Source organism: Amphiura filiformis, chromosome 14 (assembly GCF_039555335.1).
Source record: "Amphiura filiformis chromosome 14, Afil_fr2py, whole genome shotgun sequence".
NCBI classification, from domain to species: domain Eukaryota; kingdom Metazoa; phylum Echinodermata; class Ophiuroidea; order Amphilepidida; family Amphiuridae; genus Amphiura; species Amphiura filiformis.
This window is the reverse complement of record NC_092641.1, coordinates 11199156-11343334: the sequence shown is the minus strand read 5'-3', so window position 1 is coordinate 11343334 and position 144179 is coordinate 11199156. Positions and strand designations below refer to the sequence as shown.

At 37.3% G+C, this 144179-nt stretch overlaps 5 protein-coding genes and 1 non-coding gene across 6 annotated transcripts in view; 4 read left to right on the top strand and 2 right to left on the bottom strand.

The window, feature by feature from the left end:
- LOC140169694 (poly(3-hydroxybutyrate) depolymerase-like) overlaps positions 1–5968 on the top strand; it is a 40250-nt gene extending 34282 nt beyond the window's left edge. The window contains exons 10-11 of the mRNA XM_072192992.1: positions 4273–4298; positions 5616–5968. Of these exons, the coding sequence (XP_072049093.1) occupies positions 4273–4298; positions 5616–5677 (88 nt within the window). The 3' untranslated portion in view covers positions 5678–5968. The remainder of the gene's footprint in view (positions 1–4272; positions 4299–5615) is intronic.
- A 44050-nt stretch (positions 5969–50018) lies between these two features.
- LOC140169692 (sodium-coupled monocarboxylate transporter 2-like) lies at positions 50019–72481 on the top strand. Its single transcript, XM_072192990.1, has 14 exons — positions 50019–50562; positions 55082–55147; positions 55751–55802; positions 56795–56862; positions 57382–57536; positions 58008–58148; positions 61138–61267; positions 61907–61995; positions 62616–62725; positions 63808–63875; positions 64500–64586; positions 65254–65450; positions 68111–68223; positions 70547–72481. The coding sequence occupies exons 1-14, from the start codon at positions 50215–50217 to the stop codon at positions 70768–70770; spliced, it is 1848 nt and encodes a 615-aa protein (XP_072049091.1). The 5' UTR covers positions 50019–50214; the 3' UTR covers positions 70771–72481.
- Positions 70096–70169, bottom strand: Trnat-ggu (transfer RNA threonine (anticodon GGU)). Its single transcript has one exon. It is a non-coding gene; the product is annotated as a tRNA-Thr (tRNA).
- Positions 72482–80059: 7578 nt separating the features above from the next.
- On the top strand, positions 80060–97406 carry LOC140169693 (sodium-coupled monocarboxylate transporter 2-like). The gene is made up of 14 exons (XM_072192991.1): positions 80060–80638; positions 81531–81596; positions 83347–83398; positions 85192–85259; positions 87519–87673; positions 88307–88447; positions 90475–90604; positions 90877–90965; positions 91492–91601; positions 91942–92012; positions 92174–92260; positions 93091–93284; positions 93987–94099; positions 94665–97406. The coding sequence occupies exons 1-14, from the start codon at positions 80291–80293 to the stop codon at positions 94880–94882; spliced, it is 1842 nt and encodes a 613-aa protein (XP_072049092.1). The 5' UTR covers positions 80060–80290; the 3' UTR covers positions 94883–97406.
- An 11345-nt stretch (positions 97407–108751) lies between these two features.
- Positions 108752–127893, bottom strand: LOC140169691 (uncharacterized). The gene is made up of 5 exons (XM_072192989.1): positions 127545–127893; positions 121958–122504; positions 121426–121602; positions 118837–119383; positions 108752–118180 (listed from the first exon to the last, which is right to left on the bottom strand). Exons 2-5 carry the CDS (start codon positions 122483–122485, stop codon positions 113709–113711), a joined length of 5724 nt encoding a protein of 1907 aa, XP_072049090.1. The 5' UTR covers positions 122486–122504; positions 127545–127893; the 3' UTR covers positions 108752–113708.
- A 6170-nt stretch (positions 127894–134063) lies between these two features.
- Positions 134064–144179, top strand: part of LOC140169690 (patched domain-containing protein 3-like) — a 10399-nt gene continuing 283 nt past the window's right edge. The window contains exons 1-4 of the mRNA XM_072192988.1: positions 134064–134140; positions 135415–136386; positions 136995–137099; positions 142330–144179. The exon at positions 142330–144179 is cut by the window's right edge and continues 283 nt beyond it. Of these exons, the coding sequence (XP_072049089.1) occupies positions 135489–136386; positions 136995–137099; positions 142330–144104 (2778 nt within the window). The 5' untranslated portion in view covers positions 134064–134140; positions 135415–135488 and the 3' untranslated portion in view covers positions 144105–144179. The remainder of the gene's footprint in view (positions 134141–135414; positions 136387–136994; positions 137100–142329) is intronic.

Genomic DNA, 144179 nt, shown 5'->3' with positions numbered 1-144179 from the left:
CTTGGACACGTCATCTCTTAGCTTTTGTTCCTAGTCTGGGAGATAGAAGCTAAATCAGCATTCCTTTGTTGCCATGGTAACAAGCCTACCTTGTTTTTGTTGATTTTAGGTTAAAAAGCACCATAATTTCTCTTTACAAACTTTGCAAAAACCGCACATTAAGATGGTAGATTTTTTGCCCAAACAGACTTCAAAGTTAAGTAACCCTAGCAATTATTGTCTTACAATTACCCAATTTTAATAAGTCAGTGTTGCCAGATTCATACCCTGTTGCCACGTTGAAATTTCACATTTTCAGAAGTTGAAAAATCAAGAATTTTCATGGTCAATTTTAAGTTCTTACACCCGCCCTCGAGGTGAATTATTTTTCTTCATTCTTGGTAAATATAACAATGACATTATGCCCTTTCAGATGATAGAAGAAAAACTTTGGGCCTATACAGAATTTGGGAATCACGTGACGTATAAATAATGCGATCCGATTCAATAGAAGAAAACATGTTAAATACATCTTTAATTGTTTAATTGTAGAATTTTGTTGCCCAAATTACAAAATGGGTAAAAAAAACAAAATGGTAGATATTTTGCCCAAACGGACTTTACAGTTGAGTAACCCTATAATTGAAGACAGAGATAAAAAGACTACTTTGCGGTTGCGTCTGACGTTATTGTCAAGCAAGGTCGATTTATGTGGTGCCGATCGGAGAAAAGGAATAGCACAAAATGGTGAAAAATTACGTACTTTTACAAGGCAAAAAGCAACTTTTCTGGGCATTGTTGACATGGTGCCTTCGCGAAAGAAAGTTTCCTACTATAAAGACCTAACTTTTGAGATGGTTTGTATGTTTGAAGGTGCAAAATTAACAATAATCAGCAACTCATATTATCACGACACTTGTAAACAAACCGTGCTCGAGTTTGATTGACAGATGACGTCAGACGCAAACTAGTCTTTTTATCTCTGTATTCCAGTATAGCAATTGTCTTACAATTACCCAATTTTAATAAGTCAGTGTTGAAAATGGCCACCAAAATCCAATGTAAAGCAATTATACAACTGACACTACCTTTAACTTTGTGCGCAGTGTTGTGTTATATCCATGATGTGGTAAGTGTACAACAGTGTTGTAGTCGAGACTGGCCTATCCGAGATCAAGACCGAGACCAGGCAGTCCGAGACCAAGACCGGCTGGTCCGAGACCAAGACCGAGACAGGCAGGTTCGGGACCAAGACCCGAGTCCGAGACCGGGCTTGAAAGTATATAATTAATGAATGATAACTATCTCGGTGACCGGTACATGATGAGCCATACAATAAAATTTTAGTGCTAACTTTTTAAAACAAGAACACCAAAATTCAATTATTTTTCAAAACGTTTGATCCAAAACAAGAGAAATATACTAGGAGAGCTAGGGCCACCTCCTATGCACCCCCATCCCGGCCCCCAACCGAACCAAACCAACTTTTTTAGGTTCCTGAGGTGACCCCAAAACATACTTCATAGGATTTTGGCCGGGGGGGGCAAGATTAACTGAATTTTGACGTCGTCATTGGTTTAACACGTAAACACGAAAATGTCTGAAATAATTCCAAAAGTGTATGCATGTTATCAAGCAATATTTTATCAGTCTAAATCCGTTGAGGTGCGACAGTGCACCTCACTGCAAGTACTGTTTTTTGAATTTTATGTATGAATAACACACGATATGATATATACTGAAAATTTCCCCTGTGTGAAGCAATGTATACGTGATGCAATGTTTAGTATCTTAGCCTGCCACGCACGCGGTCTGAGTTCAATCCCGAGAAAGTTTTTTTCTTTACATTCATTTTGAATCCAAAAGTATTTATTTTCATGTGAAAATGTATACATTGCACTGGGAAATATATTTTGTGCATTTTTTTTTCTGTACGTAACGGGGCCAATAGAGCTGAAAACGCACCTCGGCTCGGGGAAAAATAATTGCGTCCAACATCCAGGCAGTGTTGCCGTCATATTGTCTGTTTTGTTTACGCTATTGGCTGTTGCCGCATTAAATGACGCCGGCCACCATCGTCTGATTTTGGCGGTTATTTTGAAAGCGCCCTCAACTGTGACCTTGGTATCTTCCTATTAATACCTTGACTTATTTATACTTTACTGCCAGCAATACTCATCAAAATCTGGTAAATATTATACATCATAAGTGACCATTTTAACTGCATACATGTGCTTTTCATACAATTTTGGCGGCCATTTTGTAAAGCGCCCTCAGCTGTGACCTTCTGGTACCTTCCTAATAATACTGTGACTTATTTATACTTACTGCCAACAATACTAATTCAAAATCTGGTAGTTAATACCTTATAAGTGATCATTTCAGCGTATGCATATGATTTTCATTGGATTTGGGCGGCCATTTTGAAAAGGGCCCTCAACTGTGACCTTTTGGCACCTTCCAATCCAGTTAATTCCTTGACATAATCATACATTACTGCTATCAATACTAATCGAAATTGTGGGCAATTATATCTATTACCCGACTATTTTAACCATATTGCTTTACATTGGAATATAGCGAAGTAGTACAAGATATTTTATGACTAGGAGTATATACCTTAAAGTCATCCATTTTGTTTTGATAAACATGGTTGGGTTTTAAAAGTATCTAGATGTAATATGGGCAACAAAACTCCAGCCTTTCTACGATTTGATCAGGGAGATGTATATTCAGCATGTTTTTTCTTCTGAATCGGATCGTATATTTTCACGTCACGTGATGCCCAAATTCTGTATAGGCTCTAAGTGTTTCTTCTATCATCTGAAAGGGCATGCTGTCATTGTTATATTTACCAAGAATGAAGAAAAATAATTCGCCTCGAGAGCGGGTGTAAGAAAATGAAAATTCTTGTTTTTCCAACTTCTGAAAATGTGAAATTTCAACGTGGCAACAGGGTATCAATCTGGCAACAATGACTTATTAAAATTGGGTAATTGTAAGACAATTGCTAGGGTTACTCAACTGTGAAGTTCGTTTGGGCAAAAAAATCTACCACCTTTGTGCGGTTTTTGCAAAGTGTGTACTTTATATTCACGAGTGAAATAAGAGAAAGTATGTTTTTTTAAAACCTAAAATCACCAAAAAACAAGGTAGGCCTGTTACCATGGCAACAAAGGGATGCTGATTTTTTTTCAAATACCGTATCTATTTTTACATTGGGGCCAAATAGCTTCTATCTCCCAGACTTGGAGCAAACTCCAAGAGTTTGTCAACCATGTCAACGTAGAAAAAGTTTGCTCTTAAATATTGAATAAAAACACTATGTCTAACCAAACTTATTCTAGAATACTTTGGCAGACAATATTGAAACATAAAAAAAACCTAGAAAACACAAATCCAATTAAAACAACAGTCTGCAGAAAGTAAAGTGCTTCTCTACGGAAGCTGGCTGACAAATCTAAACATTTTAAAAACACATTTGTTCACAATTTCATTTGTTGTCTGCGCCTTCCACTTAAAGGTGGGTGACCTGATTGACAGCTTCATCCCCAACTTTACCCTATCAAAATGCAGATTTTGGTATCAGGTGAAAGCTCATATTTTTCTCATTAACATATTGAAATTAGGCATTCCAAATCGGTATATTTCCGAAGAAATCGTCAAAAAACTGTCGAATTAGTCTCAAATATGGTATACCACATTTTTGACTAATTCAGCAGTTTTTTGATGATATCTTCGGAAATACTCAGTAATACTTCAGTAATTTCAGTATGTTAATGAGAAAAATAGGGTCTTTCATTTGACATGTTTGATATCATTTTTTTACATGATCATGATGATTATCATTAATAAAAACACTGTAGACTACTCGTTTTACGCTGTATTAAATGTCAGTAATTCCATGAAGAATTAGTCGCATTTACAATGAACATTTACATGATTTTTTGCATGAATGCTTATAAGGGACAACAGTTAATGTTATACATAAGTTTTTAAGAATTTGATTTTCCAAATAATATCAGGTCACCTTCCTTTAACGTTGTATTAAAAAAAATCTATTGTTACAATTCTTGGTCCTTTGTGGCTCGTGTCTAGACAATATCTAGACAATAGGTATAGTCAGTAAAAGACAGTAGATAGGAGTCATTCCGTATGTGAGGTACGTCACTTTCTTCGAGTGCCTCCCCCGGGATACACATATACAAATATCAATGTTCGAGATCGAACAAATTTGAATGAGTTGCCAGAGTAAGTCTTTATCTCTTTCTGTCATTTTGACTTACATTTTAGGTGGGGTTACACCGGTCTGGCTTATGGTAAGTATTTGCCTATATAAATAAGAATCCATTAGCTTTGGCTTTTGAAATTACAAGCCGGTGTTACATCTCTCCTGACGATGTTTAGAAGAACTGTCATGGGATTTTGTTTAATTGGATTTTAAGAATCTTAACCACCTCTAAAACATCATATTTTTTGGCCATAAGTGGTGTGAAGGAAATCCACCCCATCTTTGCATGGGATGATCTCATGTTCTCCCATCTTTGTCCACCCCATGCTTGTCTATTGGCTTGCTAGTTAAAAAGTTTTAAGAAACATAGTAAACCAGGAACTTGTCGCCATGTGTGCACTGGAGCAAGATGGGAGCTAACTAATTAAAACCTGCGTTTGACATGCGCATGATGCAGTCATGTCTACAGTAGAATTCATCTCGACCTTTGCAGGACTTAACCCCATTAAAAGCTATTAAACCAAGATAACACTCATTGAAACAGCTCAACTGATTAAATCGGATCTTCTCTGGTTGTGCACAAGTGACTGTTTTCATGTGCGATATCGCAATAAAGCTGGTATTCATAGCTTCAGTTGGGTAACCGATTATAAAGGAAACGAAAGGAAACAATGTTATGTGTGGCTTTGTTCACGAAATCAGACAATGTCGTGCTTTTGTAAACCAGCATTCTTGAAAATGAGCAACATAATGATTTTTGACTTAACACGGTTTAGAAATAATTTCTTCATATTTTTGGTGTTATCTGTCGTTTACATGTCCTTCCTAAAACACAAAAGTACGACCCTCTCCAAACACCTAAATTAGCTAAAAATTTAGGACATGTTACAAAACTTTATTTTCTAGAACCTATTTAGAATAATTTAAATGTAGCTTTTACCGGTTTTTTGTGGCATCCTTCAGAAGTGAGCGGTCCGATACCAATATTTTCGGTCAAATCTCCATTCAAATAACACGGGGAGTTGGCTAGCTATGCCTTGCCCTCACTCATATTTTACAAAAGTACGACCATTTCTGAACATCTAACCTAGCTGTAATTTTAGGTCATGTTAGAGAAATATATTTGCTAGAAGTTTTGGAGAATAAATAAAATATTGGCTGGTTATTTTTCACACAGTGATGTTAACTAGGCAAGTGTCCATTCTCCCAACATACATCATTTGTAGGGGTCACGCGTCAATGGTGAGAGCACTGTGTATTGTGTATAGGAAAACGGACAGTAACTGCAGTATGGTATGCACACACAGCACGCACTTAGCGGGTAAAACCTTGTTTTGACCGTGCGATCAGTGAATAGAACCTAGTGTGTCTGTAGTCCAATGGATCCGTCTTGCTTTCTTTTCAGCTACTAACCTCGCACCACAGATGAGCGCTATCAAACAGATGATCGACAGGGTTTTGTCTTAATGCTATTGGAGGAAGACTACCGCCCAACCCTATAATACATGCAGGACGCCATTTTGTGACTCTTAATAAATTATAATAAATTATCCATCGAAACTGTCTCTTCAGCTGAGCCCTATAGAGAGCTCTATGGTATTTTTTCTTTACCCGGTAGGAAGTAAAGACCTGGCCGGTGCACGGTTTACCGAACCGCCATATTGTATTAAGAGTCACAAAATGGCGGTTCAAGATGTGTAAACCGTACATTACACCGGTCCTCAAAATCGGTATGCAGTTTGTCTTGTTTGCAGTGTCTTATCATAGTAGCTGAGATGGTGTGGTGGACGACTAATGCAATTATCCAGTGGGTTCAAAACGTTTTAATAGCTTTAATTGTGGAGTTACGAGGGTCATTCAAAAAGTTCTACCTCCATCGTCACATCTATCTCTGTTATCTTATATGCTAGGAAATTGAAATTGCCCATGATTATGCTCTTAAAGCCATATTGTAACATTTCCATACAAAATAGATTTTTTTGCCATAAAATGTTAGCTTTTATTATCCGATATGTCCCCTTTTAATTATGAGCCGAACAACTGAGGTAAAGCAAAGAAAATTGGAATTTACTACCAGCACCGATGTCGCCAATGTGTATTACGGTACTATCCTTTGATGTGTATAACCGTCCCGCATGCCATGCACGTACTGTGTTACGAACATCGTGTACGCCTTCGACTAATATTTCCATCGTAATAATAAAACAGCACGGTGAAGTTGGCTCGAGATTCGAGATTAGAGATTAGACATTCGTTATTACATTGAATATTACACTTTCAATCATTTTTATGCATCAATCAAGTGTACGGGAGTAATTTCTGAAAATTTCAGACCAGTTTTGGACTTTAAAAAATTTTGGCCCAACTATCAAAAATTTTGGCCCAGAATCAAGTGTTCTAGAGTATTTTGACACCCTTTTGGACTTTCAAAAATTTCAAAAATGGTGTTAAAATGCTCTAGAACACTCTAGAATACTCGATCGGTACATTAAAGTTGTTTTTAGGTCTAAATTCACCTAGATAAGAAAGTTGAAACTGGGCCAAAATTTTTGCAAGACCAAATCGGTGTTAAAATACTCTAGAATACTCGATCGGTACATAAAAGTTGTATTTAGGTCAAATTCGGCCAAAATCACGAAGTTCAAAAAATTCAAATTTTGGGCCATAATTGGGCCAAAAATTTTGAATGTCTAAAATATTTCTGATATTACTCCCGTACACTTGATTGGTGAAAACTGGTGCATAACAACGATTGAAAGTGTAATATTCATTGTAATAACGAATGTCTAATCTCTAATCTCTAATCTGGTGCTAATAAAACGACGGTTCCTGCGTTTTATTCAAAATCTCGGATTTTGACAAAACTACAGCACCTATAGTCTTGATTTTGCAGGGTATGTTTGGTTAATAAAGTATAAAATAATCATGTAAAAAACAGAATTTTGAGGGTGTTCTCCTCAAGATAGGTTAGTTAAAGCGAATACAGATTTGGTACGTCGGAAACAGTCTGAAAAAAAAGGCAAATTTTGATTAAAAAGGTTGCCCACATCTATGTGGAAATCATTACATATTTATTTCTGAAAATGATTTAATTGCTTTATTTCTGTTCAAATAATTTCACTGGGCATCGTATCTTTACACAACAAAACCGATTCAGAATAGTGTTCATTATTTTACCCTTTTCCATAGGTTGTTGACTTCTATCGAGTAAGCACTTGTTGGTTCAAGTCGTATTTATTGGTTCATAAGTTAAAATAAAATATAAGCACATGTTTTGTATTTTGTAAGTACAGCGTGTCCCAAAAGTAACTTAACATTGTGAATTTTCCATATCTCAAATATTTCCAACTTCATACCAAAATGGAGAACATATTCACACAGATTGATCTTTGCATGCAGAACAGAGTTGTGTGGAGAGCCATCAGCGGAGTCCGACTAGACAAATCGACATAAGCAAGTAAGCAAGCCGAGACAAAGTCGGACAAACTCACTCAAGCAAAGTTTAGGGAACATTTTAATGTAAATTATGCACCCAGCCGAAATACAATCCAGCAACTAGTGCAGAAATTCCTATCAACTGGATCTGTTCATGATCTACCTCGGGCAGGACGTGGTGGAAGAACAGGAAGATCGGCTATAAACATCGATGTCATACGAAGAGCGGTGGCGAAAAGCCCAAGACGATCAGTACGTCGACTTTCAATGGAGAACGTACCGCGTACAACTCTTCATCGAATCCTCAGAAAAAAACTTAAGCAGTTTCCATATAAAATCCAGATAAAACAGAAAATGAAGATTACGCATTGAAAACAAACAAACAAACAATCAAACAAACATAGCAAAATTAAACAAAACAGATTTGAAAACGATAACACGTTATACAGTGTGTCCCAGAAAAAATTACCGGGCGAATGAATTTGGACGTAAGTCGAGAAATAGACATTAGAATCCACAAATCTAAAAATCAGCGTGTAACCCATCTTATTCTGCATATACGCTAATTTTATTGGAATCAGTTGACTGATTGCGAAGAAATAGCGATTGCATAACGCATGCGTCAATTCACTTCATTCCAAGTTTGAAAGAAAGATCATTCAACACAATGCGCACTAGTGGTTAACTATAAATGGGCTTCATATTTTGTTCGGTGAAATCCTTTTCGTTCATTTTTAACAACATGTTTCTTGCAAAATATTTAATTAGGTATAGTTCAAATTTGAAAACCTGCACGATATTGAAAATGAAAGCTTGCATGTAAGATGATGCTCGGTACTTGTAAATCTTTTTGCGTTAATGTTGATATAAATGTTGTATAAAGAATTATTGCATAAAGAATTTCAGCTGGCTGAAACAAACCTCACGCAACTAATGTTTGGGAATATGTTTGTAAAGCTGTAAGCACTAGATCATTGTCATTCGTGGCTCAAATGTTCTTTGGAAAGTTAAAATATAATATTTTTGCACAACCTAAAGAATTAAAGTTGCAAAGCTTCCAATTGGAGAAATCAAGATTTTCTCGGTCAAACTGTTATTCATCTTCAGTGAAAGCACGAATAAAATAACACCGTCGGATGATAAAATAGATAATGTGGACTAAATTAAATGAGATACACAAACTTTAGGAAGCGGTGTGCGAGTATGAAAATGCGCCTGTGGATCAAACTTGGAATGAACTGCATTGATGCACGCATTATGTAATCGTTAATTTCTTCGCAACCAGTCAAACGAATCAAATAAATTTTTCGTATATGATGCACAATAAAATAGGCTATGCGTTACATTTTAAATTTTTTGATTCTGATGTCTATTTCGTGACCTACGTTCAATTTTATTTACTCGGTTTTTTTTTTCTGGGACACCCTGTATCGTGTTATCATGTCTCAAATGATGAGACTTATTCTGCGTTTATAAAAGTGGGTTTTACTTTACTTTAATTTGATGCCAAAGGGTCATGACCACATAGGCATGTTTGGTATCATGACATTTTTAAAAGAATTATCTACATACTGTGCAATCATTTGTAACAACACTATTTACCCAACGCAAGTTATGGCAAATTCACAATGTTAAGTTACTTTTGGGACACCCTGTATAATAATTATACAAGGTTATTAACAAACTGTTCATCTTATTTCCATGTTAAGATGTATACATGTACATTGCTTAGAATAAGGACGTAATTACGAATTACCCTTAAACGTGGTCTAGTCGAAAGCTGGCCAATTTCAATAACATTTGTGTGGCCGTTGAACCCTTCAATGTTTTCGTCTCATATAAAACGTGTTTTATTTTCTTTTGAAGTCCAAAGGCAAGTCATGGAACTCAAGTAGGAACAAAATAATTATTCCGAGTAAGCAGTTGGACAATCGCATCTTTAAAAAAATTATCGAGATTATCCAAAGCCACAATATGATGCTTATTAAACTTTTGGCTTCAGTTTGAACCGTTTCCGACGTACCAAATCTGTATTCGCTTTAACTAACATATCTAAACAAACAAAAATCACATTTCAAATATTTTTTATTATGTAGCTTAGAGTTAAGATTGTAATCATGGGTAATTTCAATATCCTGGTACGTAAGATAACAGAGATGTGAGGATGGAGGTAGAACTTTTTGAATGATCCTCGTACATGATGAAACCGTTTAAAATATTTTGTATGAGATAAAATACATATACATTTTTAAAATGTTGTTGAAATAGTAAATGTTGAATGCTTATTAAAGAAATGGTGCAAAATACCTACCCGAGGTGATTGGGCAAGCCTAGACTGGGCCTGTTTCCCTCGAGAGAAGCACGGGGGTAAGGCTGCACGGTCCCCAGTCACGGTCCCCAGTCAAAAAGGGTCCCCAGTCAAAAAGGGTAGAAATGTTGCAAAATTTCACGAATATAGAGCAGTTGATATTTGTTTTTATATAAGATATATAAGTATTTCTAAATCCTGTCATTATGTCATTAGGACACAAAAAGGTGTCAAAAATGTTAGTTTTCATATAATATTTAAAAAGGAATAGTTTGCGCTATCGAGGATATTTCGCTATCTTAGTAATGCAGTAAAATAGGTTATAAATAAGGTATAAATTTATATATTTTGTCTAGTTTGTCTTTTATTGGATACATATTCAAATTGCATTATGATGGATATACAGTCATGGACAAAAGTTTGGAATATTTATATTTTTGTATCAAATGCAGTTTTCAATCATGTTAGGAACATGTTTATTGTTCTGGAGTAGTGCTCAGTTGAATTTAATTGAAAGATACAAATGTCCTTTGATATTTACATCACACAGTTTGTCAAATAAACAAAGAATTACCTGAGGAGGCGCATTACAATGGAAGGATCACACAATCGCAACACTTTTTGGCGGTCTCTTTGTATCACAAAATGAGATTAAAAGACACTAGCAAATGTTATTGTTTAAACAAAAAATTTCACACTGAGACATGTTCAGATAAGTCTCTTGCTTGAGAAAACACAACTCAATAATTGGAGAGTCCACCCTTGCCAGCTCAAGGTCGTGTTCGCAACCGGACATTCCCTCGACCAGGGTTACCAAGGTTCCTTGTGGAATATCTCGCCAGCAAGCAATGAGGGCGTGTCTATGTTCCTGCAGGGTGGTTAATTGGTTGCCCATGTTACCTAACCTGCGGGATACTTCTGCCCATAAGTTCTCTATAGGGTTCATATCCGGGCTCAAAGCCGACCAGTCCAGGTGTTCTACATTCTCAGTTTCAATGAATTCCCTCACGCGTAGGGCTCTGTGCGCCGTGGTGTTGTCATCTTGGATCACGAAATTGTTCCCGAAGTCTCTTCTTGCAAATGGAAGCATAACTGAATCTAAATCAAGTATTGGTCCTGGTTCATTTGTCCCTTTTACATGTAGAGGTGTGATTTTGACCTACTGTGAAGTGCTCCCCATACTGTAATTCCACCACCATCTCTTACGTCTCACGTCTATCCTTGTCGGTAGGAATCTTCATCAGAAGTAACATCACCAACTTTGATACATGATAAGCGTGCTTGGGTGGACGCGCTGCATCTCACTGGACTCTAGGCAGGATATAATCATCAAGCAGGGCTTGACCAACCTGTCTTTGGACCTTGAATCGGCCATCTTGTCTGTAGAGGAGGAACCGGGCCTCGTCACTGAAGATCACATTACGACAGTGGCATACTGTCATATTCCTATGTCTCTGTGACCAAAGCAAGCGGGCATGTCGATGTCTTTGCAGAAGTATCGGCTTTCTTATTGGTCGTCTTGCGCGAAAACCTGCACTAACCAGTCTATTGTTCAAAAATTTCCTGGTAACAGGCGCGTTTATGGACCTCAGCTATTCTGATCGTAGCCAAGATGCAGGCTTCGTGCGACCATTACGGCACAGTTTCAGGAGATATCGGTCTTCCCTGGCGGTTGTCTTTCGGGGCCGACCTGACCTTGGTCTAGGTGTAGTAGTTCCGGTCTCTCGACGTCTCTTTAAAATTTTATAAACTGCACCTTAGGTAATTCCTAAAGCGGCATCAATATCCTTCTTTTTTTTATGTCGGGCATATCTAGGCATTAAAAGCTGAAATGTAGGAGATAACGCTGACGAAACTTCGGCCAGGGACAAGTGACCTGGTGAACGAAGGGGGTCGCTGTAGATAGCTGGTCGAGGTATTTATACAGGACAGGCAAGTGTAGCCGACAATCGGGCATTACCCTGATCGGAACCGCCTGTAAACGAGGTCTTTATCATGGATCATCTGCCCCGCCAGGGGCGGCGCCAGGGTATTTTGATAGAGGGGGCAAAACAATTTATGAAAATTTGTATTCAGCGCGACAGCGCTGGCCGTCGCGCTTGCACGACGCAGGGGGGTGTCTGAGGGTGGATGTGCCCCCTCCGAATTTAGAACATTTTCAAAATGAAAGCACAAATGAAGCCATTTAATGCACCATTTTCACCCTTTTTAGGGTTATTTATTTATTTTCCAACTGCATATTTTATGGATTTCATTCACGGGCTCGACTTTCAACCCGCTGGTTTAAGGCATGGACCTACTCAATTAGTAAATGCAGCACCTTTTGGCAACAAAATAAGTTCATGGTACAAATGTGCACGAAGTGAAATATGGTGGAAACGTTAAATAAATTCGCGCGAAGCGTGAAAAAAGTTGGCACTTTTTAGGCTAAAATGGCCAAATATGAGGTTACTTTGGTCAGAAACCCACATACAGGCGTCAACATTGGGGAATGATTGTATGGACCATCTACCCTATCAAAATATTGGGGGGATTTATGCCCCACACCCCGGGTCTGATCTACGCCTCTGGTCGCAACGCGATGTATGTTAAGTCAGTTGCACGGTATATCGTCGTCCGTATTCCATAGTGGCGTATAGTGGGGCGCCGTGAATAAACAACTTTTCGAGAAAATCGTGTTTGAAGAAATGCCAATTTAAAATCGAGTTGTGTAAATCAGACATTCATTATATTTTGTAAATGATGTGAAATTTCTGTAGTAAACTAAATAGATTTTATTGTTATATATTTTTCAAAAGAAATAAATACATACTATTGCTGGCAAACTGACAATAAAACTATACGTCACTATGGAAAACGAACAAAACACAATACCCTAACCTTACGTTAACCGTACGCCACCTCGGTCGCCGTGTAATCCCTATGGCGTTACTTTTCGTCGTTCGTATTCCATAGTGGCGTATAGGTCCGATACGCGTACGCCACTATGACATACGATGTTTTTCATTTTTGCCGATATTTCATAATTATAAAATGTGTATAAAAAGTGGCGTATGGTCGATACGCCACTATGGAATACAAAAATGTCACTTTGTAACTATACGCCACATTTAATTAATTAATTACTAATTAATTAGCTAATTATGACTGATGAGACTTAGAAAAATGAAAGAGAACATCATTAAAACATATGTGCCAATTTTCAAAAAATGACCAAAAATCACTATACGCCACTATGGAATACAGCCGACGATATGATATGCCGTTTTTTTTGGGTTTTTTTTTAAAAAATTGGCACGATAAAATGATATTTCAAATTGAAAGCCGCAATCAAGAGCATAGGCGGGAGGTAGTCGCCCCCTATGATCACTAAAAGCCGAAAAGGTCCACTTTGCGAGCGTAGCGAGCGAAAAAAAAAGTTTTTTTATGCTTTTTCAGTCAGAAAAGGACAAAATTTGCCCAGTTTCCTCCTTCTAACCATGGCCAGGGAGTGGAATGGCTCCTTTTCTTCTTCTCCCTCCTCTCTTTTTCTCCCCTCCCTTTTCTCACTCCTTCTCTTTCTCTTTTCCTTCCTTTAACCTCTTTTTTGAATTTCTTAGTGGGGGGTGGCAATTTACCCCTTGCCCCCCCCCCCCTGTGGCGCCGCCCTGTGCCCCGCCATTGCCATTTACCAGCGAGGAATTGAACACGGGACCTCTTGCACCAAAGGCAGTGTGCCACGCTGCTCCATTCTTTCTGTTTGTAGTCTCGGATTTTAACAAAACTACAGCAGCTAAAGTCTTGATTTATAATAATATAAAAATATTGAAGGCGTTACAATGTGACTTTGATAGTTATTCACTATACCAATTATCCTGTTTGGTCTTGTGTAGACAGTGATACATAATTGTCTATTGATTTATTGATACTGCATTTTCTTGAACATAATACGTATCACAATGAGAATTTAAGTACACACACAAAAATCACCAAGTCAAAAAATCTTCCAAGTTTAGTAAATTACATTGAAGTCATAAAGAATATACATCTGTCCGAGTTTCACACACACACCCCATACATGCACACAACCTACCCACACATCATAGGCGTAAATCCGGGGTGGGGGCCGGGGGGGGGGGAAAAAATCCGCAATATTTTGATAAGCGGTGATGGTCCATACACTCATTGCGGTGATGGTCCATACAATCATTCCCTCCACATGGTGACACCTGTAAGTGGGTTTCTGAACAAATTAACCTCATATTTGGCCATGCTAGCCTAAAAAGTGCAAATTCTTGCACTCTTCGCGCGAATTTGTTCCAGTTTTGCAGCATTTTAGCTTCAATAGTGTTTGTGTCACAAAAGTGTTTGTGCCATAAACTTATTCTGTCGTAAAAGGGGCTGGATTTACTAGTTGGCCCTGTCAGCAACTGCTGACTTGCTGACAACTGTAATCCGCCACTGCAATTCGTTATGGACGTACAAACCTGCGTTAACCCACCACTAAATTGTCAAAATCCATTTAATACATACATCCATGTCACAGAAAAAACATTTCAAAAGTCATAGAAATTGTAAGTAGTGGAACAGGGTTTTCTTTAAGCATTTTGCTGAAGGGGTATTTTTTTGACCCTTTCAATTGTGAATTTTTCCTCTGAAGGAGTCAAAAACATTGCCCAAGGGGTATTTTTATAATATTATTTTTGAAGACATTTTTAACAATATGTGTGTTTTGGAGCCATAGGCGTAGATCCGGATTGGGATGATGTGGGGGAATCTCCCCCAATATTTTGCCAGGGGGGTGGTCCATACAATCATCCCCCAATGTTGACGCCTGTATGTGGGTTTCTGACCAAATTAACCTCATATTTGGCCATTTTAGCCCCAAAAGTGCACATTTTGCGCGCTTCTCGCGAATTTATTCCACTTTTGCACCATATTTCAACAGTTAAGCTTCAAAATGGCAAAATTTGTTGTACCATAAACTTATTCTTTCTCCAAAAGGTGCTGGATTTACTACTTCAAGCCCCCCCCCCCGAGTCAAAAAGAAATCTACGCCACTGTTTGGAGAAGTGGCGGATCTAGAACAGTCACAAGGGGGTGGGGGCAATTTTAGAAGAAAATAATAATATTTAAAGATTCCCCCTGAGAAGTAAGAAACATTTGCCAAATGAAGACCTAATTGAAGCAATTTGGTGGATCATTTTGGCAATATTAATGTGTAAAATTTTAGTTTAAAAAAGCCTAACATTTGTGAAATGAGCAGTCCATGGAGTCTTTCGTGGACGACAAGTTTTCCTTATTATGGTAGGCCTATAAATTGTGTTAAACATAAATTGGCAAATGTCGAAAGCAGAAGTGAAAGTGGCCATTTGTTTATCAACTACGCAGGGTGATGTTTCCCCCTTAGAACTTGGAAAATTTTGCAAAATGAAGACCTAATTGAAGCGATTTGGTGGACCATTTTGGCACTATTACTGTGAAAAATTTAAATTTGAACAGTTGAAAAGCTGAAAATTGTGAAATGCCGCATTAAAGCCTTTCGTTGTCCTACATATCGGGAGTAGGCCTATAGGTCCTAAATGCCAAAAGCCGAGAATAAATACACAATATCAGGTGTTTCTCTATTCAATTCTTGCAATATCTGAACGCGTACGTTTTCAAGATTTTGTACGCATTGGACTTTGGAACTAGGGATTTGAAGGAGTCAGAAAAGTGCCTGAACGCGTAAATACGCGTGTTTTGTGCGTTAAAGAAAACCCTGTAGTGGAACAGTGCCTAATTTGCGTAAATCTAACATGGCCGTTTATACAGGGTGACATCTTAAAATGGGATTCAATACAGTGTCATGAGTGTACATCTATTTAAAAATATTGACCCAAATTTGGTTTAGTTTTAAAATTCTGGGCGCAGTATAAGTGTATAGTATAATGAAGTACTTGTCTATATTCTATTTCTACAAACCCATGAAAATCATATACTTTAATTCAGGGCATTCATTGGTCGAGACAGTCATGACGACTTAGAAGTCTCAGCTGTAAGTTGACTATAGTCTAGACAATAGATACGACTAATGGGATTGGGAGTGACACGCGCTATCTTCATGCTCTTGGCATCCTTTGCTGTAACACTAGCAATTTGTTGCCTGAGAATCGCGTATCTCAACTCTTTAGTCTTGTTTTTATTAAGATGAATACTTCTACTTTGCTTTCTACAACGTTATACGTACCTTCATTGGCTGATGGGTATCGATACATTCTTCTCTTATTAATCCCCATTATACTATTCGGAACAGTCGGTAATTCACTTGTAATAGTTTCTGTTTTGTTAATGCGCCATTTACGTACACCAAGTAACTACCTGTTCGCATCTCTTGCAATAACAGATTTTCTAATATGTGTAATAGTTATGTCAACCAGCCTTGTTGACTACTTACAAGACGCACATGTTGGAAGATGGCATTTTGGTCTTCCTTTTTGTAAAGTATTTTTTTGTTTTGAAACTTTGCTTTTTACATTGACGATGTGGCATCTTGCTTTGATCGCCATAGATCGATTCTTTTTTATCACCAAACCTTTATGGTACGCTCATTATCGTAACACTAAGGCAGCCATCAAAGCCATCGTTTTTGCTTGGTGTGTGTCCGTCTTGACAGTGTGTCTTGCTATCTTTTTCCACTGGGATACCATCTCGGACAAAATGAAAGTGACGGCTTCCTATGCATTATTCGGGAACCAAAGGGCGCGCTCTTCCTTGTTGGATGTGTGTTGGAATTTTACATCCCTCTTGGTATCCTCCTGTTTGTGTATTATAGTCTCATTTTTAACGTAAATTACACCCCCCCCCCTGAAGAAAATCGTCACCTACAATTCGAAATGGGGAATCCAGTTTCAAATGAATATTCGCCAGTAATCAATCCTCCGCTAAGTACGACGTCTTTTTCAAGACAGCGAATTCGGCGAACTAACCGAATCATTGCCGTCATTGTTACATTATTTATTGTTTCTTGGTTTCCTTCTATCGCTCTTAGCACCATTCACGGCATCAGCCTCCAGTACTCCGAATATTATATCGACCCAGCGAGTGGCCCCGTAACCGTGGTAACCTTCCATGTTGTGATGTGGTGTGCACACTGTAACAGCATTTTACACCCACTTATCTACGCCTTATTCAAAGGAGACTTCCAAGACGCCTTGAAGAAATTCTTGCGCCGTATCATTCACAGATAAAGGTCTTCATATCATCAACTGAATTCAATCCACTCACCTACCATAAAGTGAAATGTTGTGGATGATGGTGTATAAACAGCATTTAAAATCCACTTCTTCCTAACGTCCCACTCAAAGAAACCTTCAAAACGCTTTTTAAGGAATCTTGGGCCGTAACAATGACAAAACTCATGGTAGACAAAGAATATTTACCCATTCACCTCCATAATTTGTTTTGCTGTCGCAACATCGTGCTTCAACAAGCACGATGTTGCGACAACCTTCAAACCGCACAAAACAATTCGCAATATTGTAGTTCACCCCAAGGACAAACGGGACGTATCGCAAACCTCGGACTGTGTTTATGAAATCCCTTGCAAGAATAGTAACAAAACCTACATTGGCGAAACTTCACGCTTGTTTGGCATACCTCTCAAAGAACATCAAGGAGAAGCGAAGAAGGCAGCACTTGTGGTACATAATAACATACTCGGTCAGAGAGGAAACAATCGCTCACAGAAGTAAATAAATCTGCTATTACAGACCACGTTGCGTAAAACAACCATGTCATAGGTTGGGAGGACGCTAATATTAGATCAAGGGATGCCAACTGGAAGAAAAGGCAGATTAGAGACGAGACGATGGCGAAACACCATGAACAGAGACGAAGGGAACTATTTCATACTGAATATTTTCGACCAGCTTCTAGCGCCGCCACCGGCAGCAACTTCAGGAACGAAGAAGCAAGGTTACCAGTCTGATGAAGTGCAGCGTAGCAGCATGAAACGACAACAAGGTATGTCACCAAAAATAGATTCGATAGTATAAATTCCCACATTGCAGATGAACCTAATACAAAACATTCACCTCTCATGTTCTGCGACAATGATGTGAATTCTGTAACATCAATTTAAATCCAATTCTCTACGTCTTTTAATTAAATGTGCGAAACAATGACAAAAGATAAATCCATCATTATCAACTCATTTTGTGCATTTTGGTGTATATCGTCACCCTCATAACAAAATTGCCCAAGTCATTCTTGCATGTTTCTCATTTGCAATTTTGATTTTCTGAGTATTAAACCCATAATTGATCAAATTTCCAGCCGCATTCTTCATTATCTTGTGGAATACATCTCTTTTGATGTTACTTCATTATATTACGAAACACATCCAAGGTGAACTATTTATTGGTTTATTACTCAATAGGGTCAAAATTGCAAACAAGTAACATAGACAAATGAAAAATCACCTATACTGCTCAAGTCCAGTATGTCGTATCTGCAATTTGAAGAATTTGCCGTTTCACATAGTAACGTATTTGCGCGACGTATTTGCGCGACCTTGTCTTTGCACGATAAAATTGCTGTTTTGAGCTTTTCACATAATGACGTATTTGCGAATTACTGTTTCACATAGTGATGTATTTGCACAACGTATTTGTCATTTGAACAGCGAAAAGTCCTTTCCACATAGTGACGTATTTTATTTAATATTGATTTTTTGCAGAATAAATTATGCTCTAATAGTGATGAGTGAATTACATCGAAAATTTGTGTATTTTCCATTAATTTTAACCAAGTTTTAATCGACAATAATGTTTTAATCATGATTATGCAGCAAAATTTCAAATTCGATTTTCTCGAATTGCGTATTTTGCAAATACTTCAGTGTGTGATGCGGCCGACAATTTAATGGTTTTTCGAAAATGACCGGAAGTGACCCCTAAATGACCCTTGACCCCAAATTAGATGATAACTGAGTCATCAATATTTTTAGCATGTTTGTACAATTTCGTAAGGATCATTCCTATTGAATTTGAGCTTGTTTGGACAAATTTTAAAATTTGACCTTTGACCCATAAACTTTTACCTTTGGGGTCACAAATATTTTCAATATGTTCAGGATGTCATAAGGATATTTTGTTGTGCAAGTGGCACCAATATACTATGTTACATGTAGCAGATATGAATTTTGGAAGATTTTAAGATTTTAACTGGAAATGACCTCATAATGACCTTTGACCCCAAATCTCAGATTAGCTTTTGTACACCCCTTAAGGTCAATGCATTCAGCATAAAGGAGCAGTCCCAACGCTGTACTACTTAATTTGTGCGAGAAGTAGCATTTTGAGGGTTTTTCGTAAATGACCGGAAGTGACCCTTAAATGACCTTTGATCCCAAATCGGAGATTTACTTTTGTGTACCAATGCAAGGTCAATGCATGTGTGCAAGTCTCAACTCTGAGACATGAAATTTGTGGAAGGAGTAGCATTTTAAGCAAAAATCACGTTTGTAATCCCTGTGACCCTTGCGTGACATTTGACCCAGATCTGGTCACATATAATGTTACATCTTGGACAGTGATGCTTGTGACCAAGTTTGGTCAAAATCGGCTTCAGCATAAAGGAGCAGTGGACCTGTTGCCAGAAAGAAGAGGGCGAGTTAGCGCAGCGGTAATTCCCTCGCTTTGCACCACTGAGGTCCCGGGTTCAAGCCCCGGCGCGGCCCAAGGACTCATGTGCACTTAATTGGTTTATCCCGATTCCATGCTCGCTCTCGCAGGTTTTCTCCGGGATCTCCGGTTTCCTCCTGTATCGCAAAAATCGGTGATTAGTTGTTTGGTTATCAAAACTTCCTTCACCCAATGGAATTTGGGGAGCTGCACAGATAATTGGTGGATGTTACAATCTAAATGCGGATAGGTGTGCGCCGTTCGGCAGCAACTTATGCGATCTGATTGTGATGATTCACCATTGCAGCGAAATCACAGCGCTTTGAGTCCTCTAAGATCTGGAGAAAGGCGCTTTATAAATCCAAAATGTATTTATTTATATAAGAAGAAGAAGAAAGAAAGAACTAGATCTAGCTATAGATCTGAACCTAGCCGTAGCAGTAGCCGTTAAGGGGGCGCAGCACTAATTCAGCGTCCCATAGGATAACGTGTGAATTCGGCCTATACTTCAAGCGCCATTTCTGACGTCCCTGCAATACTTGGCAAAATAAATTTGGTATCAAATTAAAGCTCTGTTTCTCTAGATTCCAAAACTTTTGTCGGCATATATCGATGACCATTGACTTTTTTCGCTATTTTGCGGTGCAAAAAAAAGAGCTAAAAATATACTAAACTCACCACTCACATTTCAAAATTGGGTTTTCTCTTAATCCGCCACAGAGAATTGCTTTTGAGATCAATTGTCCAGTTTTTTCTTCATTAAAGACACTTGTCCAATTCATATGAGCCGAAATTGAGTGATTTAAAGTGAACATGTCCGTAGATATGGTCGCTACAATCTCATATTCACTATGGACTATATTAGCCGAATTTCGTTGTTACATAAAATGCGGAGTGATTTAGTGTTGCGCCCTCTTATAAGGTGTAAAAAGTTTTCAAAATCCACATTTATTACTTATTAAGTAAACTAGAGAAAATTTGAAGCTCAACACCTAAGATTTCATGTCTCTGCGACATTCCGTTCAAGAGAAATGATGTTTTAAAGATCAGTGCCGAAATGCCGAAAATCGAATATTTCGACTTTTCCTCCAATATGGGAAAGTTTGTACAAAACTCACTAAATTAGTGACAGACGACAATTTGAGCACGTCTTTGAACCAAGTTTAATTCCTTTTCTAGATTATCAATGTTGCCATTTTGTTTTGGAAATCATTTATTACTGAGTCTGAAGTATAACTACCCCACCCCCCTATTCCAGTGGTAACAATTGAATACATGAATATAAAAGCCACCTAAGTCCATGCGAAGTTATTTTGAGAGAAAAACCCGTGTATCATTTTAATTCCTTCAGTTAGATTTACCTGGTCAATATGGTAAGTTTTACGTGCAAATGAGTGGATTAACCTGTATTAGGTATGACGATTAGCATTTCAGGGACTTCGTGGGGTTCATTTTAAATTTTGGACTTAGGTGGTTTTTGAATCATATACAAAGACAACAATGTTAGAATGAGATTACCACTAGTAAGATAATACAAAATAAAGCACACAGGTATGTATAATGTTGATAAGCATTCTGCCATGTAATATAAACCACACACTTTCCTTTATTAAACCCATTTTTTGTTCAAAAGTCATTCTCTAGCAATGAATGTCTTACAAGTGGACTTTTATACATACTGGATTTCAATCAATGTGTTACAAGACTCAAATCATGGAATTGGGTGATTCTTTCATACATGCTATTTTTCACATGCCCAATAGACACAGATAATGAATTTGAGTTGTTCTTTCATGCATATGACAGGCCTATGTATAGCAACAATTTCCCATGCTTAACTCAATTTGGCCAAAGTATGGACTTAGGTGGCTTTTGTATTCATATATTCAATTACGATCTTTTTGCGTAGGCCTACTGAATATTCAGCAAAACGGCTTCATGCAGATTAACAATGTCTATTAACCTTAAAATCCATTTTTGAGCTTTTTTGAGGATTTTTGGACGCATTTCTAGACTTTGCAGGCGCCTACTCGGTCAATAAAGTGTTTTTTCCAATAATAGAGAGCTTGCGGAATGAAGTTACTGGAACTTTAACGGCAACTTCAAAAATATCGATTCGATGTCTTGCTCAACTTCACTTCAACGCGAACGTCAGATTGGTTTCTGTACCAACAGCGTCTTGTTGTTTAAACTAGGGGAAGTGTATCAATGGGTGATCAAAAGAAGGGTATGTAAAAGCGACTGCATCAAATTTCTCCCTTTTGTTTGCTGGTTTGTTGGTAACACTTATTACAATAGGCGCTTAGTTTGAATAAACATGGATTACATCTCTTGGCGATGACCAATACAATGGGAATTAGGCCTGTGTTATGAGCTATACGCTAATATTATACTTCTAAACCACGGCCCTGCATTTCCTATATCGCCTTGATAAGAGTTCGAAACCCTGTCATCAACAGAGGGCGGTAATCCCATTGTAAAGAATGTCCCAATGTCTAATGAACCGCGCTAATGAGCTGGTCAGTAACCATAGAAAAAGCTTGTTTCCGGCAAAAATTAAAAAGTAACTTTCATAAATTTCTAGATACAGTTACTAGAAGGTCGTGCGATGAAATCCAACCATTTGTTAATCATTTCTTAATTGAGGGAGCAATAATTATTCCTCATGAATATTAATGTCATGTTGATGACATCATAATTACTCGAATTTTGTTGATTTTGACATTTTGAAACATTTAAAGCTCAAAAGACACATAAAATCAATCGGTAATATTTTTCTTCATTTCACATGAGTTTCCATGCCGAAATTCTAGCATCAGAGTAATCTCCTTTTCAAGATACACCTTTTAGAAGTGTCATATGTCACTTCTATATAATTCGTAAAATTGCGTTATGCACACAAATAGTGATGCCCGTTTGTGCTGTATTTATGATTGTTTTTCATATCCGATTTTAAAGATAAAATACATTCCCTACAGAGAAAACAAAATAGCAAAACATACAACAGTTTGTAACATTCTCTATGAACTTGAACGTCTATGTTTAGATTGTGATGTAATTAACGAGTGTAATGAGATTTCTCTTTCTGAATCTGACTAGTAAAATATTATTTTTCATCACAATATCGCATCAAATTCATACATTTCTGGGACATAAGACATATAAAACATTTAGAAATATTAAAATATGGTTTATAAATAACGCTAATAAAATCATTTGAGATGATCAAGTAATCTCTTTTTATGATTTTCAAGGCAATATGCATAAATGATGATTCTGCATGTACATAATTTTTCACTTCAGTAAGCTCGTCTTTTGACCAACGTTCATTATTGATCAATGTTTCTATTGTAAACTGTAACATCAAAGAACCACAGGTGTATGAGCTTGTGCATTGAATTGGATTACGTATGGGTTTTTCAGGTTATTGATCGCTAGATGGAAGCGAACATGATACATATTACGCAGTATTCCATGCCTGTGCGGGGAGTTGAACCCTAGCGACCAGAACTATGAACACTTTGAAGTGTTAGCACATTGCAGGGCCGTGAAACATGTTTCAATTAAATATTCTTGTGATATGCCTATATTATTGTCCCGGATTATTATAATAAAAGCTCAATTATTATTCCAGTAAACGGCAGCTTTGTCAATTTTATATTTCCATCAGGACACAAGCCCATTTTATCTGTTTGCTCTCCCTAGCCCCCCCCACCACCACCATCACCACCTCTCCATATCACCCCCTCCCTCCATCTATTCATCTGTCCTCACTTTCCCACTCCCCAGTGGCGTTGCCAGGAGTTTTCTTTTAGGAGGGCAAGTTAAGGACTCCTCTTTGCATTCTGATCGAATTAAATATATCTCCCCGAATGATCCTCATTTCGTTCTTTAAAAACTCCCAGAATTTTGAATTTCAACCAACATATTTCTGGATACTCCTTTTCTGACATTCTTATTTTTTGTAACAAATAGGCCTCCTCTTTTAATAATGAATAATTTGGTTGACATACAATACCCATAGGCGTATAATATGCGTATAATAGCGTGGCACATGTTAGACCAGCTTTCTGCTGAATTGGGGTACATAATGTAGGCCTAAATGAATAAAATAATAATTAAATAAAAAACCTGAACAGTACAAACATATTTGGTTATATAGAGGTGTAATTATAAGACACGCAACGTTGTAAAAAATGTTCACAGTAGCTGCAATTCGTAGAAGTTCACTACACTGCTGGGTCCCGTAAAATCAGTCCATTTTACTGGAACTTAATCCCCTTGGCGTTGAAGTCAAGCCAAAAACTTGGTTCCGCAAGCTGATTTGGTGTACGTCATGAGCACACACAAATGTATGTATCAAGTGTGACGTTTGGAACAAAATTTATTTTGATCTAATTCAATCAGTAATTTTTAGCATCATGTGGCATGTTTTTTACCCAAACCAAATTAGATTTCCAATAATTGGTCTATTAACTAGACAATACATAAGTGGTAATTATGTAGTCTATGAGGAAATATGCAAACCATTGTTTTAATTATGACGTATTTTCATCATAATTTACGGCACACTATAGATTCTGGCGTTAACTTTAACTTCAAGCGGCTTTAATGGCAGAGTGGTTTTGAATACATAATCCTCTATAATCCTCTAGACGTTAAAGTTAAAGTAACTCCATTTCGCAAGCTCTATATTTCACGAGGATGACTTTTTGTAATCTTTGTTTATCATCATGATTGAAATAGAACACATTTTGTGAAGCGCATCTCTTATTTTGCGCGAAGAATGTAAAAGGAACGCGTTCATAACGACGGCCGTTACAACTTTACAAGGTGTTAAAAGTTTTCAAAATCCACATTTATTACTCATTAAGTAAACTAGAGAAAATTTGAAGCTCAACACCGAAGATTTCATGTCTCTGCGACATTCCGTTCAAGAGAAATTATGTTTTAAAGATCAGTGCCGAAATGCCGAAAATCGAATATTTCGACTTTTCCTCCAAGATGGGAAAGTTTGTACAAAACTCACTAAATTAGTGACAGACGACAATTTGAGCACGTCTTTGAACCAAGTTTAATTCCTTTTCTAGATTATCAGTGTTGCCATTTTGTTTTGGAAATCATTTATTACTGAGTCTGAAGTATAACTACCCCCCCCCTATTCCAGTGGTAACAATTACGATCTTTTTGCGTAGGCCTACTGAATATTCAGCAAAACGGCTTCATGCAGATTGACAATGTCTATTAACCTTAAAGTCCATTTTTGAGCCTTTTTGAGGATATTTGGACGCATTTCTAGACTTTGCAGGCGCCTACTCGGTCAATAAAGTGCTTTTTCCAATAATATTTCATGAGGATGACTTTTTGTAATCTTTGTTTATCATCATGATTGAAATAGAACACATTTTGTGAAGCGCATCTCTTCTTTTGCGCGAAGAATGTAAAAGGAACGCGTTCATAACGACGGCCGTTACAAGGGGCGCAGCACTAATTCAGCGTCCCATAGGATAACGTGTGAATTCGGCCTACTTCAAGCGCTATTTCTGACGTCCCTGCAATACTTGGCAAAATAAATTTGGTATCAAATTAAAGCTCTGTTTCTCTAGATTCCACAACTTTTGTCGGCATATATCGATGACCATTGACTTTTTTCGCTATTTTGCGGTGCAAAAAAAAGAGCTAAAGATATACTAAACTCACCACTCACATTTCAAAATTGGGTTTTCTTTTAATCCGCCACAGATAATTGCTTTTGAGATCAATTGTCCAGTTTTTTTCTGCATGTTATCATTAAAGACACTTGTCCAATTCATATGAGCCGAAATTGAGTGATTTAAAGTGAACATGTCCGTAGATATGGTCGCTACAATCTCATATTCACTATGGACTATATTAGCCGAATTTCGTTGTTACATAAAATGCGGAGTGATTTAGTGCTGCGCCCTCTTAAGCAGAAATGACCCTAAATGTCCTTTGACGAAATGACCCCTAAACTTTGACCTTTAGGGTCATTAATATTTTAACATGTTTGGAACTTTGTAAGGATCATTGCTGTTGAATTTGAGCTCGATCGAACCAATTTTAAAATTTCACCTTTGACCCTTAAACTTTGACCTTTGGGGTCATAAATAATATTTTTAACATGTTAGGAATGTCGTAAGGATCCCAGCAAACACAAAAACGTTTTAAAAACGTTTTAAATAAGTTATATTTTGGCTTTTGGTTTAGTTAAAAACGTTTTAATAACATTAAAATGTCGGGTTATACAAAGGTCATGATAAGGTTTTAAAACTTTTGTAAAAACACACTACAACAATATCTTTTTAAAAAAAAAAAAAAAATGTTATTTTAAACTATTTTTGCAAACATTTTTGCCAAATATTTTGTCAATACTTAAATAACATTATGTTAAAATATTTAAACCCAGCAAACACAGCAATGTTCTTAAAATGTTTTTTTTTTTTCAAAACCTTTTAATAACATTTAAATGTCGGGTTATATAAAGGTCATGAAAACGTTTTTAAAACGTTATTGCAAATATTTTGGCAAACATTTTTCACAAAATATTTTTCAACTCCCAAAATAACATTCTGTTTAGAATGTTTTGTATCAAGTTTTCAAGAATGTTTTTGGAATGTTATTAAAACTTTTTATACCCTTTATATAACCCGACATTTAAACGTTTTCTGTAAAACATTTTTGTTTGCTGAGCAGTAGATTATCAAAAATTTTTTTTAAGGTTATGAAAACGTTTTGTACTCTTAATATACCCTTTATATAACCCGACATTTAAACGTTTTCTGACAACCTTTTATAACCTTTTGCGAATGATGTCGAAAACGTTTTGTGTTTGCTGGGATCATTTCTGTGCATTTGAAGATTTTTAAATTTGAAACGGAAATGACCCCTTAATGACCCTTGACCCCAAATCGGAGTTTAACTTATGTGCACCAGCTAAGGTCAATGCATGTGTGTAAGTCCCAACTCTGTACTGCTTAATTTGCACGAGAAGTGGATTTTTGAAGGTATTTCGAAAATGACCGGAAGTGACCCCTAAATGACCTTTGATCCCAAATCGGGATTTAACTATTGTGTACCAAATTTGTGGAAGGAGTAGCATTTAAAGCTGAAACCACGTTTTTGACCCATGTGACCCTTGCGTGACCTTTGACCCGGAACTGGTCACGTATCAAGTTACATCTTGGACAGTGATGCTTGTGACCAAGTTTGATATAAAATTGGATGGATTGAGCATGACACACAAAGATATTGGCCAAGCTGTGAGTTTTAAAAGATATCGTGCGAGGCAATAGCCGAGCACGATATCTTTTAAACTCACAGCGAGACCAATATCTTTGTGTATCGTGCGAAAGGATCCATTCAATTTTATCATTATTATGCTTTGAGAATCTGTTTTTTGGTCAAAAATATTATTTTTGGGCAAAATGTGATTTTGTATGGTGATCGTGGACTGCAAGCTGATGCAGAGACCTCCGTGTTCAGGTGAAATTGGTCGCCAGTATCCAGAATAATTGGTTTAAAAAAAAAATGTGTATAAAGTATAGGATGGAAGATTCTCAAAGCATAATAATGATAAAATTGAATGGATCCTTTCGCATGATACACAAAGATATTGGTCAAGCTGTGAGTTTTAAAAGATATCGTGCGAGGCGATAGCCGAGCACGATATCTTTTAACTCACAGCGAGACCAATATCTTTGTGTATCCTGCGAAAGGATCCATTCGATTTTATCATGATTATGCTTTGAGAATCTGATTTTGGGTCAAAAATGTTATTTTGGTTTAAAAATGTGATTTTTGGAAAAAAATGTGATTTTTGGTCAAAAAATGGGATTTTTTTCGATTACATTTTGTAACCGTTTAAAGTGGGTAGCTAAACAGTGTTATCTACACGCTACATGTACGGTGATCGTGGACTGATCGCAGGGACCTCAGATATCGGGTGAAATTGGTCACCAATTTCAGTTTAAGAGCGTTTAAGACTCAAGCGAGTGCCAGATATCCTGAATAATTGGTTTTCAAAAATGTGTATAAAGTATAGGATCGAAGATTCTCAAAGCATAATAACGGTCAAAATCGGCCGTAGCATGACGGAGCAGTGGACCTGTTGCCAGAAAGAAAGAAAGATGACCTTTGGGGTCATCAATATTTTAACATGTTTAGGATGTCATAAGGATCATTCCTGTTGAATTTGAGCTCGATTGGACCAACTTTAAAATTTGACCTTTGACCCATAAACTTTGACCTTTGGGGTCAGAGATATTTCTAACATGTGCAAGTGGCATCAACATACTATGTCACATATAGCAGATATGAATTTTTGAAGATTTTTAAATTTTAACCGGAAATGATCCCTTAATGACCAGTGACCCCAATTCTGTGAACACCCTATAGATACTGGATATAGCCGATGCATATGTGCATACGTGGCAGAAGGTGCTCAAAGTTTTACAACGTGCGAGTAAAAACCGAAGACCTGCATGTTACAAGGACGTCCCTAACAAGAAGGAATTCATCACGATTTTATGATATCCAGCTATAATATTTCATTTGATATACACTGAATATTTGCAGACCCGATCTTCCACCCATAGTTAGCGCCATATTAGATTGTATATAAAAATTACAAAAATATTTATTAAATAAATAAATAAATAAATAAAGTAAAATACATTTGAGATTTATATATATAGCGCTTATTTCGCTGCCACTGGTGAATCATCAGAATCAGATCACATCAACTAGACCGGTTGCAGTCGAACCCGGCGCAAACCTATCCACATCCACCAATTTTCTCATCGGTTCGCCAAATTCCATTGGGTGAAGTAAGTTTTTGATATTAAGCAAACAACTTTTCGCCGATTTTGAAAGCAGAAGGAAACCGGAGATCCCGGATAATGATACAATTTTCCAAATAATACAATTGCATACAAATACAAAATTATAAGTACAAATTACAATTTACAAATTATTGAGTAACCGCATACCCTACTTAGTATTGAAAAAGTGCCCTAAACAACAATACTTCTGCACGAGGTAATATGCAGGATATGGAGAACTGGAAGTATACCCTTGAGTCGGAGAATGGGTGAAATCATCCTTATTTCCAAAGACGAGGAGACAGCGGACCCCTCCCACATGTTTGTACTCACTCAGGTAGCATTGTGTGTGAATTTTACATCCGAACTAAGTGCTATTCTTTTTTATGGGCAAAATGTCTAAAATGGCCCAAAATGAGGGTTTTTCAATATTGCCGTCCATTTCTAATCGTCACCCCCATGGACTTTACATATAAAATAAAAAGGCTCATAAAAATTTAATAGGCTAACACCTAGTTTGGATGTAAAATTCACACAAAATGCATTTTGAGTGATTACAAAGTTAATTAAATACTTTTCATGCGGGGGCTATGTGCAATTTTTTTTAATGTATTCCTTGTACAATGAAATTTCACAATAAAATGACCATTGGAAACAAAGGTGCCCACTTCAGACCAATCACACTGATGAACTCCAATTGTAATCTTGGAATGGGAATCCTAGCTTAAGGGTGGTCTGAACCCTGGAATTATGAAAACTTTCGGGCCTCATAACTGCTAAATTATTAGTCTAAAGAATATAAAAGTATACATTTTTTTTATATTAATTTTTAAAAACTAGATAAAAATATCAAGGGACCGTTTTCTTATTTTTTTTCAAAAAAATCATAAAAAAGCCTGATTTTCGCCCAAATTTCAAATATTTTTGGTGAAGTTGGTCAAAATTAAAAAAAATGAAAAAACGGTGCCTAGATATTTTTATCTAGTTTTTAAAAATTAATAAAAAAATTTTTTTGGCCAAACAATTTTTTTGTTACGTTGCACGAAAAAATTTGGGCCAAAAAACCCGTTTTTTGGGATTTTTTTCAAAAATGAGCATTTTGGGCAAAATTGGACCTCACAGATGAATTCATCAAGTTATTTCCATTCTAAAAATGTATACTTTTATATTCTTTAGACTAATAATTTAGCAGTTATGAGGCCCGAAAGTTTTCATAATTCCAGGGTTCAGACCAACCTTAAAGGACCATCACCTACCCGACTGAAAACAACTACATTGACAAACTGTGTAGAACATAATAGAGGCACTAACCGAGATGCTCCAGGATGCCAAAAGAAATGGAAATCTTATTGTGACAACATGCCATGATCTCCAAAATGCGTATGGCACTGTACCACACAACTTGATTCAGTTCACATTGGAATGGTACCATGTCCCAGATAACATCTGGGGGATGATCTTTAAATACTACGATGAGAGTTACATTCGTGTTAAGACAAAGGATTGGACTGGATATACTGTAGTATTGGTGTGTTCCAAGGGTGTCCACTATCCTGCATCCTATTTCTGGTTGTCTTCAACTTAGGTCTTGATCTGCTTGTTAAACACATCCTTGGGTACCGTGTGAGCAACACAACCACCGAATCCTCTGCTAAAGCCTACGCAGATGATCTCACACTGATTGCTAAAAGCCCAGAAGATTGCCAGAAGCTGATTAACATAGTCAATGACTTCCTCAGGTGGACACGCACCATGAACGCCAAACCAATCAAATGCCGGTCGCATGCAATGAAGAAGTTCATCCCAAACAGTATACAAAGACGAGAAGGACAGAAAACTGCGACCCTAAGTTAACAATTATTGATGGAAGAGAGATTGCCAGCATCCACAGTCAGCCAATAAGATTTCTTGGCAAGTTAATCTTTGAAGACTTGAATGACCATGCCATCAGACAATCCGTGAAAGACAAACTGGCACATATGCTAAAACAACGGACAAGAGCCAACTCAACGGCATCATGAGGATGTGGATCTACAACAACGCAATCATACCCAAACTGACATGGGAGCCGGAGTTCACCATAATACTTCCCAATTACGTTCTTCGAGAATATAGAGGCTACCTGGACCAAACACATGAAGCGATGGGCTGGAGTAAGCCGATGCACCACCAACACTGCCCTGTACCGAAGTAGGAATAGATACGGCCTGCAGCTAAAGAGGCTCACCACTTCTGTAACGTGCATGCAGGTCACAAAGTAGGAAGCAGAGGCTTTTACAATACCTCACTGAGCAAATGCCTTGCAGCGTTGGGAGTTCCAAGTGGGAAGAAAAAAATCATCATGGACACAGCCTCCAAGACTGCACTCAGAGCTAGCTACGTTATTTGGCTATTAGCATTCAACCAGATGGACCTAACTTCACCAATAAAGCACTTGGAGGGAAGAGGGACGGTTGAGCGCTCATAAAAACCGGTTTAATCCGCCAAAGTCTGGTCCCAAGTCCAGAGACCTCAGTGCACACTATACTGTGAAAATAGACTTCGATGGTGACAGTGTTGTTGTTCTACCAATGAAAGTACTATTCCTCGTACTTTTCATAGCTCTACACTAGACCTGCCTGCTGCCTTACATCACCCCGGTGTGGCACTTGCTAGTGTAGCTTAAGCCCTGTTATTCATATGCTTAAGTAAAAGCTAATTTTGTTTGTGTGTAAGTGGGCAAAGAGAAGAAACACAGTTTAAGAAACTATTCCCAAGCCACCTTGACAAGAGGAAACTACAATTGAGTGCTCATTATAAAAAGGTGAAATAAAGCTCCGAAGGTGATAGCGCTGGTGTTCTACCAATGAATAACTTTTCAACTTTCTAAAGTGAAAACAAAAACATTTACATGAGTCAATTTACGTTTTGAGCTAGGCAAAGTTGGAACATCAATGTTTAACCTGGGTAACACCACAAAATAGATCAAAGTTAACATGATTCAATGGGTTTTGATATTTTTGCCTTGTTACCCATGTAACGAAACACTTGAGCTATTGCAAACTATTCTTTGGTTGAAATGTTTTTCAAGCGGAACTATTATTTGAGACCACTTTGTTCAAAATCAGAGCATTAAATTTTTTTTACCACCGTGGACAATGGTGGAGACCAAAATTTGACATAAGTTTGACCTTGAGAGGAATACAATGGTTTTTATTCATTATACCCAATTTTGAAAATCGAGCTCTGCATTTAGCGGCCATTTATGTTTTATACAAATTAGCATTTTCCCTAACTTCCTTTTTTGTCATCTTTTGATAATTGATATGCTGTTCAGGAGGCATGCTTTTATAGAAAGCAAAAACATTGGTGTTCCAATTCTCGCTATTCGCAATAAGGGCGCCGCCAGCGGTTTGCGATGTAATCGTGATGTATTATGGGAAAAGGTCGACATCCAAGTCCGCGCAATACGAATATTACCATGCTATTACATAGGAACACGTGACAATATTTTTTAGTTTGTCAAAATAAAGGTGTTACACGCAAATCGATAGAGAAAAAATTAATTGTGCACATTTCAAATCACATTATTAAGTATTATTGAGTATCGATTCGCGTGTAACACCTTTATTTTGACAAATTTAAAAAATATTGTCACGTGTTCCTATGTAATAGCTTTGTAATATTCGTATTGCGCGGACTTGGATGTCGACCTTTTCCCATGATACATCACGATTTTCCCATGATACATCACGATTACATCGCAAACCGCTGGCGGCGCCCTTATTGCGAATAGCGAGAATTGTGTCTAGGCGTACCAATTATTTTACTCTAATTGACTAGTCTATATCATATAAGTTTAAAATGTTACAGTTTAAGACATGACACTAAAGACGTGATCAAAGCACATGTGTGCAAGAGTTAAATTCCAAATTTATTATCTGTTTTCGAGAAAGAACTTTGACACACAGTACAAGTTGCAAATTACATTTATGTTTGTATTTAGATCAAATTTCATGATTGGTATTCCAAACAAGAAGTTATGAGATTTCTGTTCAGCTAAGGACTGTATTCACTTAATTATTTTATGCAAAGCTCAAGTCCGCACGCAGGTGGGGGGGGGAGGGAGGGAGGAGGAGGGAGGGAGGGAGGGGAGGTTTGTGCGGGACTTCAAAAAGTGGACCTTTCTATTGAAAAAAAGACCGTCTAACTTTGTAAACGCCTTATCACGTGTATGTGAACCTTTTGTCAATTTCCTCCCATTATTGAAGAAGTGAACATTTTGAAATCCAAATTAGACAAGTGAAATTTTGCTAAAAACCAAAGTTTAAAGTGGTATTGCCAGTCTTACACAAACGATAATGAGTACATTGTTAAATATTTATTCAAGAGGAAAGGGATGTTGTGAATCCTTCAGTCGTCTGGGGTGGGCGTGTATTTAACTTACAGTTCGTATCGTGTCGTCATAAAGATATTCTCGTGCCACTTTGGTTGTGAGCCATAGCGCAATTGCTTATCGGCGCCGTTGTGACAAGATCGCGCTCTGATGTTCTAAGCGTGTGCATAAATACTCGCTTTATAACAGCCGGGCAAGTGGCCTCTTGTGCATAAACAACTGTTTAGTCATGAAACTACAATTATGAATGAACCCCTAATTCAATTACAAACACGGAAAGCTCAGTTTGGACACTGCGCAGTCTCAATGCAACAAGAATCTTGTTGCAAAGTCCGCCACTTTTATAATACATACGTTTTTCCAACGCACTGCAGGGTTTATTGTTCTATTGGGTCCGATTTGAGCGCTGACATAATTATTGTAAAATGTTGCCAATCAATATTCATGAGAGTGTACATTCAACGTCCAGTTATCGAAATTGGGTGACAGGTTGTGAAATACATCTGACGGTGTGTTTTAATTACGTAACGCATAAAGGTTTTGGCATCATTGAATGGCTGCCTACTGCTGTTATTAGTTTCTATAATAATAATTATTACTTTCTTTATTCATTCCTTTCTTTTCCTTTCTCTGCACTTATTCTGCACTCTTTCTTATGCCTTCACTTTAGGGGCCTGTCATTCCCTCGCTCTCCTTCTCCCTCTCCCCTTCTCCTTTCTGTTTCTTTTTGTCTTCCTCCTCTCCCCTCCAATCTCGATCACCCATCCGCTTCTCCTCTTTTCACCCATCGACCCCTCCTTCACTCCCTTACTTGCCCCTGGCTTTTAAAATGGATATTCGTGATATTAAGAAACCCAATTGTCTTTATCGAATAGGCCTATAATCACGATACATACTGCAGTTACTGTCCGTTTTCCTATACACAATACACAGTGCTCTCACCATTGACGCGCGACCTTTACAAATAGTGTATGTTAGAAGTATATTGCGTTTGCCTAGTTAACATCACTGTGTGAAAAATAACCGGCCAATATTTAAACTATTCTCCAAACTTCTAGCAAATATATTTCTCTAACATGACCTAAAATTACAGCTAGGTTAGAAGTTCAGAAATAGTCGCACTTTCGTAGAATATGAGTGAGGGCAAAGCATAGCTAGCTCATAGCTATAGGCAACTCCCGTGTTAATTGAATGGAGATTTGACCGAAAATATTGAGCTATATTGGTAACGGACCGCTCCGTTCTGAAGGATGCCACAAAAAACTGTACAAGCTACATTTAAACTATTCTATGAAATTCTAGAAAATATAGTTTTGTAACATGTCCTAAATTTTTAGCTAATTTAGGTGTTTGGAAATAGTCGCACTTTTGTGTTTTAGGAAGGATATGTAAACGACAGATAACACCAAAAATATGAAGAAATTATTTCCAAACCGTGTTAAGTCAACAATCATTATGTTGCTCATTTTCAAGAATGCTGGTTAACAAAAAGCAGGCCATTGTCTCATTTCGTGAACAAAGGTCCACTACCATTGTTTCCTTGCGTTTCCTTTATAATCGGTTACCCAACTGAAGATATAATACCAGCTTTATTGCGATATCGCACATGTAAAACAGACACATGTGCACAACCAGAGAAGATCCGATTTAATCAGTTGAGCTGTTTCAATGAGTGTTATTTTGGTTTAATAGCTTTTAATGGGGTTTAATTCCTGCAAAGGTCGAGATGAATTCTACTGTAGACATGACTGCATCATGAACAACATATAATGCGAAGTAGTTAATTATAGAAAGTGACGGGTAATCGATCAGCAACTCTATTGAATGTATTTAAATGAGGCGCCTAAATTAAGATGGTGGTAAATAATTGTACATCGACGGTAAAGTGTGCTGGCGAAGACTCAGCCACACCCGTGTGCTATATGAGAACAAAAGGTACCTCTTACTGAAGTGGGCGCTTTCACATGACATTGTGAACGACATACGCTGTCAGGTTAGTTACCGATTTAATGGCGGAAGCCTTTTGTCCTGAACAAAAGGTACCTCTTGAGGAATAGCTTGTCGGTAAATCAAATCGGCACAAAGGAACAATGCGTTACGTAATCTATTGCGCCTCCACGGATACGATAGCTCCATGCGTTTTTCAATCGTCAACCCAGTCAGTTGACGAATGAGGGCAGCAGCCGGAGGCAACAGTCTAGTTCACGTAATAAACATTGCGTTAGGTTACAACTACAGGTTCCATGCTTTAATTGGAGATTATGTACAGTACTGAGGCGTTCCTTCTTTTATAACTATCTTAGCATATCGAATATCAACCACTTGATCTAAGTACTTTGAGGTATCAGTGCGTTTATTCCATTCATTTTGTAGGTCTTTATAAACGATGATAGCTAATGCTGACGTATCGTATCTGTGGTTCATGTTCGTTGATCCTCGTGGACTGATGCACTTGGCGTTTAATGCACACCTAGAAGTAAAATATAAAAAATAAAGGGTTATGCAAGAAGGCTGTACTTGCAATAGCTGCCATGGGTACTATGTTGTTAGATGTGTACACCAGTAAACAGCATAGAAGAGAAAAATTTGTCAAATGTCTATAGGGCAGCTATTGTAGATATTTGTTTCGAACACTTACCGATAGAATAGATATGATTTTCGCATACTGGCGTATACCAGATAACTAAAAACCGTACCCTATAATTGAAGACCGAATTAAAAAGACTAGTTTGCGTCTGACGTCAGTGCAAAGGCGCGACGTGATTGGTCGCTGACCTGCGCAGTACGGCATTTTTGGTCTGGTTGACAGAACGTCATACGCAAACTAGTCTTTTTTATTCGGTCTTCAGTTATATAACCCATGAACCAAGCAAACACAAACGTTTCTAAAACGTTTTAAACTGATTATATTTTGGGTTTTGGATTTGGTTATAATAACATTCAAATGTCGGGATATATAAAGATCATGAAAACATTTTAAAAGTTTCTAATGAAAAAAACAACAACACTACAACAACATTTTCAAAATGTTATTCTATAATATGTTGGCAAATCATTTTGCAAAATATTTTGTCACCGCTTAACAACATGATAGGATAATTCGCGTCAAGTTGTCAATATGTTTTGTGAATGTTATCAAAACGTTTTAATGAAATTAATTAATTAAGGGCTGGGGTATGTACGTTTGGACAGTAGTTTTTGTGGGACCGGAGAGCATATCAGACATATAGAATTGCATTCTGAATACGAAGAATGTCCTACTGATGTTAAATAATTTTGATTTTTGGGCGAGGTGCGGCGTAGCCGCACCCGCCCTATATTTGTCTGACTATTGACCTACTTTTTCACATGCAGTGTTGCAGAAAATATTTGTGGTGGTTATATACCCAAACACCCACAGCGGTGATAGTTTACGGCGAGTTTTGTAATTGTTACTTGATTTTGATATTTAAGTAATACGATAAAGTCATCATAGGCAGTAATGTGTTTGTATTAAAAGAAATAACAAAATAATTATTTAAGGAATAGAAATACTATTTGGAAATTGCAGCAAGATTTGCAGATGTCTTTATTTGAACAGTACCAGTTCTCCAGTTTTGCTAGTTTTCCTAATCTTTGGGCTAAATTAACAGCATCGTAAAGGTCATAATTTTATACTGACAGCTTAATTCGCTATGTCTAGTTTGTATGTGCATTGTGTTCAGTGTGTACATAGGCTATTTACTTTTCAAATCTTGTTTCCTTCAGCCTTGAAATAACTACGCACAGTTAAAGTTTAAAATAGGGCAACGTGAAGGATTGTGGGTAAAAAAGGCGCCGTCATTTGAGGCCAGAAGGATTCAGGCTACGCTGGCTTACCTACCTTGTAAGAGGTTGCAGTATTTTTTCTCGGATCAAGGAGTTATTAACGAGAAGCATTCGTCCTGTAGCAATGTGCGGAGATGTTAAGTTAGACTTATAATACTGTCTATTTGACACATTGAAATAGTCAAACATTCTTGGATTAGTGTCAAAATACACGTGTCTGGTTTTACGTGGTGTTTTTGGATCGAAACTGTGAATATGAAACATGGTACCATGGTGGTCATTAAGGTGAGGAAATAGATTCCTAAGTGATCCTGTGAAACGAATATTTGGGTCCGCCCAGAAGATGACACCAAATTCATCGAGTGATTCCTGTAGGGTAGAAATTGCCGATAAAACATGAGTGAATTCTATTAAGCATAATAATATTTATTAACATTTGCATAGTGTTATCGTTTTAATTTAAATAAAAAACTAAACCTTATTATTATTTTATTTTTTAGTGTGATCAGCTGAAACTGCCATTAAACGAAAAAGTCGAAAAAGACGATAGACGATTCAAGTCGAATGGGCGATATTTACACTCTTAATACGGGCCCGTGTTGTGGCCCAAAACAACCCTTATTCAGCGTTTTTGGTCATACACATGCTCACAACTTTTATACGCAAGTGGTACAGGTGGATGAAGCACATACGGAGTAGCAACCTTCAGACATCCTTATATTTTGATGTATTGTATGACAAGGCTTTGTTCGGGCTCACCAATAGAGACGATGGGGAGGAGGGGATAGAGTGTTATTGAAATGAGCATTTAGCTTCGAAGGTAGTGAAGACATACAAGACATAGCTAATCGCGGAGGAAAAAATAACGTTTTCACACACTTGTTTGAAGTTGCCAAAATTTTGTAATTTATCTGCGTTGTCTTTGGTTTCGAACCTCTTAAGACCTGGAAGTGGGAGGGGGAGCGGTCCGGGGAAGGGGATTTCCTCACTCTACCCTGGACTACTCACCTGTATAATGATTGGCCTCCATGCAAATATTCTCAGGTTTCGAACGTGCCGCGGGTGTGTTTCAAAAGAAAAATGGCGGAGCTGTACGTTACACAATTTTGTGAGCTGCAAAAATTAAATCACGGTAGGTTGTAAGCGTCAAATATGCTAAGTCTGTAGAGAGTAACATGAAATGATCTTCTGGATATAGTCAACAAACAACAATTATCCAAGTACACCAGGCACAAAAAGAAACTCGTCAGTTATATTCATCCTTACTGTTCAATAACTTGATAATTTTGGATTATTCTGAAATATACATTTTGTTAATTGGACTTTTTTCTCATTGGACACCCTGTTCGTGAACATTGAGCAAGAATTGACCTAGATATGCGCCTCCAAACTCTCAAACCCCAAAATGAAAAGTTGCAATTTTAACGATTCAATTGTGCTTGTTACACTGTGTGTTTTATCGATTGGCCCGTGGTGCTTGTGTGCAATACAACGATGCGTTCCCATTGAAAATCGTTGAAAATGCAACTTTTGATTTTGGGGTTTGAGGCTTTGGAGGCGCATGTCTTGGTCAATTCTTGTTCGTTTTTCAGCGAGGATGAATATAACTGACGAGTTTCTTTTTGTGCCTGGTGTAGATTATACTATTAGTGAAATATTCACTCAAAAATTAAGCAAAGGTGCGCTTTATATTATAGTGTCATAATGAATGTTGCTACTTATATTTTGGTATCACTAGATAGCGGAGCCCCATAGTTATCAATTGGTACCAAAAAGAATAGTGGGTGGGGGTGTGTGTGTGTGTAGGTAGGGGTGGGGGTGGGTGTGTGTGTGTGTGTGGGGGGGGGTAATTGTACCACCTTGGTAAAGCGTATAAAATACATTGGTAAGACAACGTTTAATGTTCAGAGCGGAAGCATAATAGGCTACCATAACCTTCTTCTACTACAATATGGCTGCCTAACAGTTTCAAAATATTGGTTTTACGAGGACCCTCACCAGGCAATTATCTTCTCATCACTGGGCGGGGAAAGCCTCGTATGTTCTTTTGGCCCTTGAACATGGATAAAGCCTTGTAGGTGTAGACTTTATATTGAAGAGGTTGCTTCATCCATGTTCAATGGCCAAAAGTACATGCAGGAAACACCTCACATTTACTTTTGGCCCTTGAAAATGGACAAAGCCTTGTAAGTGTAGACTTTATATTGAATGGGTTGCTTCATCCATGTTCAAGGGCAAACAGTACATATACGCCCAGTGATCTAAATTTGCAATTATTTAACGTAAATCTGAACTTATGCTGGTTTCATACTTTCTGCCGCTTGCCGCATAGAAGTGTGGCGCTTCATCATGCCGCTTGCACTTTTCTGAGCTTGTCGGCAAGCGGAGCGGCACACCGCTGAGCGGCAGCGGCATGACTCTGAAAGCCACTCTTGCCGCTCAGCACCGCTCCAAAATCGTATTTTGTTCTCATACGTCAGAGCGGCACCGCTCCGAGTTGACTTGAATTCAGCACCCAGTGGTGCTGCCGCCGCGGCAAAACGGTGGAAGTGATCGATATATCGGCTTGCCGCTTGTCACCGCTAGCGTTTGTGGAGCGACTGCGAAGTAAAGTAAATAATCTTCAGAGCGGCAAAGCGGCAAGCGGCAGAAAAGTATGAAACCAGCATTAGATTCAATACTTACATTATTAAAACGTGTCTTACTCATTGCAAGACTGTAAACAATAATAGTAGTATTAGGCATATGTTTCTGAGCCGAGGCTACCATTTGCAATCCATCGTTTATCTGGTCTTCCGTTAGTGCCGTAACGATGACCATCTGATGAAAGAGAGCGTCTTCATCATATGTGTAGAATTCACTGTCCAGAGGAAAGGAAACTAAGGGCGAAAATTGAGATGGAAACTTCAAAAAAATGAAAAAAAAAACGGCTCCTAGATATTTATATCTAGTTTTTTTGCACGAAAAAGAACTGGGCCAAAAAACCGTTTTTTTGCGTTTTTGGGCCAAAAATGAGCATTTTGGCTCAAATTTGCCCTCACAGATGAACTTATCAAGTCCTTGCCATTCTAAATATGTATACTTTTATATACTTTAGACCAACAATTTAGCAGTTATGAGGCCCGAAAGTTTCCATAATTCCAGGGTCCAGACCAACCTTAAAGTTGTGTAGGCCTACGTGTGTTACTATTTATGAGCTTTTTTGCAGGTTTAAACCATGCAAAAACTGGCAAAACCGAACCCTGTTATCGATCATACTACCTCCTGATGAAAATTATTAACAGAATTTGAAGGCTAACACTTACGGTTATCTATCTGGTTGGTATTGATATATTGCACTTTTGAAGATGATAAACTTCTGAATTTGTTAATGTCATCTCTCAGTGTTTCTGCTGCACTAACTTCATTTGCAGCTTCCTTGATATTCTGTTTTGAAATTGTATGTGCATTGTCTGTATATGATTCCGACCATGATGAATACATCACATGCGCTTCAAACTGATACACTCCATAGGCTAAGGTGACTGCGAGAGAGACTATTAATACTACTTTAATAATGTAGCTTGGACGATACATTGTCATTTTGGCACCTCATTAAATCCCCTCCTGAAAATTGAATAAAAGTTGAACAATAGTTTGTAGTATAATAATTCCAAGCTACAATCACCCCAAGAGATTAGGGACCGTTCGCAAACACTTGTTAGGGGGGGGCTGATGCATAACATTTCATCGTGAAAATTTTCGGCCCTCCCCTACACAGACCTCAAAAATTTCAGGGCCCCCCTTTTTAACATGAAAATTATGGGTCAACCCCCATAGAAACGCATATAAACTCAATTTTCCCAGGAAAATTTGTGGTCATTTGTTTCAGGGCCCCCCTTAGGAGGTTCAAAACTTTTCAGGCCCCCTTTTTGCATCAGCCCCCCTAACAAGTGTTTGTGAACGGTCCCTTATGACAGTGGCGTAGCCAGGGGAGCCGGAATGGGTACCCCCAAAAAAAAATCAATTATAAAATGGGGACACGGCAAAGAGTAAAATGTCATTAAAAAGGGAAAAATTTGATATCCCCACAAAAAAATCCTAGGGTTAGTATAAGAATTAAGGTTATGTGGTTAAGGGGTCGGTCACCCACCTCTGCACAGTATTTTATGAGACCTTAAAATTTTAGGTTTTTTGGGAATAAAATGTGTATCTTCTCACAGCTACATACCGTTAAGTACATTATAAAGTGTACTTGAGGACTGTTAAATTCTTTTGGACCGCGCAGCTCCAAAAGAACCCTGGATTTTTCCAAAATAGTGCACTGAAAATCCCCTGATTTTGAAAATTTCAGCTCTAAAAGACACCTAAATTGCTCATTCCTCACATTTCTGGGTTTTCCCAGGTGATTTTCAACCAGAAAGCCGAGAAAGACCCTTGATTTTGACCGTTCGCAGCGCCGAACTAAAGCTCCAACTTTGGAGGTGACACGTATGTAGGGCTGTTAAGACCCCCTTTTTCAGCATCGCTGTCACCCAAAGACCCCATATTTTTTTACGAACACATGTTCTGTCACCCGAAGACCCCTTATTTTTTCTTTTGATCTGTCACCCAAAGACCCTTACTTGTTCAATTTTAACAGCAACTTTCATTTATCACTGATTTTGTCACTTATTTTGATAAAACAAAGAAATTTGAAGCCATTAAGAACTAGAAATTCGATTTTCGAGGTTTCTGTTGCGCTGTTTCGGCTCTCACACAAAGATTCCATTAAAAAAAATGTCATGTTCTCACCCAATGACCCCATATTTTTTACATTTTGCTCTCACCGAATGCCAAAATCATGCTCTCACCCAATGACCCCATATTTTTTACATTTTGCTCTCACCGAATGCCCCTTAGTGCGAAAGTGTCAGCCCTACACCTATATCCATTTCAAATTGAAGTCATAGGCGTAGATCCTGGGGGATGGGGGATTTATCCCCCAATATTTTGCCAGGGGATGCTCCATACAATCATCCCCCCCAATGTTGACGCCTGAATATAAGTTTCTGACCAAATTAACCTCATATTTGCCCATTTTAGCCCCAAAAGTACAAATTTTCGCGCGCTTCGCTCGCATTTATTCCACTTTTGCACCATATTTCATCAGTTTAGCTTAAAAATAGCAAAATTTTTCGCGCGCTTCCCGCGCATTTGTACCATTAACTGATTCTGTCGCCAAAAGGTGCTGCTTTCACTATACTTAAAGAATTTTTTCCAACCCCATCCCCCAATGTCAAAAAAGAAATCTACGCCACTGATTGAAGTGCCCCCCCCGGAACTAAAGACCTATGTGCCGTCTCTGAATTCCGCGGAACATAAACATTACAAAACGTCATCGAGAAGAATAATATAATCATGAACTGCGCAAATTTGGAGCGGAAAATAGTGGCGGAAAGCGAGAATCGCAGCGGTGAGAAACGAACATTAAAACGAAGAAGCGGAAATCGAAACAGAGAACGAAAATATGCACGCAAAAAGAGCGGACTATACACTATACATCAACCAAATATATTTTACGCAGCCATATACCATAAATTCAACCTCCTTTATCTCACCATCATATATGTATTGTATTTAGCTTATTTTTGCGGAAACACAGTACACTTGTTATGAAATGATAAATAATTAAACAATAAAGAGTACAAAGAATTAAAAACTTACTTTGAAAGCCACAAAACTAAAACGACGGTTTAGCTATATTTATACGCCATTTTTAGCACTGAAATCAGTTTCATCACCCTCAAATCTTGACAATGACAACAAAGGTAAATAATGTATCCCAGAAACCAAATGATAATGTTATATCACGGTTATTTGTTTGCTATCATCAATGTATAATACTCGATAGGAAAGGTCAAGGGTTGCATCTTATCTATACGTGTGTCTACCGTTGTTTATGTTGTCTCAGAATCATAACACTAAAGTTATAATAAATTGAATGATTGTTTGTTTGATTGATTGACAAATCTGTCATCTGTCATTTCTTGTATGATATCTGTATTGAGTACCCTACTCAATTTTTATTTTCAATAATTTCATATTATGTTATTTCATTATTATTACCGTAAGATTTCACAGCACCAAAATTAATGTCCCTTAAGTTCTACCGTCCCAATCCGCGGTGTTGTTACGTTCTGAGTACTGCGACACAGACAAATAGATAAACATTGAAAACCAAAAATATTGGCCAGATATATTGTGTCAGATATTAAAATATGTTGAACCCCCCCGAGGGGGCGGGGGGGCGTGGAGAGACGTCATCAGTTTTGGTGGGCATGGTACCCCGGAATTGTGGGTCTTTGGGAGCTGATGACGGCGTAACGGTAAAAGGGTGTCATTCCGACCTGCGAACGGAAAATATCGAGGGTGTTTATTAGTATCTGGTTGCAAATCGCCTGGAAAAAGCAAGAATGTGAGGAAAAAGCAATTTAGTGGTCTTTTAGAGCTGAAATGATCAAAATTAAGGATCTTTCAGTGCTCTGTTTGGGTTAAAAGGTCTTTGGAGCTGCGCTGTCCAAAACAGGACCGGGGGCATACCAAATGAAAGTTGATACACATTCTCGATTTCTCGGGGTGGTGGGGGCCGGGATATCACCACCGCCGTCAGGAACGCCACTGACCAATAGACCCGCCAATAGATGAGTTGTTCATGTTTTTTACTAGTAGATTTGTGTGTCTTTCAGGAAGACATTGCTTTGAAAATATATATGGCATGTGCAGGGGGGGGGGCAAAGATTTTTGGGCAGGCCGAGAGGAGGGTGCAAAGATTTTTGGCGAGTCGAGGGGGAGAGGAGCGATTTTTGGCGAGTAATTGGGAAATTAGGCTCATTGGATTATTCCACAGCCCCTAATAATTGACTTTGAATGTGTAAAAAGGTACAAAACTGGGGGTCCCAGAAAAAATTACCGAGTGAATAGAATTGAGCGTAAGTCGAGAAATAGACATCAGAATCAAAAAATTTAATTTGATTTGATTCTGTTGACTGGTTCCGAAGAAATGAACGATTGCATAATGTGGGCATCAGTGCAGTTAATTCCAACAGGCGCTCTTTTCATATTCGCTCACTGCTTCCTAAAGTTATATATCTATTAAAATTCGACGGTGTTATGTCATTCATGCTTTCACTGAAGATGTTTATTTGAGAAAACTTTGATTTCTGCAATTGGAAGCTCTCCAGCTTTAATTCTTTAGGTAGTGCATATATATTATATTTCAACTTTACAAAGAACATTTGAGCCAAGAATGGCAATGATCAAGTGATACAGCTTTACGTATGATTTTTGATACCATGCAACATTAATGTTGAAAAGTTACAATTTCTTGGAAATATTCCGAAAACATTAATGTGTGTGAGAATTTTTTAAGCCAGCTGGAATTCTTTATGTAGTAATTCTTTATGCAACATTTATCAACGAAAAAAGATATTTACAATACCGTGCATCATCTTACATGCAATCTTTCATTTTCAATATCGTGCAGGTTTTCAAATTTGAACAAAACCTAATTAAATGTTTTTCAAGAAACATGTTGTGTAAAAAGAACGAAAAGGATTTCATAGAACAAAATATGAAGCCCATTGACAGTTTAACCACTAGTCCGCATTGTGTTGTATGACCTTTCTTTAAAACTTGGAATGAAGTGAATTGACACATGCGTTATGTAATCGATAATTTCTTCGCGATCAGTCAACCGATTCCCGTAAAATTAGCGTATATACGATGCAGAATAACGCTGATATTTAGATTTTTGGATTCTGATATCTATTTTCCGACTTACGTCCAAATTCATTTGCCCGGTAATTTTTTCTGGGACACCCTGTATGGAGCAATGATTGGTAGGTCCTATAATGCTGGTGAGCGATAGTAGCTTTACCGAGATGGTGTACTGTACTAATGAAGTTTACAATATACATTACACATGTGAGGGACTGTGGTTACATCTAGGATAGGCCTACCAAAGTCAGTATAGCATTTTGGTAGATCAGTCAAGGGTGGCCCGGGGAAGGGTGGTATTGTTTCACTGCGAGAAAGGGAAGAAAAATTGCTTGCCCTCCACCCCCTAGGCTGGCCAAAAATTGCCCCCCCCCCCTTTCGGCTCGCTAAATTTTTCTACCCCCCCCATATTTGACCCTCCCATCAGGGCTTATAATTATTGCACATCCCCTTATAAGATTATATCAAACAGTCAAAAGTCTATATGGAACCAGCATGACCAGTTTTATGATGGAACAACTTATATAATGATGGGAGTCATTCCCTTTAAAGGGATTTTTTATTTAGTTATAGTTGGGAAGGTTATTTTTCCAAAAAAAACTTCCAGTCCACCGCCCTTGAAGTCAAATGGTACGATCCTTAACATGCTTAAGATAAATCCATGTATATCTGGGTCTATATACACCTATACATCGGAAAGTCAAATCCGGGTCAGTCAGATAAACCACCCTCAGGAAATAAATACATTACTCGTGAAATCAAAGATACTCAATACATAGACTATAAGAGATGATCATATCCCACAATGCATCACGCATATCAAACAGTATCCCATCTATCTATCTTGCGGACGCAATTCTTTTCCAGGAATCTCTATCAGCCATCAGATTTGGGAGGTCATTAATTTCTTGATTGACGTCCCTTGCCATACAGTCAATGTAGTTGAATGGTCTTATTCCTCTACATGTTCGTGGAAGCCTCATACATATGACATCTGAAATTATTTGGTCTTTTGCTCGGTAGCAGTGGCCTGCAAATCTGGCTCGCCGTTGAGCAAGGATGGAGGACACCTGTGGAACACCATCGTAGATCTCTGCTTTGGTTTTATGTTCACGCCAGGATATAGTTCGAACCCTCATCAACAGCCGGGTGTAGGTACCATCAAGACGGTCCTGAAGATCTTTCTTCATTGTCCAGGTCTCACTTCCATATAAGAGGATACTCTCTATGCAGGCTCTAAAGAAGGCAAGCTTGGTATTTCTTGATATGTTGGACTGCCAGATGGTGTGCAGCTTGTTGCAAGCTTTTCATGCTTGAGCTTTGCGAGTCAGAAAGTCTTTCTTGCTGTCGGCAACAAATGAACCAAGATATTTAAAATCCGACACCTCCTCGAGTTGTGTGCCATCTCGAGAAAGGATTGGAGTTGGGTTCAAATCTCCATTAATACACATATATTCTGTCTTCTTTGAATTGAGAAAGAGGCCAACTTTGGCTGAAGCATCTTCTAAAGATGACAGAAGATCTTGGGCATCGTGTGATAACGTAGCTGTTAAAGCTATGTCGTCTGCGTAGTCAAGATCGGTTAGATACTTCTCTCTGCTCGTCTTTAGGGGCATGATGTCAATCCCTTTGGACTTGTCACGTCAGTGTCTATCGACTGTCTGAGGAGATAGTCTACCACTATCACAAAAAGGTAAGGGGCCAATGTGTCGCCCTGCAGGATTCCAGCAGTAGTGAGAAACTCTTCAGTTGGTCCATCACCTGTTTGTACAAAACTTGAAGGATCATACATTATTGCAATATCATTCACAATCTCCGGAGGGATCCCATAATTACGAAGAATATGCAGCATGGCCTTCCGGTTAACACTGTCGAAAGCTTTTGAGAAGTCAACAAACACAATATATGTCTGCTTGTTTGAGATTTTAAGCTCTTCTATTATCCTTCTAAGGGCTAGAATCTGTGGTGTGGTTGATCTACCCTTTGGTTACGTCTGAGAATAGGATCTAGATGAGGAGAAATCCTGTTGAGCAGCATGGTGTTATACAGCTTGGCAGCAAGTGCTGACAGTGTGATACCTCTATAATTTGATGGTTATGAAAGATCCCCTTTCTTCGAGAGAGGTATAATTGTGGATCTTGACAAGGCTTTTGGCTTATTTCCCTTCATGGTTTCATTACAGAAAAGAACGTATCTTCAAGGTTTACGTCTTGTTCTGGTTTCCCTAGTAAGTTGGAAAAGTGTAGAAACCAGTTGTCAAGACGCTCTTCAGATGTATTGCCTTTCACTCTAACCACAGGAGCAGATTTGGTGTCAGTTATCTCCCGGAGGAGTTCCCAAGAAGCTGCATGTTTATATTCATGATGGAGGTTGTCAAGTTCCTCTGTCTTCTTTTGAATAGAGGACTCCAGAGTTTCTGTGTAGGCTTTATCAAGAGTTACTTTGGCCGATTCGAGGAGCTTTTGTGAGGCTCGGGTGGATCTAGCATTGTGTTTCATAGATGCACTCTTTAAGACATCTTTTGCCTCAGTGACTTTATCTGATGCAGCAATGTTGTAGGACTGCTTTGATTTTTTAGGGAGCATCTCCAGTGCAACTTCCTCATTAGCCGCAACTAAGGTATCATAAGTGGTGCTAATATTAGGTTCTTGTAGCTCATCGTCTAGAGAACTAAAGCGGTTATAGACTGCCACCACAAACCGCTCACCCAGGATGGTGTCTCTGGTAACCTTCTTCCAGTCAATACGTTTCATTGGGTCTTTCATGGAAGTTCTGCATTTCCGGTAGCTGATTTGACATTTGCATGAAACAATCCTATGGTCCGAGTTCACACCCTCGAAGGAGCCGTATGCACGTGAATTCTTGATTGAGTTGATCCACTTCTTTTTTACCAGGACAAAGTCTAGTTGAACTAGTTGACCATTAGGACGCCTATGTGTCCATAATCTGTTGATGCGGGTTTGAAACCTTGTGTTTGTGGCTATGAGGTTATGTTCCTGCAGGAAGTCTTTCATGTGGTTGCCATTTCTATTGGTTTCTTTAGCAGGTGTGAAGAGAGCATCCAATGGCCCAAGCTGAGCATTAAAGTCTCCTCCAATTATAAGTAAGTTATGAGCTGGGATGGCATTAACTGTAGGAGAGAGTTCTTGGTAGAAGGAGATAACAGCTTCTTCGGGTTGTTCGTTATGTGGACTGTAGCAGCAGAGAACTGTGGATGTTGGATTGCCCAGCAGAGAAATTTCCATAATCCGTTCATTATGACTAATAATGGACATGCAGGAATTCAGGGCTCTTGGTGAGATTAAGAAGCCTACTCCACCAGTGGCAGCATTCCTTTGGTTTTTCCATGCTGAAGAGGTGACTAATCTGTAGCCATTCAGATCTTCCTGCAAGAGGGAGTCACTGTGAAAAATCCGGTGTTCCTGCAGACATATATGATGTCAATGCCATAATGTGCGGCTTCATGAGCAAGTTCTTCTTTTTTGGCTAGTGAGTTGAGAGTTCTGATGTTGAGAGTGCTGATGGTAAATGGTTATTTCCTTTGTACAAATTTGTCTTGACCATCCTTATCTGCATCAGGTTTGGTCCGTCCAGGGATGGTATCAGCTAGCTTTGAGAGCAAACCGTCATTGATGTTAGCATAGTCTAACGGTGACTTAGATGGTCCAGACTTCATAGCAGGGGCTTTAACCCTGGTGCTTAATTGTAAACTCATATTTCTTGTCAATGGCTGAATAAGACAGAGGTCGCCACTCCTTCTGTCATAGAGGATATAAAGGAAATGTTTCAGCATTTAGTCCAGTTGCCACGCATACTGAATCATATGGGGATACACCTGGTCGCTTGCAGAGGAGATCTGTGTGTATGTACCCCTCAGCGGCATCAGTGAAGTCTCGATTTTTCCCAGACTCAGGTGTCTCTACCCTACAGAGGTACCTGAAACAGGTATTCTGTCCTACCATGCAAACGAAGCTGAAGACTAAAACTAAAATTAAGCCCTAGACAACGGGATGCTGAGAAGGATGAAGAACTAGTATAAGCAGGAAAACACATGGAGCACCCAAAGGATGATGAAAACATCCAGTGGGAAACCCAGCCCCATAAGATGGTAGTAGGGTGCTGGTAAGGGTAACTTTCAGCTCCGCGACTATAGCCTCGGCTATAGCCTTCCCTTGATTATTATTTATAAAACTATTTATAAAACTTCGATTAAAAGTTTAAAACATTTTAAACCAGTTTATGATTAACGTTTTTATAACGTTGTCAAAATCTTTTTAGTGAACATGTATTAAAATCTTTTGTGGAAACCTTCGAAAAAGTTTTGATAATGTTATGAAAAGTTGTATAACTTTTTAAGGAGGGAGACTCTCCCGTGACGTCACTCCAACTGTGTCACGGGTCAATATTTCAGCGCCAACCCGTGTTAGACCTGATAATTATTTGGCAGGCCAAAGGGGGGGGGATTTTAGCACATATATTTTGGGCACCATTTCTTATTACGCCCTAAAAGTAGGAAAACATTAGGAACACATTCAAATATGCAAGATTTCCTGCTAGCATTAGGCTATATGATAAGACAATTTAAGGTTTTAAATTCGGGTTCCCTAAAATCTTGCATGTGTAAAGGGGGGGGCAAGAATTTTGGCACGTCATAAGGGGGGGGCAAAGGTTTTTGGCACATCAAAAGGGAAGGAGGCGAGTTTTGACAGACCATTTTGAGAATTCACCACCTGGGGGTACACATAATTATTGCACAGTCCCTTAATTAAATATTTATACTATTGTGGCATAGAGGATAATGATTTATTATCGTACTGCATGACGGGAAGACAATAAATCTGTATAGGAATCACCGTCGCCATTCACACAGTGTCAACAAACTTGGCCTATATAGCCACAAAACTAAGTCGAACGCGATAAACGGGGAACGCATCTTCACATTAACTTTCACGGGTCAGGGGATCCAAAACATGCGCGTCTGCATTTTCTGGCACGGTTCTTTAACCCCAATAGGTGTATAGTGACCTTTGAGTGTGTTTGGTTCAATATATCTTTCTCCACAACTTGGGGTCGAATTTTGACTTTGAGCTACCAGTGTTGATTGGAGATTATTGAACTTTGCCATCGGAGATGATAGTTTTAGTTGTGTCGCGAGTACAGGCTGTATCAAAAAGATTGGTACCCAACAGTTTTGAAAGTAGCTGCTGGCAAAAATATCTCAAACTCACACTGTGATCACACCAACTTGTGCAGCGGTTGGATGGAAGAGCATTTGAGGGGCTAATCTATTAAGTTGCTTTGAAAGACTTCAGCCTCAGCAACAGACGGAGGAAGCTGGTGATAGTCGATGTATAAAAGAAAAACTTCTGGTAGATGATGGTGGTGGTCGAGTGATAGTTATTGAAAAATTATTTAAATGACCAGACCATAAATTTATAGTATGACTCTTTATGACATTAATCAACAAATTATGCGTATTCTATTTGTATTTTGATGTGGCAGTCATGTCCATGAGCTTCCATGTCATGATCACTGGAAACTGATGGGTATTGGGTACCAATCATTTTGATACAGCCTGTAGGTCTACTATCTGCAAATTCCTAAATATTACCCGGTCACGTACCGTGTACTTTCTCATCACATCATGCATGCATCACTGGTAGTCAGTTCCACCACCACGCGGTGTTGTCAGCTTTTGTGTGTGTAAAATTAGTTTCAAACATTCAATTCTACGATTTCTATTTAAGTAGGCCTATATTCACGACACCGGTGTCATTTAACAAAAAACTTCAACCAAGAATTCATGCCATCACTGGAGCACTGAAATTCTTAATTGTAGAGAATTCAAGTTGATTAACATGGTGGAGCAGCATAACAACACTTTTTCAGCGTGGGATTATGTAGTCTTCGCACTTTTCCTAACATTTTCAGCTGGTATTGGGCTTTACCATGCTGTATGCGGTGGACGTCAAAAAACCACCCATGAGTATCTGATCGCCAACAGAGGCATGAGTGCGATTCCCGTTGGAATGTCAATAGTAGCTACATTCATGTCGGCTATCACAGTTTTAGGGACACCTGCCGAATTTTACAACTTTGGTACGATGTTTTGGTGGTTCGGGTTAGCGTATGGTGTTGTAAGTCTACTAGTTGCGTATGTTTATATGCCAGTGTTTTACAAACTTGGGATAACTAGTGTCTACGAGGTATGTGGTGTCTTGTCAGTTTGTTTTCAATGTTAATTGTTATTCATTATACTTTTTTGATATTAATATTATTTTTGAATGGATGTTATATATTTTTAAAAAGCGTATCCAATTTTATTAATTGCTCCATGTTTATAGCCAACAAATGTATCTCTCTATTGCCCAGATAATAAAATGATTATTAAATAATTTCCCTAATTTTAATACAAGAAAAAAATACTAAGCTTTGGAGATATCGTGTATTAAGTTTTGTGTGCAAATTATAAGTAACAAGAAGAGTCCTTAAAAAGGAAAACGTTCCGCTATGGCCTACTGGTATTGAAAATAAATCAAAATCTGCTCTTTCTTGACTCATGGAAACGATTAACATTGATATAATTTAGCTGAACTACTTGCATTGGGGTGTAGAAACACGCAATAAAGCAGTTGTTAAAGTCATAATGTACGATCTTATAATATGAATTTGGTTAATTTTTTTCAAACCTGATTTTTTTTCATATTTGTAATGTTTACACATGTCACAACTTGCACCTAAATGGAATCAGCCAAATGTGTTGTGTTTGTAGGTAAACAGAGCAAAGTTCGACATAAAGTCATAATTCAAGATTATGACTTATGTCCGCCCATAGAACTGCATGTTAAACGGCCAAAATAACAAGCAGTGTTTCTTTCACGTTACTTCGTTATTTCAGCTCAAAATGGACAGAAACCATTCCCGATCATTATTACTAGTATTATTTCAGCATTTTGAGTATATAATAACAAATTTAAAATTTGAAGGAAATCGTACATTAAGCCTTTAAATGGCATGTTGTGGGACCGGTGCACTGGCGTAACAAACAAGTGGTAGCATCCATTAGTTGCTATGACAACGTACCTAGCCCAGTTCGGACAACGACCTTATGAACTTGAGGAGGTCTTTTAAGCTGAATGCATATCCAGTAGAGAGAACCAGAGGGAGAACTGTCTATGCTGAATGCTGGCTTAGAATTAGTAGAATTAAATTTGATATATTCTGTGGAAGATTTGAAATCTTGTGTGGAACTTTCAAGAATTATCTTATAGTGAACGGTGTTAATGAAACACTTTTGATACAAACTAAGTTTGTTCGTGAAAGTAAATACACATAAATCATTACCAGTTTATAAATTTAGCCTAATCTCTGCAAGGTAAAGTTACAAAATTTAAATGGTAAAAAATATTAGTTGGCTTTGGGTATGAGAGTATTGTATTTCTGTCATTACTTTGCTGTCACATTCCAAGATCCAATAACGTTAATACAGATTAAAGAGTCAATGAACTGAGAACTCGGCTATTGTGATGTAAAACAACAGAACCAATGAGATGCCTTGTTACGTACTAAACTGAGGTGATTGTCTCTGCTACATCTCCTGGCCTCCATGCACTTTCATGACTATTAAACCAATCAGCTATTTGACAACCTAGTGTACCAGAGGCAGCATTTTACCTCTTTAAAGTCTCTTTCTCATACATATAATTCACGCTTCAAGCAAGTTTTACAAACTGGATATGATGAGAACTGGTACTGGGTGTTTTGATCAATCTGAGCACATCGTTCCTACGGAACAAAAATATAATTTTCGGGCTTTATGAACCTTAATATACGTTTTTTAAATGTCATTTTGTATTAAAAGTATAAAGAGTTCACACAGTGTTATTTCAATGATGAATAAAATTGTTTTGCCTTGTTTTGCCCAGAGGCTGAGTTTTGGGTTGACTGCAAAAAGAACAGCGACCTTTGCATATCCGATCGGATTCATGCATGCTGACCCTCTGTTTTGCACGTATGCCAAACTATTCCACCAAATGACCCTTTTAAGATGTGCGAGCCCATTCCAGCCTCATAATAACGATTGATTATCTTCTTTGTCGATGTCTCCTACCAATATAAACATCTCAAAAAAGTAACTAACCCCCTTAAGGGATGGGGTATGAACGTTTGGACAGTATCTATTGTGGGACATTAGAGCACATCCGACATATCGAATTGCATTCTGAATACGAAGAATGTCCTTCTGATATCAAATAATTTTGATTTGTTGAAATTCGCAATGTAATACACATTTTATGGCAAATGACTAAAAATTGATATTTTTGATATTTAACAGTACTCGAAGTAAACTTGATAAATCTGATGATTTATACTTAAAGTGTATGTAGGTGGGATGAAAAGCCGACGATCAATTGAAAATTTTGACCGTTCGTATTAAAGATATGGATTTTGTTCCAAAAACACCAAAATAAATTAGATCTTTTGGGGGAAAAAATCCATATCTTCAATTTTCAAATGATCGTCGGCTTTTCCTCCCAGCTACATACACTTTAAGAATATATCATTAGATTTATACAATTTACTTCGAGGACTGTTATATATCAAAAATGTGAAAAATATCAAATTTTTATAATTTGTCATAAAATTTGTATCATGAATTTCCAAAAATGAAAATTATTTGATATCAGTAAGATATGTCTGATGTGCTCTCATGTCCCACAAAAAATACTGTCGAAACGCTCATTCCAGAAAAATAATGAACATTATTCACAAACGGGCTATTGTATTACAAAGCTGTAAAATGCATTGAAGCAGAATTTATTTCTGCGCATTTTGACACATCATTTGATACGATAGCCCAGAAAACAATAAAACATCGGTCAACTTAAGGGATCTAAAAGGAGCGTTTATTGTGTTTCGACAGTATTTTTTGTGGGACATCCGGACATGAGAGCACCTCAGACCTATCGAATTGCATTCTGAATACGAAGCATGTCTTTCTGATATCAAATAATTTTCATTTTTGAAAATCACAATATAATACAAATTTTATGACAAATTATAAAAATTGATATTTTTCAAATTTTTGATATATAACAGTCCTCGAAGTAAATTATATAAATCTAATGATATATTCTTAAAGTGTATGTAGCAGGGAGGAAATGCCGACGTCAATTGAAAATTTTGACCTTTCATATTGAAGATATGGATTTTTTCCCCAAAAGACCTAATTTTTTTTGGTGTTTTAGGAAAAAAATCCATATCTTCAATACGAAAGGTCAAAATTTTCAATTGATCGTCGGCTTTTCATCCCACCTACATACACATTAAGTATAAATCATCAGATTTATAAAGTTTACTTCAAGTACTGTTAAATATCAAAAATATGAATTTTTAATGATTTGCCATAAAATGTGTATTAAATTGCGAATTTCAAAAAATCAAAATTATTTGATATCAGAATGACTTTCTTCGTATTCAGAATGCAATTCGATATGTCTGATGTGCTCTAATGTCCCAAAATAAATACTGTCCAAACGTTCATACCCCAGCCCTTAATGTAGTAAGGTCCAGATTTGAAAGTTGCACTTACAACAATACAAAAAACACTCAGATATCATTACACAGATTTCCTTTCATTATACTGAATAAAAATCAATAGAATTTACCGAAACTTTCAAATCTTGGGTTATATTGATTTAAATGAGATGTCAAAATACGCAGAAATAAATCCGGCTTCCAACGCATTTTACAGATTTGTAATACAATCGCCCGTTTTTGAATAATGGCCATTATTTTTAAAAGGGTGTAAGTTACTTTTTGTTTAGATGTTTAGTTTGTATGTGATTAAACCTTAATTACATACAAAAATATGAAATACAGTGAAACATTTTAATACTATTCTGAACTTGCATTCTTGAACTTTTATTAAACTTTCGTGCTCTGTCACTTGGCATCGATTAATAATAAAATGTATACATAGGGTGTCCTGGTGGAAAAAAATAACCCAGTGAAACTATGTATGGTTATTCCTTCTGTATAAAGAGGGATGCTACAGAATTCATGCGTCATTCGAAGCACTTCATGAAAATAAAAATACAACGCACTGCATTATAATTCGTCACGGTTTTCCCAAAGTGACGAACATCAGATATGACCTTTACAGCGCGCCCCCTGTGTATTGTATGGACCATTGAAGGTGCCATTCTTTTCATTGTCTCTACCCGCGGTAAACAACTCGAGGAAAATTCTTCACATTTTGCACAGGGATTGTGTATCAGTAGTATTTGCTATTATTCATGCTTTTTTTGAGGGGATGCTAAATTGCAGATACAACAATCTAATCGTAATACGTTATTGAAGAGAATCATCAGAAATACAATATTTAGATTTTAAAGTGTTTCTTAGTAAATTCCCAATAAAAAACTCACGTTTTCCCAAACAGTTTCGGCAATCCAGTCTGTTGCATTTATCAATGGTGTATGCCAATCGATCCTTTGGTGGATGGTATGACATCATCAGAAGATGATGACGCCCTCTGAATCAATTGGTCATAAACGTGACTCAGTTGGTACGCCCCTCACCGCCGTTCATTAGGTTCTCTTTCATACTTGGCTGTGATTTTCTCCGAATCGTAATAAGGTTACAACGTTAACATTTAAGACTATTTTAAACTTATATTAATAATTAACTGATTTCAAAACGTGTTTTTAATTTTAATTCTAGTATCTGGAACTTCGTTTCAACAGAAAGGTTCGGCTAATGGGAATGATAACATTTCAGATTCAAATGGTAGGTTCCTCATAAACTTTTAATAATTATATCTTAAAAATAAGTGCAGAAAGATATTCTAATAATGCACACTTAAACCACGGTTAGACGATATATGAAATGATAACACATGTTACAGTTGTTTTATCGATGTGAGAATGTAAATATAACTGCAATAAGTTCATCAATGGACTGTTCCAGAAAATAAGCGCACATCCCCTATAGAGGAGTTTTCTTCAATAAAAGAAATGTCTGGATTTCCAAATTTGCATTCTAATCACGTCTGGAATTCCAGTTGCCATGCAACTGGAAAAAGCTTGGAAATGCAATGAAATGAATGAAAAATTACGGTAATGTCCAAAATGAAATCTCAAATTGAGGATTTCCGGTTTTAAACTGTATTATGCTAGATTATTTCGCATTGGGACACTGGGCAAAAATCGGGAAATCAGAACTCCTCTTGGGGTGTGCATCTATTTTTTGGCCCAATTGGATATCAAATTCTTTTCCAGACACATACATATCAAAATAAGCGATCATGATATTAACATGATATGACATTTTCACCTATAAACCGATGTTTTAGAATTTTAAAGGTTTTTATTCTATTAATTTATTCTGTAGATATTCTATATGGGTCTAGCCATTTATGCTCCTGCTCTCGCTCTAAATGAAGGTATGGAAGAAACATGGTCACAAACACCCCAACATAAACAAAAACATTAACCGACAAGCTCGCACGCACACACCCCACTCCACACACCTAGATCATGTAGACCATGAAGTTATTATACTTAGTTCTTTTGGTTGATAGAATGAGCAAATTGAAATCTTTATAAAACATTTAAAAAAAAACCTGTAGGGCATTCGAGCCGACAATATTCGTTGTTCTAGGACACTGCTGTTATCAATTGAGCCGAAGATGCATACTGGAGAAGAGCGGAAGCTCTACGGTATCAGGTTTTTATGTGCGTCAGTCGCTCTAAGTAAAGCTTACAATGTGTTCATCCTATCAACCCAGTGACATAAAGAAGAATAATTTCATCCCTTTGTATACAATTTTGTTTCCTTTCGCTAATCTATATAGATTTCAATCTTCCGCTATGCTCCAACTTGCTTCTCTAGCTCTATTGGTTTGAGCGTCTTCCCGGTAATGCGAAGGTTGTCGGTTCGAATCCGGTCAGATACACTGGTATTTTTCTCAATGTTTACGTATACTGGCTGCTCTGGGCAAAGCCTAACAGTTGTTCACATTACATACCGTATCATAGACATATTCACAAACACCAAGACCTAACTGTGGATACACCGCAAAGAATATTTTACTCAACATTGAGTAAAAAGGTCACAACTCAACAGTTGAGTAAAAAATTACGCAATATTGAGCTCATAAAGGTCACAACACAACAAATGAGAAAAAAAACAACTCAACATTGAGCTCATATTGAGTAATTTTTTACTCATTTGTTGAGTTGTGACCTATATGAGCTCAATGTTGAGTAATTTTTTACTCAACTGTTGAGTTGTGTCCTTTTTAGTCAATGTTGAGTAAAATATTTTTTGCATTGTACAAAGATTTTATGTTACTATGAAAAGTCATTGAAAGTTATGTTTGAATGTTTAATCATTGCTTTATCATACTTACGATTATTCTTTCTGTGTTTTCAGTGACTGGTTTTACATTGTGGGGGTCCGTGTGGGCGTGTGGTTTAGTGTGTACTTTCTACTGCACTATCGTAAGTATGTTGCTGAACCTGCCAGTTTGCACCCCAAAATTACAAAAAAGTTTTTGCGGCAATCCATTCTGCCCCATAATGCCTTCGAAAAGAAGAAGAAGAAGAAGAAGAAGAAGAAGAAGAAGAAGAAGAAGAAGAAGAAGAAGAAGAAGAAGAAGAAGAAGAAGAAGAAGAAGAAGAAGAAGAAGAAGAAGAAGAAGAAGAAGAAGAAGAAGAAGAAGAAGAAGAAGAAGAAGAAGAAGAAGAAGAAGAAGAAGAAGAAGAAGAAGAAGAAGAAGAAGAAGAAGAAGAAGAAGAAGAAGAAGAAGAAGAAGAAGAAGAAGAAGAAGAAGAAGAAGAAGAAGAAGAAGAAGAGGAGAGGAAGAGGAAGAAGAAGAAGAAGAAGGAGGAGGCGAAGAGGAAGAAGGAGAAGTAGAAGAAGGAGACGAAGAGAAGAAATATAAAGTAGAAAGAGGGGGAGATTGAGGAGAGGAAAAAGAACGGGATAACGTTTTTAGTATACCTTGTAAACATTTTCAGGGCGGATTGAAGGCCGTAATATGGACTGATGTTCTTCAGTTATCTGTGATGTGGCTCGGCTTTCTTACCCTCATCATTAAAGGTAGCATCGAAGTAGGAGGACTCTCAGAAGTATTCAGGATTGCCAACGAAAGAGGACGAATTGATTTTATACAGTAATGTTACTTTCTGGTTATTTTGATGATGATAATTATGTTTAATTTTGTTTCTTGCTTATTTCAATGATTCTAAACATGAAATGCAATTAGAGTAAATATATAAAGGTCATTGGGTCGATTCCACACCGGCTCACTTCATCCTTTAAAATATGTTATGATAGTTGAATCTTAGAAAAATGGTAATCGTCGTGGTCAAAACCTCTGCTTTATCATGGAAAATTCCGCATTTGAGCATTCTCTGGCCTCAACTATATGCAACCACAAAACCTACAGTACAGAACTACAGAAGTGCAATGCATATCTTGTCAGAAAGTCCTAAGACGTGTATATAGGCATATACGTATCCCGGATACGTATTTTGTGCGATGATATTAGTAAAATCGTAGCAACCAAATCAGACAAAATTGGTCGATAAGCTGACCTTATGAACTATATAGAATGTTTGTAACTTTTGTACTTAATTCACAGTTTCGAGTTCGACCCACGAATTCGGCATACATTTTGGACAATAAACATTGGCGGTGGCCTCTTATGGTTAGCAGCATTTGGAGTTAACCAGGCACAAGTGCAACGTTTCTTAAGCTGCAAGACACTTCGTCAGGCACAGGGGTAAGTAGAGAACCACACTGAAATCAAAATATTAGTTTAATATATTTTTTAGTTTTATATTATTTTAACGAGCGCTTCATATTAAAGAACACGTGGCGTACGTCACAAAGTAAGAACGCCGTTACCTGCTGTCACAGAACGTCTTGACTTCCCAAATTTTGAGATCAATCAAAAAAAGAATAAGACCTTCAGAAATATTCAAGAGTCATGCACAGAGATTAAAAAGCAGAATCACAGTAACAAGCCAAGTTAAGAGGGTTGCGGACCCCGAAATCAAGTGACGACGCTTTTCAATACGGAATAAAGTGTAAGCTTTATCATGTTTATGCAACATTATCTAAGAAGCACAACCGATGCCCCGTTGAAAAGCGTTCTCAAACGATTTCGCAGTATTCCAATAGAGGCCTTGCATGTGACGTATCATCCCGTAAATATGGCGGACTACTCAAATGCATTCAACAAAAGCATGATTGCAATCTACCGTGACAGTTCGTTTCACACACATAACCCTGCACAACATTTGACAACATTTGATTGAATGGACTGCACTCCGCCATAACTACGGTGAAGGACACCGGTTCAAATCCTTTGTTTGGAGCCAATCGATAAAATGATGCAGGGCCTCTATAGCACACAGGGATAGGGTCCGAGATTTTAGGATTCTGTAAACACAGACGCCATCCGAAAATTAACCACTCACCTACCTGATGATGAGAACAGGTTCCTCTGACAGTTTCAAAACTGATCTTTCTTTTCCAGTGTACTTCGGTTATATTTATAAATGCGCTTTTATAAATTCGCACGTGACCACCTCCGCGCTGCCATAACAGCTTGTAGATAGTAACTCTCGAAGTGACTTTCTATATAGCGAGTGGCCTTCCTATACATTTGAATGCAAATGCGGAACAACAGCAGCAAAACTTGTTGTCTATTTTGTTCAACTTTGTGATTATATTGTGAACGTTTCCGCGGGTTGAATAGTTTTTCCCGCAGTCAATTACTTTCAAAATTGTGGGATAGGCTTTTACGACGGGAATTCATAACAATTAGTGGGTTTTTAGCGGTTCTAAACAAGTCATGATGCAGTCATGGTCCATGGCAAAGGCGATTCGACCTTTGTGGCATTAAACCCAGTTAACAGGAAATTAATCCAGTAAATCAATTCAGTAAAGCAAATAAGCTCATGCATTCGATCACTAACGGCAACCAGCTTCGGTCGATTACCCCAGCTGCAGCGTGTGTAAACTCTAATTTGCATAGAGGCTGAACGTGAAATTATTGATTGGCTCCAAACAAAGGATTTGAACCGGTGCACGTAATCATGGCGCAGTGCAGTCCATTCAATCAAATGTTGTCATCAACCTATTTGATCGCAGTGCATTGTTATGAGACGAACTGTCGCGGTTGATTGCAATCAAACAAACGATGTCTTATGTATTACTTTGTTCCGTGATGAAAATCGTGATGTTTTATTTAATCACTCTCGAAAAATGTATTTCTTTTGTAAGCCTATTACTTTGTTTTGTGATGAAAATCGTGATGTTTTATTTCATCACGCTTTAAAACAAACGATTTCTCATGTATTACTTTGTTTCGTGATGACAATTTTGATGTTTTATTTCATCACTCACGAAAAATTGATTTTTTATGTATTACTTTGTTTCGGGATGAAAATCGTGATGTTTTATTTCATCATCACGCTCTAAAACAAACGATTTCTTATGCATTATATTTGTTTTGTGATGAAAATCGTGATGTTTTATTTCATTAAAACGGTAGGCCCTATGTTGTTTAGAAAAATGTAGAAAGTGATGATGATGATGATGTCGAAGATGATGATGATGATGATGATGATGATGATGATGATGATGATGATGATGATGTCTCCAAAAGTGTCCCGCTTTGTTTTTCTTGCCCTAAATCGTGCGTATTTATTAATAAGGCACTTCAATAATCAATAATCAGTCCCGTGACGGCCTCCACTAACTAGCTACTAACTTGGGTTTATGGGCGCTGATATTTCATGTTCACTGTCACTTATTTATCAGAAAAGTGCGACCCTTTGTCAATCACCTACAGTACCCAATTTCGGCATACTATATAAGAAACTCATCATGAAGGTTTGCCAGAGAATAATTAAAATGTAGCTTTTACCGTTTTTTTGTGGCATCCTTCAGAAGTGAGCAGTCCGATACCAATATTTTCGGTCAAATCTCCATTCAATTAACACGGGGAGTTGGCTAGCTATGCCTTGCCCTCACTCATATTTTACAAAAGTGCGACCATTTCTGAACATCTAACCTAGCTGTAATTTTAGGTCATGTTAGAGAAATATATTTGCTAGAAGTTTTGGAGAATAAATTAAATATTGGCTGGTTATTTTTCACACAGTGATGTTAACTAGTCAAGTGCCCATTCTTCCAACATACATCATTTGTAGGGGTCATGCGTCAATGGTGAGAGCACTGTGTATTGTGTATAGGAAAACGGACAGTAACTGCAGTATGTTCTAAACTTGTCCGACGGCGAACCCGCTAAAAACCCAGTAATTGTACTTTCAAAATGTTGTTTTTGATAACATATTACACATTCGGAATTGCAAAATGTGTAATAATGTTGCGATTCAAATAATAAATTTGATGATATTTACCTACCGAGTTCCTATGCTTTTCTGTATTGTGATCAATGCGTGAGGATTTGGCCATGCTTGCTGGTCGATGGTCTTGGTATGCCGTGCCCATGAGTCACATGTGTATTTATAAAAGCGCATTTATAAATATAACCGAAGTACACTGTTGACTGAACTTCAGGAACTGATCCACTGCTACAATATTCAAAATTTACAGAAATTTAATATTATAACACATACATGTTTTTTAAAACGCGCTGTGGAGACTGAAGAGGTATCTTTTTGCTAAATTATGTTGATACATTAATTTGATTTCTTTTTCGTTTACCCATACTCTACCAACCATGTACTTGTTCACAGAGCATGTTACTTTAATATATTTGGCATGAACATGGTATTACTCGGAGCAGCGTTAGCAGGACTTGTCATGTTCGCTCGATATCGTGACTGCGACCCGTTTACTGCAGGTTGGGTTGGAGCTACTGATCAGGTAATTGGTTAATTGTGAGTAGCACACGGGGGGGACACTCGAATATGAAAGTGACGTACCTGTGCCTACTGCCTATCGGAGTACAAAACTAGGGGGTCGTTCGGTGGCGATTTTGTCGAAAAACGGGGTCATTCAGTGGGGGTCAAAGAAAATGTGGGTCATTCAGTGGTGAAATGTTAAAAATTGGGCGTCATTGACCGTGAAAATGTAACTTTCTGGGCAAAAATGTGCAAAAATTAGCAATTTTGCTACCAAATGGCTACAAAATGTAAAATTTGTTTATGTGCGTGAAGCGCGCAAAAATTGGCAGATTTGGAGTAAAGCTGATGAAAAAGGGGGTCATTGGTGGCAGGTTTGAAAAAAAAAAGCGGTCATTGGGTGTAAGCTGATGAAAAAAGGGGTAATTGGGTGGCAGATTTGCCTCAAAAATGGAGGTCTATTGACAGGCACATGACGCGTACCAATATATGGGAGTGCCCCGGGGGTAGCAAACCATGATGTAAAAGTTAAATAAAAACGGAGGTTCATACAAACTGGCAAACGGACAGAGAGGAAGCATTGCATCTACACGTAAAATTGAGTTAAGGCTGCAAGACAATGAATTAATGCTATAATTTACGTATTATTTGTTTTAAACAGCTTATTCCTTATTTCTTGATGGATATTTTTGGAAACTACCCTGGCGTACCAGGATTGTTCGTAGCTGCTATTTTCAGTGCTGCTCTGAGGTAAATAAATGAGAGATTGTCCATGTGACGTGTCATGTCAAAAACAGATATTTTTGGCAGGTTATCAATTTTGAGGTTTTTTGCTCCAAAATGACGCTTTCTCCAATGAAATCGGACAGTTCTAAGCGAAGATATTGAGTTCGTAAGTTAGGGTATTATAAAAATGGAAATTGAGATGTCAGCCTTTGAAAATATTATTGACAATGTTGAGAGTAAGAATGACCATGAAAAATGCTTGAAAAAATACAAGATGCCAGTTATGTTCCGGTCTGAAACTAACATTATTAGCATCACAAGTTTACAAAAAACCCAAATTGTGAAAAAATCACCCATTTTTGGCTATTTCTCCATTTACGATCCTACCAAAAATGTCTGCTTTCGATATACCATGTCACATATATGTTGAGATTAAAGGTTTATAATACTAAATTATGATAAAGGATTTAATTATGTTGAGATCAAAGGTTTATAATACTAAATTATGATATCTACCACAACAGATGAACTTTCATCATAATAATTTTTGTTGTAGTCACATAATTTGTTGTAAAACACAGTAAACTTTGACCTATCGGTATTGCCCAAGTGACTCAGTTTATAATTTTTATTTTGCATTACAGTTCTGTGTCGTCAGGTTTAAATTCTCTAGCAACTACTGTAACGGAGGACGTGGTAAAGCCCTACTTCAATACGAATGACAGGACAAATACATGGATCTCAAAGGGACTTGGTAGGTTCACGACAGACAGGACTGGAGATCCATTACCAACTGTACATATCAAATTGGGTGCTTAATCAAAGTTGTTATGAATTGTGGTTGCTGTGAATAAAAAAATATATAATCTTATTCGCAACATCACCTCATTTTAAACACCAGATGACTGAAATATAATTCCGAATTGGCGATGAGACTATCCGTTCATACAGCAGCCAAAAGATTAAGGTACCAGTTATGTTCACCACTGTATATCCTGAACAAAGACAGATGTGTCATAATTAGAACCAGCAGCCAATAGCTGCATCTTTTAGCTCGAATTTAAGACCCCATTAGTTGAAATTGTTCAAGAAATAAAACCACGACGATTCAAATACACAAGGAAGATGCCAATTTAAAAGGTGCAGTTTGCTCCATTTGCAAGCCCTATTGATTTGTACACAAAGCTTTCGCGAACAAGACGAGGGTTGACAAACAGAAGGCCTTAACTCACTTTTGGCCATTTTGAGATTTTGGTACCAAAATAATCTGTAATACCCACAGATTCTTAAAATCATAAAGCCTTAACTCAATCAACTTCCTATTGCATCTATAGCACAATATATACTTGGTCACATTTCAATGCAAAATATGATTTTACTCATTTTTCCTCAAACTGTTTGTCAACCCTCGATTAGAGAACTAGCGCCGTGCTTCCATTGATTAGCACGTGAAAACCAGCGTCGTGCTTTCATTGATTGGAACACAAAAGTGCAACATTTGATTTCGTTTCTTCGTTAGGTTTTAGATCACCGTTTCTTTAATTCTCAACAAATAAGGTCTTAAATCAGAGCTAAAGAGTACAGGCATCGGCTGCTTGTTTTAATTTTAACATACTTAACTTTATGATATATTATGGGTGAATACAACTGGTACCTTAACTTTTTGGCTAACTGTATACCAGTACCAGAAACCTTGACGTTATTTTTGATGATGTAATGTGTGATATCACCCGGATCTGTCGGTTTTGATCCGGGGTTTTGACCTGCCGCTTTTTAACTTTTATGCACGAAACCGCAGCGAATTTTAATCCAAATTTCAACTTTTGTTTTTCACAGTTCTTGGTTATGGATTTCTATCCATCTTAATGGCGTACATTGCTTCTACAATGGGGGATGTGCTGATAGTAAGTAAAACAATTAAAGCCATATTATAACATTTTCAAACAAAATAGATTAGCATTTCTTTGCCATAAAATGTTAGCTTTTACTGTCAGATATATCCCCTTTATTTTTGAGCCGAACAACTACGGCAAAGCAAAGAAAATTGGAATTTACTACCAGCGCACATGTCGCCAATACGTATCACTCCTTCGGTCATGTTATGGTACGACCCTTTGTTGGGTATCTCACCGTCCCGCACGCCGTGTACGTACTGTGTGTTATGAACATCGTGTATGCGTTCGACTAATAATTCCATCGTAATAATAAAGCGCCGGTTCCGTCGTTTTATTCAAAATCTCAGATTTTGACAAAACTACAGCACCTGATTTTTGCAGGGTATATTGGTTTAATAAAATACAATTTAATCGTGTAAAAAAAAAAAGAATTTGAAAAATTTAGTGAGGGGGTCCTCCTCAGCAAATGTTATAATATGGCTTTAAGTTGATTTTTACCTCACGAAGAAAACTGGCCGATGAATACGGGAACGAAGGTATTTTTAACATTATTATGATCACATAGAGTGATCTCTTCTAGTTCGCTTAGCTTAAATCTGTTCATTAATCAATCATAATTCTCTATTCATTTAGATCGGATTGAGGCTGTTTGGTATGATCGGTGGTCCTCTTCTTGGGTTGTTCTCTTTGGCGCTATTTTTCCCATGGTGCAATTCGAAGGTAAGGTAACATTTTGGGTTAAAAAATTGAAATAACACTTGTCAGATTAGTCCAATTTGTTTTAGAATAAAAATGCATTTTGCGATTCCGATTGTGCATTGTCACGATTGCAGTCCGTTAAGTTTTCGCAGCTAGGAAATAATAGAATAATAATAATATATACCTAATATCCTTAGCACTAACCATACTACTAAACTATTATGTTATCAAGTTGATTCAAGAACAATTCAGTCATATTTATAAATATCTTGAACATGTGATTATTGTTTTGCATTAGTATGGAAAATCCATGTGGCTATAATAAGGTGAGTGTGAGAGAATGAGTTTTCTTAGAATGGTACGTATATGTGCCTTCACAGAAAGGTACCTGCAAGCCAGTCAGTTTACAGCAATATCCAGCGATAGCGAAGGAGATTTGGAGTACAACAAAGTGCTCTTCTCTTCCCAAAAGGGGAATATATTCTTCTTTTGACTTGCTGAAGTCTGGTTTATGAAACAACACATCTGTCAATGTAAATGGGAACAGGTAAAGCATACCGTTTTAGTTGCGGACAAGCGGAACGATTGGGATCACGAACCATGCTGATTCCAAATATGGTCATGGAAATGTACAATTCTGACATTTTTGAAATGTGAAATTTTTGCTTGTGTGTATTTGACTTTACAGGGTGCCGCTCTTGGTTTGATGGCTGGCCTAGCAATCTCATTTTGGGTCGGTGTCGGTTCAATATTCAATCCAGCACCGAGTGCTAAACTTCCCGTTTCCATCTCAAATTGCACATTTCTTGATTCTAACCTCACTACACCTCTATCATATACGTCCACGCCTCAGGATATGACGTCACCGTGGACTCCAGAACCACCGTGAGTATTGGGTGTGTTAGTGTCACTGATTTAAATAAATATTCAGTAGCAAATAAAGCTTCTGCACCAACAACAAACAGTCAAACTGACCAGTCCGGTCCGACTGCCTGCTCAGGAAACAATGCTCTATTTCAAATAGAACATCCTTTAACCCTAACCCCCAAAGGGCTTTTCGGCGACGGGAAGGGAAAGAAGGAAAGAATAAAGAGAGAAAAGAAGGAAATAAGTTGTTTGCTCTGGGTGGGATTCGAACCCGAGACCCCTCGCATGCCAAGCACTCGGTCGGCGACACTTTGCCACGGGTCTTGGGCTTCGCTGGCCAGCGAAACCGTGCCTATATATAGGGCGATTGCGTCATCACACCACGTGGGATGCATGCACGAACAGCGCATATATCAAGTAGTATTTTGTAGTATTCAGGCGGGTTAGGGTTAATCATGGAAGAAAGAGATAAGAAGGAACCACAACGAACGCATTCACTTTGTACACTCCCTTTACCGACATCTAATTCACATTGTTATTCATGAGGATTTACTTTGATCAATACCCCGCGTTAAATAGGTGATTGGTATTGTATTCCATGTATTTGCATGTCTTCTGGAGCGTGTTTGAAGGATGATTTGAACTAATGACCTTCCGTTCAAGCACCCTATAGGATTTTCTCTGGTGACGTGATCATCGGTCATTGATGGCCTACATCTTTTTCTTCCATTTTGCCCAATTTTCCCGAACATTGATGACTTTTTTCTCAGAGTTGGCAGTCTTTGGCACTGAAACGAGTTAGCTAGTTACGACTATACACATATAAACTATTAAATTAAACAGGTTTCATGTACCGGACTCCACCGGAACATTGTGCATTATTTAAGAACATTTTACATCTATTTTTCATCGAAAAAGTCACCAAAATCTTACCTTATTTGCTAGAGATGAAACTCAGCGAAAAAACGGCCGATTTTGATGACCTTTTCGATGTTTTATAGGACATTTTCTACACAACACGATCAAGAAAACAGTTTGACTGTAGATCCCAAAACAAAGCTACTATACATGTTCAGTGCATCAGTGAAATTCCATAATCTTACTTCTGGGTAGCGTTTGTTTGTTCGTGGATGAGTTTGTTATAAATTTTTCCAGTAATGATTTCGCCAAGCATCGATCGCGGTAAATGGATCATACATGAAAGGAAGTACCATTGATAGCTTTTCTTTTCATGCGTCAATAGATAAGCGGATTAAAACTTGGCCGATCGAAGTCGTTGTGGTTCCTTCTCATCTCTTTCTTCCATGGGTTAATAGATCGTTATTTCTTGGTTAAGAGTAAATGAGTAGGTAAAATATATAAAATTATAATTTTTAGTTAAAATAAAGGTCAGAAATTATTTTGTTATTTAAATTTTTTTCGCCCGGTGAAAAAGTGTCAACTTACATGTAACTCAAGTGTGTAAAAATACAATTCCCATAGATCTTTTATAAAATCACTATGAGCAATTTAGGGCTTAGTCTGCCAAATTCGGCAGTGTTTCCTGGGCAGGCAGTCGGACCGGACTGCTGACTGAATACATGACTTGTATTTGCCGGTCAGCGTCAGTGGATGTACATCAAATTTGATGTGAAGGAAGGTCCATCATGCAAATAAACACAGAATCTTCTCGATTGTGCTCATTTTAAGAAAATTAAACTTGCCAATTGTTTTTGTTGCTAAATTACCTTCATATGGTAAAAGCATGTTGTAAATACAATTGAATGAAGGTACTTTCTTTTACCAAAGTGTGTATCATGACAACAGATAATAACATTGTATCTCTTTGTGACTGAAGTACATCAGTAGGACGTATGTCATGTCGGATGTAATAAGTAGGTCATGGCTATTCCCCAGTTGGTGCGTAACTCATGACCAATTTAACTTTATGGAACCGTATATTGGGACGTAGAAGAGGCGTACTATATACGTCGCTCTGGTAAAAGCTGGTAAATTCCTACCCGTTATTCTGCAGTGCGATATATTCCGAAGGGACGTTATTCTGAATTTAGCAAATGGACGTTATTCTGAATTAAGCAAAACTCTAAGCATAACCATAACTCGTACCCTAACCTGCACTTAACCCACCTTTCACCTTTGTTTCCAATGGACATTTTAATGTGAAATTTCATTGTACAATGAATACATTAAAAAAATTCCACATAGCCCCCGCATGAAAAGTATTTAATTATCTTTGTAATCACTCTAAAAGCATTTTGTGTGAATTTTACATCCGAACTAGGTGCTATTAAATTTTTATGAGCCTTTTTATTTTACATGTAAAGTCTATGGGGGTGACGATTAGAAATAGAATATTGAAAACCCCTCATTTTGGGCCATTTTAGACACTCAAATGCCCATTAAAAAAGAATAGCACTTAGTTCGGATGTAAAATTCACACACAATGCTACCTGAATGAGTACAAACATAATTAAATACATTTCATTTGGGGGCTATAAAAAAAACAAAAAAATGTCCTATACCTTAATGGTTATGGTTCAAAGGTGCTTTTCGGAATAACGCCCTTTGGAATAACGCCGTTCTTCTCAATTTGGAGTAACGCCCATTCGGAATAGCTCTTACCGGACCGGATAACCATGCATCAAATAACCTCTGGCACACTTTCTCCCATTACACAGTGAGGAACGGACTGGCTTACAAGTATGGTGGTATGGTATGAGTTATTTACTGTATAGCGCAGTCTCTGTAACAGCTGTATTGATTGTTGGAATTATTACAAGTTTCATTACAGGTAATTATAATAGATCGTATTGCTCATACTGACGAACCATGATAGATAACTATAAACCGTCTGTTTGTATGATACTGACTGTAGAGGGCAGTGTTATAATACACGCGCAAAGTCTCTTTTGTACACGTTCGCGCTATTTGCGCTATTTTTGAGTTTGTATTCGCCAGTTTGCTGAAATCATTGTAATGCTTATCCAAATGGGTATGTTTGTGGTGGGGGTGTTTGCGTGTATGTTACTTATACTTCCGAGGAACGTTGTCCACTTTGTCCATTTGCACAAGCGCGCGCATAGCAACCAGCTCAATGCAGGGGCATGCGAGCACTGGTTTTACAAGACTTTTTCCCTAGTGTGACGTCAGTCCGACCAAGATAAAAAAATAACTCACCGATCTCACGAACCCCCCTGCTTACCGAGGACCTAGACACGCGTCATCACAACGTACTTCCTCGAAAAACGTCGCAAAATGCAGGCGGTAGAACATGCGTGGCATGACGTACCCACAAGGTTGAAAGCCCGTTCAAAATAGATGGTATAGCGCGGGCTCCCATTGAATACGTACATTGTCGTGCCACCAAACCTGCGCCTGACCGTTGACGTCTGAAATCATATCAATAAATCATGTTTATTATTAATATTGCATGTTTCACTTGTTTCAAGTGTGACGTCATCAAATAAATTAAAACAATCGAAGCGTTAACCGTGGATATTACCGACTTTTTGAGAACATGACATGACACACCGGGGACATTCGGACTTGTTAAAATTTCGTAATTTTCAGGTCCTTGGCCATAATAAGCAACGCAATGGGTTTTTTGGTGTGTATGGGCCTGGGAGAGATGTACAGTAAGCCATAAAATTGAGGTACCAGTTCTGTTCACCTCCTGTATATCCTAAACAAAGACAGATATGTCATAATTTGAACCAGCAGCCAATGGCTGCATCTTTTAACTCGAATTTAAGACCTCATTCGTTGAAATTGTTCAAGAAATAAAGACACGGCGATCCCAAAACCCAAGGAAGATACCAATTTCAAAGTTGCAGTTTGCTGCATTAAATGCCCTATTGATTTGTTCGTGAACAAGAGAACTAGCGCTGCGCTTCCATTGATTAGCACGTTAAAACTAGCGTCGTGCTTTCATTGATTAGAACACGAAAGTGCAACTTTTGATTTCGTTTCTTCAATAGATTTTAGATCACGCGTTTCTTTAATTCTCAACCAATTTCAACAAATAGTTCCTGTACAGGTAATGGCTGCTTGTTTTAATTTTGACATATTTGTCTTTATTTAGGATATACAGTGGTGAACATAACTGGTACCTTAATTCTTTGACTTACTGTATTTGAATGTTTAGCCATTATGACGCCGATTCGTAATTCTCTGGCAGTAATTTGGATTCCAGTTTCTAAACAGTCCAGTTCTTTGAGACCACTACAAAATTTCATAAATTTAAGAACTTCCTGTCCAATATCTAAACTCGTTCGGACTGGATTTGTTGAATTTAGATCCAAATGCTATGCTTAGTTACCATTTTAAAGCCTCCTTTTTTATTTCAAATAATTTCCGCAAGACCGTCTGTCTGTTCAACTCAAATGCTAAAGCATTTGCTCCAAATAAGTTCTTAAAGACCATAATTCGGTGGTACTTACTTAAGGGTAGACGAGGTATTGTTGGTCGAAGCAACCTAAAAATCGATTTTTATTATCTAGATCAATATATTATTGAAAATTAACACCTTGATGTTTTGCAAAAGTTAGTTTTGCAAATCGTATACTTTGCAAACTTGCTTAATTTATTGTTGTTAATGAGTTATGAGCAAGGTTTTTAAGTCAAGTCAACACATACATAAATGACAGCCAGTGAAAAAATTTCACTGACTATCCAGGATTTGAACCTGGGACCTTCGGATCACCGGACCGATGCTCTACCAACTGAGCTAATAAGTCAGATGGAGAAGAGCAGTGATGTTATTATCTATAGGCCTTCAGTTCAATGAGTTATGTACGTTTTACAAAAGTGTTGTTGTTTCAGCCCTCTTTACAACGTAACTCAAGAACCGCAGCACCTATAAAAGTATATCTGTGATATTTTAATTCTTCTACACGCTCGCTATGAATTGAGCAATGCAGTTTTTGCCAAAGCTCACTACCATTCGTAAGATGCTGTTAACTACCAAATCACAACAGTTTAAAATAATTAATAACCTTAATGAAGTCGAATGCCTTGAGATCTATGATTACGGTTTCTTGATTGCTATCATCAAAAAAAATCTCCGTTTCTTACTTAAAAGTTGAATTTAATTGTCCAACTTTTTCTATCTACAGGTGCGCAGAAACCAGAAGAGTTAGACCCAGAATTGATTTCTCCAGTTTGTGATATATTCCTGTGTTGTCTACCTAAGAAATGGAGACACGTTTTATGGTGTGGAGTGCGACATCGACACTATGATGAGCCCACTACTGCGTTTGGGGATTTGGGAGCAGAAGACAATGCATATTATGATGGCAAGAAAAGGACAAATACAAAAAATCATGATACCAAATTGTAACATCAGCTCAGATCCAGACAGCATTAAAGCATATGATTCGTGTGGGTGTTTCAGACCCGACTTCATCATCAGTTTTTGTTTCCCTTTGACGCTGCCAACGCTCGGCGAATATAGTGTTCGAAGTTTTATGTGCGTATGCCGCATAATTTTCCGCTGTGGCAAAAATGAACCATACTTGTAAGACAAAACGTCGTGAAGAAGAACAAATTTTTTATCACCGCAAACTTTGGAACGGAAAATCCCGCGGAAAATAGCAGCAGAAAAGCAAAAATCGTAGCAGTGAGAAGCAGAAATTAGAAAAAAAATGCACGCAAAAAAAGAGCAGACTCTATAACTTTAATATTAGTTTTGCGTGCAGGCCATAGGCTTCAACATAAAACTTTTAAGTTTTAAAAAAGTCTTAGTTTAGGCTCGTAGTATACGATTTCGGTCATATTTTAATTTTGTAAATTCTACAGGGTGGGACATACAAGGAGGGCGGCTTATGGGGCGACACATACAAGGAGAGCGGTGGCTTGTGGAACAAAACGCGTGTCAGTCACCCATAAAGGGCGGCACATGGTAAACTTGTAACTAAGAGAAAAGATGGAGTGGAAAAGTAAAACAAGCCTAAAATGCCTACAGGGTGACCTATCAGAAGGAGGGCGGGTTGTGACGGGCGGCACATACAAGGAAGGCGGTTTGTAACCAGGACAAAAGAAGAGAGAGGGAGGAGAGAAAAACACTTGTTGGTCATATCTAGGGCGGCACATCGTGACTTGTAACCAGTAGATCACACTTTTTTTGACTATATGGGCCTGCACTACAAGGAGGGTGGCTTCTGGGGCAGCACACAGAAGTATAGGAGATTTGGGGGCAGCACATACAAGGAAGGCGGCTAAGTAAAATGGATAGAAAAACGCTTGTCAGCCACATTTATAGGGCCGCACATGTTAGCTTGTAAGCAAGAGAAAGAGGGCGTCGGAAAGGCACAACAGGCGTTATAAATATAGGTGAAGGAGAGCGGCTTGTGAGGCGGCACATACAAGGAGGGCGACTTATAACCAGGACAAAAGAAGAGGGAGGGAGGAGAGAAAAACGCTTGTCAGTCACATATAAATGGCGGCACGTCGTGATTCTTAACCAGGAGAAAAAGGGAGTGAAAATGATATACTTGTGGGCGGCACTACATAAAAGTAAGGTGGCTTATGGGACGGCACATAAGGCTTATAACCAGGAATAAAGCAGACATGGTAGATGAAGGAGAGAAAACCGCAACAGCGGCGTAACGACGGGGACAGAGGGGGCACGTGCCTTGGGCGCCGCCCTTGGGGGGACGCCGAATTGACCAATTCAACATCGATGCTGCGCCCTTCCTAGAGATGAAAGCCAAAATTTTCGTTTGAAATTGAAAGATCAATTTACGATATTCAACTTCATTATAACCAAATTAATCAGTGATAGGTCCTATTTGTGCAAATCTTCGCGCGCTCCGCGAGCACTTGTTTCAAAAATTATTAAGATTATTATTATTTGATTATTTTTGTATGTGCATTTGTTGTCATATATTGTACCAATCATATTTTGTTTTCAATTAAAGACTTAGATTTTGTTAGCTTAATTAAACAGTGTATTTGTGTTGTGCATTCGTGTGAGTTCGGGTAAAAGGTGATTTTGGCTTTGAGTCCAGTACGACTCGTAACAGTATAGGTAACAGCACCCTCTCATCTACTCTCTAAATGTAAAAGAGTGATTCACTTATAAAACCACTCAAAAATGAGTGAAATGTGTTTTTTAAACTTTAAAACCACTCAAAACAGAATGAAAACCACTCTAAAAGAGTGAATTTCAACTTGTTCAAGGAGTTAAATGAAGGACAACACATTTTTAGAGTTGTCCTTCATTGAAAGAGTTAAAATTCACTCTTAAAGTGGTTTTCACTCTTTTGAGTGGTTTTAAAGTTAAAAACGCATTTCACTCCTTTTTGAGTGGTCTTATAAGTGAATCACTCTTTTCGGGAGTGAGATTTTCACTCTTTTACATTTAGAGAGATATACTTTACAAGTTGTACATGGATTTGGAAAGTATCGACATACTGGGCGACAACAGTCTCTCAACCGTATACACTAATCCGACGAGCCAAGTGATGGTCAGAATTCATTCCGCCATTACTGGGGGCCATCCGCACCAAACTGGTGTTTTAACTGCCCAATTCGGTGGAAAAGCGCAGCTTCAAAATCATTGTATTGCATTGTAAACTTTCAGCATCCTTTTGTCACACGGGTGATGGAGCTCAGTTTAAAATTCCCGCAAAGTCTGCATCATTTCACATTTGAGGTGGGATGGGTCACTTCAATGGCTGCCATTGAGGTGTAGGAATGCGTGGAATCGGATCAGAAGTGGCCAATTATGTTCTAAGGGTCTTTTTATCTTTTCCGTTTCCGTAAGTCTTTTGTTCAGATACGAAAACGCAAGGGATTCAGTAAGTTACTGTAATCTGATTTCATTGTTAACTCTGAAGTACCAATCAGCTTATTTCAATAGAGGTGATTGCTTATGTCAATAAAATCGGGAGAGAAAAAATTATGTTAACACCAGTGTTTTAATGGCCTAGCGCCCTCTTGGTAAATTGATCTACATTGATTTGACAAAATGCATGCCAATCCGAATGACAAAGTCCACTTTTTTCTGTAAAAACGTTGCAAATATAAGCCCTAAAATCACAAAAGGCCCGCTTATGAGCATATCGCACCCCAATGCACTTGTGCAGGGCCACAGTGTCGCCCTTCCCTCGTATCAATGTATATCTCCCTATTTTGCTTCCTCCTGCTCCCCCCCCCCATGATCAGTCTCCCCACTCCCTCCCCGTCCCCCGGTCCCTACTCTCTCCTCTCGAGTTCTTCTCTTTCTAGTATTTCCGTCTCTCCCTCTCCTCTCTTTCTTCCTCACCCTCCCACTCTCGCTTGTTCAGTCTCAACTTAAGTATCAACCTCCTTCCCTCCCCCGCGCGAAATTTATCAGTATGATCCATGACTGAAAATAAGCTCTGCAAAAATAAACATTTAAAATTAACCCGAGTCTTGCATATAGGCCCAACCAATTATCAGATTAGCTTGCCATGAATAGAATACATTATCTTTGCTCCAATGCAAATTCTTTTGTATTGCATTTCAATATAAAACATGATTACCAAATCATCACTTGTACGCGCCTCATTGGGATATTTTAGACGCTCGTTTCATCGCCAATATGAAAGACTTTTCCTTATAGACGAATCCAAGTAGCCAAGTCATGGTCAGGATTTGGTCGGACATCTTTGGGTAGCCGCTAGCACCAACCTGGTGCTTTGAGCGTCCAATTGTGCAAATAAAAGCCGCCTAACACCAGGAGAAGATGCAAGGACGAGGAGGGTTAATAGAATAATAGCTAATAATATATATAATGGAGATAATTCCGCAGGTAATACCGTCGCATCTATTCATAGGCCCTACATAGTACTTGCTTTTGTTCGCAAATACAGTACATCAATGCATAGATACCGCGTGTAGTTAATCCGATTATTATGTCACTTCAACAGCGAATAGACCATGCTGTGTGTTTTGTCGAAGGGAACTGTATTGTGTTATTCTTTTGTCTGCCTGTGTTTTCGCGGAAGGTGTAAAACGGGTGATGGAATGCAGTTTAAAATTTCCGCCAAGGCCGAATCATTTCACATTTTGAGTGCATTGTAGCCGACGGCTACCCAACTAAAGGCTGCTAGTCAGGTGTAGGAATGCGTGAATTTAGATTCGTCTATAACTTGGCAACATGGTTAGTATATATTTCAATGCAAGACTTTTTTTTTCGAGGCACTTACGTCTAGGCGTAAGTGCATATACACCAATCACAAGTCAATTGAAGCCGTACAATTTACCGCGAATTTAGGACCGTAAAATTTAGACTCTTCTTTTGTCTAGATTGGCACCCAACCGCACATCTCAAGGTTTTATGTAAAAAATCAATATAACTTACCAAAACGAAAACTGAAATTCAGGAGCTTCAAATTTTCAGTAACTAACAAAAGGCTAGAATAAAAGATTGGTCATACCTGGGAGACTACCACTTCAGAATAACAATGACTTACAAAAACTATTACGGATACGGAAACAGAAACTGAAAAGATAAAACGACGGTAAATTAAATATAATACTTTAAGCATCAAAGATATGTACGCTCTAGAGCTTGGGACATTCATGTTTAGCATACAAATTGCTTATTACCAAGTGTTCCTAAAACCAAGCTATTCTTAATTGCTTTTTTACCAATAGTCGAGTAGATGTCCTTTGTTTTCTCCTTTTAGTGTAAAGTTGCGTATGACTAATATTTTCTTGTTTAAAGTTGATGCCTAACATGCTGAGAGGGCAAAAATTACAGGAGCCCAGTAGGCACTCTTGAGCAATAAAAGAAATATGAGGGCAAAGGTTATACAGGAGTCAAAACTCAAAATTGTCCCGATCTGGTTAAAAGTTATGCCAAAATATTCCCCATGTCACAACGATTCAGAAAATATATAGTTTGACCTAACTACTGGACATCCCTTACATTCTTACTCAATATACCTCAGATATCAATATTAAAGCAAAACATGTTAGTCTTACCCAACTTTACATTCATAAACAAGTTATAATATATACAGTCTTTCTATCGTATGTACTTGTATCAATATTTTGGTCAATAATTTCATTAACTTACTTTCAATAATTACATGTAGTATTGACATGTGCATTTTGTTTTTCTTTAAATGTTCAACATATGATTATGTCATTGATACCTGTATCAAGGGGTTACCGAGCTACAGGCCTCTGGGCCTGAACTGTAATTCCTTCACTCATCGTTGTATTATGCATTTTTATAGTTTATTATGTATTATTCTTTATATCTTTATAATGCATTATTCTTATGTAGTATTCTTGTGCGATGTGCCCTGAGTAATTTAATTTGATTAGTTCAATTAAAATCCATTTCATGAGACATTTTATGGATTCCTCTCTCATGCATCAAGTTGAGCAACAACAAATTGAATCATTTCTGGATAGTCAACACTCAATCAATTTAGGATAGTTGGGAATTCCCCTGAGATTGTAAAGTGAAAATGACATCATGTTGGGAATAAACCCACAGGAAGTGATGTAATGTGAAAAGTTAATGTTATAACTTCTTGGGAATTTCCCAGATTACATCATGTATTGTGAAAATATCAATTGGCTATTAATGGAATGGAATTTTACAATACTTGGTATTATAAGAACATGGTCAGACAATTCAGGACAGTACAGTGTTGATTTGGGCTAGTGATATATCTAACGTAGTCAATGTACTACTATCCAGTGATATCGGAGAAGATCTAGAATACGTCAAAGTGCGTACCTCTTCCAAGAAAGGAATATGTATATTCTTCTGGTTTATGAAACAACACATCTATCAATGTAGTGGAAACAGGGGGACTGTATGCGACACAGGCCTGTTTCCTGAAGAAATTGTGTGAAAGGTGAAAATAGCACCATTTTGGAGATTTTATGCAAAGTATATAAAAGTCTTCAGTGAACTTCGCGGAATAGTGATCTTCGCAGGACAAGTGAATCAGGACATACATCAAGAACATTGAGAAATAGAGCATTACAATCAACAACAAGAAGAATGCTGCTGGATTAGTTACTTTGCTAAAGAGTGTATATGTATGATTCGTTGTACGTGTGTATGTTGATTCACACAATTATTGTTAAACCATACCTTTCTTTTGATTAAAAGACTTAGATATTGTTAACTTAATCAATCAGTGTGTTTTGTTGTGCATTCTGAAGTGAATTTGGGAAAAGGTGTTTTGGCCTTGAGTCAGATTAACGACTCGTATAAACACTTGTATCATGTTATGAGTGATAGGAAAGCAAAATGAATCAAAGAATCAATTCAGATCAGGAGAAGGGGGCGAGGAGTTATGAACAGAGACGAGGGCTCTACAATCTAAGTTGTAAGATCCACTGTTGGAGACTGCTAGCAAGACTAACATCGCTACCGGAAGTGACATAACTTCCCGCCAGTCGTCAGCTGTTGGATCATCACAACAACATCAAACTTCGAAAACGTCAGGGGTCAGTGGTTCACCGATGAAATGCTCAGCAATAAAGTAAGTTTCTTCAATTGGTTTTGACAAATCAAAAACTCTTAGTTTGTATAAAATCTGATGAACCTGTTCCAAGATATGTAACTTAAATAGTTAAAACGGAATAATAAAACGTAGTATTAATTCATGGGTATCGGCCCGTTTTTGACGCTTAGTCACTGTGTGAAACGGTTAACGGAGCATATAGGACGGGTGGTTTGAGGGTTTCGACTCAAACACCAACAACCCATAATGTATAATATGAGCGTGCACAGCGCCCTCGTTCAATTGAAAAAAAAAATTATTGAGCCAAGTTTACAAATGATAAACTTTGGAGGTGCATAAAATCTTGCGCCATCATGATCCCAGCCTGAATGGTTATATCACAATAAGGAAAAAGGTTGGGATTTTGATGGCGCACAAAAACAACAAATCCAATGTTTTGATGAAAGTGTCCTCGTGCAAACCTCAAAGTATGATAACGGGCTGCGCCATTAAGATCCGAATAAGTATAAAACGGAAGACATCTATGGTAAGTTTCATTTTCCAGCAAAACATTTTTTTGGATTCTGATGGCGCACATTGTTAATATATAGATCAAAGGTCAAAATTCCATATTTTCGGGCATTTTTATATGTATTTATTTCTGCGCGCCAACGTCACCTGTCAATAGCATCTCATCATGCGATTTTTGGCACAGATATTTTGGGTACCTTTTCTATATTACGCCCTAAAAAGGTGTAGGAAAACGTTAGGAACACATTCAAATATGCAAAATTTAAGGTTTTAAATTCGGCTTCCCCAAAATCTTGCACATGTAAGGGGGAGGGGCAAAAATTTTGGCACGTCAAAGGGGGGAAGGTTTTTGGCACGTCAAAGGGGAGGCTAAGATTTTTGGCACGGTAAAAGAGGGGGTCAAGAGATTTTTGGCAGACCATTTTGAAAATTCACCACCCGGGGGTACACATAACTATTGCACAGCCCCTAATGTAATTAGTCACATAGTTGGCGCATCTTTTTGTGCAGCAGTGAGAGGGTGTGAGTGTGTGTGTGTGTGTGGGGGGGGAAGCGATTTTGGCACACATTCATGGGGCGCCTTTTAAATTAAACGCTCTAAAAGGCTTAGGAAAACAGTACGGAAACGCTTTAATATGCAAATTTTCCTTCCTGCTAGCTGCGCTCGCAACATATATCTAGAACATTTAAAGTTTGCAAATTGGGATCCCAAAACTTTGACATGTGTTTTCAGCACTAAAGTGGTCGATTTTAACAGGATGCATGTACATTTCTTCGCTGGCGGAGTGGATGTATAAGTCTTTTTCGTTAAAAAAGTGGACAATTTTTTAAATTTTGATTTACAAAATAGCAAGTAGAAATAGATGTTTCCAAGCTTGCAAAATCACGTCGAATTGTCTGCATTAACGAGATTCATTAAGGCATATGCCGTTCTCTAAAGTTGGATGTAAGTAGCATAATTATTTAATGGGCGTGTACAACATACCAAGGGGAAGTTGTGGGAAAATCGCCGATAGGGAAATTTATGAAATCTTGGCTGCAAACAAAAAATGCGTGAGTTAAAATGCAACATCAAAGCCTATTTACATAATTTCCCAAGACCTTACACAAGTGATCATGCTAAAATATGAAACTACAGAGTTTGGTCATTGATATGCACCATCAATTTTGAACTTTTGATCAACATTTCTAAAAAAATCCCATCACCTCTTAACAGCGCGATATGTGAGAATAAGCATCTTATTAGAATCTCAAATGAACAGGTAGCTAATGTAAATCAGACTAAATTGGGGTTATACATTGTGCTTCGACTATATTTATAAATACGTTAAACATGCACGTGACCACTTCCGCACTTCCGCACTGCCATAATAGCTCATACACAGCGAGTGGTATTCCTATATACATTTGAATGCAAATGCGGTAAACAACACGAGACTGTGCAGCAAAATTGTCTATTTTTAAAAACATATTACAAATTCGGAATCCCCTCACGTGTAATAATTTTGCTATTCAATAAATACTTAAATTCGATGATATTTATCTAAAGAGTTTCTATCATTTTCATTGGCATGAAGATTCGGTTACGCTTGCTGGTTTTGGTTGGTTTGGTGCATGTGACTAGACGAGCGTAGGCGACAAGCACTAGGATCCACAACATGATCATCTATCAGGGCTCAGTTCTGTAACCCCAATACAATTGTATCATTATTCATTGAATGACTTTTGACAATTTGGGTACAAAAACTCATACTCTGTAACGGGAGGTCAAATATTTAATATACTATGGTTGTTTAATTAAGGTTATTGGACTATGTCATTTTTATGAGGCCATTGTGGGCCAAGGTGAAGGTAGGCGCCAATCAGGTTGCGTAAAATGAAAAGATTTAATCAAATAAAGGTCATATATAAGTGACAAAAGTTATGAGAAATTATGAAAATGAAGTGGTACTGAAAAATCAAAGAAATCATTCAACTGCAAGTAAGCAAACACACAATCTAATCGTGACTTTTTACAGCATTGAGATATTGGTCTGATCAGCATACATTATGAACCAGGGTTGTCCAATTCCCAATGGTATGAGTCAATATGCTCCATTCAACGGTGGTAACTTACATACATACATACATATACAATTTATACCGCGCATATTATCTAATTAAAGGTCAAAGCGCCTTTACAATACATAAGGAAATAATTACAAATTACATTTACATAAAAAGATGTGTTTTTAAAAGTTTCGATGCCTTCTAAAGGGCATCGATTGGCATCGAGTTGGGGAATGTGATATTTTGTACCCAGTGTGTTCAAATGTCATTCAATTAGTGCACAAGCATATTGGGTTAAGGAACTGTGCCCTGACACTAGGATCCACAACATGCTCATCCAATCAGGGCACAGTTCTTTAACCCCAATACATTTGTATATTCATTGAATGACCTCTGAAAATTTGGGTACAAAAACTCATACCCTGCAACTTGAGGTTATTGAGGTTATTGAAGTATTACATTGGGATGAGGCCATTGTGGTCCATTGTGTTAATTGTGTTTTATTTTACAGTGTCTGTGGGTTGAAGTACTATATAGGTGTCGTCATGCATAACATGAAAGGGTTCAATGTTAACACTACCTATTGATAAATTTGCTTTTCAGCTACTTATTATTAGCTTAGGACAACACTGCGTCTCAAAACTGTTAATATACTGTAAAGCGTACGAATAAAGTTATTTGTGACTACTCCAGTGCTAATAATTGGTTATCGGAAAAATAACATGACATTCTCCGCTACTACATATACTAGTCAGCTTGCTAGGAATATTACAGCTAAGAAGATAGAATTGACTCATTAAAATTCCAGGCAGTGTTCATAATCCTTACCTCACCAACATGGTGGAACAACACAATAACACCTTCACCGGGCCAGACTACGTGGTCTTCGTTCTACTTCTATGCATTTCCGCAGGGATCGGAATATTTCATGCCGTATGTGGTGGCAGACAAAAAACTACAAAAGAATATCTCGTTGCAGACCGAAGCATGAGTGCGATTCCTGTTGGAATGTCTTTGGTAGCGACGTTTATGTCGGCTGTGACGGTTTTGGGTTCACCTGCGGAGATTTACTATTACGGGACTATGTTTTGGTGGTTCGGGCTAGCCTATACTATAGTGAGTCTACTGACTGCATATGTGTATATGCCAGTTTTCTATAAGCTGCAAGTGACTAGTGTCTATGAGGTACGCAAGTATGCCTATATTTTTTAAATACCAATACAATTCTGGTTTTTCATCGCCTTAGTTTCCCATTGGTTTTTTTGTCTGGAAAGCTAAAATGACCCTAAAATATCACAAAAAGCTTAAAAATATAACAAATCTGATCATAAAAAATAATATCCCCAAAACACTAAATCTGAGTCGGTCGGGCCCCTAAACATCTTTTTTGTCGTCGCCAATATACCTTAATTTGGCTTTATTAATTATTGCTTTTAAGCAAAATAGTCCTACAAAAGTCACCATAATTAAAATTATGGTGACTTTTGTAGGACTGTTTTTGTCTGGTCCATTTAAAGCCATAATGTACGATCTTATAATATGAAATTGGTTTATTTTTTTCAAACCTGTTTTTTTGTGTGCATATTTGTAATGTTTACACATGTCCCAACTTGCACCTAAATGGAATCGGCCAAATTTCTTGTCTTTGTAGGTCAACAGAGCAAAGTTCGACATATTATCATAATTTAAAAATTGTGTTGAATGGGCAAAATAACCAGTGGGGTTTCTTTCACTTTACCTTGTTATTTCAACCTAAAATGGACAGCAACTTTATTATTTCAACATTTTGAATAAAGAATAACAAAATCAAAATTTGACGGAAATCGTACATTAAGGCTTTAATAAATGATGAGTTGCTATATAGGCCCCTATTGCTATTAATATATTGCACGAGTTGATGGGACCATCTTTTTCAGCAAGGGGACCCTTGAATGACAAGATCGAGCCACCATAGAATAATATACAAAAACAACTTTATCTTTCTAGTGAGACCAAATTTACACAAATAATCATCTCAATTTACAATTATTACAATTATACAATGTTTATATTTTTATGATTATTGTATTTATTTCAGTATTTAGAGAGACGTTTTAACAGAAAAGTTCGTCTGCTTGGCATGGGGACATTCCAGATTCAAATGGTATGTATGTTGTTTATTGTTTTTATTTTAGGTTTTGTTTTGGGGTGAGGCTTGAAATGACCTATTTTGCTATTGAAAACTGTGTTATTGCGAATTAGTGGTATTGTACCTATATAGACTAAACTTTCACTGCTGATAGAGATTAAGCTAAGTTTTTCTTGTTTTCAATATTCTACTTTTAATCATTATGTAGTTCATTTTAATCACTTCCCAGCAAACACAAAACGTTTTCGACATCATTCGCAAAAGGTTATAAAAGGTTGTCAGAAAACGTTTAAATGTCGGGTTATATAAAGGGTATATTAAGAGTATAAAACGTTTTCATAACCTTAAAAAACATTTTTTATAATCTACTGCTCAGCAAACAAAAATGTTTTACAGAAAACGTTTAAATGTCGGGTTATATAAAGGGTATAAAAACGTTTTAATAACATTCCAATGACATTCTTGAAAACTTGATACAAAACATTCTAAATAGAATGTTATTTTGGGGTTGAAAAAATATTTTGCGAAAAATGTTTGCCCAAAATATTTTCAATAACGTTTTAAAAACGTTTTCATAACCTTTATATAACCCGACATTTAAATGTTATTAAACGGTTTGAAAAAAACATTTTAAGAACATTTCTGTGTTTGCTGAGTTCAAATATTTTAACATAATGTTATTTAAGTATTGACACAATATTTGGCAAAAATGTTTGCAAAAATAGTTTACAATAACATTTTTTGAAAACATTTAAAAATATTGTTGTAGTGTGTTTTCATGCAAAAGTTTTAAAACGTTATCATGACCTTTATATAACCCGACATGTTAATGTTATTAAAACGTTTTTACCTAAACCAAAAGCCAAAATATAACTTATTTAAAACGTTTTTAAAACGTTTTTGTGTTTGCTGGGTTACTATATATAATTTAACAATACAAATACAATACGTTTGCATCTGCGTTTAAGGGATCTGGAATGAGCGTTTTGAGCGTTCCAACAGTATTTTTTGTGGGACATGAGAGCACATCAGACATATCGAATTGCATTCTGAATACGAAGAATGTCTTTCTGATATCAAATAATTTTAATTTTTGAAATTCACGATATAATACAAATATTATGACAAATTATTAAAATTTGACATTTTTCACATTTTTGATACATAACAGTCCTGGAAGTAAATTTAATAAATCTAATAATATATTCTTAAAGTGTATGTAGCTGGGAGGAAAAGCCGATGATCATCGCCAAAAGACCTTTTTTTTTTTTGGTGTTTTGGGAAAAAAAATTCATATCTTCAATACGAAAGGTTAAAATTTTCAATTGATCGTCGGCTTTTCATACCACCTACATACACTTTAAGTATAAATCATCATATTTATAAAGTTTACTTGAGTACTGTTAAATATCAAAAATATCAATTTTAATCATTTGCCATAAAATGTGTATTACATTGCGAATTTCAAAAATCAAAATTATTTGATATCAGAAGGACATTCTTCGTATTCAGAATGCAATTCGATATGTCTGATGTGCTCTAATGTCCCACAATAAATACTGTCCAAATGTTCATACCCCATCCCTTAAATGTTTGAAATTGTTCATAATTGACCAACATAAGTGTCCCAACGCGCTGTTTCATAGGGTAAGACACTTGATCGCAACTGTCCCACTTATCCTGACAGCGGAATAAATGTAAAGAGCTTTGATAAAATGTTCTAAAGGCGCTATAAAATGTGTACATTTTTATTAATTATCTGTAGATATTTTACATGGGAATAGCAATCTACGCTCCTGCACTAGCTCTTAACGAAGGTATGGAAAGTAGATAAACAGAGAGATACGTTAAGAAACAGAGACATATTATAAACCCACACCACGTCACATGCGCACCCACATTGTCGTCGTCGATCTACCCATGTCTAAGTATAGTCGTGACCTTCCTGATGAAGTTTCTCCACTCATGTCGGTTTTGCGCTTTGGTGTAACAACTGTAACTTGACAGTTTAGTTGAAGAAATAATCCTAATTTCCATGCACATAACAGAGTAGTGTCGTGTATGGCAAGCCAAAAGGCCCATTACGTATTGCGACAACGCGTTGCTTTGGGAAAGCAACGCGTTGCTTAGCCAGCCAATAGAAATTGAGCTTTTAGCAACGCGTTGCTTTCCCAAAGCAACGCGTTGCTTTCGCCTTCTGAAAGCAACGCGTTGCTTTCACAAACAACACGTTGTTGTCATTCTTCACGTCTTGTGGCGACAACCAATCACAGCGACTCTTACAGGATACACACAAGCATCCAAGAAACTCGTTATAAGCTTATATTTATAATTATAATTATTGTTCTCATAATATCTGTGAAATTTACGCCTGAAATGGATTTCGTTTTGATGATAATGAACAAATTAGTATTGTTACTCAATGAATTTCTCAGACTGGGCATTTAGGCCTACAATTGAGTGTACAACAGTGTGATACACGCAAAACATGCTGTTACATGAAACAGCTAGTACCAATAAGGCGGGATATGGACATAACCAACAGCTCTTCAAAGCGACGATATTATTGGCTGAGCAAAACCTCGGCTTGGGCGCCTCTGAATTGAGTATGTAAGCAACGCGTTGCTTTGGGAAAGCAACGCGTTGTTAAAAGCTCTATTTCTATTGGTTGGCTTAGCAACGCGTTGCTTTCGAAAGCAACGCGTTGCTTTGGCGAAAGCAACGCGTTGTCGCAATACGTAATGGGCCTTTTGGCTTGCCATAGTCGTGTGTCGTCAGCATGCAGCATTTAGCTTTCTGAAGTATGCCAGGCACCAAAGGAGAGGGCGTATTTTGATTTGGGTAATCATTTGTATGTTTTCTCAGATGACAAATGATTACCCAAATCAAAGTACGCCCTCTCCTTTTGTGCCCGCCATACTTCAAAAAGGCTTATATCGTTCTGCGTCAAACATATATTCCACTACTGTAGTTTTTGAGGGGCATTCGCATGATGTACTCTGCATACGCATGAAACAGATAAGGAGATAAAATACACCTTGTCTCACCCCTTGTACCGTCACCACTTGTAGTTCTAACTGCAGATTACTGATCGTCATAGAGTGTCCTGAGCAGTTTACCACATGTTTGGTGAAGGCCATTGATACTAAAGTCCCAAAGATTTTTATGTTGAACAGTATCAAATGCTTTTGAATAGTCTATGGAGCACATGTAGACTGGACGGTTGTATTCAATAGCATTCTGTCTAATATTTCTGCTGTTTACTGGTCTCTTGTGCTTCTTCCTGTACTGAGGGAATCTCACGCGCTTAGTGCTGTTTGACGCACCAACATTAACAGACAACAAACCCATCGTCATAACACACCCATCGTCATAAACGCACCCACCAAACGTACGCACCCCGCACGCACAAAAACCACTACACCCCTACCAACGTACACCGCAACGTCACTTACATCAATTTTAAGTCAATTTTATATTTTCTGATTTAAATGTTTTTATATTGATTTTGGGTGTTTTTCTTTCGAATTATGACGATATTGAAAAACTAAATGAACTTACATAATCATGATAATTATTTGTATATCAATATTTTGTTGTTTACACACAGTGACTGGTTTTCCGTTATGGGGAGCTGTGTGGGCGTGTGGGCTAGTCTGTACATTCTATTGTACTATTGTAAGTAAAAACATAAAGGAAAATTGAACTTTTAAAGAAAAGAACAACAAAGTAAAAACGACCGACTTATTGGATGATTACATCTGTTGTATATGACATTTCATATTTTGACACGAAAACAGTTATTGTCACGTAGACTTTGACTTGAACGGTGATGTAAACACGTTTATGCGGATTGTTTGAACCTATTAACAGTAATACAGTTTTAAGGTTGTGCCTGGTAACGTGAACCTGTGAAGTCATATATTTTGTATGGATAAAATAAATGCGAATGTATATTCATACGTTGTGGTAGATAAAATGAATTAAAGTGTTAACTTCAACACTACACTATTTTTCGCTCACCTGGAACCTGCTGAAGACGCTAGTCGGACTAGTGAAAACGTTCCAGGTGAGCGAAAAATAGTGTAGTGTTGAAGTTAAAACTTTAATTCAAAATAATATGAAATGCAAAATAAATATGCAAACAGGGGTACGATATGATAACATAGATTAACGGAGGTATACGCTTAAAAATAATGTTAGGGATGAAATCAAAACTCCACCGGCGGTCGACCGCCGGTTGCGGTCAGTTCTGCCCGGTTGCCAGAGGTCATTGCTCTATTCAAGAATGAGTAAGTAGCAACCACCGGTTGGGTATTTATATTGGGTGTCCATAGAAGGTGCATTTTGTGTTTCTACCGCAATATTACACCAATCCAATTGTATAATCATGGTAATGGCTTTGCTATACAGCTCAACTGATCATACTTTTCCTACATTCGACCTTGCATGATTTTTGAGTTGACACAGTCATGAAAATAACTATAGATACTTGACAGACCATTAGTAGCCCAGTTCTGAACCTTTTCATTGATCATTCATAACAATAGGTATCTGATGGATCAGTGAAGATAAGAAGGGATTATAATATATCCGTAACCTTGATATTATAGTACATCTCGAGGAAAAAGTGCAATGGACATGTTTTCATTTTATGTTTCAAATATCTCGCGCATGAAAATTGAGTATTTAACCCAAAATGGAAAATGGAACAATTTATTGGAAATCTGTTTAACAGATTTTTTGACATCTTTTTCTGCACTGTATTATACCTAAATTAAGAAATTTTATAAATATTCAAAGAAAATATAGGTCATCCAAAAATTGTGATTTTTACACATTTTGGGGCAAAAAAGGAAAAATAAGCAAAAATATCAAAATCTGTTTAACCCTAACACTGGACCCTGCTTTTTGGGATCGGAAGTCAAAGAAGATCCGAAAAAGTCAAGGAGAAGAAGAATTTTTGACTTGGCACCCCCGGGATTCGAACCTATGACCCCTCGCATGCCAACCGCATGATCACGGACCGGTAGCTACACGGGTTATTGCTGCCCGGCCAGCAATTCCGTGCTCATATAACACTTAGGCTGATTGCGTCATCGCAGACCCTGGGATTCATGCATGCGCAGAATTTTTCATCGTAAGATTTTGTAAGATTTTTGGGTGTTAGGGTTATAGTAGGGTCTAATCTGGAAAAATACATCTTAGTTAACCCTAACGCTGGACCCTGCTTTTTGGGATCGGAAGTCAAAGAAGATCCGAAAAAGTCAAGGAGAAGAAGAATTTTGACTTGGCACCCCGGGATTCGAACCTATGACCCTCGCATGCCAACCGCATGATCACGGACCGGTAGCTACACGGGTTATTGCTGCCCGGCCAGCAATTCCGTGCTCATATAACACTTAGGCTGATTGCGTCATCGCAGACCCTGGGATTCATGCATGCGCAGAATTTTTCATCGTAAGATTTTGTAAGATTTTTGGGTGTTAGGGTTATAGTAGGGTCTAATCTGGAAAAATACAAGATTTTGTAAGATTTTTGGGTGTTAGGGTTATCAGCTTCATTCATCAAGTCATAACAAACGGCCTACATGCTTAATTTCTAATAAAATATTGAAATAATTTGAAAAATATAGGTATTTATTGATTTTCATGTTTTTTCTTGCAAATATGCTAATAATATGCAAATTATGAAATTGCAAAATAAAGTTTCTACATAGCATACATCTTTCAAGTGTGATGTTCAAAATGACAGACATCAAAAAGAGATTCGATGAAATGTAAAGGTGTAGTAACAATTTTGGCATGGACTGTCTGGTTAGGAAAAGTACGGTAAGTTGAGCTGTACACTTAAGCCGCTTTTGTTTTTATTAAATTTTAAGCGCATTCAACTTTAACCTTCAAGATCCGGATGAAAAATTTGTCTTAATCCATACAGGGTGGATTAAAAGCTGTTATATGGACTGATGTTCTTCAGCTATCCGTAATGTGGATTGGATTCTTGTTGCTCATTATTAAAGGAAGCATTGAAGTTGGTGGGATATCGGAAGTATTCAGGATAGCCGACGAAAGAGGACGTATTGACTTTGTTCAGTAAGATGAGCATCTTATTTATTTGTATATGAAGACCTGAGCGCAAGAAGACCGTAAGTCCGCTTGGCCCCTCAACATGTATACACTCAATGTGTGTATAGTTTCGTATAGTTTGGTAATGTTTTATACATGTTCAGGGGCCAAAACAAATTTTTCACAACCTTTCATGATGTTTTTACCCTGGAACATGTATTTAACATTATAAAACCCTAAGAAACTATGCATAACTTTAGTGTATACATGTTGAAGGGCCAAGTGGACTTACGGTCTTCTTGCGCTCAGGTCTTCATATTACGATTAGAGAGATAAAGATGAAACACACCCGGGAAACACACTGATGATGTAGCTTAGAACTGAAGCAGACGGTAGAGGAGGAGCATTCCTCAAAACAACCAAAAAAGTATACTTGTTAAATTGTACAGGTGAAGGATAAGTACAAGCAGATAACATACACTGGGCAAAAAGCAATCACGATAATTAGGCTTACGACAGATCCTTGTGGTACACAATAATGCCGATTACTTAATTCTGTTTTGAATTATTATGCTTGCTCAATTAGCACTTATAAGACAAGAATTTAACATTTTTGCAGTAGTATTATCATTATATATACCTTTTTTCCGTTATTTTCAGTTTCGAGTTCGACCCGCGAGTCCGACATACATTTTGGACAATAAACGTTGGTGGTGGCCTCTTATGGTTAGCAGCATTTGGAGTTAACCAGGCACAAGTGCAACGGTACCTCAGCTGCAAATCACTCCGACACGCACAAGGGTAAGTGTTTTAACATTTATATTAATATTTATACCAAAGAGCTCGGTCAACCACCTTTGCACAGTATTTTTGTGGGACCTGAATGCATATCAGACACACCAAATTGCACCCTTCTGATGTCATATTATTTTGATTTTTCGAAATTCGCGATATAATACAAATTATAATGTTAAATTATTAAAACTAATGCTATGTACTTGAAGTGTATGTAGCTGAGTTGAAAAGCCGACCATCATATGAAAATAATTATAAAGTTTACTTCGGGGACTGTTAAATGTCAAAAATGTCACTTTTTGGTTTAAAAAAGCTAAATTAGTTGATATCGGAAGGACATTCCTCGTATACTTCTATATAAAATTACGTCTTAGCCCGGGGGTGCCACTCATATACCATTGCATGTTGTCATCACTGACCAGACACTTTTATTTTTCACCCAAAACACTGACATGCCGGGGCTGAAAGGTAACCCTTACCACTGACCTGCTATGAAAAAAGGATACCCAAATCACTGACCACAGCCATGGTGCAAACAAAGGTACCCATATCACTGACCTTACATGTCCCAATGACCCTTTTCACTGACGAAGGTAGAAAGGAATATTTACCTAGTGTATTTCCAATCCCTTTACATACAATTTCTGTTATAATATAAAATAGCCTGGAATATCATCCTTAACACAAAATTGTGGTCATACACAACAAACAGCGATGGCAAATGTCACTTCACGATTTCCAAAAGGCATGGTTCCTGTCATATCTGGTTCAGCAGTCAAACGTATGTCGTAATCCATTCCGATTACACAGTATCTGTACCTTGTACAAAATTCGTAGTCTCTACGCCCGTCTCTACGCAGCCCGCTCGGCAGCATGCACAAACATCACCGAGTTTTAATCATGGTACAAGACCGGGCACAAGACTAATATATTACACTTACAGACCCGGAAGTAAGAAGTTGTTTACAATCAGGAACGAAAACAGCGGCTGATGTCAAATGCTGGACTTTGATTTTTCATGAACCCAAAACGCCGACATATCTATTGTAAAAAGGTACCCTTTTTTTCCAGAAAACACCAAAATTGAGACCCTTTTCGCGTCCCGCGCGGGACGTGGCCTATGCTTAAAAAGATACCCTTTTACCGCGAAATTTTGGTCGGTGATGACTTCATTGACGGTTCAACTGGCACCCCGGGCGTCTTAGCCGGTAGAACTCAAAGGTTATATGCAAATCAGAAGAGCGTTGTTGATGGCTCACAGATAGACACTCTCTCCATCAATGTATGTACTCAGCAAACACAAAACGTTTTCGACATCATTCGCAAAAGGCAATAAAAAGGTTGTCATAAAACGTTTAAATGTCAGGTTATATAAAGGGAATATTAAGGTTATAAAACGTTTTCATAACATTAAAAATCATTTTTTGATAATCTACTGATCGGCAAACACATTTTTTTTTACAGAAAACAAAAATGTCGGGTTATATAAAAGGTATATAAATGTTTTAATAACATTCCAACAACATTTTTGAAAACTTGATACAAACCATTCTAAACAGGATGTTATTTTGGGGTTGAAAAAATATTTTGCGAAAAATATTTGCCCAAAATATTTGCAATAACGTTTTAAAAACGTTTTCACGACCTTTATATAACCCGACATTTAAATGTTAATAAAAGGTTTTGAAAAAACCCTTTTAAGAACACTTCAGTGTTTATTTATTTATTTATTAAAATCACATTTATACAGGGTTACCCTCCAGATAAATCTGTTATTACAGGGGCCAAGTTTGCTGGGTGCAAATATGTTAATAATGTTATTTAAAATATTGTTGCAGTGTGTTTTCATATAAAACGTTTTAAAAGGTATTCTTGACCTTTATATAACCTGACATTTTAATGTTATCAACACGTTTTTATGCAAACCAAAAGCCAAAATAAAACTTAATAAAAACGTTTTTGTGTTTGCTGGGTAGCTTCTCGTACACCCACTACGCTTCTTTTGAAACATTTAATTATATTTTTCTTTGCAGAGCATGTTATTTTAATATCTTTGGCTTGAACATGGTATTACTTGGAGTCGTTTTATCAGGACTTGTCATGTTCGCTCGATATAGTGACTGCGACCCGTATACTGCCGGTTGGGTTGGAGCTACTGACCAGGTAATTGGGAATGAGATCGTTAGGGGTCTACTAAGTCAGAAGACGGCTTGTGAAGGAGGTAGCACTAAATTTGAAGAAAAAAACAACAACAATATTTTTATACTTATTTCTATACGTTTTACACAAAGATCATATAGTGTCACACAAAGAAAAGGAAGAAAGCGATACTAGCGATAATTGTAATAGAAAGAAGAAGAAGAAGACCACAGTCGCGAGTATGATAGAACTAAAAACAATACCCTATTGTTTATCATCTCATATCTCTCTTATAGCTTATTCCTTACTTCCTCATGGATATTTTTGGAGACTACCCTGGACTCCCTGGTCTGTTTGTGGCGGCCATTTTCAGTGCGGCTTTAAGGTGAGTATAATATCCTGGCTCTCAAAAGTATGTAATTATTCCTCATCTTCCCAACTTCTTTTGTTATTTTACCCAGTGTTACTTAATTTTCTCTTTCCCTGCACCTTGTTTGACCTGTCTTCTCTTTTCCTTCTCATCTCACTTTCCTCGCCCATTTTCCATTTTCCCAATTATTCCTCGTTTTTTTAACCTGGAGGGAGATTCTCGAGTAATTATCTAAGAGGGCGTGTACAGCAATGATGTACGGAGTGGGGCATTGTCGTTGTGGACTCATTCCAAATTATATCCCGTAAAACCTCGTCTACAAGTATATATAGTGCTTTTTATGAAAGCTAAATTAATTTGAAACAAGCGTAAATATGGAAATACAATATATTGGTGTCAAAATAATACTTGTTTGTATATGCTTGGATCCGTAATTTATTTGTTCAAACTCCATAATATAGACGAGGTTTTACGGTATAGGCAATAACCCAAAAATAGCTAGGTTTTTGTTTTACTTTGGAAATTTCCATTTCATTTGCAGCTCCGTATCCTCCGGTTTGAATTCCATGGCGACTACAATATCAGAAGACATAGTCAAGCCGTACTTCAATCCACAGGAATCCACGTACACTTGGATATCAAAAGGACTTGGTAGGCTATATTAGAATGATTCCTTCGTCATCCTAGCTGCGTATGTTGAAAGTTGACAACCGAGGGCGTCAGTCTTAGGCTACTTCTTTACTGCTCACTGAGATCTCAAATATCTAATACTTATCTATCAGTGCCCAGTCATCAAAATCAAATAGACAACACCAATGATATAAAGAATAATAAATCAATTTCATCAATCTTTAAGAGGACTTCCATAAAAACCGCGAAAATCAATTGTCTAGGAAGAAGAGACCGAACGTAGATAATTTAGCATATAAATTAAGAAAAAAATGACCTATATGCAACACTATCTGACTATGTAAATATTATATTCCTACAGTTTTGGGATATGGACTCCTTTCTATTTGCATGGCTTATATCGTTTCCGCAACGGGGAGTGAAGTTCTCATAGTGAGTAGAACAATCTTTTTTGTCAAAGACCGAATCGAACACGTAGCGCTTCTCGAGACGATCGAAAGTAAAGTTTGACTGAACATGACTGTATTTTGTGCTTTTCTTTCGGTATTGTCGTAATTGATGCTCTCCGCCTTACTCTTCTCACTACTCTATAGATTGCACTGAGACTTTTTGGTATGATTGGAGGTCCCCTTCTTGGGCTTTTCTCTCTCGCAATTTTCGTCCCATGGTGCAACTCGAAGGTAAGAGTCACCTCTACGATACAATGACAAGGGTGTAAGCAACACAGCTACCGATTTCGGTAATTCCCAAAACTCTTTGCAAATACACTACGCTATCACAACGTCAATGAGCACGCGCGAGTAGTCAAACGATGACGTAGTTTCGGGTTATTCGCACAGGATTACGGGAATTACGGAAATGGTTAAAAATTGATATCTAGTGATAAAAGTTGTATTAAACTTGCTATCATTATACTACTGTAAGTAAGTAATGATAAGCAAATTGGTTGAAGGAAAAAACCATGAAATGCTGAGTTTTGGATCAGTAAGTCTCCCATGGCTCAAATATTCTGTAAAAAATATCTACAACTATAATTTACTTAGTGTTTAAGGTAGCAAGTACAATAAGCAAACTGGATATACCGTTCACTGAACTTTAATAAGCTGGAGACACTGAGATATGAATGAAAATTCAATGTCATTTTAGGAAATGAATTTTGCGCTTCTCTGTAATGTTTTAATTACATGCGTTGTGCGCAATACAAGATGACCAATGGGATGAGAAAACTTACACAAAACAAATGGAGACCAATAGGCTTCGTCTGTGAAAAAGCCAAACATGTTACTTCGACAGTACTTTCTTAGATGACAATGTTGTCGTTAATTTCAGTCAGTGCCTGGATTTGAGCAGAATTGCGCGCAATGTAGTGAATTTGAATTTTCGGTCATATTAATTTCCCGCACTTTTTATGAAACTGGATTTCGTCCCCTTTTACGATATATCATATTGTCGCCGTGAACCAAAGAAAATCAGTATGCTGAAAACATGACAAATTACCTTTTGTTGTCAGGGTGCTGCTCTTGGTTTGATAACTGGCCTCGCAATCTCATTTTGGGTCGGTATCGGTGGGATATTCAACCCACCACCTGGTGTCAGACTTCCCGTTTCTATTAACAACTGCACCTTCTCCAATCCGGATCCAACGATTCTTCCGTATGCATCAAGTTCTCCACCTATGACGTCACCCTGGACTCCCGAACCACCGTAAGTGAACCAGAATACTTGGTTATAACATGTACTGATTTTTTTCTCTGGTTTTCAAATTTTTTGCGCATAAAAACTTAAAAATACGTGAGAATGACGAGAGTGGAGTGGAATCGATTACATATAATTATTTTACTTCTGACAAAATCTAAATTGCAAACAAATATTTGTCAATATCAATGAAATGAAACGCTCATTGCGAAGAAAAAATACGGATTTCATCCGGGATCAGAAGCTGTGTCCTCGAACAACCCATGGTGTTGAAGGTGCGTTTTTCTAGAGCAAATGACGTCATGGTTATTTGTGCTCATTTGTCGTCAGGCTTCATTGAATAATTGGGACGTCATTGCTCTAGACAATTTCGGCGCGAGAATTTTGTTGTGATTGCCGGACACTTCCTTTATCGGGCGATCGATCAAGATGTGACAGGACGTTTGATGAAATTGCAAAGAATAAAAATGTCAGAAATATTAAATCTAGAACCCCCTCATGCTTTTTCATTTTTTACTAACAAAGATTTAAATGTAATTATAATTAGAGAGGGCGGCCTATCTGCTGTGTCATAGCATGACATCAGTCAATATGAGACATTAAATATTAAATGCGAGGATCCAGAGGATACATGTCTGAGAAAATATATAAAGATCTAAATGATTATAGAATCATACAGTGACCATCATTTTTCTCATGTGTTTCATTTAGCATGGAAAGAACTGGATTACAGGTGTGGTGGTATGGAATGAGCTACTTATTGTACAGTGCAGTCTCTGTAACAGCCACATTGCTAGTCGGAGTAATCACAAGCTTTATAACAGGTAACAAACATGACCACATTACTTTATTTATCATTATAGGGACATATTAACATACGCATCACTTCGAGGAGGATTTTTGGCGCAGGGGAAGGAAAGAAGGAAGAGAGGGAGGAAAAAGATGAAGAGAATTGTCATTTTCTTGGGTGCGGTTTCGAGCACCCGACCCTTTGGTGCTGTACACCATCCGCGATAATCAACTTTTGAAAAGCACTCTAAACAAGGATTTATCCCTTGGCTAAAACAATACCCTAAACAGGTGTTTTCACACCCTAAACAGGGATTTTATTCCTTGCATCAAATTTCATACCCTAAATTTCATTTCCGCGTATTAGCAATTGCAATTTGCTACCCTTTTTCCCAATATTTCATGTTTTTGACACCCTAAACGCGTTACGCGCGTATCGTGCTTACCCACGAAAAACTACCCTTTACGCGTTTTCATTATCGCGGATGGTGTACAGGCCACAATGGGAGTGACCCCCGGGGTAAGGGTTAGAGAGAAATAACTTGTTTTCCTTCACCAAAACTGAGAGTCGCGTGTTATTTCTGTACTTTATTACAACAGGTGCACAGAAACCAAACGAGTTAGAACCAGGATTGATGTCTCCAGTCTGTGATATATTCTTATGTTGTCTTCCTGAGAAATTCAGACGCGTTTTATGGTGTGGAGTGAGACACGATGAGGAAAGTACCAAAGGAAACACTGAGTCAGTAGAAGGAGGATATGAGAACAAGACGTTTGAGGAGGAGAGGTATAACGAAAACCATGATACCAAGTTATAGATGAAAAATATGTGTTTTTTTTTCCAAATATTAAAATATTTGTAGTACTATCGAAATAGCACTTATCAGGATGTTAGATCCTTATTAATAGCAACCGCATGTGGGCAAGAGTTACTGGACACATTGATACCATATATGAAAGAAGTTCCTATAATATTATACGAAAATATGAAACTGGTCATTTCGTCATTTCATTCATTCATTTATTTATTTATTCATTCGTTTGTTTATTCATTTTATTCATTCATTCATTCATTCATTCATTCATTCATTCATTCATTCATTCATTCATTCATTCATTCATTCATCTTTATTTCAATCATTTAAAATGCACTAAAGGCATGTAGGAGTATAACTAAAGACCAAATTAAAAATAGCGAACGCGTCGACGCCAGGGCAAAGGCGCGGCGAGATTGGTTGCTGACCAGCGCAGTACGGCATTTTCGGTCTGATTGATAGGCCGTCATACGCATATTAGTCCTTTTATTAAATTCGGTCTTGAATTATGCACTCTAAAATTATTTTACTCAACCTGAGTAAAATCTTATTCCTTTTGATAGTAAAAAGGTGTTGAGTAAAGTTGACTTTTTACTCTGCCTTTGAGTAAACAGTTTACTCAATAAAAGAGTAAATACATGACTCAACATTTGTTGGCTTTTTTACTCAACAGGATGGTAAAACCTTACTCAATCCACAAGGAGTATTATTTTGCTCTGTGTTTAAGTAAACGTTTTGCTCAACTGTTGAGCAGCATGTATTTGACTCAACTGATATTGAGCAGACTGGTTGCCCAAATGTTGAGCAACATGAAGTTGCTTCAACTGATTTAGTCGAAATGTTTATTCATCATATCATGATATAGCTGCAGGTTACTCCTTCCCTGTTGAGTAAAATGTCATCATGAACCTCTGCTCCGGATATTTTGACTTTATATTCCTCACACTTCAAGAGAATGCAATCAAGATTCATACAATTGTGGTGTTATTACCATTTAATTCACATAAAATAACACAACATCTACAAGGACATAATATATTGTGCAAACAACACATAATATTTTGTCTTCGTTTGGTTCTCTGGTTTGTCGAAGAATCCAAGTGATACCACTTTATATGGTATGGCTCCGAAAGTGACATGTTCAAAAATCTGAAATAATGTACATGGCATATGTGGCTTTTTATATCCAAATGCTCAAGTAGCTATAGAGGCTATGGGACAAGTCGTATTATAATACAATCAAACAGGTGATATGTATGAATGGTTGTGGAATCGATCTTAGAGACCTCTGTCATCTTAAGCTATCCTAGAACTGTCACTTCAATTGTTACACCGTTCCAATTAGTTTATTACATACACTCTATATTAATATAATATCAGCATGATCGTATGCAGGGTATGGTAATTGCATTTAGCATACCGGACCAAGTAAGCTTTTAAGCTTACATACATTCATACATACAATAAGGCTTTTGTAGCCCGCCATTTCATGAAGACCACAGCGGTTGTTACACCCGTTTATTCTATAATCTAAGACAATGAATGTTTTTTTTAGTTGAACGGTCGTGACTACACTCTAAAGATTATTTTACTTTAATAGCTTAAATTCATTTGCATTACGTTCACCAACTTCAGCATGCCAAACATGAGAAGTTCATATTGCATCACACAATGACACAATAATTGCATAACCTACGGGTCATCGTCAAAATATAATCATAGGTCTTCAATAAAAATCAGCTCTTACCTTCAAGAATGGGCGAAATTTCCGCTAAACCCCATATAGATAACAGATCATAATACAAGTCTGCCATGCTTTCAACTCGGTTGGACGCACGTGGGTAGACAACGTAACGTTGCATAAGTTTGAAATCAACGTGGAGTAATTCCTCACCTGTCACTGCATGCAACGTGGCAGTTAACGCAGCGTTGAGCTAGACTTCCAATCTGCTTTACTCAACATTATTTTTACGGCTTTGCTCGGGCGAGGGTAATACGGAAATTCGTGATTTGCACTTTGCTGACTAAATCTTTACTCAACTTACTACTCAACACGCTTTAATACTCCCAGCACTGAGTAAAATAATCTTTAGAGTGTAGTCACGACCGTTCAACTAAAAAAATCATTCATTGTCTTAGATTTTAGAATTAACGGGTGTAACACCGCTGTGGTCTTCATGAAATGGCGGGCTACAAAAGCCTTATTGTATGTATGTATGTAAAGTCTGCACAAAAAGTAACTCAGCTGTTATAAATACGCATATAGATTCAGAACTAATAATTGTTTTCACAATATTTCAACATAGAGAGAGGATGATTTATTTACACGCATTTTGATACCCAATTCGTCAAATGTCGTTCAATATTAACAACACAGTAGTGCTTTTACAGAAAACTACCCGAATTTAAAAGTTGCAGTTTACAGCGATCAATGGTTATAATGCCAGCACTGTAAACACGTAAAGCTCGCCATTATCTTCGCGCTTACTTCAAATCAATACAAATAACTGCAACTTTTAAATTGGGGTATTTTTCTTTTGGACAAATGGGGTATCAAAATGCGTGTAAATAAATCATCCTTCTTTTTATGTTAAAATATTGTGAAAACAATTATTAGTTCTGAATCTATATGCGTATTTATAACAGCTGAGTTACTTTTTGTGCAGACTTTACATACATACATACAATAAGGCTTTTGTAGCCCGCCATTTCATGAAGACCACAGCGGTGTTACACCCGTTAATTCTAAAATCTAAAATATTGTGATAAAAATTTTTTGCATCAGGCCCCCCTAACAAGTGTTTGTGAACGGTCCCTTATTATAATGTACATTTCCATCTTAAATGGAGCACTTTAAGGGGGTACTACACCCCTCGATAAATTTGTGTCTATTTTTGCATTTTTTTCAAAAACTAATAACACGGTGGTAACAAAAGTTATGTATATTATAGCTGGGCAAGGAATCCAATTACTGCATAGGAATTTCGGTGACCCAAATACAAGAGGTTCGTTAATTATGATAATAAGGTACCGCTAGGATATACCTCATTTCCGATCATATATACTGAACCGCTTGTCTTGAGTCCCTGAAATTTCAGTGTAGTTATTGGGATCCTTGCCCCAATAATGTACATAACTTTTGTTACCAGTGTGTTATTATTTTTTGAGAAAAATGCAAAAAAATGCAAAAAAATTACAAATTTACCACAGGGGTGTAGTATCTCCTTAATACGATAGCGCGCCATTGACATAATGTATAAAATTAAAATTAACACTTTTTAAACGTCATCTTTTGTATTTGTGAATGTGTCAGTCTTTTAAAAGAAGAATTTTTTGAAGTTCACGGTCAAATTCTCGCGTTTCACAATACGATACGCCGCCAGCGGTTGCTCTTGTCAGTCCAATTTTTGACCTTCAGAGTTGACATCGCCGTTCAAGCTGCCATTTAATTGGATGTGTGATAATAAAGATGTTGAGAACAGCTCCACGAAGGATGCCATGTCATCAATAGATAGTAAATGGATCTACTATAATTTTAACATTGCTGTTTAGCGTGCATTCGCATGTAACATCATAATAACATTTTAAACCGACAATGGCGTATTTGTATTTGTAACAACTAAATGCGAAATTACGTGCGAGTGTTTGGTGATATCTACTTTCGGGTCTGGCTTGTCGACCAACTTCTCACAATTCGCGTTTAAACCGTATGGGGGCCCATAGATTGCGAAATGCGAGAATTGAATTTAACATGTTTTCTGCTGAATGTTTAATATAATTTGCGCCATGATGCAGTCATGTCTACAGTAGAATTCATCTCGACCTTTGCAGGACTTAAACCCCATTAAAAGCTATTAAACCAAGATAACACTCATTGAAACAGCTCAACTGATTAAATCGGATCTTCTCTGGTTGTGCACATGTGTCTGTTTTACATGTGCGATATCGCAATAAAGCTGGTATTATAGCTTCAGTTGGGTAACCGATTATAAAGGAAACGAAAGGAAACAATGGTAGTGGACCTTTGTTCACGAAATGAGACAATGACCTGCTTTTTGTTAACCAGCATTCTTGAAAATGCGCAACATAATGATTGTTGACTTAACACGGTTTGGAAATAATTTCTTCATATTTTTGGTGTTATCTGTCGTTTACATATCCTTCCTAAAACACAAAAGTGCGACCCTCTCCAAACACCTAAATTAGCTAAAAATTTAGGACATGTTACAAAACTATATTTTCTAGAATTTCATAGAATAGTTTAAATGTAGCTTGTACCGTTTTTTTGTGGTATCCTTCAGAACGGAGCTGTCCGTTACCAATATAGCTCAATATTTTCGGTCAAATCTCCATTCAATTAACACGGGGAGTTGGCTAGCTATGAGCTAGCTATGCTTTGCCCTCACTCATATTCTACGAAAGTGCGACCCCTTCTGAACATCTAACCTAGCTGTAATTTTAGGTCATGTTAGAGAAATATATTTGCTAGAAGTTTGGAGAATAGTTTAAATATTGGCCGGTTATTTTTCACACAGTGACGTTAACTAGGCAATGCCCATATACCTATAACATACACTGTTTGTAGAGGTCACGCGTCAATGGTGAGAGCACTGTGTATTGTGTAAACGGACAGTAACTGCAGTACGCACTGATGTGATATTTACGCTTGTTAGGAGTCACTTTTGTCACAATTTGAGCAGAAATGGCAAAATTATTAGGTTCAAAACATCAGTGCACCTCTCCCTACATTATACTCGCTATATCATCATATACAAATCGTGGCATTGACTTTATACAGCAACCAACCATACCACGAAAACCTGCACGCACACAACATCCCCACACCCAATACCATTACATCGCACACATGAATCCATACATGATTTTACAGGTTTAATTCCTCCTGATCATCCGCTTGACTCCGTCTAAAATTTGGATTTTTATTGGATTTATTCTGTCGGTCCGTGTCACGTCACTTCCGGTTGATGATGTTCGAGTGAAAACAAGTCCGTGATTCGATTTTTGTTAATGATTTCTGTCATTGGTGTTATGTAAATTTCGATCGCAAATAGTCAGTGGAATCAAACAACTGTTTCTAAGTCTTCAGAGTGGAAGAAACTTACTTGATTTACCGTTTATATACTGACAAACTTAAAATTAAATTCCATGGTCGAGTGTCGTTTTTTCCGAAATTGAAGGTCACTCCAGCAATATCGCTATGTAACCTCCTTCACAGCCGGTTTCTGTTGTTCACAACAAACCGTGAGCCACATGCAGTTTGGGCCCGAGACTAGAGATAACCCGGATGTCCGACCGACAGAATAATAATTATGGTTACATTTGGTTTAGCTTCGTAAAAATATCCCCTTTATTATGAGATAATAACTCAAAATCTATGAATCAAATTTTAAAACTGAAATTATAAAAAACCCAGTTTTAAAAACCCAAAATTTGATATCTCAATTGTCTTAATAGCCCAAAATGTGTTGCCATAGTGACACTTTGAATGAAAAATGCAGATTGAAAGTTGCACCTAAACCCATTGAAAATATTACTTTTGTTGTTTGAGTGCCTGTTCGTCACTGTACTGGTCACCGCAGGTCATTCCTGACCAGTCGTGAAGAGAATGTAATGGTACACATCGTGCACACCAGGTAAATAATTATTTTGTACAGGCAGTAAACGAACCAGAAGACCTGCAGCGCAGCAAAACACATAGGCCTAGGTCTATCAAATGCCCCATCGGCTGCTGAGCGATTGGTATTGCTAGGCTCATTGGCTAAAAGCAATCGCTATAGCCAGCGATGTAATAAATACAGCTCAGGCCAAAGCCTATTGCTGAACGGATGAGTGTCTCAATGCCTGTATAGAATTGAAAAGAGCACAAACAAATAGTTACATTCAGTGGAATTGAGTGACCGTCACTTGAAATCATTTCTGGTTTTTATTCCTAGCTATAATGAAAAAAGAGTAATGGTAAGAGTAATATGCTGGTGTATTTACTTTTGATATTTAATGTATGATTACATCTCAAATCCTTGAATATATCCCGTAATTTTTGGTATTTGTAAAAACCTATTGCTTGAGTTGCAGTTGAATATACATGATATATGTGTTGAAAGAATATGGTAAGCTACTGTCTGCGCTTTGAACTTCCAGTCTGCGCTTTAAAAACAAAAACTGGCAAAAATCGAATTTAATTAGTAAGCTTGCACATATCGGAAAAATGAGTCATATCAGCTGATGAATGGCAGCGGCGCATTCGTTGTGGATAAGAAATGTATCTATATCTATCGGACAGATGGTTTACTTAGCCTGAGTCGCTCGGCCCTATCTCGAAACTATTAAACACGGCAAAACAAAATCGCCATGCGTGGCTGTTGAAGAACTAGTGGATTCGTCCTACTATCATGGCAATTTCTGACGCGAAGATAGTAATAGGGATGATGACACTGACTTGAGTATCTTTTTAGTACAACTTTTGATTCTGCATCGTTTTTCATTCAAGGAGTCACCATGGCTACATGTACAAAGTTTGAGCTAGCCAGACAAATGAGATATCAATATGAGTTTCTTTTTGATATTTCAGTTCTAAAATTAAATGCATAGATTTTGAGTTAGTGTCTCGTAACAAAGGGGAATAAATACTTTTTGTGATGTTATTTTTAAAAGAGGTCACCAGGCTACTTTTGTCACAGTTTAAGCGGAAGTGGCAAACATTAGTGCACCCCACATACACCCTATCTTCGTTGTACACAAATCGTAGCATTCACTTCATACAGCAACCAACCATAAAACGAAGACGCACGCACACAACATCCCCACACCCCACACCATCACATCGCACACAAGATTCAATGCATGATTAGGGTTAGTTCCTCCTGATCATCCGCTTGAACTCTTTCTGAAATTTGGTGCTTAGAAATCCATATATTATTGGATTTATAACATGGTTCAATTTGGGTAAGCTTCGTAAAAATATCAAACAAGCGAAAAATCTGGGGCTATTTATAGCAATATTTAGCCTCGTCTCTTCAGGAATAGCAATGATGGCAAACAAAGGAACCCAAGAAATAGCAAAAATTATAATGGTAGCGAGAAGAGCTTTGGTCATACGCAACAAGGTTCGCTTTTGAAATTTATGTTTTGGTGTGGTGGCCGGTAATACGTTTATCCGGTAAGGAAGTCGGACATTGGATGTTGAGCTTGATGTATGTATTATATGGATTGATAGGTCAGGTTTCGTAGTTGGGTTGTGTTTTCCAGCTAGGTGTGGTTTTCCGGATAGGTGCGGTCTTCCAGATAGGCTCGGTATTCCACTTAGGTGATGCCTATCAGTTGGGTGCGATCTATCAGTTAAGTGTGATCTTTCTGATAGGTATGGTTTTCCATATAGGCGCGGTCTTTCAGTTGCCAATCCTTGTGAAGTCGATGGTTGGTCGTCAGGTAATTGTAAGGGGTGTTGATTGGTAAACTTGAATGACCCGGATGCTGATCCTGTTGAAACCTTCTGCTGTTCTGGAGAGTTGACTGAGAGCTGTGGAAAGCTATTGCATGCATCAGCTGCACGCTTAGTGGTGCTTATTGTGGGTGGATGCCTTAATATTGTTTCACTATTTTCTGTATTTTCTGGTGCGTTTAAATGTGGCGTCGTAAACTTTGATGTCAACTGAGAATTGCGTGTCGATGACGCAACTTCTAGAACAACACTGGCAGTAACAGGATTGCATACCATAATGTCCGCGATCTGTGGTGGAGCATTTAGTGTGTCATTACGGGTTTCTCCAGATTGATTTTGCCGTCTTGTATTGTCTCCCGTCATTATATCTGCTACAATTCGTTGTTGACGGCGAATGTGAAAGATCATTGCGATGCTAAGTACCAAAATTATCAATCCAGACATGAAGATAGAGAGCATCCAAAAAAACAGCAAATAGTTCTTGGCGAAGTTAACTATTTCACAGGTATCGGCAAACGTATCCGGATCAGAAAAACCTGATGACAGACCACAGAGGAGTCCAAGAACAAGACTTAGAGCAAGACTAGCAACGACAAGAATTATGGTCGTTCGCTTGGGCATGGGGCTTACAACTTCTTTGCATACGGTACAATAACGATTAATTGCTATCAAATTATGAAGCAAGATCGTGAAGTACTCACACCCGATCATCGTCCCTATTGTATTTTGGCATAAAAGTTGCAAAAATGCCACTTCGGTGCCATTATTTGTTAACTTGAAGTCAATTGTTGTCGAAAAGAAGATGGTTCCTGTATTAAGTGGACTTGGTATTAGGCAATATATAATATCGCCTACAGCTAATGTTAACAAAAGAATGATTGTTGAAGTCTTCGCAACAGAAGAACGTCCAAAAGTCAGTAAGATTGTACCATTTCCAAAAATACCACAGGTAAAGAGAATAATGTCATAAAAGACAAAAACGCTTTGGTAATGCTCAATTGCCATGATAAGTGTTCGTTTCTGGTATAATTACGAAGTAATCTGCTTAAGAATCAATTACGGTAACTGTAATAAAGTCGGTATAGAAAAATTATTTGTAGAGTTGATGTATACTATTTCAAAATAAACATTCGATTATTCTGTTCAGTCACAACTAAAAGAATGAAGTCACATGCTTCAAAAAGCCTTTTTGAAAAAGCCAGCGACCGTCATATCCATTGCGGTCACCTGGTAGCGAACATGTTATGTGGCTCCTCAGAGAAATTGAATCAATTTCCAGTGGTTCTTAATATATATCCATACACTCATAAGTCACTATCCTTGTCTCGATAGCAATGGGGGGTATTACACCACATAAAAGAGCACAATGGGTAGTTGCGAAGTACCTGACTTTCGCAAATTAAAACAGTATCCGAAATAATCCGTGCTATATAATGAATGGGCGTATGAAGAAGTCAGCAGATTCAGTATTCTTCACTGCGGTGATGATTTCTAACGAATGACATGATGGATGCCTGATGTATTGGGATATTTCATTTAATATCCACATTCCCCCTGTGGAAGATTTTGCTTAAGCCTTTCACAGAGGGAGTATGAGTTTTGAATACACTAGACAATTGGGTAACTTCCATTTGAAATACTCACTCCAGTTGTGGAAGATATAGGTAAAGCCATAATACAGGGGGAGTATGGGTTCCAAAATGATTACCCCTGACAAATTACCTTTCAAAAACATACTCCCTCTGTGGAAGATATTTCCAACATCTTCCACAGGGGTTGTGTGGATTTCAATTGGAATAGCCCATTGCTGAGATGTTTGTCAATTGTCCAAATATTCTAGCAAGATAATAAAAACGTATCGGGAGTAACTTCCTGCTTTCCCCTGGCCCTTACATCACAATGTATATACTTTCTTTTATACTGATAATTTACAAAACATACTGTGCCAAAACAAATAATAATGTTCATATTCTCAAGAGGAAATTTAAAGCTTTTAGTGACATTGTGTTAGTACATTGTACATTTCCATCTTTCATGGAACACTTTAGCGCGATGAAAGACGCTATACAAAACTTAAACTTCCTGTATGAAAGATCACCTTTCAAACGTCATCGTAATTTTTTCTGAGTGTACCAGGATAATATTTTAAACAAGCGTTTCAAATTGTTTTGTTTTGTTTTTGCTGAATGCTTTAAAGGAAGGTGACCTGGTATATTTGGAAAATCAAATTCTTTAAAACTTATGTATAACATAAACTGTTGTCCCTTTCAAGCATTCATGTAAAAAGATGTAAATGTTCATTGTAAATGCGACTAATTCGTCATGGAATTACTGACATTTAATACAGCGTAAAACTGGTAGTCTACAGTATTTTTATTAATGATATTCATCATGATCATGTAATAAATTGATATCAAATGAAAGATCCTATTTTTTTCATTAATATACTGAAATTAGGCGTTCCAAATCTGCGGAATTAGTAAAAAATATGGTATACTACATTTGAGACTAATTCGACAGTTTTTTGACGATTTCTTCGGAAATATACCGATTTTGGAACGCCTAATTTCAATATGTTAATAAGAAAAACATGAGCTTTCACCTGATACCAAAATCTGCATTTTGATAGGGTAAAGTGGGGGATGAGGCTGTCAATCAGGTCACCCACCTTTAATAATATTAGCACTGATAAACATCTACCAAAAAATAATTATCCCCTTAATAAATGACCATTATTCCAAAACAGTTAATAGTACACCAAATTGGAGATACGTGGTAAAGACAGAATTTTATTCTGCGCATTATGACACTTTTTATGACAGCAGTTTACGTTAAATGAACGTAACTTAAGATATGAAAGTTGCAGTAAACCCCTATTGCCTTGTTTTTACTATCCACTGAAATGAAATCTTTTATGGTGGTACTACACCCCCTGATAAATTTTGTGACTAATTTTGCATTTTTCACAAAGAATAACTAAACCCCGGGGGGTACTCAGTACAAATGACCATACGGGGACGTGCCGCAAATATGGGTAGCATTTTCGGTATATCAATGACCCCTTTTTCAAAGTCTATTTTGGTATATGAATGGGTCCTTTTTTTAACTTTTCTAAATTTTTTCGGAAAATAGCCCAATTTTTCCTTAATCTAGCCAAAATTTTCTCAAAATTTTGGGAAAATTTGTAAAAACTAAGACAATTTGGGTTAAATTCGGCCGAAAATTTTGACTTTTGGTATATCAATGGGTCCAAATTTCTTGAAAAATTGGTATATTTATGGGTCCACTTTCAAATTCTCAGCGGCACGTCCCTACCAAAACCAAACTTGAGTACCCCCCCCCCGAACTAAACACTGATAACAAATGTTATGTATATTATAGGGGCAAGGAATCTAATTACTTCTAGCGGTACCTCTTTTCTTATCGTAAATAACGTACCGCCTATTTTGAGTCACTCCAGTGTAGTAACTCGATTCCTTGCTCCTATAATATATACATATACATAACTTTGTTTTACCAGTGTGTTATTATTTTTTTTGAGAAAAATGCAAAAGTCACAAATTTATCAAGGGGTCAAAACTTTTGATAATCAATAACATTGTCATTATTCACGTCGGTGATCATTATTCATGTAATGTCAAATTGAAACTTGATGATTTCAATATTTTTCTATAAACAATGTCCTAAATGTGCTGTTTAGAGTTAATTTGTCAAGACCAAGTGAAAAACTAGAAACATTCTGGCTTTCTCAAAGCATTGATGATGTTATTGATCCATATGCTTGGAGCGGGAACCTTGACCGGATGTTTTGATTTTCCCGGAAGTAGTATTCCCGTCTCCAGCGGTGGTCTTGAGCAGAGGATAAAATAGAGGACAAGAAGGTACCAGAACTGTCAGCAGAAAAACGTAAGTTTTTCACTTGGTCGTGACAAATTAACTCTGAACAGCTGATTAATTAACAGACCTGATGAACCTCTTCAGCCAATGTCCTAAATGGCCCACAATTGTCCTTTGACATAACATTTAGATTCAAAATATCCTGATTGGGAGGTGTTATACCAGCAGATGTAATCCTTGGTCTTCCACTTCTGTTGACCTTCGTGGTCACAGAAAACATTGAATTTGCCATGGTGTGAAACTGGATTAAGTAAATAATGACCACTGATGTGATTAATGATATTATTTTCATTGATTGTCACATGCTTTGTCTTCTGCCAAGAAGAATAATTCAATGAGAGCCGAAAACATTTTCTTCCATGGATACTGAATCCAAGGCAAAGGCATTAGGATTTTGCTGCAACTGCCATGCGCGTATTTTTTTTTGAGGGGGGGGGCTTTGGGGGCGCCAACCCCCCGGGGTCAAAGTAGAGGGCGGTCAAAACGAAGGGGCGGCGGAAGAAGAAGAAGGGGCGGCAAAAACAAGGGCGGCGGAAGAAGAAGGGGCGGCAAAAAGAACTATTAAACAAAAAGGGCGGAAAAATTTTGAAAAAGTAACTTGAATAAATTTGATACACATTGCTTTTAGGGCGCTAGCGCCTAAAAACCTTTTTTTTTTTTTTTTTTTTGCTCTTCTTTTTTCAAACCACCGAAAAAAAATTGGGTCAACCTTTTCGGGCTGTTGAGGAAGGGCGGCAAAATTTTATTTTCTTCAGCCCCCCGGGGTAGGAGTGGCCAAGGTACGCCACTGACTGTGAGTTACTTTCATTTGCTGTGACATCAATATTAGGAACATTGCAACAAATAAAGTATCATAATGTGCAGAAATAAATTATACCCGCATGCAATAGCATGCAGGGTATCTTCCCATCCTGTGGTTTCTTCTCCTCCTCCTCCTCCTCCTTTTCCTCCCATCAAACACATCATTCTGTCAAGGCTAGCGCTAAAACTACAAGGGCCCCAGGTCCCATATGTGGTACACTTATGGGCCCTACCCCGTAGAAGTGCCTTTTGCCCATCTTGGCCCCAGAGGTCAAAGGTCACGGGCCCCAGGGGCCCAAATGCGAAAATTCAAAGCACGCCGTTTCTCATCAAATGAAGCAGCCTCAGGGCCCTGAGTTGGTACACTGATAGCCCTAGGGGTACTCTATATTTACAAATATACAAGAGCCCCATATGTTATATATTATTGGCCCCAGGGGCCCAAATGTTAAAATATGGTGCAACAGATTGACAAGTCTAGCTCTATAAGTATAAGATGACTAGAGCTCATATGTGGCATATGTATGGGCACTAAGTTGTAGATGTGCCTTTTGCCCATTTTGGCCCCATATGTACAAGGCTAGGGGCCCCAGGGGCCTAAATGTTAAAACAAAGGGCCGGCCGTTTCTCAGCAAATAAAGTAGCTACAGGGTTCAGATTTGGTACACAGATAGGTCTTTAGAATTATATTGTCATATGTATATATAACCCCCATATGTCTCATAATATGGGCCCCAGGGCCCCAAAAGCTAAAACATAGGGCCGGCCGTTACTCAGTAAATAAAGCAGCTACAATGCCCAGCTTGAGTTTCTGATAGTACTTGAGAATTATACTTCAACATATGTACATGAGCCCCATAAGTCAAATATTATGGGCCCCAGGGCCCCAAATGTTAAAACAAAGGGCCGGCCGTTTCTTATCAAATAAAGCAGCTTCAGGGTTCAGAGTTTGTACACAGATTGCACCTGAGAATTATGTAGTTATATGTACATATGAGCCCCATATGTCACATAATATGGGTCCAGGGCCCAAAACGCTAAAACAGGGCCGGCAGTAAATAAAGCAGCTACATTATTGGAAATACCAGCGGGAAGCGTTAAGGCTGTTCCAGTTAAATTACATACCCATTGGCTGTTCCATTTAATTTACATACTCCCTCTGAAATGTCGCCCCAAAAGGCTGTTCCGTTTAAATTACATACTCCCTCTGAAATGGCTGTTCCATTTAATTTACATACTCCCTCTGGAATAGTTTCCCTGAATCGTATTGCATAGCCTCACTGTGAGTAAGAGAGACTGACAACAGCAACCTATGGAGAGTAAGAGAGACGACTCCCCTGGGAGGGACTTTTACAATTTCTTTATTTTAAGTGCTACGACAGTGCAACCTACATTCAATTAAAGCTTGTGACTTGGACTTTCACTTTTTACACGTTTTCTGCCCGATTGGGCGACTTTTTACAATTTCTTTATTTTACGTCCTCAGCACTTTAAGTTTGGGTACACCGATAACATGCGGGTATAGCCGTATTTGTGTACAAATATATAGCCTTCTAGTTCTACTTCTAATGCGTGTTAAAGATATTGAGAGCGTCCTCCTCAGCAAATTATACAATATGGCTTTAAATGGTATTTTTGTGGAATTGAAATAAAACTTATTAATCGTCCATCATGTGATTTCAATTCAAGCAAACAAATGACAAGGATCTTAGTAATGGTTGTAATATCTTTTATTGCATTCAGAATATAAACACGTAGCATCTCAATAATAAACGCATCAGTTACAACATACGCTCGTAATCATTAAATTTACATGTACATACAGGGTGTATCAAAATGCTCGGTGCAATCAGTGTCCAGTCACTATAGGCAAGACTGTCACTGCAAAATGAAACATAGGAACAACTTTGATAGGAACTACTATTATGTGAATATAAAACTATAAATCCTGCAGGGAATCCTGGGCATTTTAAGAGGATGCAATTTTTGAAGAAGCATGGCTGTCAATAAACACCAAAACTGATGTGTACCAATCATTTTGATACAGCCTGTAGAACTTGGAAAACATTCATAATATTTCATTATTATAAGGCCTTAAGGTGGTACTACACCCCTTGATAAATTTGTGACTATTTTTGCATTTTTCGCAAAAAATAATAACACACTGGTAACGAAAGTTATGTATATTATAGGGGCAAGGAATCCAGTTACTACACTGGAATGTCAATGACTCAAGACAAGCGGTACGTTATTTATGATAAGAAAAGAGGTATCGCTACCTCATTTTTTAATTTATATATATAATGAACCACTTGTCTTGCATCACTGAAATTTCATTGAAGTAATTGAATTCCTTGCCCCTATAATATACATAACTTTTGTTACCAGTGTTAGTTATTTTTTTGAGAAAAATGAAAACAATTGGTCACAAAATTTATCAGGGGGTGTAGTACCACCTTAACAAAGTTTATATCACAACTTTCTGGCCCTAAACAGCTATTTAATCTAAAATCCACACTACCCATGTGGAAGATCCGAAAAAATGTTCCACATGAAAGCATTAGGCAGCTCCATTTAAAACTCACCCTCCATCTGTGGAAAATTCAGGTTGAATCTTTCTCAGAGGGTGTATGAAAATCAAATGCAGCTGCCTACTGTGGTTATTCCATTTGAAATTCACACTCCCTCTGTGGAACATATTTCCAAATGGAATAGCCCATATGTCAGAAGTGCAACTTTGATTTGGACAATAACGGAATTTTTGGCGCTAAATCTCCGCCTTTAGTGCTTGTCAAATTTTCATCAAAAAATAATTCTTCCGTATTAAAACCATGGTAACACAATGTATATCCCGGGTTAATGACGGCTTATAAAAATGAGTAGTTGCTTTCTTCTGTAGCTTTGCACCTGCTTGGCTTCTGACGAAGCTAACACTTTAACATGTTTAATATAGTACGTATGCTGGTATACTGAGGTAGATTTGACATAATAGAGAGATTTGTGAAATCCTGTACAGGAGAGTAATTTTGAATAGATTGCACGGGCGTTCAATACGTCTGTTTTTAAATGGCAATCTCTTTATTAGTTTATAGGCCTACACATACACGTATAACGATTTTAGTTTATAATGCAAATGCATAATATTTTGTACGAAGTTTCCAATAAGCACAATACAGACAGTTAGACCATATACGATAAATGTTTGTTTCAAGTTTGGTAGTGACCTAAGTGCGTATTTTGCTGGTCGCAGTATCGAATCGCGCTTGCAACGCAGCCGCGAAAAAAACATTAACTTCACTCTCATACTACAACATTTATATATCGCCTTTTCGAGATCAGTTTCAAAGCGCTGGTAAGCAAAACACAAAAGATCACTACCAAACTTAAGGTTAACCAAAGAATATGGGAACGAACGCGAATGTCACGTGATGTCACTGTTACCAATCGGTACTGTTGAATGGCACCAACTTACCATCACGCGCTCACGTATCGCGTTCACGATGTAATTGTCGTATGTTTTAACTTTACACGGACGGAATAGTCACATGGATGGTCATTTGGGTGTACATGTGTTCGACGGACGGAGAGTGGATATATAAGACGGACGGAGAGAATCTATAACGGACGGAATACTAAATAATTTCTTTCGCGTTTATGTTAAACGAACAGATTAGGGGCTGTGCAATATTTGTGAGCCCTGTGGGGAAGGGTAAAATTGAGGGGAGATTTTTTTATGTTTGAAAAGCCGAAAGGAGGAAGCTATAATTTGCATACATTCATGCGACACCTTATATTCTAAAGCGCTCTAAAAGGAAAAAGGCTTAGGAAACGCTTAAAATTTGTATAGACCATTTACGGTTTGTAAATTATAGGACCCCAAACATTTGTCATGTGTAAGAGGGGGGTGGCAAAGATTTTATGGTAGGCCGAGAGGGGGGCAAGCAAATTTTTAAAGGTCGAAGGTAGGTGTCAAGCAAGTTTTGGCACGCTCTTTGGAAATGTTTACCCCCGAGCTCATAATTATTGTAAATCACAGCCCCTTTTATTCGGCGTTATTACTACATACAATTCTATTATCATTATTATTGTTAAGTTATTAGAACTTGTTTTGCCTGGGTTACACAGCTCAGTGATCAACATTGTTTTCCAGTTTGGCCCAGGGGTCTAACAAAATACATTAAAATACATTAGAAATATATTAGAAATACATTTATATAACAATTGCATACCATAAAATAACACCACACATATTCTGGCCGACTCACGTACATACTTTTATATAAAACGATATTTTGATGGACGGATAAAATGGACGGGTTGGAGTCAAAATTCAAGAACATATGTGACGTGGTATATCAAAAGGAGACACATCTGCCCGGGAGTGATTTTTTCATAATTTGGGTTTGTTGCAAATGTGTGATGTTAATAATGTTTAAAATATTGCTTGATAGTTTCAGACCGGAATGTAGTTGGCATCTTGTATTTTTTCAGACATTTCTCTCAACATATTTGTAAAGGCCGATATCTCAGTTTCCAATTCTATAATACCATAACTTACGAACTCAATATCTTCGCTTAGATATATCTCTATATTTAATTAAGATTATTATGTAAAACACTCAAAATTGTTAAACTGCCTAAAAGGGTCTCTTTTTGATATACCACGTCACATACCCACTTAACATAAAATACTGTTGTTGCTTTACAGACATTTTAGCTTTTTAATGTAAAGTATATCATACGGGAAAAGACATCTTAGCACTTGCATCGACAGAAATGAATTTCAAAACCTTTCAAGAACAGAAGAATACGGGATTCAACAACCTCTATACTATGGCACCCGGTGCCCACATTCTGAAGCTTATTATGGAGTTTTTCATATTTTGTATTCCTGTTCTACATCTTTTTTTTCATATGATATCTTAGTATATAATGTTTATAAATCAGGCATTATCCCAAACACTACAAAATGATATACACGATATGCACTGCGCATGCCTATGTATCCCACGTGATGCGCTGACGCAATCACTCACCCTAAGTGATATTTACGCACGCGCACGGTTTCGTTGGCCGGGCCAGCGAAACACCCGTGGCTACCGGTCGCCGATTTAGTGTTTGCCTCGGGTTTGAACCCCGACCAAAACAAACAACGTTTTTGTTCATTTTCTCTTTTCATTCCTTCCTTCTTTCCGCTCCATTCGCCAAAAATCACTTATGGCGTTAGTGTTAGGCGTAGGCTAGGCTACACATAGGCTAGGCTACACATACTCTAAATACTTGTAATAATACTGCACATTACATACTATATTTACATACCGGTATGTATATAATTGATATTGAAGTAGGTCATAGGTCATTCTACCAATATTATATACCAAATTGGTTAATAATGACATTTTATGCACACTTGTGAAGTTTAACTTGTATTGTTTTAGCACTGGTCGCGAAAATATCATACTATCAGCAGCCTATAATCGAGTTTGGTATTTCTAACCTGCAATATGATCTGAGCACATTCACGCAACTCTCATTTTCGGTCATGACTTAACCTTCCATAGGAGATTGGTGCACTGCAAATAATTATTACTCAATGTTGAGCAAAAAGGGAACAGTGCAACAAAATCATGAAAATGAGTGAATTGAACTCAGTGTTGATTATATTGTACTCATATTGAGTAAACAATTACTCAATATTGAGTTCCATTTGACTCATTTTGTAACTTTGTTCCCTTTTTACTCAACATTGAGTAATTTTTACTATTGTTTTATTTAGCGTGTAGATTAAGTAGAGTCATCAAAACATATGACACTATTGGTCGCGTTGAGTGATGATTTAGGATCATAATGAAGTTTAAAAAACGCTCATTATTATCGGGTTACAGCGCCAGCATTTTTCAAATATAAAGCGGTCAAAACGACCTCGCTGCTTTGCACCGAAATAAATTCAAATTCAACTGTATTTATCCTTATTTATGCCTCTATTTCCTCAAGATATGATTCCACTACCTGTTGTATCCGCTGGATAAGACGAGGGTTGTTTTCAATATCAATTTTGAAAGTGTTTAATTTATTTCCAGGATGTCTAATCAGCTCAAGATCTATTCCTATTATATCAAGACATCGACGTACAACCTTACTGCATTCTTCAATGTCTGCTCGTAACACAGGTCCAACCCTTAGCGTTTTTAAGTTTTGTAGATGATGAAGTCTGCTAAACATGGAATGTAAGAAAGCAAGGTCCAGATTTGGATCATGTAAAATAACGATATCTTCAGATAATGTGTAGGCTGGCTGGTCGGCAGTAATATCATAATTATCATGGAAAACTTTCTGCCAATATATGGTAAAATTACTTGGACGGTATTGGCTATTTGCAATTTTACAAATTTTCTCAAGAATATTTCTGTCTGTAACGTGAATTGTAAATTCTGTGTTTGTTTGTCGTATTTCATCATAATCGATATCAAGTACTAACAAGAAGTCTTCCAAATATTCAGAGAAAAACTCTGTGGTATTAAACTTAATAGGTCCAATATGTAAACCAACCATATGTAGATCGCGTTCGTATGGACAAGCAAGCAACAAGGCATGGAGACATCGCAGTGTTACATTGGAATTATACAAAAGGTCCACCTGATTGAAAGAAGCTGGAATAATACTTAACCAGTTTTAAAAGATACCGTTTTCTGCCCAATGTCTGCTCGCAGCACGGCGTACTATTTTAATATCATTTTCTACTTCAATTAACATTCGTTTAGGTTCTGTTGGATTTAACCATGTTAATCTACTACCAAATAATGCAAGAAAGCAACCTCGTAATATCATGCTTAAGTTTCGCATCATGTCTAACTGTCCAGACACATACATATCCGTTTTGAGAACACTTAAAGATGGCAGATAAGCCAGACAGTGAAATAGAGATTCAAGGCTTTTATAGGTAACGTTTGGATTGTCAGTTATATTAATTTCATGGCGTATAAGTGAAACTTCATTCCAGCTGAGCCATTTAATTATTTCATGTTCTGTGAGAAACTTTATCACCTCTTTCCGCAATCGACTGATTTTAAGTGGGTTCTTTTCTATTACTATTTCAAATGGCCGGTTTCTATAATTGCAAGTTTCATCTTCATCAAGTTCATTATTGCCATGTTCTTGTAGAACTGCAATATGTGAATTTAACAAGAACAAATATTGGGGATTTTTCACGTGTCTTATTTCAAGCGTCTCCAGATATTCAAAGTAATGCAGGTTCCGCAAGAAAGCATTTACAGTCAGCGAGTCTACATGTTCTAAAACCATTTCCTGCATATTCTTGGCATAATCAATCGGGAAACCAAGCAAAGTCACAGGCGTGTTGACAAGTTTGATATATTGGTTCATATTTGTTGGATTCATGATATTAGGACAAGCAACTCTATACAATTGTTTGAGAGTGTGCCTGTCAGAAACCACTATGCTTACACGTGGATCTATAGATTTTGTTATTTCATCCACATCGATAGAAAGCAATGTTAGACACTGCTTCATAAAATCTGAAGGTTCTCTGTCTATTTTCACGGGACCAATGTGCAAACCCTCTGTGTAAAGATTGTTTACAAAAATAATATTTTTGAATAATTTGGAAAGACACGCCAGTGTGACATTCGGATTTTTGTGCAATGTGACTTCTTTTAGATCAATAGGGGTTATATTGAGCCAGCGTATAATCGAATTCTCTGACCAATATAAACTAACAGCTCTTCTTATATCTGCTATTTGTTCTCTGCCAGTTATGTTAATTACAACATCTTCTTCAATGGGAATAGAGAGACAATGAAGACAAGCCTGCACTATATCACTGCATTTTTCATTACTTGGAATATCAACAGGCCCCAATGATATTGCATTTAATGCGGGTAAATGAGAAAGGTGGTGCAATATAGCGTCTAAAACAAGTGACGTTATGTTAGGATTTCCATTCAATATAACTTCTTTTCTTTTTAGTCTGTGTATCTCATCTTCGGATATTTTAGTTATCCAGTCAATGAGTTCTGCTTCGGATAACGCAAATCGTTTGAAAAAATCACGAATCTGATTTATTTTTGTTCTATTCTTAATGTTTACATACAGGGAGCAATTGGTTGGAACATTTTCGTAGCCTACAAGTCTTAAATATTCAACCTGTAACATACTAAACTTGTGATTCGGTTCAAAATGTATATTTTCGATTTCCAAGGAGCATAGATGTGGGGTCCGTCTTAAACCATGCAATACGGCTTCAAAGGTAAAAATGTCCATTCCTTTGAATCGAAGTTTTCTTTGTACGGGAGGAATTATGCAAGCCCAAGCACGAATATCTTCATCGGACAACCTCTCGAGGGTTATTTCTCTCAACCTTTCAACGTCATTCTCAGTCTTACCGTAATGTCGACCAGGATCTTGCTGATATTCGTTTATCTCACCAAAGAGATTTTCCCCAATACACAATTCGAATTTACTTGGTAATTTCTTGACCTCCTCTACATCTATGCTGATAGCATTGAGACATTCTATTACAAAATCTGTACACGATTCGTCACCATTGAAGATAACATAACCAATCTTCAAGGAATCTAATTTAGGTACATAGTGAAGATTACCAAACACGGCATGAAGACCAGCTATACCAATATTTTCATTGTTGGATATCAGTAACTCTTTCAAACTTGGTACGTTTTTGAAATTTTGAGCTAACGCTACGACACCATTGGGACCGATGTTTGAGTTGACTTCGAAGTTGAGAATCCGCAGAGTGGGCAGGAACGGAAATAAATTGCTTAATGCAACAAGTTTGTCATCGGTCATATGCGACATATTGATCTCCAGACCAAGCGAAAGTTTTGCCAAGTCACGGAGGTATGATTCTGACATATAATATTTTGACAATGGCCGGAATCCTCGCATGGCAACTTGAAGCTCTTGTAGATGTTTAGTTTCTAGATGAACCGTATTAAGCTCTATAGTCTCCATACTGAAAGCTACTGGAGACATATACTGACATGCCCAGCTTAAATGTAAATGACTTAATGTAAGATGTTTTACTGATGTGCTCTCTAATGCTAGCAGAACATGTTTCACGTCTTCTGGTGTAGAGGATGAATTCATAAGTTGAAGCTCTTTTAAACTTGATTGACACGCTATAAAGTTGGCTAAATTTCTTCCTCTACAGGAAATGTTCTTGATTATGATTTTTTCCAAGTGCTTTATGTATTTTCTAATTTTAATACCGTCCCCTAATAAACAAGACAGATCAATTGCCTTGTCGTCAGTTCCCTCTAGTCGCAGTGTCTTCAGGTTCGTTAAAAAAGAAAATGTTTTAATCATATTTCTTCTATGCTTATAAAGTTGCGAATGTGCTGTTTGTCCAAAACCAATTTCCAACAACTGTGTTTTAGGCAAATATCGCAGCACTCTAATTAATAGAGGTACCTCAAATGCGCCTACACGATCTATTTTAAGTTCAGCTTCTACTATGCTGATTAAACTTTTTGCCTTAGAACGATTGAGAGATTTCAAGAAAGAATGAAAGGTAGTGAAAACTCTTGGAGATGAAATATTAATGTTGTTGAAGAATAGCTTTCGATACGAGAACAACCTTTGTAAAACGGGGAAATGATCAACGGTAAGTGTTTTTGACTGGGTCTCGCATGTTATACATAACAATGGAAATATGTCATCCGAATTAAGCCAACCAATGTACATACCATGCGATGCTTTATTCACCGCCTCTTTCAATGCAAGAGGAAGAACGAACTCCGTGGCAATCTGCGAATTGAGGCCACAGGTAAATGCCATTACTTCGTGCTTAGAAAATATCAAATTTCCTGATAGCGTCTCAAACTCTTTCCTAAATTCATCTTGATTTGTTTCAAAAACATGTACCCAATATTTTGCCGCAAAAAACTCTTGAAAGGATTTGTGTACGAAAGTCACCATACTTCTGTGTTTTCTGTTTGTAGTTACTCTTTCTAGAGTCACCAAACCTACTTTGAAAGCAAAGTCAAAAGTTTCAGGAGGGAAGTCACTCTCTAAAAACACCAATTTCTCATTAGGTTTCATAATATTTTCAAAGGCTACCTTTCCTAATATAATACTTAATCGATTTAACTTTGAATCATTACGATCTGGCATATCATACTTTAGTTTATAGCGATTCCAGAGATCCAATACTGCTTCTTGGTAAATTTCTGTTTCTGTCTCAGGCAAATCTCCTTGACTCTCCCATATCTGACATGCCATTAGCAACATGACGGGTATGGTGCAAAGATTTCTAATGTTATGCGAGGATCGGATTTTATCTACCATGGCATCGGCAGTTTTCATATCATGGGAGAAATATTTACGAATATAAATTTCAATGTTTGCCTGCGAAAAACCAATAAGATTAATTTGTGCAAAGTGCTTTTGGTGTTGCCCTAGTTTGAAAATCGCATATGGTCTGCTAGTTACGATAACGCAGCTCTCACGCATTCTTTTCCCTGCTAGTGTTTGCATGATATGTTCATTTTCTCTAGTAAGCACCGCGGATGTGTCTTCGTCAAGACCATCAATTAAAACAAGAACATACTCCGGTTTATTGTTGATAATAGCTTCTAGATCTGCGCGCGAAACTTTGGTATCGACCGGTAGAATTTGTTGAAATACTATATCAACTAAGCTTAAACCTGCTTGCAGGTCACGCATGGTTACAATGAAAACCAGGGAAAATTGTGATAGCGGATTTACTTCATCTTGTGTAGCCCATTTATAAGCCAAATTTGCTATCAGCGTTGACTTGCCACTACCTGCTATACCACGCACTAATACCCTATTGACCCTCTGACCTTGCTTTGTTTTTAATGTAACCAAATCTTCATTTCTCTTCAACACTGATTCAGACTTATGCTCACTTTGGCTTTTTATAGGAAAATGTATTTCATTGTTCATTGAAAATTGACCTCTGCCCTCTGACCTTGACCTTGACTCTTCTCGGATTAGATCAAGTTCTACGAAGATGTCCTCCATTTCCACGACATCGAGTGGATCCCATGGCAGTAACTGAACTTTACCAACTGTGTTGATGTAGAAATCGAATAATTCTTTGCGGCATTCGTCGAGGGTAAATTGTAGATCATCATTCGTTTCTGTATATATGTATATAAAGAGTAATGTTATTTGTTAAACTTCTTACAAGCAAAACTACTCAAAGGATTAAAATCATCAATGAGAAAATTACAAGAATCACTTTTTGTTAAATGAAAAACCAGAAGCGGTAATACAGTCACAACCAAATTATATAGGATTATATACTATAAAAATAATGAACGTTGTGTGTTTCTTATTCGCCAACAAGTGATGATATAACAGGATTAACTACCATAGCAATAGGTTATATGAATATATCGCACTGCACTAGTACGTTCACGCGGTACTTCTGCATTGAACCATAAATAAAGACATGGATCGTAATTCTATAAAATATTCATATCACTCGCTGATCATGCTGATCACTCGCACCTGAAAAGAGCGACATTGCATTCAATCTATCATTGGAGACATACATATGTGATTAGTGCAAGCTGCTTGTAGTGCAGGGCGATATATTCCTGTTCCCTTCTACAGCGAATATGCTATGCTTTTCGCCGCCCTTAGACGCATCGATCCGATATTTCGGAAATAGATAGGTAACAGAGGTGAAGGGGTGGTCTAAAGGGCTCCCGGAGGTCAAAGGTCATATAGGGCGAATAATATTCTCAAGTGGATACAATATTGTTTAGTTATTGACCATGTGGATTTTTACCTGTAGTTTGCTCTTCTGCTGGCTTCAGAAGCTCCTGCATTTCATGAATCACCCTATTGGCTGCTGAGTCGACCACATCACTGGTTGAATGTGCCTCACTTTTTATTGTATCTTGGATTTCGTACGCAGAGGAATGAACCACATCTCTTGTCTCCATTCCCTCTTGTATGATCCATTCTTTCGTTTCGTGTATCACCCTATTGGCTGCGGAGTCGAAAGCACCACTCGTTGATTGTGCCTCACTCTTTATTGTATCTTGGATTTCGTAAGCAGCAGAAAGAATCACATCTCTCGTCTCCATTCCCTCTTCTGTGATCCGTTCTTTCGTTTCGTGTATCATCATATTGGCTGCTGAGTCGACAGCACTACTGGTTGAAAGTGCTTCACTCTTTATTGTATCTTGGAGTTCGTATGCAGCAGAAAGAACCACATCTCTCGTCTCCATTCCCTCTTTTGTGAGCCATTCTTTCATTGCTTCTAAGGCGTCAGCTTGCAGAGGCTGATGTATTATATCTTTACCTTTTTCGTCGACTTGAGAATTCATGATCTGAAAAGAGGAAGCAATGTATTGGATAGGTGCATGACAAAACAGGATGAAGCAGCTGCAATAATTACTACACGCTGTATAAAATCGACTGTTAACCAAGCAGTTTCTATAGTGATTATAAAAGACTGCCACATAAAAATACGAAGAGATTATAAAGCCACACATTCTGGTAATTTCAATTGTATACAGCCTGCAGCAAGTTGACAGAACGAGCAGCAATACCCACCAATGGTTTGCATTTTTTCGAGCAGACCAATGGTCTGCATCAGTCGTTCCTGAATGGAACGACTGATGCATAATTATCGTCCACCGCTAGTCATGCTAGTGTACGAGTATTTGAGATTTTAAACTGTACGAGAAAATAAAATTTATGAATATAGCTTTCTCGTTAAAATGATCAGAGTGACGTATTCATGTTGTTTATGTTTGGCGAGTAGAACTGATTGCAAGACCTGTTTTTTTGGAATTGGTCTGCAATTAAATTGGTTCCTCTTGTTCCTCCTATTGGTACCGAGAGCAAGTATCATTGATTCATACTGGAAGCCTAAAATGTCCACGTTTGTTAAGTATATAGACAGATATCATATAAAATCCGAGCACACAACACAAAGATGATCCAGAAAACTCTTGACAAAAGCAACAAGAAAGCAAAGCAAGGGCTTGCCACTGGAAAATCTCAAATTATAGCACTGAAGGGGAAAGACGGAAACATAATCTCAGACAGAGAACTAATTCATCAAGCGGGTAGAAGATTTCTACCAATCTTTACTCCAGCAAAGTTCAAATAATTCCACCAATTATAGACGTTGAAAGTGCAGAAGAAAATTTGGAGAGGATGAAGTTGAAAAATCTCACAATGACATGAAAAGAGATAAAGCACCAGGAGAAGATGGAGTGCTAGTCGACATCCTCGAGGATGGAGGCAGCGCAGTAAAGGAAGACTTTGCAAAGCTATTCACACTATGTATCCAGACTAACCAGACACCGGACAGTTAGAATAATGCCCTTATAATTCTACCATGGATCACCTTCATGTCATCAACCAAATTATTGAATAGATGGGTGAATATAGACAGCCACTGTGCCTTGGATTCATTGGCTACGAAAAAGCTTTTGATAGCATTGAGATCCAGGCAGTCGTCACAGCCCTTAAACAGCAAGGTGTCCATCCTGGATACATTTAGATAATAAATACTATCTACAGCAAATGCACTTCAACAATCCGCCTCCACAAGGACAGTGATAAGATATCTATCCAACGAGGGGTGCGACAAGGTGATACCATATGCCCCAGTCAGATACCAGAGAAGTAACCAAGTGGGACATTAACATTAACATAACAAAAGACGACAGAACAGCTGGTCATGGTAGGGAACACAGACATAGAAAAGGTGGACCAATATGTGTACTTAGGACAACTAATCAACATGACTCACAATCACATGGATGAATTAAAAAGGAGGACAAGGACTGGTTGGTGTGCATTTGGTAAGCTCAATGACATCATGAGAAGTAAGATGCCAACTTGTCTGAAACGAAAGGTTTTCAAACAATGTGTATTACCAGCCACGACCTATGGAGCTGAAACATGGTCACTTACGAAGAAGATGGAGCAAAAACTGAAAACTGCACAGCATAGCATGACAGAATGCATGCGGGGCTTCACCAAAAGGGATAGGAAAACAGTGGCATGGATCAGGAGCCAAACAGAAGTTACAGACATAATCCACACAATAAAGATGAAGAAGTGGCATTGGGCTGGTCATCTTACAAGATCAACAGATAACAGATGAACAAAGAATGTCACAGAATGGAGGCCTTGGCTGGGATCAAGACACCAAGGCAGACAGAAAAAGTCAGATGGAAGGATGAGATATCCAGTTTCATAGGGGTCAGGTGGATGGCAAAAGCAAATGGCAGGAATCTTTGGTGCCAACTTGGGAAGGCTTTCGCCGGCCCTGCAGTGACCTGAATACGACTGATGGAGATAATGATCATATGTCCATTCCAGTGTTTTGCTGTAAAGCTGTTGATAAACGTACCTGATATATTTTATCTTGAAGATACCCATGTACACCGGCATTAAACGGGCCATATAGACCTTCTACACAGTCGACTAGATCTGTCAAGCAATCACTGATAACATTGCGTTGAATAGTGGTTAGCTGAAGCTCGTCTTTCACACACATGTGACTTAATCTGTTTCGGATGTCATATACCTGCATAGAGTAAAATGGGAAGAATACATTCATATTCTTTTCTCTTTATTTTAGCTGTCGAGATTAATCGGTTTGAAACTGATGCACTTTAAAAATGTTTTTTAAGACATTATTTTGCATTGTCACGTGTTTTAAGCGCCCCATACAGTAGTCATATCTTTTTAAATTGCTCGATTGATTAATGACTACTTATCTTACACATATAAATCTGGCTCTGGCTTTAAGCTATTTAACCAACATTGTTGCTAAACATTGATGCCAACATTTTTACAAAATAAATACTAAAACTTGTTTTATACTCAAGAGCATGCCTCAGATTATAAATCGTCATTAAATAATATTACAAATAAAATACCTCTTTTATGGCATCATATGTCCTTGGATTAGACTTATGGCAATCTCCAAAATGCATCATGATTTTCAAGAGACTAGCAGCATCAAAATCTGCAAACTCTGTGTAGTTGATCTTTGTTTCTGTATACAGACGAACAGCAAAACATTTTGCTATTTCAATCGGATCTTCATGGAGTTGACATGGCTTTATGTTAGTCCACATGATTGGTGGACCACGACAGTTTATGGGCGAAATTATCCATTGTGGCCAATAAGCGCATTCTACTTCAGTCCCCCAGGTAATACAATTAGCGCATGATTTTGGAAACCACGCACAGTCTTTTGCAGTCTTTCTGTGTTTATTTGAATCCTTAACGTAGGTACACTTCATGGGGGACTTCCCGCAAGGTTTAAGTTTTTTGACATTCTTGGCATTCCAATGCCATTGTCGTACGGTTTGTTCAACACACGGAAGAACTGATTCACGGCACACGGTCTGCAATGCTTTCACACATTTCACAAAATTCTCAAAGTGCTCCTGGTCTGCCATATTTGTCTGATGTATTTTCCTAATAATGAAAATAAAGAGAAAAGCAATGGATTAAATAAAAGAAACTCGTCAGTCATAGTCATCCCTGCTGTTCAACAACTTGATTCTGAATGATACAATTTGTTCATTGGACTTTTCATTCTCATTTGACACCCTGTTCGTGAAAATCGAGCAAAAATTGACCAAGATATGCTCCTCCAAACCTTCAAACCCCAAAATCAAAAGTTACAATTTTAACAATTCAATTGTGCCTGTTACATTGTGTGCTTTATTGATTAGCTCGTGGTGCTTGTGTGCAATACTACGATGCGATTGGTGTATTCAGCGCACATCTGCTGCTATATTGGTTTCATCCGGTTTGGAAGATGTTGGAATTCCAAACAATTGCCTTATGTTAGCTGAGTCAATACAGGTGGACTGATTAGTCTTCATTTGCACAGCAAATGTTTATTTATGCGGGGAAAAAAACAAATGATCTTAATTACTCAAGTTAATCCATGATGCACTGTAGCAGAACAAATCGTTTCAATCATGAACAAAATGAACTCAATATTCAATTACGCAAGTGCAAAATATCACTTTGTGGTCAAGTATAATTTTGGACTCTTTTATTGTCATACATGTATCTCAACTACACAAGATGCTAATTTCACCATTTCTTCAGACAAGCATTTTCAAGGACAAATATGTTTATTGAGACACCCTGCATGCACTCTAAAAGACTTGACGAAGAATGAACTTTTCACACTGTTAATGTGTACATTGAAAATTATTTCAAAGCCTCAAATTCACCGGTTTAGTGTCACTTTAAGTTAACATGCCAGGACGTTTACTGGCAAGTTACCCATTTTTGGAGTACAATACACATGACTTTGTTGTTCAACTTGTTCTTTATGTGTAGCTATTCGACTGAGAAGTGCTAACCTGTTAAGGGCTAGCTCGGGAAAAACCCATTTTGTGTTTCGCAATATTACTATAGATTTTCTGTAAGTTCCTGGTTTGGGACATACCATTCTTCTGTTCTTGAGGTTGGAAAAAAAGAAGAAAAATCCATCAAAAATGAAGTAATAACCACAAGACCTATTCAATTAATACTGGGCGCGCAGCACAGTTTAATATTGTAAATTGAGCATGAATAGCGGTCGGTACATGTACAAGAATATTAAATTCATGACATGAAAGTCAGTTTTACAAAATAAAAAAGGGAAAACGTAATCCTTTGACACGAATGGGCATGTTAAAATATGGAAAGTTAAACTAAAAGACCATCTTTGAATTGTTTGAGGGTAAAATCTGAAACTAATTGCGTATTAATTTTGTCTGTATGAAGCTGTATGACTTGTACTTAACAACATAAGTAATGTTTGTATATCTCGCTCCACTTTTTACTCACAGAAACAGATTTGTTTCTGCCTCTGCCTCTCCCTGTATGAACGTATCTCTTTCCCTCTCCATCTCCGTCTCTTCCATCTCTGTCCCTTCCTGTTTTTCTGAAAACAGACCTCGGGAGCAACAATGCATTCTTAGAACTTTTACCCTCAGCTCGATGCAGGTGTTAGTTGATCATTTATTGCCTTTGATAAGGGACCGATTGACCAAAAATCCACAAGATTTCATATTCCTCCCTTGTTTCCCTTTTTTCTAATAAAACTTAACATGGTTCAAGCAAAAAATTCAGGCTTCCTCTTAAGACATAAAAACAAATTTCGGACACCCCTGTTAAAACTCCCCCACGTAATAATTTATTGTACGATTCCTGAAGTAAAGAGTATGCAAGTGAACAAATAGTTATGGGGCATCTATATTGTCACGTCACATGGGTGTCGTGATTACGAAAGATGGGAGCGTGATTTCCCTGGTTTGTACCTTTAATTCTTTGACGCCCACAGACTGCAATTGTGTAGAATCTGAACAAAATGTACAGATTTCGGGGTCATTAACCATTAACAAATGCTACACGTACGTGTGTTATTGAAGTTAAATATATATTGCTGACAGAATTCCAAATACATTGGAAACATAATGCGGCTACGATTTTAACTGAATAAAATCACGTTTGTATTGCCAAAAAATGTATTTAGCCATATTTTTAAATCAAATTGATTTTGACTGATCCTATAATTCTGACTATGAATGCGGCAATCGCTATTAACACTTCTAAGGTGGTCATGGTGCTTTTAGTCAGTGGTGGTGGTGGGCAGTCGCGGCGCCAGGAATTGTTTCCGGGGGGGGGGCATTGAGGGGGCAAAGTGAATTTGAGGGGGCAAAATCAACACATTTTGCGCAAAATTACTGCAAAAAGGTGAAATTTTGTGTTTTTACTGGGGGAAACAGGGGCAAGAGTTCTGATTGGGGGCATTTGCCTTCACCCCGTGGCGCCGCCACTGGTGTTGGGGTGGGGTTGAGGGCTCCATATGGATATGGGAAAACCACAACACATGCACGAGTCAAATATTATAGAGGCAAGAAAATGATGAATGAAAAATTTTTAGTCCATCAGCTAGCATCTCATTCATACTAATGTCCGCGGCAATTCAAAAATCCATTTCTTACAAAGTGTTGGCCATGGGGTGAAGATGCATTTTTTCCCAAAAGAAACCTCCATTGTAAAAAGGAAATCCTCAAAGTTAGTATTTTGACCATTACATTCAGTATTTGGTAAGCTATAGATGTTTTTGGTGTCAAATTAAAGCCATATGTATTTTAACACATATGGCTTTAATTTAATTTAAAAACTGCTCATAACAAGTTCACCAGTGCTCATTTCACCTGATTGTCAGACACAGTTCAAGTTGACCGTTGATGCCAGTGACAAAGGCTGTGGTGTGGAGGTACAGTTGTGATGCAAGATCGTGAAGATCAAATTAATCACCATATATGTTTCTTTTCAAGGAAGTTTAACAAGCACCAGAGAAATTACCCCATAATTCAAAAGGAGTGTCTGGCATTCCTATTAGAATTGCTACATTTTGATGTGTATTTGGGTATATACCCTGAGCTTGTTTTCACAGATCACAATCCCTCACCTTCATCAACAGGATGAAGAACAAAAACCAAAGACTGGTGAGGTGGAGTTTGACCTTGCAAGAGTATAATCTGGACATAAAACATATTAAAGGAAAAGACATTATAATGGCTGATGTCTTGTCTAGAATTGCATAAAAACTGACATACAAAAATTCCTTTAAAAAGGAACTTGTGCGCAACAAGTAGTCACTATGTACGTTGAATTAAATACAAGTTGATATGTTGAAGTTGATGTAAAAGAAGAAAACATTAAAGAAAGTTTTTATTGCATTCAAGCTTTCTTTTTTTAAGGGAGAGGGTGTGATGTAACCTGAGTAATTTAATTTGATTATTTAACTTTGTTTATAATATACTGCTATTTCGTGAAAGAGATGAGAGATGGGAATCGGCTTGTAAGTAATCAGGCAAGAGTTTGTGTAAGCTTGTGTATAAAGACATTTTAGGGGAATCCTGTTTTGATCAGAAAAACAAGTTCAGTCATATCGCTGTTTGGATCTTGGAAATCCCCATGTATCTCAATGTGACCATTGTATTGCATCATGTAGGGAAAATCATAGCAGTCATGTGCAGAATCATTGTCAATCATATCATACTTTTCATTAAAGATTCAGATTTTTAAAACTTATACTAACAGTGTGTTTTGTTGTGCATTCTGAGGTGAATTTGGATAAAAGATGTTTTGGCCTTGGGTCATTAACGACTCGTAACAATATGTCTTGAAACATGTGCTTGACTTAAACACCAGTTTTAGTTAGCCTAAGAGACAATACGGTTAGCCTAAGAAACAATATTATGGTCAGCCAATTTAGGAAGCTCTTCAGAATTTAGTTGATTATAGGCTCCACTCTGATTAAAATTTCATTTACTTTGATTATGTTTGGGGGTAATGACTATTTTTTTAACGTATTTATTTCTTTGCTGTAAAATCAATTCCAACTTTCAAAATGTTATCCACGTACTTTTGGTAGTTTGAAATCATACGTCATAACCAAACGCAATATACTAATATCATATTGCTAAAAAGATAGATTTTAATCAATAATCATGACAACGGGGAAAACGTTGTAATATGGAGAGGTTGTTTCCCAGAAAGGGATTAAATCCGCACGTCGAAATTGAGTTATTTGCATAACAATAACATGAAAGACAGTTACAAAATACACATTTGAACCTTTGTTTCACATGTGTATAGCATGTTTGGGTCTGACGTTATGACCCTCGGTATTTTCCGGAAATATTCGTAAATTTGAATATAATCCACAGCGGTATTTTTAAACCGAAATGGTGAAAGTGTAGTTCTTTTTTTCAGTGAGTAATACATTGATAGAACTCAAGAAAAATCAAGAAACGTATTAACGAAGTTCAAAGTTTTCCGTGGCGTGGGCAGTGAAAGTGGATGCAGTGGCTGAGCCTAAAATCTGAAAATGCTCAGATTTTAGGAAACGGTCTCAAAGTATTCGTCAATTAAACAGATATAGAATGGTTTACAGAAAAATTTGATACACGGTGCCAGAGAAAATACGGCATGTTCTTGGGCATATGATTCATGTTTTATTATCTATTAAGGAATCGGATAGCAACGTTTTCACAGTATTTTTTGTAGGGCATGAGAGCACATCAGACATATCGAATTGCATTCTGAATACGAGGAATGTCCTGATGATATGAAATAATTTTGGCGACATATTAATACAAACTTTATGGCAAATTGTTAAAAATCAATATAAATATTTTTAATTTTCCATATTTAACACTCCTCGAAGTAAAATTTATGAATCTAATGATATGTACTTTATAAGTGTATGTAGCTGGGAGAAAAAGCCGACGATCATTTGAAAAATTTGACATTTCGTATTGAAGATACACATTTTTATTAAATTTAGGTCTTTTGGGGAAAATGTATATCTTTAATAATGGGATTTTATAAATTTTCAAATCAATGAGAGGGGCACGTGCCCCTATGACGCTATGCCACTGTAACTCCCATCTAAAGTTGCTCAAATAGTTTAATAAGTGCATAAACTTTTCTTACCTTCACCACTGCACTTCTTCAAGTTTTGCGTTTAGGTATAAACTTAAGGCGTCGGCGGCGTGTCAAACTCTGACACATCGTGATGTACACAGTGTTTCCTGTTTTAGAGGGTAAGTACCAAATACCAAGTACAAATCGTTTCCGTCCCAGGTTTCTGTCGTCTGTTACAGTAGTTTCTCCATGACGATATATCTTAGATAAGAGTTATGATTGTCTTCAGACTGGAAACCACAATATCTGAAAATGATCTAGTTGACAGTGGGTCCCGGTGTCTGGCACTGCTTTGCAGTTAGGCCTACGTGAATTTAATAGTTCGAAGCAAACTAAAAGACTGGATGAGTGCGACTAACAGTTATATCATTTATAGTTGAACTTGAAAAGAATGGTTATTTCTAGCATGTTGTACTTTCCCAATCTAACAAAGAAGCGCCAAACCCTCGCTAAATAAATTAGCCGTGCGTGAAGAAATCTGTTTAAAGGTAAAATAAAGGTTTTCTTGCCATACTTGCAATTAAACTTATATTTTTCTTGGTTATTTAATAATGCCTTTTTGTTTTATTAGTTTGCGTCGGACGTCAGGGCAAAGGCACGGTATGATTGGTTGCTGACCTGCGCAGTTAGCCTACGGCATTTTTGGTCGCGTTGACAGGATGTCATACGCAAACTAGTCTTTTTAATCCAGTCTTCAATTATAGCATGTTTATCTATAATAAATTACTGAGTTTTTCGAATTGGTAAGGCTAAAAACTTCTACGTTTTACATTTTTTCGGAAAACGGATTTTTGCGCTGCGTAGAGTAAAGTCCGCACCCCAATAAAACGTCCAATTTTGTTTTTGTTTATGTTAAGGGTGTCAAATTATGTTAATTAGTTTCAAAGGCACTAGCAGCGCACCTGCATGCTAAAACTTTTCACGCCAGCACAATACACTAATGTTGACATAGCCCGAAATAGCCTGAAATTGGCCTTCTGTCCTGGCATTTTTGTGAAGATACTATGCCTGTAGTCCGGATGGTCATTGATCGATTACCTATTATACAATCACATAGTATTATATAGTACCAGGGACTGTGTATGAACACCTAATTAGTCACACATCAACAAAGTCAACATTTACTCAAAAGGATGAAATGCCCTTTTTGGAAGATTGTCAACATCTCATAATGTCCTTTTTGTAGGTCAAGATTGCCATCATGAACATCTCATACCTATAAGGGGCTGTTGGTATAGCTAAGTGAGGAGGGTATATAGTTTAATTGTGCTAATTATAATATGGTGCAATTGCCTATTTGCCTCTCAAACCACTGAATTGTATTTACCATGAATAGGCCTACTCTGCTCTTTGTGGTAATGCTATATTATCAGCATTGTATGATCATAACTTAATATGAAACAGAGTGTAAAGAAATGTGAATAAAATTGTTTCATCTGCACAGTGGTGTAGCCAGGACTTTTTCAGAGGGGGGGGAGGGCAAATTTCATGGGGGGGCATTGTCACAAATGGGCTAAAAAGTAAAAAGTAAAAAGTATAACAAAATTATCCAAATGGGCTAACAAATAAAAAGTACAACAAGTATGTGCATACAAATCTTAAATATCAGGTTAGCTAGCATACCACAGGGGGCCAAGAGGGAATTGAATAAAATTGTGTTCATCTGCTCAGTAATGTAGCTAGGTGGGGGACAAACTTGGACGTAAATGGTAAAAAATGGCCGAAAGGTACAACAAATTTGTCCAAGCCGAAAGGTACAACAAATTTGTCCAAAATGGGCTAAAAAGTACTGTAAATGCATAAATATCTTAAATATAAGGGCGGCCAGCATCAAACAGGGGCAAGACTTCTCATGGTGGATATGATATGGTGGCAAGAAGACTTATTTCGATCACGATCTAATTGCAATTTCAAGCCATTGATTTATATGGAAAGGATACTAAATATTATATTTCTAAATGATAATCTCCTCTCATAAAATTGTGTTCATCTGCTCAGTGATGTATAGCCAGGACTCTTGCAGGGGGCGCAAGGTACATTTCAAGGTGGGGGACAAACTTGGTCGAAAATGGTAAAAAATGGCCGAAAGGTACAACAAATTTGTCCAAGCCGAAAGGTACAACAAATTTGTCCAAAATGGGCTAAAAACAACAAATTTGTCCAAAAAGGTACAACAAATTTGTCCAAAATGGGCTAAAAAGTACTGTAAATGCATAAATATCTTAAATATCAGGGCGGCCAGCATCAAACAGGGGCAAGACTTCTCACGGTGGATATGATATGGTGGCAAGAAGACTTATTTCGATCACGATCTAATTGTAATTTCAAGCCATTGATTTATATGGAAAGGATACTAAATATTATATTTCTAAATGATAATCTCCTCTCATACCATTAATCACATTAATTACAAAATAATTAAAACAAAATTTACAAACCGCGAAAGACTCTGACCGCGCAAGACGGGTAATCGCTAGTAGGCCCCTATATATAGTTTGTTTTTCCATGTTTAATAAAGTTAAGTGTTATATATGCCTTTGATGAAGACCAGATTATGTTATACAAATTTGAGTGAAATTTTGTTAAACTCAAAGTACAACATAATGTACAAAGCAAAGTCAGATAAAGTTTTTGTAATAAAATCAAAGGTCGTTTTCGTAAGTCATTTACGTAATTTGTACCATGCGATTAGGTAAGAGATACTGTGTATAAATTGCAACATTATACAGGGTGTCCCAGAAAACATTATCGGGCGAATGAATTTGGACGTAAGTCAAGAAATAGACATCAGAATCTAAAAATCAGCGTGTAGCACGTCTTATTTTACATCTTATACGCTAGCTTTACTGGAATCGGTTGACTGATTGCGTAGAAATGAGCGATTAGGGGCTGTGCAATAATTATGAGCCCCCCCAATTTCCAAACGGCTCGCCAAAATCGCTTGCCCCCCCTCTCGGCCCGCCAAAAATCGCTTGCCGCCCCTCTCAGCCTGCCAAAATTCTTTGCCCCCCCTTGCACATGCCCAATTTTTGCGAGCGCAGCGAGCAGGAAAATTTGCATATTTAAGCGTTTCCGTACCGTTTTCCTAAGCCTTTTTAGCGCGTTTTATTTAAAAGGCGCCCCATGAATGTGTGCCAAAAATCGCTTGCTCCCCCCTCTCGGCTTGCCAAAAATTGCTTGCCCCCCCCCTTTCGGCTCGCCAAAAATTTCTTGCCCCCCCATTTTTTTACCCTCCCCAGGTCTCATAATTATTGCACAGCCCTTACATAACGCATGCATTAATGTACTTCATTCCAAGTTTGAAAGAAAGATCATTCAACACAATGCGAACTAATGCGTACGTACTGTCAATGGACATCATATTTTGTACCGTGAAATCTTTTTCGTTCTTTTGAAATAATCTGTTTCTTGCAAAACATTTAATTATATAAAATAGGTTTTGTTCATTTTTGACAATCATTCAACCGAATCAAATAAAATGTGATGCACAATAAAACAGGCTATGCGCCACTTTTTAATTTGTTTGAATCTGATGTCTAGGTCTCGACTTACGTTCAATTTTATTCACTCGGTAATTTTTTCTGGGACACCCTGTATATGTCATGCTACGAGCTTCTAACATTGTCTAATTAAAGAACCATTATTAGGGTCAATTAAGGACTAAAACACAATCGGGTGGCTTCACTAAACTTCTTTATCAAGTGAATTGGCAACACAGCGACTACATGGTAAGCCGATATTATTATTTTGAATGATTTCGTTTAAGTTTGATTAGCAAAATAACTAAGCTTTAAAAAATTGATTCCGTTTTGCACAAAAGAGTTATCAAACAAATGTGGAATTTATAAAGTTCCAAAAACATATTAGGCCTATATACGTCTACGAATATTATACTTTTTTTAGGCTTCATATGTTTTGGAACTGACATTTAAGCTCATCCGTTAATTTGCATATGTTTGAATTTTAAATTGTATTTTGGTCCATTTAAAAGAAATAAAGGATACGGTATAGGCCTATCTATTAGGCATATACTACCCTTAAAGTAGCCATGACGTCGTGCTCATGATGATAACGACAATAAGTAGATATCAGTTGGTATGCCAGAACCAACATAAATTTACAACACTTAGCTGCGATAACCACCGATCGGCAGATAAACTTTTAGCATCGAATTTGTTGCAGAGTTCTATCACCGTTATTTTTTATTAAAGCTTTATCAGAATATTAATGCAATGGTATAGTCGGGGTTATGGGACGCACAATGTGACAAAAAGATCTTGATGAAATGCTCAATGATCTTTAGGGGGGACGTCCCCCTTACCAAAAATCCAAAATTTAGAGGGTATGAATCATGATCGCATTTATGCCGCCAAGTTAGGTCCAATAAAGCTAACATTTGTGAATTGTATGTTTAAATTTTGCATAAAGTGTTTGTGATCTGATAAGACATGCGTATGCCAGTCATTTTATGATCAGCTTTATTTAACCAGACAGGTAGTCAAAAAGTCAATCAATCTATATATGCCTAATGATATGAGAAGCAAGTGAAACTTAGGCTATAAACAGATAGGGACAACTAAATGTCTGCGTGATTTTGATGAATTCATCTGTGAGATCAATTTTGGACAAAAACACTCCTTTTGGAGAAAATCCCCCCAAAGGTGGGGTTTTTTTGGCGGGGGGGGGGCAATTGTTTTCGGACATAAACATTTTTTAACATAAAAATTGAGTCAAAATATTTTTTGACTAATTTTTTATTTATTTAATTTTTTAAACTTTGACCAACTTTGAGGAATTTGCACCAAAAAAAGGATAAAAAATACCCCAAAATCATAAAAAGCCTAATTTTGGCCCAAATTTCCAATACTTTTGGTGAAGTTGATCAAAATAAAAAAATTAATAAAAAACCGGTCCTATATATATTCTTATCTAGTTTTGAAAATTTAAAAAAAAATTAAACCAATAATTAAGCAGTTTAATTTACTGAATGTAGCAATCGTATTCCAAGGTTAAGATGGAAAAATTTACTTGGTTTTAATAATCCTATAACTCTTAAGGGGCCGTGCACCTTACGTAAAAACACTCGTTTCAGTTTGGTTTTGATTCACCCGCAACTACTATTTTAATTAATGCATTATAGGGCACAGTCCCTTTAAATGGCCTCTTAGTTGCATTTTTTAATTCATCCTGGATAACACTATAGGCTATAAAGGCCAAATAAAAAAATAAACATGTTTCACGTCCCCTCCCGCTTCCTTTTTTGAGGTTTCTTCAATTTTATTTTTATTTTTTGAAATTCAGTTATAACTTTTCAAAAAATATGTCTAGGAAGTTAGAGATGCTTTCTATAGCCTTGCTAATTTACAAGAAACACTTTTATAAGGTTTTGTGATAGTTAGAGGGGGCCTATCTCTCAGAACAACAAATAAAAAGAGGCCTCCTCCTTTTTCCAGGCATTATTGTATACGCTAAAATAGCTCTAATTATGGGTATTTGCACTGATTTTGCGATAAAAAAAAAAAAAAAAAAAAGTCCCCTCTTCCTCCTTTTTTTCAAAAACCCGGACGTGAAGCATGTTTTTTATTTTACTTGGCCTAATACTTCTACAACTTCAGCGCAATCATTTTATTGGGTCTTAAAGTAACTACATGTCTTTTTTAATACTCTTTTAAAATACTAGTAGTATACGTTTTAAAGGGTTTACTTTTTCTATTGTTACCCATCTACTGATATTTGAGAGGCATTCATTGACACAAAAAGTCCATAGGGCATGAAGGTCATACCGATCGTGTATCTTTTGTCAGAGTTCTACATATTTCGCTAAATCTGTATACACGGAACACCACACTGTATTGGTAATAGCATGTTTAGATGCATATCTCACGCTTGTGCAATTTTCTACCCATGGATGGAAAATTCGGATTTAGCCGAAAAAATACTAGCTATAGGCCTACTATGAACAAAATGATGATATGCAGTAAACATTACACACATCGGCACCTGTTGATGGCTTGCACTCGTCCATGGTAGATTTTGTTTTAAGCTTATTGAACACTGCACAGGACGGTAAGTAAAACCCCAGCATTTAATATGTATGGTATATAAAATTCAGGTATCAATGGGTATGTAGGTCCGGTCCCAAACAGTTATATATAAACTGTTTGGGACTGGGCTTGGTAATTTCAAAGCCCGGTTTCAAAGTGTATCAGTTTTTGGTCTCCTTTTATATCATTGTTTGCTGAGAGTGAAGTGGTTTACTTACAGCATAAATTACGAAATATCGCCACTGGTGCAGGTGTATTCATGCATGCAACTAATTTGTAATAATATAGGCATATAGTATACGGGAGAGGGAGTAGGTCTACTTCAGTGTAGCTTTTAGTGTTGACCACAGTTTTTGTATTTTTTTTGTAACTATGTATTACTCTTTCAGGCGCATGTTGAGTATCCATGTATAATATATCCAGCTTACTTGCTATTTTAAATTGTATAGTTTGGTAAACTAATTTACTACTTGTTTTTTATATGCAGCCTAGTGCCAAAAGATATGGTTGAAGGACATGTTGAAGAGCTATAATTGAAGATATTGAAGGCCGGAATTGAAGGTAAGACCTAAAAAAAATGATTCGGGTAACTCGACCGACCCTAAAGACTTTTTTTCTTATTTATTTATTTTTTTTGCAAAATAAATAAAAAAAATAAAAATAATAATAATAATAATAAAAAATAACAAAAATAAAGAAAACAAGTTCCAAGGCCTTTATCATACGCAATACAGCTTGTGTAAAAAAGAAGAAAGAAAGAAAAAAAAACAAAGAGAAAGAAATGCCGAGCGACCTACCCTATTTTTTGTGTGTGTTACGCCAATCAAACAATTTCTAATTAGTAAATCTAATTAAAAGTATGCCCCCGCCCACCTCCAGCTCCTCGCTGGTCTCTAGCTCTCTTGCTCGAAGGGGCATTATTTATTAAGTTTAACCCGGTGATAAATGGTTGGGTTTTTTTTTGGGGGGGGTCTCAATGTTTATTGCATTTTCAGCATGTTTAGTGAGTGATAAAGGTTTGTGGTCAATGGTGAACGAGGTAAATGCTTACGCTAACTATATAATGATATTAAACCATAATGTATGTAAAAAAATATTTCGTGTGCACTCTGTCGCTAAGGTAAACAACTTCCAAAAAGTGTTCAAAAATCAAAATTGGCAATCGATCATAATCGCCTATTCGATTGCATTATATAATTGATTGTCATATGAAAATCTATAATTATTTATAGTTATCATTGCAGGGCAAATGACTTGCGTGCGATTTGCATGCACATCATAATATTCTGGGTGGTTTTGTTAGTGTAATGAAAAATTATAATGCATAAAATAGGCATCTCGCAGTATAAGTATATAACCAGGGAACATTTATAATACAAGCTCGTGTCACAAACTTAAACACTTTAAAATGAATGAATAAATAAATTATTAATTAATGAATTAATAAAATATTTATTTAAGTATTTTAAGTATTTATATAAGTAAATATCTAAGTGAATAAGTGAGTAAATAAGTAAATAAATAAATAACAATCGTCAAAGCTTTTTGACGATATTAAACATTTAAAAAAATAAATAAACATATTTTTAATTTTTAAATAACATAACATGCAAACATTATACTGTGCAAACCGATTCCTTTAGCAAGGTGACAGTTTTTGAGCATATTTTACTTTCTGAGCCCATCTTTCTGCTAATATCAGTTACTTATTATTTCTTGGTTCTTTGTTTATCTCATTTTTGTTAATTAGTCACTCATTTGTCATAGTAATTCTGGCTTCAATAAGATAATTTATCAGTAACATTTTTTACATTTCGTTTCTTATTTGTATACAGACATCTGTAGCTAACGGAGTTACTTCACATCAGTTATGTTCATATGATATTGAAATAAACATCAGAAACTAATCATGGCGTGGTACGAAATAATTAATCATAGCCTCAGCTCAATATTTTACTCTTATGGAAAACTGATCACGCGACACAAACGAAAGTTCCTTCTCTGCCCATTACTGCTAGCTTCTCTTCTCTCCCTGGGAGTAATTTGTCTTACTTTTGAAAATGACGCAATCTATTTATTTACACCACCAACGAGCAGAGCACGCGCAGATTTAATTTACATGGAGAAACACTTTCCTGTAGACTATGATGATTTCATTCCGAGTAGAGCCTTAACGACACAAGAAAAGACGGGAAATCTTTACATTATGAGCGCAGATGGCGGGAACGTTTTACGCGGGGAAATCATAAGTGATATTTTACAACTTAACGCTGCTTTTCAAGCCATGGAGGTCACAATTGATAATAACATCGATAGGTTTAATTTTAGCACAATTTGTGCTAGATTTAACGGACAATGTCTACCAGAATTCATCATAAGCTTTCTTTCATATCTAAATGAGAATGGGAATAACTTTTTAATATCATACCCATTTACAGTTTTTCCAAACGGTGAAGCCATTTTTCTCGGTTATTCCCTGGGCGGAGTCACAGTAGCAGACGATGGTTCGGTAGTAAGCGCTCAAGCAATCGCGTTAAACTACATCTTACAATCTGGTACACCAGAACAGGATACCAAAGCACTGCAATGGGAAGAAGCCTTCACCAGATTGGTCGAGTCCTGGAACAGTTCCTCTAGGATGGCAATATCGCATTTGACGTCTCAGTCATTGTCGGATGAGTTGTTGGCCATGACAGAGAGTGTTATGCCGTTGATGATCGTTACATTTTGTATTCTCACAAGTTTTGCTGTGACGAGTTGTATAATGACTGACTGGGTACAAGCTAAACCATGGTTAGGAGTTTGTGGTAAGTAAGATCAGACATTGTAAAATCTTAGAACATAAAACATCTTATACCTGTGTTTACATGAAGTCTTGAGGTAATGCACACGAATGTTTTTACTTGATATAATGTATCACTCTTACAAAAGTTATGCATGTCATGCATCATCATTAAAGGTAGCCTACTTGTTAATGTCCATAATACATAGTTATCAGGCTACAATTATTATGTACATGTACTATACCTAGATAGGTTATGGTACATATGACCTAATTATTACTGGAACAGCCCATTATTCGGAAGGGTCATTCGTCCGAATAGGGTTAAAACTATAGGGTTTAGGACAATTTAGGTTAGGGTTATAGAAATAAGGTTATGGTTACTAACCATAACCTTATCCCTAACCCTAACCTAAACCATTGGTTAGGATTGGGGTTAGCATTAGGGTTGGTGTTATAGGATAGGGTTAAGTTAGGTTTATGTTTAAGTTTTGGGTTAGGATTAGGGCTTATTCTGAAGCTTTGGGTTAGGGTTTTCGGACTAATAACCCTTCCGACTATCGACCTGTAACATTATTACACACCATTCGTTATAATAATGTAATATCGTAATGTGTTTCCTTCTCCATGCAGGTTTAATATCAGCGTTTCTAGCCATTTCATCAACAGTGGGTTTACTGAGTGCCTGTGGTGTTGCCTTCAATCAAGTCGTAGCTTCTATGCCATTTCTTGTTATTGGTAAATATAGTTTCCAAATGAGATCCATCATTTCGTCTGTTTGGTACCGTATAGTTTCCAAATGAGATGCATCATCTCGTCCGTTTGTTATCGTAGTGTCGTAGCATTGAGCTATTCCAGTTGAAATCCATACCCTCTCTCTGGAAGACATGACCTCACACACATATGGATGTACGTATATTTCAAATGGAGCCAAATGGAGTTACCCCATTTGAAATTCACACCCCCTGTGAAAGAGACAAGGTCATGTCTTCCATAAAGGGGTCTATGGATTTCAACTGGAACACCCCATTATATATGTGACCATCCACCACAACTGAGCCCGGATGTCTCCAGTGCCACTATTGAGATATGCTCCATTGAACTTAACAATAAACAATAGGAAACAAAGGATTTATTGACTGTTTTATTGATTTTTCACTACTTAAATGTCAAGTACTATAGACATGATATACATCATTTTAAAGCTAATTTCAAGCAGAATATTTTGGTTGAATATCTCAAAATGATGATTGGCGACTTCAGGGCTCAGTTGTGCTGGATGGTCACATATTTCCTTTTTAATGTGAACAAACATCTGTAGTCCGTATGCCTTCCCTCGAGCTAGAATCTGTGCCTCGAGGCAGTAATTTAGAAATTGTTTTTATTGTATCTCTTAGATGATATTTATATGAAAGTATACATTCTACATCTCCAGAAAGGAAATGACGAATCAAATACCCCCGGCAAATAGCATAACAGATTCCTGCCAAAATGAGCAGTTTTTGAGCAAATCACATCATACATTTATTTTACTTTACTGCCTCAAGGAATGCCACACGAACTATAGTTGTATAGATGAGTTGACTTCTGACGTCATTGCCTGGCAGTATGCGTGCGAATCATCACAATTTCCATTGTTTTTGCCTAGCAGTGCGTGTGCATCATATTTTGTTTAGGGTCCGTGCTTTTGAAACTCCCGCCACATCACAATAAGGCTTGACAGTGTAGTGGTTGTATGCAGTTCGCTCAAGCATATCGATATATCAGTCCCTTGTCTTTCTTGATAAACATTGAGGTCAACTCAACTATATAGACAATCAATACAAACAGTTGGAGGTCCCGGGTTCAACCATCTCTAAAGTACACCAACTCATTGATTTATCAAACTCTTATACTTCCATCATGTCGTTACTTAAGGGATATAGAATGAGCGTTTTAAGCGTTTCGACAGTATTTTATGTGGGACATGCGAGTACATCAGACGTATCGAATTGCATTCTGAATAAGAAGCATGTCTTTCTGATATCAAATAATTTTCATTTTTTGAAATTCACGATATAATACAAATTTTATTATTTAAATTTGATATTTTTCAAATTTTTGATATATAACAGTCCTCGAAATACATTTTATAAATCTAATGATATATTCTTAAAGTGTATGTAGCTGGAAGGAAAAGCCGACGATCAATTGAAAATTTTGACCTTTTATATTGAAGATATGGATTATTTTCCCAAAAAGACATATTTTTTTTGGTGTTTTGGGGAAAAAAATCCACATCCTCAATACAAAAGGTCAACATTTTCAATTGATCGTCGGCTTTTCATCCCACCTACATACACTTTAAGTATAAATCATCAGATTTATAAAGTTTACTTCAAGTACTGTTAAATATCAAAATATCAATTTTAATGATTTGCCATAAAATGTGTATTACATTGCGAATTTCAAAAATCAAAATTATTTGATATCAGAATGACATTCTCCGTATTCAGAATGCAATTCGATATGTCTGATGTGCTCTAATGTCCCACAATAAATACTGTCCAAACGTTCATACCCCTTCCCTTAAACCATGAAATCAGTCCACTCATAATTAACTGTTTTGTCTTCATGGGTTGGGTTAGAAATAAATGGGTTAGCGTTGGGGTTAGATTTAGTACTATTCAACCTTTTATGTCATGCATGCTTGCCACGGATGACAATAAACATAACCTTGAATTGCATTGATCAACATAAGGACGGTTTTAATCTTGATACTTTGTAACCATATATAAATGATGAGTAACAATTGATAATTTCGTCGTCAGACATTAGTAATTCAGCTACAGACCGCAAAATAATTAAGGTACCAGTTATGTTCCCCCTGTGTATTCCAAACAAAGACAAATATGTAAAATTTAAACAAGCAGCCAGTATTTGTGTCCTTTAGTTCTGATTTAAGACATTATTTATTGACATTGGTTGAGAACTACTAAAAGAAACGGTGATCAAAACCCCAAGGAAGTAACGAAATCAAAAGTTGCACTTTTATAGGGCATGCAATGGAGCAAACTGCAACTTTTGAATTGGTACCTTCCTTGGAATTTGGATCATCGTGTCTTTATTTCTTGAATGATTCTAACGAATGCGGTCTTAAATCCAAGCTATAAAAGCAACCATTGGCTGTTGGTTCGTTCTCATTATGACATATCTGTTTTTGTTTTTTTCATAGGATATATAATTATACAATACAATACAAAATAACTGGTATATTAATTATTTTGCGGTCTGTATTCACATTTATTTATTATTGACTTTAAAACAGACGTTGATAACAAAAGTTTGAACAACCGGGTCGTCGAACAAATGGAAGAACAAAGTACACATTAAATATTGCTACTTCAATATTATAAAACGATTGTGAAACATATACATAACCGTCAACGTTTATTGATCAAGCCTTGATTCAAGGTGTTCTTATCACCCTTTTGTTAACGTGTATATCAACTCTGATATTGTTTTATTGGCGGTTCTTTGACCTGATTCCGACGTCAAGATTAATAATGAATAAAGTATTGGCCTAGGCCTCTGCCACGTAACCCACGTTAGACCCTAATTGGAAATTCCAGATATTTTGACTTGATGTATGTGCAATGGCGAAAAATATCTATTTTCTCGGATTGATTTGGAGCTCGAGTGGACATACTACTATTGTACTGAAATATCAGTAAGATCGGAGCATGTTTCGCCAGGGATTAGATTTTCACTAAATCCCTATTGATATTTGCTATTTCTCACTATGGAAGTACTAGCACCTTGCAGGGCCGTGCCACCAGGCTGCTCCTATTAATTTCTAAAATATATACGGTCATTCAAAAAATTCTACCTCCATCATCACATCTCTGTTTTTGATGTGCCAGGATATTGAAATTAGCCATAATTATACACTTAAATCTTGGCTACAAAATAAAAGTTTTTTAATTCAAATGTAATATTTGGTTGTTAAGATATGTATTCTTACTGATATTTCAGGACAATAGTTGTTACCCTAGAAAAGTTCTCCTAAGAAAGTAAGATTGTAAGTTCCAAGTCGATGAGACAGAAAGTGTTTCGCCACACCCCAATGCATGTGCATATGGAAATAAAATCAAAAATATAAATCTTTTGCATACATTGACCTGCAACCAACTTTGGATTTATATATCCATCAATCATTTGATACAACGTTGTGTGTATTTCATAATATTCATTCGAATCCCGGATAAAACAGCCCCTCCTCAAGTGCGTAGCCAGAGGACAGGGGAACAAGAAGACTAAATATTGACAAATGGGGACAAAAATTTGGCTTTGCACCCATTGCAGTAATTTTTTGTAGTTTTGAGAACAAAGCTACAGTGTGGTTCAAGCATGCACCAGTTACGCATTCACCCTACTTATTTCGGATTATTCACTTTAATTTGAATCATTATCATTTGTTCTTGTACAAAGATTGGTGAATTATGTTTAAGGGGTACTACACTCATTACATTTTGGCCCTTTTTTACATTTGTTGAAAAAATTAGAAAAAAATGGGACAAAGTGGTGTGCAAAATGAAGGGGCAAATCTTCTCGTTCTATTGGTGGCATCGGTATCAATGTAGCTTACATGCTTTTAAAGTTAGAAGCTAGAAAGTGGTACACCAGTTAATAATATGGTATTCGTCAGTATGTACAAATCACGCAGTTTATTTCAAAGACTATTAGGTAATTAGACTATGCCATAGTCTATTTTTGATGTTAATCATGATGAAAGCATTCAGTTGAACTCGAAATTATACTGATATTAATTATATCAAAATACTAGTATAAAATTGTTATGAAAAAGTTAATATAATTATATTAGTGACAGTAAAAGTAAAGTGTACGTAGGCTTATATTATTGAATGCAACATATCATAATGTCATAATTGTATTGGCACTTCAATACTGAACAATTCTGATTTAAGAATCTGCCAGTTTATTAATCGCGAAATTCCAGGTTGAAAATAGACTATGGACTTTTGATTTTAAACGGGATTTTGAATGGGCAAAGTCCCTAACACTCACACTGTCAATCATACTTGTTTATCAATCAAATTTAACCGCAAGCAAATACGAGTCGCGTTCATGTACTTATTGACGCGTTCATGCAATTACACAACACAAAGGCGGGGTAGGCCACATACTTGTGTACCATGTAGTTATTAATGGTAATGACAGGTACCCGGAGGATTTAAACCATAACGAGATCAGGGCGACCAATCACAAGCCAGATCCATTTAAAGATGCATTACATCATGGCCAATTTTAGTAGGCCAGATTTCCGACAATCTCATCCATAGAAGCTCATAGACAGCCGTGTTAAGCATGAAAACCGCAATCCAATGTCAGTAGTCCACTTGGGAAGCTAACAAACAGAGGGAGTAGGGTGACTGAAAAGAACAGATGTGAAAATCTATCAATTGTGCCCACATTAATTAAATCAGAGTTTTAAGCTTAAATACAATATCCAGAGTATGCACAAGGGGCAAGTGGACTACGGGGTAGTCTATTAGGTAATAGAAGTACGCATAGTCTTTATTAAAGACCCTCGGGGTCCGGAGTAGAGCACAGAAGGCGTGAAAATGCAGCGAGTGCGTTAACCGCTATATTTTCACCAAGTTATACTTCCACACATGTTGCAGATGCCACATGAAGCTTATCCACTCCCAGGCTGTTACTGTAGAGCGATTAATTCATGCAAACCACATAATTGTAGCAAACCATTTCGGTATAAATTTCCCGAAATCAATTGCAAAACAAACCGAAACTACACGTCACATCGTCAACGCGCACGCTCGACTTGCCAGAGTTGCCAGAGTTGCGCATTACCGATGTGCACACTGACAGACGTGATGAAATATTATAATTTTTTAACAATGATTTCTTTCAATGTGCGTTTACTCTAATTTCCATTGTTGTATTTCAGGTGTTGGCATTGATGACATGTTCATTATGGTTGCTTCATGGAGACACACTGATCGTCGTCTAGCGGTAGAAGAACGAATGGGATTGGCCTACTTAGACGCAGCCGTCTCCATCACTATTACCAGTGTCACTGACGCACTCGCGTTCTGCATCGGTGCCATTACACCACTACCGGCGGTACGCATATTCTGTTTGTACGCCGGCGTGGCGATTATATTTGATTACCTTTTCCAAATTACTTTCTTTGGCGCTTGCATGGTTTACACAGGACAAAGAGAGGCGGATGGAAAGCATTATTTGACATGCAAAAAAGTGTTACCAAAAGATGAAGCACCGTCTACTTCGTACCGAATATGGTGCGCCGGTGGAGTGTCTACGACAGTCACTGCAGAAGAAGGAAAACAGTCCGAACAAATTATCACGCAATTCTTCCGAAAGTTTTACGGTCCATTTATTGTGAATCCAGTAGTGAAGATGTTAGTAGTGGTTTTGTTTACTGGCTACCTTTGCGTTGCTGTTTGGGGTTGTTTACATATCCAGGAAGGCTTGCAACTTAAAGATATATTCGCAGACGATTCGTTCGCGCGAAAATATTATCAAGATCAGGGGGAGTATTTCACTGAATTTGGCGCCGCTGTTTCGGTGGTTCTCGATACAAACCAAAATTACTGGGAGAAAGGTATTCAAAACGAAATTGAACACATCACTATGGACTTCGAGAGTAGTCGGTTTATTCACGGAGAAAAACAACACACGGAATCATGGGTACGGGATTATCTAACGTTCTTAAGTGAAACATTAAACACAACGAATGTCGATCAAGAATTATTTGTGCAATTGTTACGCGACGAGTTTCTAACTCGGCCGGAGTTTCAAAACTACAACAAAGATATCAATTTTAATTGTGAAAAAACTGAAATTGAATCATCACGGTTTGTGTTAAAGTCTACGGAAGTAGTGCAATCTACTGATGAAATGGAATTTATGAGCGAAATGAGACACAAGGCCGACTCAGCGAGTTTATCACTAACAATATTCTCGCCAACTTTCATTTTTATCGAGCAGTATGTCATCATAGTTCCAAACACAATTCAAGCCCTTCTAATAGCAACAGGATGTATGTTTATAGTAGCGCTTTTCCTAATGCCACATCCGGTCTGTGCTGTCATGGTTACCGTTTGCATCGTTACCATAGAAACAGGAGTCATCGGTGTCATGTCGCTGTGGAATGTCAAACTTGACGGTATTTCTATGATTAATATAATTCTTTGCATCGGTTTTAGCGTTGACTTTTCCTCACATATGACTTACGCTTTTATAACTTCACCGGGTAAGACAGGCAACGAACGAGCTATGGATGCGTTACATACTCTAGGAACACCCATCCTCCAAGGTGGTTTATCAACAATTTTAGGTATCAGCGTACTCTCATCATCCCCTGCCTATGTCTTCAGAGCTTTCTTCAGAACTATGTTCCTCGTCATGCTCTTCGGGCTCTTCCACAGTTTAGTCTTCCTCCCTGTCTTTCTTAGTTTTCTAAACACAATTTTACCACGAAAGACAAGACCTACACCGGAGGTGGGTGAAATTCAGATTGAACCGTCCAGACAAGCTAATAATGCTTACAGTCCGATTCCTAAAGACAACGTGGAGGACACTCAACCTTTGAAAAATAAAGGTGAACAGTCTTCTGTTTGTAAAGAACAGGTTTATATTTTGTATAATGATAAACGAATATCACTTGACTCGGTTGCAATTAAAGAAACAGTATTATAGTATTATAAAACATTTTGGGAAACTTGTCACTATTGGACTATTCCATTTGAAATTCACACACCTCCTGAATCTGGA

Coding starts and splice junctions, on each gene's coding strand:
- LOC140169692 (XM_072192990.1), top strand. CDS start 50,215: ATGGTGGAGCAGCATAACAACACTTTTTCAGCGTGGGATTATGTAGTC. Junction 50,563..55,081: donor GGATAACTAGTGTCTACGAG/GTATGTGGTGTC, acceptor TTTTAATTCTAG/TATCTGGAACTTCGTTTCAA. Junction 61,268..61,906: donor GGGTTGGAGCTACTGATCAG/GTAATTGGTTAA, acceptor TGTTTTAAACAG/CTTATTCCTTATTTCTTGAT.
- LOC140169693 (XM_072192991.1), top strand. CDS start 80,291: ATGGTGGAACAACACAATAACACCTTCACCGGGCCAGACTACGTGGTC. Junction 87,674..88,306: donor GGACGTATTGACTTTGTTCA/GTAAGATGAGCA, acceptor CGTTATTTTCAG/TTTCGAGTTCGACCCGCGAG. Junction 92,261..93,090: donor TCCCATGGTGCAACTCGAAG/GTAAGAGTCACC, acceptor TTTTGTTGTCAG/GGTGCTGCTCTTGGTTTGAT.
- LOC140169691 (XM_072192989.1), bottom strand. CDS start 122,485: ATGGCAGACCAGGAGCACTTTGAGAATTTTGTGAAATGTGTGAAAGCA. Junction 119,384..121,425: donor TTCAAGATAAAATATATCAG/GTACGTTTATCA, acceptor TCCTCTTTTCAG/ATCATGAATTCTCAAGTCGA. Junction 118,181..118,836: donor AGCAGAAGAGCAAACTACAG/GTAAAAATCCAC, acceptor ACATATATACAG/AAACGAATGATGATCTACAA.